The sequence below is a fragment of the Argentina anserina genome, chromosome 5 (genome assembly GCF_933775445.1).
Source record: "Argentina anserina chromosome 5, drPotAnse1.1, whole genome shotgun sequence".
NCBI lineage: Eukaryota > Viridiplantae > Streptophyta > Magnoliopsida > Rosales > Rosaceae > Argentina > Argentina anserina.
Window position 1 is genome coordinate 28,743,314 of NC_065876.1, and position 115,941 is coordinate 28,859,254.

The window sequence follows — 115,941 nt, forward strand, 5'->3', positions numbered from 1 at the left end:
CCGCTCTCACCTTATCTCTTTTTAATCTGCTCGGAGGGTTTGTTGGGTCTTCTTCAGAATGCTTGTCAAGAAGGTAGGGTGGAAGGGGTACGAGTTGGTGAGCATGGCCCGTCAATTAATCACCTCTTGTTTGCAGATGGCAGCCTGATCTTTGCTGCTACAAGAAATGATGTTGTAACCCATCTTAAACAGTGCTTATTGTTATATGAAGCGGCTGCGGGTCAAAAAGTAAATTTTTTAGAAATCGGTAAAGTTGATGCCGACACCAAGGCAGATCTTCAAGAGATGTTGGGAGTGTCTGTGGGTCCTTTTCATGAACGGTATCTGGGGTTACCAATAGTTTCAGGCAAAAGTAAGAAAGAGATGTCTAAAAGAATCCATGAGCGGCTTGATTTTCATCTTACGGGGTGGAATAGTAAATTCTTGTCTAAAGAAGGGAAAATGGTTCTTGTATAAGTTGTGGCACAAGCAATCCCTCAGTATACAATGAACGTGTTCCGGCTCCCTAAAGGTATTTGTAATTTTTTCCAGAGGAATGTGTCAAATTTCCGGTGGGGTAAGGAGAATGGGAGTAGAGAGGTATGCATTGGTGTAAATGGGACCGATTGTGTAAAAGTAAGAAGCATGGTGAGTTTGAGTTTAGGGATCTCAAATCAATGAAATCATTTAATCAGGCTCTTCTGGCAAAAACTATTTGGAGAATCATTGCTGAGCCTAACTCACTAGTAAATGTTTTGCTTCAAGCTAAATATTTCCCTCACACAAATTAGGCAGGGGCTAGTTTTGTGAAAGGGGTTCCCACTTATGGAGTAGTTTAGTGTGGGGAGAGATCTTCTTCTCAGTGGGATCAGACGGAGAATGGGTACGGGCAACAATATTAGAGTCTGGATGGATAAATTGTTGCCGACAACGTGGTCCTTTCAATCAGTTTCCCCTCTAGTTGGAAACTTGAATTTAAAAGTTTGTGAATTGATGGTTGCTCCGGGTGTTTGGAATGTTAATCTAATCTCCTCCTTGTTCTTATCTCATGAAGTAGATACTATTTTGTCTATTCCTATTGTAGGGGGTAACCGTGATGACTCTATTGTCTGGCACTACTGTCGTATGGTAGATATACTATGAAGTCTGGAAATTGGCTGGCTTCAGAACTCAAAGGGTGCAGAAAGGGTCAGAAGGATGTAGTATCAGTGAAAGGAGAAAAAATGTGTGGAATATCTTTTGGAAGTTGAGAGTGGCTAATAAAGTGAAATTGTTTCTTTGGCGGGCATGCAAGGGTTTCCTACCTTGTGCTTCAAATCTTTTTAAATGACATATTGGGACCTCAAATTTGTGTGGTCTTGTATGACTGAGGAGGAGACGACTATTCACTGTCTTTAGGGCTGCCAATGGTCTAAGAAGGTTTGGAAACTTTCTTTTCTTAATGGTGTATACAAGGTGTGGAAGGAACCAAGTTTTCTTGATCTTTTTATGCATGTGGCGAAAATATCGTTGAAGGAGGAAATTGAGTTGTTTGCGGTTACTTGTTGGTGGATTTGGAAGAGTAGAAACAAGTTTAAACATGACGGTGTTAGGGAGGATTGTAGACAAACTTGGTGGAATGCCAAACACTGGTTATGCAGTTTTCATGATGTGCATATGAAGGAACGTACTGGGTCCATCTTTGAATTCTATGAAGATGAGAGAGAAGGTTAAATGGAAAGCCCCTCATTCCCCTTTTATAAAATTAAATATAGATGCTGCTGTGGATTTTTTTTTCTAAGAAGGCTGGACTTGGGATGATTATGCGAAATAATAAAGGAAAGATGTTATATGCAGGATACAAAAAACTATCAGGTAACCCATCTGTTGATGCTTTCGAGGCTATTTATCATGACCTTCTTATGTGTCAAAGAGAAGGTTATCGACAAGTAGAAGATTAAAGTGACTCTGATGTAGTGATTTCTTCACTGGGAAAGACAGATTTAGATTTGAGCCCAATTGGTGGAGTCTTTGACGATATAAGATGTTTGTCCAAGTTTTTTAACGCTGTCCTGTGGAAGTTAGTTAATAGAGTAGACAACATAGCAGCTCACTTATTGGCTAAACATGCTTTGATTGAGGAAGATGATGGCATATGACATGAAGTTGGGCCACCTTGGCTTGCTGATAGAATCTTAGCTGATTGTAATCCTTGATGAATTGAGGGGTGGCACTCCTTTTTTATTTGCTTTAGTGGAAAGACTCTTAACGAGGCCACTTTAAACCCGTCAGTTGTATTGATTATGTATTATTAATGAAGTTTTTCTTCGATAAAAAAAAGAAGCAAAATGACTGAAAACTTACTCAGAAAATTAAGGTCAAGTTTGTGTAGATCATAAAAGGAAGAGAATCTAAAAGCTAGCTCGATCAATCAGTACTATTGTTTATAGTTAAACATTGTAACTTCATATATCAGCATGTACGCTATTGAGTACGTTGTTTCCAGGAATTTTAGAAAGTCGTTGTAATTATAACCAAATGTGTTTTGGCCGGGATCTCATAATTTCTCAATTCCTGGAACATCATTTCTTAATGAGTTTCTCATTTCTACTAATCATTATATCTAACATAATTTCTTAAGAGCAGTAAAATTTGTACTCCCAATTTTACAATCCACCCTTCCACTTTTTTTGTAAACCCTTCCACTTTCTTAATTGTTATGTGATTCTTTATTGTCGACAAACATGCAATAATTTTTATCTCAGAGCTTGTTGATTACATACATGTCTCCTTGGGCGTCTCACGGCTCAAGAAATATACTTGAGCCCACTTGGTGCTTCCTTTTGTTCATGGTTTCTTAATTTGTTGGTGCAGAAAAATTTGAAAATATTTCCTCACCAACCTCTATTAACTTGAACATGAGTGAAAGATTTTTGTTGGGGGCATAACGAGAACTTATGTTTCTCTTAGCTAATTTAGCGTTTAGGAATAATGGATTTTTGGATGTGGTGTTTGATGATGTGAGTTGTGTGCTATGGCTGTTAATCTAATTTTTTTGTGTGTTTCAACATTCAACTCCAACACTATTTATAGTGGTACTTTGTTACGTCCCAAACTTAATGCGCGTCGTGGTATACTTCAACAACAAGTTTTGTGCGAGTGGATCCTCGACACCCTATTCTTAGCATCGTGGGAAAGCAATTTCCACCACTACTTGTTTGGCCCTTCTTTCTTATCTTAATAACCTGATCTAACCACAATAAGTTGTCCTCAACATAATCTACTTGTAGCCCAATTTCTCTATGACACAATCTAGTTTAAACCCAAACTCTCTCCGTTACTAGATTTATATCAAAGCCCAATTTGGCCGTGGGGAGATTTGTCATGGCTCAATTGGACCGCGAAGTGATTCACCGTGGCCCATTATGACCACAAAGTAATTTGATCGTTGTATGATTTGCCTTATCATATATGTACCCCTATTAGAATCTACCGGATGGCAATGCGATTTCTCTTTGCCGCGGAACTTAAATCAAACGTTCCCTTTCTCGAAATGACCATTTTACCTTAAAACTTTCATGTACTACTATGTTAAAAATATTTCTCCCACATTTGTGTATGCTTTATAGTTTTCTACTTTTCTATTGTCATTACTCAAATTAGCCATCTGTGGCTAAAGCAGAATTTTGATGTAGTGGGGGATATTGTCCCTCACTCTCCTGCAGTAGTGCATTAAGAATAATGCTAATTAGTTACCTCCTCTAGAGTCTAGGTTAGCACTTGTAAGTCTATCTATATTTAACATGCCAAAATCGTGTTACAAGCCACACAAAATCTTCATAAATATCATATAGCATGAAGTTCTGTAGCAAGGTTCCTTCACGAATTCATGGAAAGCTTTTCCCAGTGCAAAGCAACTATTTAACAATGCTCACACCTAGGATTAGGATCGAAGAAACGCGTTTCTCCCAGACCCTCTCTCTCTCTCTCTCTCTCTCTCTCTCTCTCTCTCTCTCTCTCTCTCTCTCTCTCTCGAAACCTTAAACAGTTCCTTCTCCTTCCCCTACACACTCTTTTTGCCAGATCTGGATCCTTTGGATATGGGTTCTTGGTTCTAGAAGGGGGGGAGGGTGGGGTGGGGAGACACCCGATTCCCTTTCCCTGTTCCGGTGGTGGTAGGATCTCCTAGTAGTTTTTCTACTTCCCCCCCCCCGCCCCACCAATCCCAAATTTTAGCTCATCTTATCCCCTTATTTCCTCTTTACCCAACATTTCAATCTATTCCCTTTGACAGATTTGTTCTAAAAGATTTATTGGGTCATGCCACTTGCGGTACTGGCTTCAACTCTCTCACCCCTTTCCCAGTTTTACGTTCTGTTGGTTCTTTTTACCAGCCAGTGGTGGTAAAGCTCTTGTTTTTCTACCTAGGTATAATGTTAAGCTTTTTTACGCTAGCTTACTCGGGTCTGTACCTCGCTTACGAGGCTGTCCTTCTACACTTCCACTTTCTTCTTTCTTTTTCCTTGGTCCTAAAGTCTTCAAGCACCTCTTTGCTTGTTGGTTGCCTGGTTGTGGGAGAAGACCTTGTTAATGGTAATACGATTGAATCTCTGGGGATTGATGATGTTTCTGGTGATAGGTTCTACTGGATACTCTAGATGACAACAAAAGCGACAACCTCCAACTGTGGCGGTTTGGCTACGACATTTTGGCTTTAGTCTCTACCATGTTCAAGGGATCTGCTATCTGGTTTAGTTTGTTTGGGCTTGTGTGTAGGCTTTTGTGTTGCTTCCCTTATGTTTGTTGTAATCGTTACCCATTCATGGGTGTGTAATAGTTGTTCTTATCAATAAAGTTAGGGGATTTTATTGCAAAAATAAAAAACAGTACTCACACCTGGAATAAAAAAGATTCACATCAATCATGTTGAAAACTTTAGCCAACTACTAAATAATAAAGCAACAAACAAATGTACATAGTTTATCTCCATAAAACCAAATTCTATAACACTTGATTGACTATTGAATGACGTCAAGGTAAACCTGAAGAAGTACTTTTCAGAGAAAATGGTACTAAACGGTAGACAACTCGTCTAATATAACTACATAATTTAAGGTTTATACATACAATTTCTAACTTGCAGCTAAAGTTAGACTTGAATAGACTTTTATAGCTATTAGCTCTACAATTTACATGCTTCTTAGCTTTGAGCCTTTCAATCCCTTATCCCTTTCATACCCAACACTAACAAGGTTTTCAAGCTCCTCAAAATCACCAAGCAGAGGGAGAGAGGCCTCAGAAAAACAAATATATAATGTACAAAGATAATAGCTAGAACAGGAAAGAACACATTTGAACATTTTTTTATGGTAAGAAAAACACATATGGAGTTATGGATGAAAGCTAGTTCTAAATCAAAAGAAAGTCAGTCTTGCTGATGTCTGATATATGGGAATTAAGTAATTATTTGTTTTTTGAACTTGTTTTTTTTTAAACCAAATACATTAAGCTTATAGATCATGAATGTGATACAGCATGAACATGTTCCACCCGTCAATCCGGGTTACGTTAAAATTGAAACATGCAAAACTACTAAAACATTAGGGAACTAAAATTCTAGCCATTTCTATACTGACACCATAGAATAAGCACCATTGAAAACAAAAACCTGTTAGCAGAAGCTAATTTATTAAAAAACCATGCCGAACTTAAGCTGACGAATCACCTCCAAACGGAGGCCCATCACCAAAAGCCACCTCAATCTTCTTAGTCTCAACCAAAGTCGGCCCAACCTCATCCAACTTCAGCTTGCGCTACAACCGAAATGCCTCTTCTTCGCCCGCTGGGGCCCAGTCTGCTCACGCACAACCCTAGCAATCTTGGGCTTGTTCTTTGAACATATGAGCGGCCCAAACACTTACGCTTGCATGGTGAGATCACAAGGATGCTGTCCTAGTGCGACATGCTAAAATCTACTAGAAAACACAACTCCAGCGACTGGGAGTCAACCAAAAGCCACTATCTCTAACTGACCTCGCTTGTTTAAGTGTTAATAATCCTTGTTGAGATATGATTCTTTGTTTAAATATGATTCATCCTTTCCTATTTATTTGTTTCTAACGTACTTATTCTTATTAGGAAATACAAATCCATGTTGGAGAAGGAAAGCAATCCTAGTTCCACAAAGAAAGAGAAGAAGATACACTTAAAAGCCCAATCCATGCAATAATTAAAATGCTGTCAAGATTCGTAGTCCAACTTCGACGGGCTCCCATGGATAACTCCGATCGAGTTAGAAGACGTACCTTATATGGATAGAAAAATATGTGAGTCTAGTTTCTGTAGGATTTGGAATCAAATCAATATCTTATTCCTACAGGGAGATATGACCGAATCATTGCGCGGAGGTCCAGTGAGCTCGGCAGAATTATCTCAGCCATTGATTTTCTTTTGATCCAAGGGCTATGAGGGAAACTTGGGACCTTGTTTCTCCTGCATATAGAGCACAAATATGTATCAGAATCTCCATAAATCTCTGCACCAAAGAATATCAAAGAAGGCATGCATCAAATTAATGAGAAGAGGTAAGAAAGTCAAAGAAGACATGCAACAAATTAAATGAGGAGATGTAAGAAAAATCAAACATGGCTGCAAAAATTAAGACTTTTGCTGCCTCCCTAATTCAAAGGAAGAAATTTGTGCAAAAGAAATCAGCATTAAAAGAGAAAGAAGATATGCAATCCTTATAGAAATCAGAATTCTAGCAGTGCAGATCATCTAACTTTGACGGGGTCCCCTGAACAGCTTAAAATGACTCAGAAAATGCATAATATATGGATGAAAAGCTACGGAAGTCTAAATGAAAATGCCAGTTGGAATCATCTCAATATCTATTTTCTAGAGAAAGTTATGGCCACAACAAGGCACAAAGGTCAAATATGCCGAATTGAGAAAATTTAGGAAACCTCAACCAATTTGGTTTCAACTTTGTGGACTTTGTGGCCAGCCTCCCTTGGGTTTCTTTCTCTATATATAGCACCTCATTTCCACATTAAATGATCATCAACCTTGCTCACAAGACTTGCCAAAGCTCTGCCCAAACACTTTCATTCACCAAGAACCATAGAATCCGAATTCACCACCTTTCACCATATTTTCTATCCAAAGCTTGGGAGCCTAGTGTCACGAGCTTACTCTTTTGCTATGCAACTCGTGCGGCCTTAGCAGCTCCCTTATGCTAAGTCAGCCTTACTCTCGCAAATGCCCTGCTAGAACAATTGAAAGGCAAAGAAGAATATCTCGAAAGAGAACTTATATTGAACAAGAGAACTTACAAGTATGCTTGATAGCTTGCTTGATTACTTGATGGTGTAAATGAGAGGGGTGCCTTGCTATTTATAGGCCTCCTCATCCTACTTTACAAGTTCTAGATACTTCTAGGACTATGTATATTCTAGATAACTCTCCTTGAGTCTATCCAAATCTACAAGGCTAGAGAGTTCTAGATGACTCTCCTTAAGTCTATCCAAATCTATAAGACTTTGAGATTATCCTTGAGTGTTCTAGAGGATTCTTGAATAGTCTAGTTCCACTAGCCTCTCCAAGGTTCTAGAGATTTCCGGAAATGTCCCAAGGCTTCTTGAGACTTCTAACATCTTCTAGGTTCTTCCAAAGGGTTCCACCATATTCCGGACCCGCCTAGAATGCTCAAGGTAAAATTTTGCTTAAGTTTGGCGGGATGTGACATTCTCCCCCACCGAATCCCGCGATGCCCTCATCGCGCTTCATTGTATTGCTGGATCATGTCCTTGAACTGCCAAAGCGTATCTTCGGACTCCCAGCTTGCTTCCGTATCGGGCAGACCTCGCCACTTGATGAGGTACTCTTTGTAACTTGGTACGCCTCGACGTCGAATGACCCGATCTGCGAGCACTTCATCGACTTCCTTGTCGAAGTTGGTGATTACCGCCGTTGGTGCCCGATGCGATATACCCCTTGATGGGTCTTCCTCGTCCTCATTGTATGGCTTCAACATACTCACGTGGAAGACCGGATGTATCTTTAACTTGGGCGGGAGGTTGAGCTTGTATGAAACTTTGCCTATGCGTTTGATCACCTCAAACGGTCCTTCATACCTGCGGATCAAGCCTTTGTGCACCTTCCTAAAGGCCTTGAATTGTTGCGGCAAGAGTTTCACAAGTACAAGGTCGCCTTCCTTGAACTCGACATGCCTCCTCTTCTTGTCTGCCCACTTCTTCATCCTCTTGGCAGCCTTGTGCAACGCCGCTCGAGCTAACTCTGCTTGCTCGTGCCATGACTTGGCAAACTTAAATGCGGCTGGGCTCTTCCCTTCATAGTGAGTGGCAAGGGATAGAGGGGTAGTAGGCTGCTGTCCCAAAACGATCTCAAAAGGACTTTTGTTGGTGGCCTCACTTTGCTGCAGGTTGTAGGAAAACTGCGCCACATCTAGAAGCTTGGCCCAATCCTTTTGATTGGCACTCACATAGTGCCGTAAGTATAGCTCCAAGAGAGCATTGATGCGTTCCGTTTGACCATCGCTTTGTGGATGGAAGCTTGTTGAAAAGTTCAAATCTGACCCCAACATTTTGAATAGCTCCGTCCAAAATCTCCCCGTGAAGCGCGGGTCTCTGTCGCTGACAATGTTCTTTGGAACTCCCCAAAGCTTGACTACATTGCGTAGGAATAGCCTTGCTGTCTCCTCCGCGGTGCAGTCGGCTGATGCGGCCATGAAGGTTGCATACTTGCTGAATCTGTCCACTACCACTATGATGCTCCCAAACTGCTCGGACTTCGGCAGGCAAGTGATGAAGTCCATAGAGACACTCTCCCATGGTCTCTCGGGAATGGGTAAAGGGTCTAGCAAGCCCCCCGGCTGCTGCTGAACTATCTTGTCTTGTTGGCAAACTAGACAAGTCCGCACATACTCTTCGACCCCGTCCCGCATCCTTGGCCAATAATACATGGACTTTAGCAAGGCAAGTGTGCGTTTCATACCTGGGTGGCCGGCCCATTTGGAATCATGACACTCCTTGATTAGCTCCCTTCGCAAGCTTCCCCACTTTGGTACGTAGATGCGGCGGCCTGTTGTATAGAGAAGGTCGTCGTCTAGCCAAAACCTCCGAGTTTTGCCTTCTTTTACTAAGGTGATGAGGCTTTGTGCTTGAGGGTCTACCCTTAGTCCCTCCTTGATCTTGCTTAGCAATGGGCTAGTGACTTGCGAGATGCTTGCAAACTCCGTCTTGCGGCTTAGTGCATCCGCTACCACGTTCGCCTTCCCGGGTTTGTACTCCATGGTGTAGTCAAATTCCGCCAAGAAGTCTTGCCACCTTGCTTTCTTTGGACTTAGCTTCTTTTGAGTTTGGAAGAAGCTTGTTGCTACATTGTCGGTCATGATCACAAACTTGGTCCCAAGCAAGTAATGTCGCCACACTCGAAGGCAATGGATGATGGCAGTCATCTCTTTCTCTTGCACGGTGTAGCGCCGCTCCGTGTCATTGAGCTTCCGACTCTCATAAGCAATTGGATGTCCTTCTTGCATGAGGACTCCACCGATGGCAAAGTCGGAAGCATCGGTGTGCACTTCGTATGCCTTGGAGTGATCCGGTAGGCTAAGTACGGGCTCCTCGCATATTGCCTTCTTCAAGTCTTCAAAGGCTTCTTGACACTTTGTTGTCCATTCCCATGCTTTGTTTTTCTTGAGAAGGTCAGTTAATGGTGCAGCCCTCGCCGAGCATCCCTTGATAAAGCGGCGATAATAGTTAACTAGCCCAAGAAAAGATCTTAAGTCATGTACCTTGGTGGGTGGTTCCCATTCTTGGATGGAATGCACTTTGCAATCCTCCATCATAAGCTTGCCGTCCTTGATCTTGTGTCCTAAGAACGACACTTCTGGCTTCGCGAATGAGCATTTCTCCATCTTGACGTATAGCTGGTTTTCCCGCAAAACCTTGAGCACTTCCCGCAAATGCTCCACATGCTCCCGCATGGTCTTGCTATATACCACTATGTCGTCCAAGTAGACGACCACAAACCGATCCAAGTAGGGGTGGAATAACTTGTTCATCAAGGTGCAAAATGTCGCCGGTGCATTAGTTAGACCAAATGGCATGACCATGAATTCATAAGAACCGTACCTTGTGATGCATGCGGTCTTTGGCTCATCTCCTTCCGCAATGCGCACTTGGTAGTACCCCGAACGAAGGTCTAACTTTGAGAAGTAGCGTGCATGACCCAATTGATCAAAGAGATCGGCAATGAGAGGGATAGGGTACTTGTTCTTTACCGTGATCTTGTTGAGCGCCCTATAGTCAATGCACATGCGTAGAGATCCGTCCTTCTTCTTTTGGAACAACACCGGGGCACCGAATGGGGCTTTCGAAGGTCTAATGAACCCCGCGTCCAAAAGTTCCTTCAATTGCCTCCTTAGTTCTGCTAACTCCGGTGGCGCCATGCGGTATGCACCCATGGCGGGTGGTTTGGTCCCTGGTTCCAACTCTATCTCATGGTCGATCTCTCTCCTTGGGGGTAGTCTCTTGGGCAGCTCCGCGGGTGATACATCCTTGAACTCTTCAAGAACTGCTGCTACCTCCTTGGGCATGTCATCTTGAGGCCTTGGCTCCTCATCATCAAACTCACTAAGGATGGCCAAGTAGCTCTCCTCTTCCCTCTTGATGCCTTTCTTGAATTGTAGTGCCGACAAGACCTTGATGTCTTGCTTTGCTCCTCGGGTTGTTGGCACCACACACGACCTCTCGCCATCCATAATGCATAAGCTATTGGCGAATGGCACCGGGAATGCCTTGACTTGATCATGGAATTCCAACCCCAAGACTACCTTGTAGTCATCCATCGGTACAATCGAGAAGTCTAGGTTCCCACACCAAGCTCCCACGCTTGTCTTGACTCCTCGAACTACTCCTTGTATTGGGCGGGCAGGTGAGTTAACCGCCTTAATGGAACCTCCTCCATTTGTTGCCTTAAGTCCAAGCTTGCGTGCTTCTTCAACGGAAATAAAGTTGTGAGTTGCCCCCGTGTCGAGCATCGCCGTTGTTGGCTTCCCACATATGGTGATGTCCGTATAGAGCAAACCTTTGGCTTGGACCTTGGGTGTTGAGCGGATAGCATTAAGCACCTGCAAAGACCCCAAATGTGCACCTCCATTGCCACCCTCGGCTTCACTCTCGCCTTGATGACTTCCCAAGAGCGCGCTTAGTGCTCTCCTCTGTGGGCAATGTCTAGCCCAATGCGGACCATCGCATAAGAAGCACTTGTTGTCATTTGGCTTGTCCGAGCTCCGCATGTCTCTTGACTTGCCTTTATCCTTGAACCTTGCCGAGTGGCTCTCACGGCGGGGCTCCTCCTTGCGTTGGATTTTGTCTCCCTCACCTTTGGCATAGCTGCTCCTCTTCTCCTTGGGCTTGGTGGACTCTCTTGGACTTGAGAAATCAACTAAGCTTTCGGCCACGGCTATGGCGGTAGCAAGGTCTTGCACTCCTCGTCGCCTTAGCTCCGTCTTGGTCCATGATTGGAGACCATCCATGAAGTTGAAGAGAGCATCCTTGTCGGATAGGTCGGGAATCTCAAGCACCAAGTTAGTGAATTCTCTAACATAATCACAAATTGGCCCGGTGTGCTTGAGCCTTCGCAAGCGAGCTCTTGCCTCATCCTCGGCATTCTCGGGATAAAACTGCTTCTTAAGCTCTTTCACAAAGTCATCAAAGGTAGAGATGGTGCACGTACCTCTTTCGACATCTCCTCGCCTTCTCCTCCACCATAACATGGCGGTGTCGGTGAGATAAAGAGACGCGGTCTTTATCTTGGCATCTTCCTCCATGATGCCTACGGCCCCAAAGTATTGATCTAGCCCCCATAAGAAGTTGTCTACTTCTCGAGCGTTGCGCATGCCTCCGAAGCTCTTTGGCTTTGGCGCCTCGATCCGCTTGGCTTCTACGCTGCTGCTGGTGCTAGCCCCCGCAGCTAGTGCGCGCTTGCATAGGGCAAGGTCTGCCTGCATAGCTTCCATGCGTGCAGAATCTGCCTGCATCTCCTCCATGCGTGCAAGCATGCTATTGTGCTCCCTTTCTTGAACTTCACGCATCCGGGCGAGTTCCCCCATGAACTCCTCGCGAACCTTGTCTATCTCGCCTTGCAAGGACTCCTCTAGCTTGAGCATCATGCCCTTGATCGCAGTGTGGATTGCGGCGTCCTCTGCCTCCAAGTCTTCCACCTGGGCTCCCATGCCACTCACGCTCTCTTCCACTTGGGTTAGTCGTGAGTCGATTGCAGCTAGTATGTCCTTCATTCGTTCCTTCTTTGGAACCGTCGGGTTGACAAGTTCTTCATGACCCTTCTCTCGCGTGTCGTCGGAAACACTACCAACAGGATTGCCGTTCTTTGCCATTGTGTCGAGCTAGCCTCTTGATCGAACTTCGGCTCTGATACCAACTGTCACGAGCTTACTCTTTTGCTATGCAACTCGTGCGGCCTTAGCAGCTCCCTTATGCTAAGTCAGCCTTACTCTCGCAAATGCCCTGCTAGAACAATTGAAAGGCAAAGAAGAATATCTCGAAAGAGAACTTATATTGAACAAGAGAACTTACAAGTATGCTTGATAGCTTGCTTGATTACTTGATGGTGTAAATGAGAGGGGTGCCTTGCTATTTATAGGCCTCCTCATCCTACTTTACAAGTTCTAGATACTTCTAGGACTATGTATATTCTAGATAACTCTCCTTGAGTCTATCCAAATCTACAAGGCTAGAGAGTTCTAGATGACTCTCCTTAAGTCTATCCAAATCTATAAGACTTTGAGATTATCCTTGAGTGTTCTAGAGGATTCTTGAATAGTCTAGTTCCACTAGCCTCTCCAAGGTTCTAGAGATTTCCGGAAATGTCCCAAGGCTTCTTGAGACTTCTAACATCTTCTAGGTTCTTCCAAAGGGTTCCACCATATTCCGGACCCGCCTAGAATGCTCAAGGTAAAATTTTGCTTAAGTTTGGCGGGATGTGACACTAGGATACCATACTCTTGAAGATCTCGTGTGAGGAGAATTATAAAGTGTAACTCTATGATCTTCATGTTTAGTTTTCGGGTTTTTATGTTCTTGTTCTTGGATGATTTATGTTTAGGTTTTGTTAAATTTATTTTTATTCTTGTCTATGAGATATTTGTAATTTTCGAATGACATGATGAATTAAGGTTTTCAATTTTTATTCAATGATTTTAGGTTTTATGCCATGAGTTTCTGTTTATTTATGTTCTTAATTCATTTTCGGTGTGTTCTTATATTGCATGTGTGATTAAGACAAGTAGTTGATGTCGCATATGTTAATCATTCAAAGTTAAAAACGATTTTGATACAAGTAGTTGATTAATTGTTTGTCCCCTTTGTTCCTCCACCGATTATGATCTTAAGTTCGACATTGGATAGGTGCTTTAAACATGTTGATTTCTCTTTGTGATACGTAATTGCATGAAGAATTGGTATGTTAGATTTCGTAGCAAGACAAGTAGTTGAGCTTGATAATATCCATGTATTAGGAACCAAGTACTTGATGCATGATCGAATTTAAGATGAACTATGATACTTACGGCATGAACATGTTTGAGAGTAGATTTCGTTACATTTGTTCTTATGTTATTGTTTAGTGATTGCTTATGTGTTGGTTGGTTGATCACATGTATATATTAGTTTATGATTTATTTTTATGTTCTTGATCCGTAATATATCTCAAATCTTTTAAACTCTTATGAATTCGTTGTTAAATGTTTGTGATTCTTTACCCTGGTTGGATCCCCGGTTTGTGAACGATACCCTCTTGCTTTATACTACTAACGATGCTTACAGGGTTAATATTGATCTCGAGTAATCGAACTGATCAGGCTTCACCACCAGTTCCTCCCAACAAAATTTCGTCGCCAATTCCGCCATAGACAGCCCATGAATCAAGAAATGAAGCTCTGACACCTTGAAGGAGGAAGGTTCAACTGAAGAACTAGCACCACAATCCCCATGAAAGCCAAACCTTAACACTATATTAGGGCTAGGGTTTTTGAACATTTTCACCGTCTGAACCACTTCCTTACCCTTACCTCTAGACATAGAAGCATGGCCAGCCGCATCTACATCAACTGACTACACCGCACTCACGTCCGGAGGGCTACCACAACCATTTCCTACATGCTCCAGCATCCCACAAACCCTGCAGAAACTTGTGGTGCGGTCGTACTTGAAAGTGAGGACCGTTGTAACCCTATCAGTGCCAAATTTGTACATCATTTGCAAAAGTGCTTGACGCACGGGGTCTGAAAAATTATGAGAGATTCGAATCCACGCCCGACTCCCGTTTCACCTCCTTATCGAAAACATGTTCCACAACCCCTAGGGTTTGTCCAACCGTTCCACTGCCTCCGACGTCATGAGTGCCGGTGATAAACCAAAATCTCCGCTGTCACCTTAGAAATTAGAGATCAGGAAGGTAGTAAGGTCACAAAGACCGTCGAAAGCAGCGGTGATGAGAACATAGCCTTCCCATAAAACCAAGGACCGCTCGACACAACGTGGTCTCGCTTCTCATCCTTCACAAACTTCAAAATGTAACGATCACCATTTGCTCTCATTTATAGCTTGTTCTTGTAATCCCAAACAGAAGTTAGGGCTCCAATCATAGCCTTGGGGATATGCTTCTTCTTCATGGCCAACGACTAAGGGTTGCCTAGAGATAGCTGCATCTCTAGTAGCTTCGTCAAACACGATCTTCCTTTGCTCCTTGATAGCCAAGGAAATAGTAAATCGGGCATTGAATTCATCATATATGGTCGATAGAAAGAAAGGATGCTTAGCGGCAGAGAGAAGACCTAGAACTCTAGGGTTTGGCTGTGTTACTCTATTATAGTTCTTAATTAAGTATATATTTGTTAATAAGCGAAACAAAAAATAACAATGATCTTATAATCTAGAAATGAATAATATATCGGGTCTTATTTTGGGCTTCAATTTCTTTTGGGTTCCAAGGCTCTTCAGTGGGCTCAATCTCAGAATTTAGATAAATAGTGTATACGAACGCTCTTTACATTCTTCAAAAGTAGCAATGATTTAAATATCCAATCTTGCCAAACATTCTTAAATCAGATATGTACACGTATTAGTACATCGATCAAAAGAAAGAGTATTCCATAACAACTCAAAACAAGAGTTTGCAATGAAATTTCAGATTTACGCGTGGTATAACCTTCATGCACTTAAACCGTCATAAATTCTTCGATAAAATAGTTATGGATGAACCGTAAAAATTCTAGAAAGTAGACATCCGTGGCTTTCCAGTGATATGTGGTTCACAACCTAGTTCATTCTGAGCTGATCACAAAACTCTGAAGTTGACTTAGCTGCAGGTTCCAGACAGATCCGTCCTATGTTTCTAAACCAGATATAACTTACTCAATATAATAGATATGGTCAAATGGTTGGTATGCCTGAATCGTAGACACATAGATCATTCCAATGGTATCAAATTGACCATTTTCCAATAAGTGAGCTGCCCTACAGGTCCCATGGAAGTTGACCTACGAATCTGGACAGATTTTGACATTGCTTCATTAAAGTGTCTTTTGTGTTTGGATATAGGATTTAATGTCGGAACATGCTATGATCAAGCATTGACATATGTGTGGGCGCACTCAACCATCATCTTGGCCTTATGAGTTTAAACCGAATGAAATGTCGAGTCAGATATATTACAACAAGTACATGCATACACATATCGTACTTAAATATTAGGAGTTTCATCTCTTAAGACTTATCATCGCTTAAACGGCGGAAATACGTTTTCTCCTGATTTTGACTAATTCATGGAATACTTATAAGCATTGGTTTAACGTTCTTACTACCTTTAGCCATCCGAAAGTTATAGGTAAATTACTTATTCGTAATGAGGGCCCTAGTTATAAGCTACAACCGCTTAATTATTGCTTCTACTCATCCATTATGCAGAATGAACATGGGGTTACAGGATGTTCAACATATATCCAGTCTATGCAATACATAGTCTTCAAAGTGATTTCTCTTGCATTATCCAGTCTAAAAGATTTGATTGGATGGTGAAGGTGGTGAGCCCTAAGTTTTAAGCAAGGTGTTTCAGAATTGCAGCATTTAGCTCTTAATTTACCAAGAGTCCATCATACTTCATTTTAATGTCCATACCTTAATCAAGTTAACGCGCTCCGTGGTACGGAGGCACTTGAATTAGATTAAAACCAATCCATTCAGGATCTTTATTTACATCTCTTAACTTAGTCATAACAGAGATGATATGTGATCACAAGCTGCAAATTCAGTTGTTTTGAAAAACACCTAACTAACAAGGTATTATGAGGACGAACCATCTCATATATGATTGCAGAGCGTTTTGTCAGAGAGTTTGCGCCTTAAGATGAGTCTAAACTTTTCTCTTTCTCACTACGACTAACAGAGGTATAACTGATAGGATTTACATGTGCGGTGTTGGCATTACCTGACCAATGACCTATCTCTTTGTTAAAACTGGATCCTACGGCTTTCCAGGAGACTGAGGCGGGGACATAGGTCAATCATCACCATCAATTTATGCAAGATAACACTTTTCATGTAGGCCAATCTACAATATTGGAATTTTGCTTCAACATAGTATGTATGGTTCGACATCAAACTCATTCAACATTATCATTCTTCGAGATCTCTCTTTGGATTGGTTTTGGCATTGAGGCGTCCCCTAATAATAACCATCATCCAAGAAAACATACGAGTGAGTATCATTGATTATAAATCAAGTTGTGTCATAACTCGCATTCAGCAAGTATTATCGAACCAAGTGGTCTCTCTATACTTTCGTAAGAACCACAGCTTAGTGACACCGTCTATCACATCTGTGGAGTCACCACGTCACCAACAAAGAGCGACTACATGTCCAGATGTCGGATATCAATCCTTACAGGCATAGTTGCAGTATGTATCTCTAATATCGTCAGTTCCATTTGTAGGACTATTAGGAACATAATGAGGTACAATATGGCAAACCACGACAAAACCAAGTCGTTGAACTTGAACAAACTTGTTCTTCTCTCCCCCTAATGACAGGGAGATTGGCTCATCAAAAGTGACTAAACGAGATCGCTTGTTAGAGTCTTTATAAGCAGACATAGATGGAAGTTCATGTCTTATTCCAAGACAAAATTCAACATCAAATAACCCATCATTATGCGCTTGTGGAGGCACAATTTGGCACACAAAATATGTGGATGATAAACCGTTAACATAATCTGTTAACAAACATGCATATTGTTAGACTTGAAACACTCATATGCGAATCGTTACAATCGTAACGTCAATGATAGAGGTATTGATGGATACCGTAAAACAAGACACGCTACAAGCCATAGCTTATGGTTTGAATTGTTGGTTCATTAGAAGCCTAGACACATCAACAACCAATACTGAACCTCTGTTTTACACTTCCTTGAATAGTTCACTAACTTTCCGAACCCTGAATCTTACGAAATTTTAGGAGCAAGTAAAAATGGGTGTTAATCAAATGGCACCAGCCTCACTAACGGAACCGGTCGGAAAGGCACCGAACCGGTCATAATACTCGCTGGAGGTCAGTGACCACTTTTGTCGAGCGGTTCACCAAGTTTCAAGTCTCCAAATGTGCTCAATTTTTGTGAGTAGATAGCCTTGGACATTAGGAATCAGTGGCCGCAAGTAGTACTTCAATAGCCCACCTAAAAGTAGGTGAACTGGTCCTTACAATGACAAGTCCGCAATCTGTAAATCCTTAAATTTTAGGCTTTTTCAACTTTTGTCATTGTTTTTGGTGCTCCATAACATCTAAATGTTATGGCTTGAGTTTAACCATAATATATGTATCACCACAATATATTTTATTCTCAAAGTGAATCATAATAAGCCAATTTTGGTTTCCATCTTATGTCTCATTCTCTTTAGCGTAGGAGGGTGTATGCCACTCATAATCTTTGCTAAAGAATAGGCTTGGAAATTGAGCATAGTCAATGAAGAATCATAGAGGGGGCTTATGCACTTATTAACGCATAGATTACATCTCTATTACTTTGGAGGAATTATATTGATCCGTATAACATCTTTGCTAAAAAAGAATAGCCTATACGAGTCACTGATTCATTATTTCAAATCATAGTAACGTGAAAGAATACAATTCACACTATATCGACCATGAGATGTGTTCCTCATTAGAAGCAATACATAAGAACTTCTTTCACAATAAGTGTCTAGGTGATACAAGTTGGCATAATTATTGCATTCAAGTAGCTTACCGTCTCACCAATTTTAGTTATGGTTTCATTGTTAATTCAACAACGTAGACAACTACTATGACAAAACTAATTCTTAGGTACAATTGTTCTCTTAATGCATAAAAGCATGTGACTTGAATCATAACGTCATAAGACATGTAAACTTGAGCATTTAAGCTGCTTGTGTTTCTATGTGATGATATAGTCATCGTAGTCACAATGGATTAAAATACTTAATCCATTAATAAATCTTTCTTTTAGCTATGCACTCAACTTATCTTTAACATATTCATAAACAAGAATATAGAGACAAGTAGTCTTAGGTTAAGACATATAAATATCACAAATTAAAGCTTGGCAAGTTCACTGATATAGTCCCAAATGGCCGCATAACGTTACTTAAGGGTTAGACCCTCAAACGTGATTTACGAGTGAATTTTGATATGCAAATATCATGCATATACACCATAGATCCAAATACAAGGATAAGTGTTGCCTAGGCATACCCAAAAAAGGGTTACTGGCATAAAACAAAATAGAGCCAAAAGGCTAGGAGTTCGTGAGGGGGCTGCGGAGGTCGTGCGGGGGTCTTGTGTGGGGCCATGCAGGGGTCACGCGGGGGGCCTCACAGGAGGGGCCTCATAGGGTCTGCCAAGAGTTTTGCCAAATTTTAATTCTATTAGGGGTAAAACCGGATAGTGGACGGAACATCTTGGTAATACTGCTAACGCCCTAACTCGTGAACCTGTTATAGTTTGCCACTCCCCTAATCTTGTACGAGTGTTAGTTCAATTCAAATTTTGTGAAAACATCACCATATTTTGAAACGGTGAGATATAAAGTGCATTACATGACGTGTAACACTACAAGTCATCACCAAAATAAGGTGAAAACATGTCATAACAAGACATCAATGAAGACTTCATCATGCCAATGAGGTATAAATATGCTACAACAATATCAAAGACATATAAGTGTGCATTGCGCTACACAAAGATCGTGTTAAGCCTTACTTATGCCACAATTAAAGCCGTGGGTTTATGTAGATAGCGTCATATAGTATGTAATACTTTACATTACATTAACATATTACTTTTGGTAATGAAACCATAAATGCATCGAGACATTCCCGTATGTTCGTTTACTTGAACTACATGAGAATTTTATAGCCAACAAATGGATTTGGATCTTGACCATGAAATCAATTCAAAGTGTAATGACTAAGTAACTATAGTCACACGTGTGCGGTGAATACATTCACAAAACATTGGAAAATACACGGATTTTTAGTCATTCAAACTATTAACCGAAGCATTTGTGTCATTATTTTAATTTAAAACCGCAATGTATAATTGCTTTTGTAATCCGTGTAATAGTGAGAAGATATTCTCATGTTCTTCCATATAATGAGTGTTTTGTTTCAATAATTTCTCATATCTCGCTCTTGTATATTTTGACCATAATGTTTCCGTCTTTCAATGAAACGATGTTGCACCAAAGGAAATTAATCCGGACTAGGTGCATAAACACATCCAACATGAAAATGCTAAATTTCAGGCGCATGTTGTGGTCAATAAGAGGGACGATTCACTAAAGTAGGGTAAATCAATTCAATAAACCATGACCAATTCCGTCACAATAGTATAAGTGACAATTTCGTCACAAACCAATGGTATAACCGACAATTTTCATCACAAACCGATGTTTGTCTGTTTTTTTTTCAAACTTGTAGCTACACGCAACGGCTACGGATGGTAACAATGACACTCTTAGCTGCTCCTAAAACTCAGTAACAGGGGAATCATGTCCCTGTATACCACCCGAGAAGCGAAAGAATCGGGTTGAAAAGGAAAATGAGGTTGAAAGTCCCCGATGAAAGACAAAATTCAGAGGAATTTAAATTGCATGAAAGCATCAACATTAATTAAAACATACTTGATTGTTTTCCAAATAAATAACGTATAAGTGTTGCTCTTGCTTGATTTTCACGATCATGCTTGATTCCATATTTCTACGAATATACAGCTAAGTAACTCTCACAGTCTCACCATTGCATTTTGTATCGTCGTGCGATTAATTTCATGGAAAACAAAATATGGTTAGTGACATAAACCATATAATAAATTATTAAAATTAAAATCGAATTGCTGATGTCAATAATAGAGGGGTAAAAACACTTTTTACCTAGGGCAAAATTACAATGCCCTTATTACCAAATTACCATAGATGTAAAACTCTCTCTATTTCGTGTCGGGTCAGGCCACAAAAATCTGGATCGAGTGCGTCGCTGCAAGATGACGCCAGATCTGGGCTGGTCGTCGTTGTGCCAGGTTCGTCAATGGTCTGGTTTCAAGGAGGCTACAAGACGTAGCTCGCCGGCGCGGAGTCATGTAAGCTCTGGGTTCTCAGCCACGTAGGTCAAGGTGACGGTTAGAGCTCCAGGCTATAAGGCGGAGCCCCCGGCTTTTTTGGGGCGGCGTCAATACATGGATGTGCGCACGGTGTCGCTGGACGGACCTCCCCACAAACAGAGACTAAAGCAAGTGTTGGATTCAAGGCTGGTGTTAAAGATTATAAATTGATTTATCAACGAAAGCGTCTAGGCATGGATGACGAGACCACAACGTGTCCTGTTTCTTCAACTGGGAGAGGTTCAGATCAAGGGAGATCAGAGAAGATGAGGGGTGCCTAGATCAGATTTCTGGGTGCTCAAAGCCAAAACAATTTCAGTTTTTTTTGCTTGTTTTCTATAGATTTTTTTCAGCTGAATGATTTTTGTCTTCTTTCGCCGAATTATTTCATGGTAGAAAGAATTTTACGTCTTCTTTTGTCGAATTATTTTCATGACAGAAGGAACTTTCTTTTTCAGAAATTAGGGTTCTTAGCTAAACTAACCAATAGGGAGAAGAATGTAATATGCATTAAAATAGGAAGAAGCATCATCTTATTCATTGATAAGGGAGGTCTTATATATAGACATTACATTGAGTATCTCGTTGAATAAGGATTTATATATCCTTCCTTATTTATTCTAACTAATACTAATTAGGATAAGATACACCAGAAGATTACGAAGAGTAATTCTCTTACAACAAATCAACAAATTTTTTTAATAGAAGTTGAAGTTAGAAGGAGATGAAAGTTGAAATGAGAGGAAAATAAAAGGACGAAAATTCCCGTGAAAATTGGTGTGAGATGAAGTCACTAACGGTATGAACCAAAATTGGGTTAAGATGGAGAATTGAGGTACCAATGTGATAGTTTCTAAATTTGAGATACTAAAAGTTAGAATGATTGGTAGTTGGGGTACTATTTAGTGAAATCACCCAAGTGATGGTGAATTATAATTAAATGTAGCTGAACCCCTTAAACAAACAAAAAGAGGAGGAAAGAGAGATTATTGCTCTCCTGCTTCTTTAAAAGTGAGTGGGAATTTATTATTGAATCAACAAAAAATATGAGATATTATAATCAACCTAATGGAACTAATGGAAGGAGAACAAATACATCTTTTTGAGTAAAGATGAAACTAGGAAGAATAAAACAAATATTAAGAAATCAATTAAAAAGAAGTCAAGGAGAGACGTACGCAATGATATTGTCAGCGGAAGGGACCTTTTGAACTCAAATTACAGTTATATTGAACTAAATAAGTAACATTGAGAAAACAGTTACAACATGTGTTTTTCATTTTTACAAATAACTAAACAAATTTATTACATTGACAACTATTTGTTCATGATCTTATAAAATGTTTTAGGTGAAGTAATTACAACTATTTACCACAATGACAACAAATTTGTTGTGATATTAGTAAATACGGATATCACATACATGAAGATACCTAAGTAAATTCCAAAGGGATTGGCAAACACTGATAGAAGGCATCGCATCAAACCCAAACAAATCAAAGAAATACTTGCCGAGGGAACCACCTAGGGAGCGAGAACGGTGAAACGGTCTATTTTAGTAAATAAACTTAGAGGGTAGATTATAAAATTGAGAGTGTAAATTTCAGTTCCTTAAAAAAATAATATTCTTTAAAAAATAAAAAACTAAAAACCATCATTCAAAACAAAAAAAATTAACAAGGTTATAGGGAGATGATAAAAAAAATTTCAAGAGAAAACGAACATGAAAATATCTTAACTACTATAAAGGGAGACATGGGCTTAGGCTTGACCCTTCTTTTAAACTTCATATGTCACCGATGATATAGAAGCTAGTAGAAAATAAGGAGAGCACATCGCCTTAAGTGTTGCGGTACGATGTTTAATAGACACATATCCTTAATTGTGTGAATTTTTTTATCACTGGTTGTCCATGTATCTCGTTGTCCAAATCGCCAAAGAAACAAATTACAAGAAGCATCAAAATGGCACACAGAGGATCAAAATAACGCCGGTAAGTTGACCGGGACGGAAATTAACTATAAATAAATAGTAATGAATTTTTCCAATATAGCGAACGGCCGTGGAGCATAGAGTTGAAAGGAAAAGGCAAAACTACTAGGCAACAAATTAAGAAACAATGATAGGAGTGTGCGCAGACGGCAAGAGTCCATTCCGTTGTTATTTAAGCTGCCCATCACTTGTGTCTTCCTCAGTTCACTGTTACTTCATCCCACAACCATCAGCTTTTAATCACCACAAAACAACATGCTCTTCATCATCATCATCATCACCATCTCTATCGCCCTAAATAGCTGCTTTTTATTGGCTTCTCCCATCTCCGGATCCGGCTCCATTAATGTGTGGCCAATACCAAGAAACTTCTCGTGGCCTGAGCCGCAGGCCAACCTCCTCTCCCCAAGTTTCAACATCATCTCCCCCGATCATCGCTACCTCTCGTCCGCGGCCAAACGCTACCAACAATTTATTCTCAGCGAGCACCACCAGCCCCTTGTCAACCCCTCCTCCTCCGTCCGCCTCAGGCCCTCAACATTTCCGCTCCGCCGCTAGTCAGCCTCGCCATCACAGTTTCCGACCTCAGTGCTCCGTTTCATCATGGTGTTGACGAGTCATACACACTTACAATCCCCGCCGCGGGAGGAACCGCCCATCTGAAGGCCCAGACCGCATGGGGCGCCATGAGGGGTCTCGAGACATTGTCGCAGCTGGTTTGGGGGGATCCCTCGCTTGTGGCCGTGGGAGTTTATGTGTGGGACTCCCCACTGTTCGGGCATAGAGGGCTCATGCTCGATACCTCTAGGAACTACTACGAAGTTGAGGATTTACTCAGGACCATCGAGACCATGAGCGCCAATAAGCTCAACGTGTTTCATTGGCACATCACCGACTCCCACTCTTTCCCACTAGTCGTGCCTTCCGAACCTGAATTGGCCTCTAAAGGGTCTTATGGTTCCAGTATGCAGTACTCTCCCGATGATGTCACAAGGATTGTCGAGTTTGGTTTGGAGCATGGTGTCCGGGTTCTCCCGGAAATCGACTCACCTGGTTAGTTCACTTCCTAATTTCTTTCCGTCTCTTAGTAATTAGTTAATTGACTATAAAAAAACCACTCTAATGACTGGCCTTCGTTACTTTAAACTAAAGAAGACTGTTTCTTAGTTACGATCCTCATACAAATTTTCAAAGTAAATACTCTATGAAAAGGTTACTATAACTTACCGGTTCTGACTTTCGTATAGGAAGATAAAATATGCCAGGATGAATAACAGTTGTATTGAGTTACTACAGAGTACACAGCTACGTCTCCACCGAGTAAGGATACCAGGAAGGAAAGGAAACCTAATCTAATTAAATACAGAATATTACAATTGATACAGATATTATATACAGATCTTCTTAACTTAATGCTAATATTATTTCCAACAGAGAAGATCTAAACCAAATAGAGGAAAGACTAGCTAGCCAATTAATTTTAATTTGACGTTCTCGAAATGTGCATACAGGCCACACAGGATCATGGGCAGCAGCCTATCCCGATATAGTATCATGTGCAAATATGTTCTGGTTGCCAGAAGGAGCTGATTGGGCTGACCGACTAGCGTCGGAACCAGGCACAGGTCATCTAAATCCTTTGAACCCCATGACCTATCAAGTACTCAAAAATGTTATCCATGATGTGGCGACATTATTTCCTGAACCATTTTACCATGGAGGAGCTGATGAGATCGTACCAGGTTGTTGGAAAGCAGACCCAACGATTCAATCATTCTTATCAAAGGGAGGAACTCTTAGTCAGCTACTTGAGCTTTTTGTCAATTCCACATTCCCTTACATTGTATCTCATAACAAGACAGTGGTATACTGGGAGGACGTGTTACTAGACGATAACATTAAGGTGCAATCAGCGACTCTTCCTAGAGAGAGTACCATCTTACAAACGTGGAACAATGGACACAACAACACTAAGCGAATTGTGTCTTCTGGCTATCGTACAATTGTGTCCTCCTCAGATTTCTACTACTTGGATTGTGGTCACGGGGACTTTCTTGGAAACAATAGCATATATGATCAACAAACACCTAGTGACAAAGGAAATGGAGGGTCATGGTGCGGGCCTTTCAAAACATGGCAAACCATATATAATTATGATATAACATATGGTCTAACTGAAGACGAGGCTAAACTGGTTTTAGGTGGAGAGGTGGCGCTTTGGTCTGAGCAAGCAGATCCTACAGTTTTGGATGCTCGAATTTGGCCACGAACTTCAGCAATGGCAGAGTCATTGTGGTCGGGGAACCAGGATGAAAAGGGTAGGAAAAGATTTGCAGAGGCAACTGATCGCTTCAATGAATGGAGGAGTAGAATTGTTGCTAGAGGTGTCAGAGCGGAACCTATTCAGCCACTCTGGTGTATTAGGAACCCAGGAATGTGCAATGCATCCGCTTAAACCATCGATCACATACCATATGCAAGGCTTTCAAATTTTCAATTCGATCATTTTCTTCGAGAAAATTAATAAGTTATACCGTTTAAATTCCAAGACGCACGATATTTATTAGTATATGGTATAGTATAATGAATACGAGAGTAATTCGGATAATATTTATAATTTTATTAAATAATATGCGGGCCTATATATAGACATCACATATATCTAAATCTCATAGGATCCGCAATCCTAATATATTACAAAGATGTAAATATATCTTTAACAGAAAACCTAGATAGGCTAAAATACACACAAAGGTAGAATAGTAATTCTCCCGGAACACTCCTCCTTGTGTCGTATGTCTAGATAGCATGGCGCACAACGTTGTTTCGATAAAAACCTTGTCAAGCAAAACAAAAACCTTGTGGGTAAAACAAAAGCTTGATCGAATGGAAAAGATCACAATGCACCAATTACTAATGATCTTGACATGTGATATAGATTCCCCTTGAAGTCTGCCAAACTCTAAAGTTCTGATAAACGACACATATCAATGTTTTTCACATGCTTCATAAAAGTATATTTAGGCAAAGACTTAGTTCCCTAATCCGCACTACTGGATATCGAATTCACTTGATTAATCTGAACATTCAAGAACTTTTGTTGTTGAACATTGTAGAAGAATTTAGGAAAAATATGCTTGGTGTTGTCTCCCTTAATAAAACCTAACTTAGTCTGCTCTATGCAAGCAACATTATCTTCATAAATGCACGTAGGTTGATTAGTTGTAGAGACTAATTTACAAGTAGTAACAAGAGATTGCTTAGTGTATCTCCAAGATATCGCATGACCTGTCCAGTGCCATGCGGGGTAGGAAACATAATAAGCATCATGTAGCCCGCAATACGGGGTAGGAAACATAATAAGCATCATGTAGCCTTCAATGAAGGTGCACATCTTGTTCAGTGTTGGTCGGCCAATGATCCCGTTATAAGAGCTGTGCGAACCGACTATGATGAATTCGGCTTCAATGTAAACCGTACACGGTGTTGTCCCAATGCGCACCATCATTTGGTCTGATCTTAGCAGCTGAGTCACATCTTCTCCGGAAAAGCTGAGCAATGGTTCATGAGCTTTCACCCCTAGCATTCTATTTTCTCATAGCATCCTATGAAGAGGATGTTGACTGCGTCTATCATCATCTTCCTGACATCCCATTTTCCGTCCAGTATCGCCTCAATCAAAAATGCATCATCGTTTGGCAGTGTCACGCCAATCTCCTCTTCCTCGTTGAAGGTTATATGTTTCCAACCCTTATTTTGCTTTTTACTTGTGCTTGAGCCCTCAATGGCGTGTACCTGCTATGGATACCGGCTTCTAGTATACTGCTTCTTTTCTTAGTTTGACATGTTTGTCATTGGGGCACCTATTTCAATTACATTGATGCGCCTCAAAGTTTCTACTACAGCTGCGACAATTTGTTGCGCCCTAGGCCGCTTTTCTTGGCCTGTGTTGTCTCCTAGCCCGGATTGGCTGAAATGACCTGCATTCATTTGTATTGTGGCCCTCATCTTTGTGAAACTTTCACCATTTTCTTGTATCTCTGGTCGTCTTGGGGTTCTGAGGCCGCATTGGCTTCTTGAGCATTACTTTGTTCTTATTGTACAACTCGTCCAAGGATTCTTCCCTCTCTTGCGCTCTGTCACATTGACTTGCTGGAAGTCCCTTTTATTCTGACGCTCTCCACCATGCTCCTTGTACCTATCTTAGCCAATGTGCTCGTCGCAATTGCGCGCTACTTCGTGGTTTGACTGCTGCCAATCTCGTTTTCTATCCCCTCTGCGCCCTTCACCCACTGCGGCCTTTGCCGGTCATGCAAAAGTAACTGGTGCGAGGCAGGCGAACGTGGCGAGCTACCCTTATTTGATGGGACATGCGTTTGATTTTCGCCATAGGTTACATACTTCACCGCTTATCATGATCTCGTTATACGATGCGTTCTTCATTCGTGCCTCGAGGTTGACATGGAAGAGGAATCCTGTCTACCGTAGTCCCTATTTAAAAGCCGTCAGAGCCAGCGTTTTGTTGAGGTTTCGGCATTTTGATGCGGCCATTTGCCACCTCATGACAAAGGGTCTGTGCGTTTCCGCGTCTTCATTCTTTACATGGAACATGCCATCCGTGATGTGTGCGGTTCCCGCCATAAGGATGAATATGTTAAGGAACGTTATGGTCAGTTACGAGAAAGAGTCTATGGTGTTCGGGGGCTGCTCGAAGAACCAGTCCATTTCATCGCCATCCAAGGTTTTGTTGAAGAAGTGGTGTAGTATCCCGTCATTGAACTCCCAGGGTCACTTTTTTAAAGTTTTCGATGTGGTGGAATGGGTCCCCTTCCCCCTTGTAGGGCATAGTTTTCAGGCTTTTAGACTATGGCGGTCTTACTGTGTTCAAAATGCGGGTAGTGAATGGTCCTAGCCGTGCAGTGAAGAATATCTAGTAACAAGGGGGTTTGTCACCTTCTGTTCAATTTCGTCCAAGCGCCTAAGAAGCAGAGGCATTATGTTTTTGTCTGAACTGTTCTCATCTAGAGTGTGGGGATGTGATGGGGCAGTAGAGCTCTCCTTTCCATTATTAGAATTCTGCACTCACTTGGGGAGACAGAGGGTGACCGTCGCCGCACAGTTCGTTAGGGTTGAGAATGAGGTCTATGCTTACCGTGTGTTTGTTTTCCGACTACGCGCTGCTTTCCTGCTTTGACTTTTCCCGCTGCCTATGGCACTCGGCCACATCGAGCATTTTCTTTAGGTCATCGAGTTGAGCTTGAAGAGCCGTAGTCTATCTTCTTTCGGCCTCCTCTCGTTGTCTGCTCGCCGTAAAGTCTTTTATCACAATTTCTAGTTTCACCGCCACTACAGGGTCTAGTGTTGTGCCAGCCTCTGCCTATGCTGTGATAGCTCTTGATGCTGGAGTCAGAACAGTGAGGTCCGTGACTGGAGAGTGAGGGTGTGGTCGAGGCTGAGGTCCGTGGCATTTCCCTCAGTCGCGTTATGGGGCAAGAGGTTTCTCATGTTATGGAAGTTTAAAATTTTTGTTATATCTTGCATGTCACAGGTAGTATAAGGAGCTTTTCGTTGCGGTATCCCACATACAATGCCAATTTTAACGTAGTGAATTACCAAGGTAGTTGATACACTTAGTTAGTGGTTTGTGGTCCTTGATGTGCACTAAATTCCTTTCCTGTCAAATAAAGCACACAAGTAGGTTAGCGGAGAACCGCGGCTGGGTGGCCTTCAACTCTCAATGTCTAAGTTAGGTTGTGAATTTGTCAGAGTAATAGTAATAGTGTTGATTACTTACCAAAATAGGAAATATAATTAACATGTATAGCTGGGCTGAGGTGAACTGAGTACCGTTTCCGATGTGGGACTTGGCCCTGTCAAAGTGTTCTTCTGAGGATCATTTAGGGGCGTGCGTGTGGGCCTGTCCGCAATGCGTTCTGGGCACTGAGTAGTTTGTTGTGCAGCTATCGTTGCTGACTTTGCGTCCGCATGGTTGTCTTGGGCTATCTCTGGTTGTAAGCGTGTTAGAGACAACGCTGATTATGGCTAGACATAAGCCTATGCCAACATCGATCTCGTCACTTTAACAATATCTACAAAGCCATCGGGTATGGAATCCGCGATTTTCTAGAGGTAGATAATGTGTTGCACTTCTAACTCACTTTGAGTAGTGCGAGGATCATATTGAGACATAGTGGGGACACACCATGTCAATTCCTGACGTTCATTTGAGATGATAACATTCTCATCTCCCCCCAACGAGGGGAAGCATGTCTCATTAAAGTGACAATCTACAAATCTTGCAGTAAAGAGATCTTCGGAGGTTAGTTCTAAGCAGTTTTATAGCCAATACAGTAAAGGTCAATTCCTGACCTTCTGGATAATAGTTGGGGAATTATAGCCAATATAGATACCTAATCGTCTCTGAAGACCCATCTTAGTGCGCAATGGAGGCGTAATAACGGCGCAACAAAATATGCGTGAGTGTGAAATATTGGGTTCGTAACCAGTGACCATTTGGTACGCACTAAACACTTAGTTTTCCGCGGGTATCTAAAGAATAGGTGTCGCTACATGTAACACTGCATACCCCCACGCGTAGACCAGAAGGTTAGTACCCATAACCATACCCCAAGTAACAAGCTGAAGACGCTTGATGGTAGTCTCTGCTAGACCGTTATGTGAATGATTTGAGGAATGAGATGTTCAACTTCGATCCCAATAGACATGCAGTAATCATCAAAGGTCTTGGAGATGAATTCTCTAGTATTATCCAATCTCATGGATTTGATAGGATGGTTATGGTGGTGAGCCCTAAGTTTGATGATCTCAACCAATAACTTAGCAAATACAACATTGCTTGTGGATAACAAAGCGTCGTTTGACCAACACGTCAATACATCAACCAAAACCATAGAATATCTAAAAGGTATGTATTCTAGTTGAATAGGTCCATAAATGTCACCTTGAATACGTTGTAAGAATGAAATGTTCTCGGTTGAAGCCTTAGGAAATGAAGGACTTCCTTGGAATTTAACAAGAGAACAAGATTTGCAAAATGAGTGATGGGCATTAAGGCATTAGAAATAACGGGAGGCAACACATGCTCTTATGAAGGAGGGGACACTGCCGCCAGTGGCATAGATGTCGTGTGGTTGTCAAGAGGGCTCGACTCGGCCTGGCCTTGCAAGGGACGGGTTGGCTCGGCCTCATTGTGTGGAGCATAGGTGAGGTGGTCCTCCAATTGCTTCCGGCACTTAATTAATGGATGATAGTGTGAATTCTTGAGGATTCTAATCATCATATCACGTCTAGGGTGCCCAAGACAGGCATGCCAATGCATATAAGAGTCCGAATTACAAAAATGCAAGCAACCACATATGATTCAAAGATTCGAATAGAGGTAAGATACAAACTATTCCCAGACTCTTCATCTTATTTAAGATGCGGCATTTGTCTGCTTTCTCAAAGGTACCACAAATATTCCTCTCTATTTTCAACATAAGTATCGAGGTGAAAACCATTAGCACGTATGTCCTTAAAACTTAGCAAGATACAGGAGACTTCGGCGCATAAAGAGCGTCAACGACGTTGAGAGTAGTACCATTAAGCAGCAAGAAAGAAGCGGTGTCTCTTCCTTGAGTGATGGATTTGGAGCCAATCATTATAGATATCGAAGAAGTCCAAAACACTAGATCCATGAATAACTACATGTGCTGTAGAACAGTGTGAGCAGTTACGCAATTAGTAAGACACTCGATTTCGTCACGGGACATCTACAATATAACAATTAAGAAGTCAGCGACATGGTGAAGATTTCTAGACAATACACCGTAGAATATTGTAAGAAAAGGGATCAGAACAAAGTGCAATATCATCGAGTGTATCACATGGCAATAGTACTACATTCTTCAGCTAAAGAGTTAATAAAAACATGGCATTGAAGTAGTGAAATACCAAACGCTAAACTAGGGTGGTAAAACTATCCAAAAAATGGTGTGAAAACACATTTAAAGAACTCCGCTAAGTGTAGATAACAGACTAGGAGAAAACCAAAAAAGTTAATATGTCAAAATAACTCAAAACCAGGTGTAATTTGGACTGAGAAAACGTTGTAGCAAAAATGTTGGAAAAATGTCGGAAAAATAATGAGAAACGCTGGAAACCGGCAGCCCCGGTGGCCGGAACGGATCAGTATGAGTACCGATGCAGCAGTATCGGCAAGGGACGGACATAGATGCTGGAGCGGCGCCAGGCATCCGAAAATCAGCCAGACTGCTGAAATGTCCGGATACCCCAAAACAGTGGCCGGATATGGCAGAGACCAAAAACAAAGTCACTTTTGACTTTCCGAGGTTCGTTTTCCAAATTTGAAGTGTCAAATTCAAAATGTAGTGCTATTAGGTCTATATAACCCAAAAGAGTCCAATTTAAAAACCACAAGAGTTGTAAATGTTGACCATCATACTAAGTGTAAGATAAATAAAATTTTTAGGAGATCGACTTGTAATCAAGGAAACAAAAAATTTATTGAATGTCAATTTTTAATAGATCGCAAACGACCTTCTAATTCCAAAATCAAAAGACTAATACAAAGTCAATGAAAATAACAATGGCAAAGCCATAATGATACTTGAAATCTTAAATCTAGAATAAACTAAATGCGACTAATCAAAGTTTGGAGTATCCATTGTAGGTGTTAGAGTCTTAGCCTTAGAAGCAAGGAGCTCGGGCTTCATGGAGATGTGTTGAGTCTCGATCTTGGGTTCTTCATCCACATGGTTCGATTTGGATTGTAGAAACTTCTTATAGGTGGAGTATGTCTTGATCATTTCCTTGCTAGCTCGACAATCGCAATAAAATACTTGAAGGAGCCACATTTGAAGCGTGAAGACTTGCCATGACAGGAGCTGGAGGCAGGAGGAGGTGCACGGCCTCCTTGATGGTTCAGACGGGGACGGCCTCCCCTGGAGGGTGCACCATCACCACCATCACAAGTCCAAGTGTTGGACCAGGGCCTAGAACAGCCGTGTTGCCTCCCACCACGAGAGTTTTACCTTGTTGCTGGTATGGAGTGTTTTTCTCGTTTGATTCTTTTACTAAGGAGCTTTCTCATAGTTAGATTGTGGCGAAGTAATCTTTTTAGTGCCACTAGGTCAATTATTGTTGTTGAGGAGGATCTCTAAGTGTCTCTCTTTCTTTGCCAAGAGTCCCATTATGTCTGCGAATGTCTGGAATCTTCATTTCCTCTACATGAGTGCGGTATGTATGAACTTGAACCTCATAGTTGATTCGAAACGTGTCCAACTTCTTATAGAGAAGATCTTGGTTGGTCATGATGGCACCAATGGTGCCAAGGTCAGATTGCAGACATAGCATATCCTAGTTGAAATCATCCACTCTCTTATAATCCAATAGACATATATTATCCCATCTAATAGACAACTTAGGGAGGAGCTTATCATGAATGATGTTGTACTGCAAGCGAAGTTTGTACCAAAGTTCTTTAAGATCTTTTATGTTCAAGTTTGTCTCTTGAGGATAGCATGGATGTGACGTCTCATAAAGATGAGAGTTTGAGTCTTGGTCATAGCGGGGAAAATAGCATAAGGGTCGGCAAACATGCCTAGTATCCCTCGGCTCTCAAAAGCGAGCTCCATGTCGAAGACCCAGCGATGGTATTCCTTTCCTTCAAGATCAAGAAGGCCAAATTCCAGTCGCGATGGCGACAACATCTACAAAATAAACACCAAATCGATTAGATTCAAATATAACAAGAATTATAAGGGGTGACGTATTTGGTCATAAGAAAAATCGATACAAACAACGATACTCACGATCGCACCCAAAATAACATTGCACACAGGCGACCACATGAAATCGAATAGCTTCCCTTTTAAAAACAATTGTGACTCCCCCATGACCATCACACGAAAAACATCGACCAAAGAGAAGAGTGGTGAGTTCCTTCGTTTGGCCTCATCCGCAGTATAAGAACGGCGGGAGATTGAAAAAAGACGAATATTGCCCGATATATTATATCTATACATTCAAAATCCGGAACGTTAATTAAAAGTTACATTTGAAAGATTAGAGAAAGTGGGAGTAGTTTCTCTTGAGCGAAGATGTTTCTTTTGAAGTTAGCGTTGCTTGAGTGAATATGGCGGAGGAGCAATTTTGAATGATTTGATGTGGAGTCTTGCAGGGAAAAAGTCAATTTTGCGGGGTGAATGCAGAGGAGGCCCTGTGGAGTTGCGGGGTGATCGGTTCGATTACTCGAGATCAATATTAACCCTGTAAGCATGTTAGTAGTATAAAGCAAGAGGGTATCGTTCACAAACCGGGGATCCAACCAGGGTAAAGAATCACAAACATTTAACAACGAATTCATAAGAGTTTAAAAGATTTGAGATATATTTCGGTTCCAACAGAAAATAAATCTAAACTAATATATACATTTGATCAACCAACCAACACATAAGCAATTACCAAAAAAATAACATAAGAACAAAGGTAACGAAATCTAATCTCAATTAAGTTCATGCCGTAAGGTTCATTATACATCCTAGAATCGGTTATGCAGTTAAGTTCCTCCCAAGGTTCCTAACTCAATGACACTTTAACACATTCGAACTCAGTCCCAACCTCATTCGAAATCTAACATACTTATCCTACCATGCAACTTCAAAGCCATGCATATTGAATTCATTAAGCATGTCACCTACTTAACCAACAATCATGCAATTCCAAAAATCACATAGAAAAGATAAACATATTCAAATACACAAGTCTAACCGAACCTAGGCAATAATCGGTGAAGGTGACAAAGAACAAACAATTAATCAACTCCCAAGTATCAAAATCATTTATAACTTTGGATTATTACACATGCGACGTCAACTTCCGGGTATCAAACACACACGTAAGTAAGAACACACCGAAAATCATTTAAATAAATAAACAGAAATTCATGGCATAAAACCTAAAATCATTGAATTAAAAATCGAAAACCTTAATTCATGATTTCATTCAAAAGTTACAAATATCTCATAGACAAGAATAAAAATAACTTTAACAAAACCTAAACATAAATCATCCAAGAACAAGAACATAAAAACCCGAAAACTTAACATGAAGATCAAAGAGTTACACTTTATAATTCTCCTCCCAAGGTTCCTTACAAATATAGCACGAGATCTTCAAGAGTATGGTATCCTAGGCTCCCAAGCTTTGGACAGAAAATATGGTGAAGGTTTGTGAATTCGGATTCTATGGTTCTTGGTGAATGAAAGTGTTTGGGCAGAGCTTTGGCAAATCTTGTGAGCAAGGTTGATGATCATTTTATGTGGAAACGAGGTGTTATATATAGAGGAAGAAACCCAAGGGAGGATGGCCACAAAGTCCACAAAGTCCACAAAGTTGAAACCAAATTGGTTGAGGTTTCCTAGATTCGGCAGATCTGACCTTTGTGCCTTGTTGTGGCCATACCTTTCTCTAGAAAATAGATATTGAGATGATTCCAACTGGCAATTTCAACTAGACTTCCGTGGATTTTCATCCATATATCATACACTTTCTCAATCATTCTGAGCTGTCCAGGGGAGCCCGTCAAAGTTGGATGATCTGCACTGCCAGAATAATGATTTCTATAAGGATTGCATATCTTTTGCATTAATTGCATATCTTCTTCCTCTTTTAATGCTGATTTCTTTTGCACAAATTTCTTCATTTGAATTAGTGAGGCACCAAAAGTGTTAATTGTTGCAGCCATGTTTGATTTTCTTACCTCTCCTCATTAAATTTACTGCATGCATTCTTTGACTTTCTTGCCTCTTCTCATTTAATTTGCTGCATGCCTTCTTTGACATTCTTTGGTGCAGAGATTTATGGAGATTCTGATACATATTTGTGCTCTATATGCAGGAGGAACAAAGTCCCAAGTTTCCCTCATAGCTCTTGGATCAAAAGCAAATCAATGGCTGAGATAATTCCGCGGAGTTCACTGGAACTCCGATCAATGATTCGGTCATATCTCCCTGTAGGAATAAGATATTGATTTTATTCCAAATCCTACAGAAACTAGACTCACATAGCTTTCTATTGATATAAGGTACGTCTTCTATCTCGATCGGAGCTATCCAGGGGACTCCGTCGAAGTTGGACTACGAATCTTAACAGCATTTTCATTCTTGCATTGATTGGGCTTTTAAGTGTATCTTCTTCTCTTTCCTTGTGGAACTAGGATTGTTTTCCTTCTCCAACATGGATTTGTATTTCCTAATAAGAATAAGTACGTTAGAAACAAATAAATACGAAAGGATGAATCATACTCGAACAATGAATCATATCTCAACAAGGATTATTAACACTTAGCACGATTTCATCATCAATTCATTCATAATTGATATAAGCTCTACCTAGACACTTATTCATACAAAAGAAACTAAAACATACTAAATAAGAGGTAACAAAGACTAAGAATAGGGCATAAACGCATTAAGAACGTCACACTTTGTGCTCCTATCACGGGGGCAGGGGCTGTAGGGTCGGCCGAAGGGGCTGCGTGGGTGTGGTCAGAGGCTAGGAAGCCGTGCAAGGATTTCGCCAACGAGGAGCGTCGACGGAAAAAGGTCACCGAGAGCCAAAAAATAAAGACGACTGGCGAAGAAAAGGAGAAAATATGGATTTTTCTATTGGTTTTTCTAGGGCTCTAAAAGTTCAGGGTTTTAGAGCAAAATACGTGATAACGTGGTGCATTATATTGAATACGAGAGTAATTATGATAATAACTGTAATTTTATTGAATGATATGAGGCTTATATATGCATCATATAGACTTAAAATCTCATAGGATCCGGAATCCTAATATATTACAGAGATGAAAATCTATCTCTAACATGAAACCTAAATAGGCTAAGACGCACACACAAGTGTGTATGAGTAATTCACTCAAAACAGTATAAACCATAACTTTTTTTTTTGAAGATGATGAATACTTTCGTTTAGATCTAAGACAAAAGCCAAATAAAGACATCTACACGTCCACTCGCTACCACATTTTCAGGGTAGACAAGGATTCATGGCAAAACTAAAGGGACACATATCCCGCTCAAGCACCATGTTATAACAACTCGTGATCTACATGGGAAGAAACATAACCAACAAACTAACAAAACTAGAGTTCAAAGCAAAAAAAAAAAACTAAACTAAACTAAAACCAAAATAAAAGAAAAAACAAAAGAGGCGGAGTCCTTCTGGATTGAGCATAAGCATGAATTCCGAGATACCGCCAATGCCAAATTTCCAATCTCCCAGAGGAGACTCTCACGACGATCACTTACAAGGCATCGTCATCTCCACTCATGGTTCCGAGCCGCACCATTCTCCACGCCCAAACGAAATTGAGTTGCCTTAGCATCACTTGATGTAGCTGATCAATCTTAACCACTCCTCTGTGCCAGTCTTTAAAGTTAATCAATTCCGAATCCTTGGTCGCTCGTTGAGGTCGGGCTTGGCTAGAGATGCTTTCACCAATGAGCACTTGTCAGAAAAGCCGACCTGTCCAGTGATGGGGACCGTAACTGCTCTATTCACAACGCCGAGCAGGTTGGGAAGATGGAGAGGCCACCAAAGTGCTACAATGCAGGCAACCCACTATATAATAGAAGCATTCTCCCGACTCCCGGCCAATGTCATATACATGGTACACTTCAACTTAACCAGTATGGATGAGTCGATGACGGAGCCCGACTCATCACGCATGTATTAGGGTACAGGGCTACAGATGCCCTCTAGCTAGGATGGCATACTTGTGACAAGTCTCATTGGATTATACACCATTAATTTCTACACTATTATTCTTCCTTATTCTTATATATAAGGAGGACACGTCACACTATATCATATACTCTTAAGTTCTAACTCTTCGATCCCCCAAAGTTCATACCCTCGAGTCTTGACCCTTTTAAGTTTTAACTAAGTAGAACTTGCACCCTTTTATTATTCGATCGAATGTATGTTGTCATCTTATAAATTTAATTGACTATTGTTGTGAAAATGTAACCATAAAATGAATTAAATAAGAAACTTTATACTTTAATTTTAAAGTGAGTTAAATAAGGAATTCAGTATTTTCACCTTTATATAGGAAATATATATATATATATATATATATATATATAACTATATGAGCCCTTTTAATCAGGGACAGAACTAGGATTTGACATTAGAAGGGTTCAAAAATGTCTCAACAACGTAAAACAACAAAGAAAATCGTAAATGATTGTTTCTTTTTTTTTGAAAGGAAAGAGAGGTCACCATTGGTGCCTCATTTGTATTATTATCAAGATAGCTAAACAGGGGGGGGGGCTTTGTGCCTAAATCCCTATTAATATTACAACTATCTTAAAAAAGAACGTCCCGAATAATTACAGGAGTCTCCTTAAACTATATCTCATCTGCCTCTCTAAAACTAGCAAGATGTGTCAATCTATTAACAACACAATTTGCTTCACGGTTGATATGCCGACATTCAAAGATATCCGAATTAGATGAAATTTTGTAGAGATCTTGAATAGCATACATAAATATTAAATCGCTTATGCTGAAAAAATTTAACCGAAAAGTGTGCTAAAATTGAAACTTCACTCTGAATATGGACTATATATATATATATATATAAGTCGAAATCAATTTTTTTAATTTTAGAAGACAAGTCCAAATCAATTAGTTAGATAGGAAGCTCGATTAACTTGCATGCGTGTAAGTGTAACTACATGCAACAAATCTGATAGCTTCTTTAATAAAAAAAAAACTGATTTGCAACTAGCTGTCTAGCTTGTAGATTGAATATGATAGTCAATCATAGCTGGCTAGGCCAATGTAAGTAATTAACTATAATTGTAATTATGCAAAACAGGTGTACGTAATTATATATGTAAATAATATTCCATAATTATATGATTAAATCGAATCCAATGGATGATCTAAATTGTTGGAAGAGGCAGAGGCAGACATGAATTAAAGGCGCAAGAATTCAGGTAGCCTGGCAATTGGTGGTTAACCGGTTATCTATAACTAAAGCGTAGTTCGTTAATGGTGAACCATAGGGTTATCAGGCGCCAGCTTGCTAGCTAGCTCATATTTTCCAATATACCTAACAGTATTACAGTATATATAGAGATTTATACCAGCTTTCCAACCAAAGCTTCCTCCCGCATCTCACCCTGCTCAACGCAGGGAGGAGACTACCGCGGGAAGGAGAAGGAGGAGATCTCGAAACTGTTCGATCGGGACTCGATCTATCTAGATCTCCGAACTATCATATAATAGATATCTACATATAAACAACAATGGAAAATCAATCTCAGGTAGACAACAAGCAGCTGGTGATCACCATCCCGACCAACCAAGCCACTGATCAGCACGATGATCAGGGAAATGCAGCAGCCCCCGCCACACCGGCCATACCGGGAACTGTAGAAGCCGCTAAGAAGAAGCGTGGAGGTAATCAGATTCTGCAGGCAGCTATGTTTCTGCTCCGGCGTCGTCCCAGCAAAAAATCTCTCAAAGCCCCCTCCGTGGAAAGAGTGGCCTCCAAAAACGCATGGAAGCGCTTTGTGGGGTCAATACGGCCGTTGCACCTCCAGGACAACCCTTCCTCACCCTCGTCGCCTATATTTGAGATCGCTGCACCTTCTACTCCAACGGGGTCTGAAGCAGGATACGAAGACGTGCTCCCTCCACCCATGTCTCCGGCCCACGCCACCGATTTCATGTCCAGATCCTCATCCGAAGATAGCATGCAGAGCCGATACGCATCTGCCGTCAATCTCCAAGAGCTGGACCGGAGCGAGCAGGACGAAGATAAGAACAAGGGCAAGAGTGCTGATATATATGATGGTGAGGATGAGCATATCGACGCCAAGGCGGAGGAGTTCATAGCTCAATTCTACCACCAGATGAAACTTCAACCGTTAGATTAAATGGCTCCGACGACAATTGGCAGAACTAAAGACAATTGATTAGTCATCAATCTACCGAGGCCGATTATGCATGCTCATGCTCATGCGCGCATCATCGAAATTATATTATTCAAAGTTGAAACTAGATAGCTATTATATGTCGGTTCTAAAAATATACTGCATTTTATGCTGTGCCATATATGGCTGCAGTTTCAACTTAATCAATATATCAATGCATGCGCATGTATGTGGCCCTTTGGCTTATTTTCCATTATTGATAAGATATATGATCTAGCTCAACTACTCAAGCTGGACTAATTTCAGGAAAAAGAAATATATAGTATACTATATATACTAGTTAGTATGGTTTGTCAATTCTATCTATGAAGAATCTATATTAATTAAACGTCGTTCACTACTTTACTAGTCGAAGCTGTATGAACAAGAACTGCATTTGTAGTAAATGTTCATTTGGTACAAATTTGGCCCCGTTTTTTTATGTCAATTTCATTGACACATCTTAAAATATGACTATTTCAACACAAAATAACCTACAATTTACCTAAATGAACATATTTCTACTAAATATATACATTTTAGGACTATTTTACCCTCACACCTATTGAATAGATAGACTTTCCCGTCACCGGACTCCGGCCACTGTCGTCGGATTCCAGCCACCTCAGCCGGACTCCGGCCATTGTTGCCAGATTCCGGTCACCTCCACCGGTCGCCAAAAAAAATTACTAACACTCAATAACCCTCAATAACGAATTACTGACACCTATAACCTCTACTAACATATTATTGACACCCAATAACTCCCTAATTAACAAATTACTGACACTCCGTAACACCCAATAACAAAATGTTGACATCTAGTAACCCCTGATGACAAATTATTGACACCCATTAATTATGTTACTGACACCCAATAACTCATAATAATAAATTACTGACACCCAATAACTCATAATAATAAATTACCGACACTTAATAACATGATTACTGACCCAGAAAGGGAGCGCATCACCTGTGCCAATTAACCCAATGCAAAACCTATGCCACCAAAGAGGATCTGACACATGTTCATCAACTTAAAGCTCTTTTAACTAAGTTTTAACACTGGTAATTATACCCATTTTTATTTTTCTAAAATATCTAATAAATTGCTGATGGAAAACAAATTCATATCTATTCCTACTCTTCCTCTTCCCATGAAACCTCTGGACAATTGATTGAAGGGGTTCTAATAAAAAAGTCAATTTCTACATATTTAATTATAAAATAGTCACATGAAGTTTCAAAATTATAAAATGGTCACTTTTTCAAAACTCTTAGACTGTGGCCCATAAAATTTTAATAAATTACGATTCGTACCACTGAGTAACCAAATCTGCGATGTAGATTGACTAGACTCGATTTGGACCTTTTTCTCACGATAGGCGACTAGTGCAAAGCGATGCCGAGATTGGAGTTCAGGCTCGAGATTGGAGCGGCGGCATTGGACATCCCGTTGGCTTCCTAGATTGGAGTTCGGGCTCGAGATCAGATCTATAAAGATGGCGTGAATCTTCTTCGATGAGCCACGGAGGCACGGCGGTGAGGCGACTTGTTGTGGCATCACCGAAATACGTCGACGGAAAGATTTGGTGGTTGGCGTTGCTGATTCATGCTTGGTTGTTTGGTTGGGTTTCTATACTAGATGGATACAAATTCTTTTGTGATGGAGAGGCAATAGTTTTGGGACATAAGAATAATTGTTTATTAATTGGAATTGTTATGGTTACGAGTTCGTTTATTGTTTGCTAGGTTTCATAAGTGAATTACCATGTAATTGGATTGATGGTTCAAAGACTCAAATATAAGAGACAAAGAGAACAAGTAGAATTTCATTGGCAAGCAATTAAACAAGGAAGAGGAGATGAAGAAGGAACAAAAAACAGTGTGACAGGTGTGACATGTAGTGTGAAAGATTATTTGACAGTGGGTGTGACAGCGACTGTGATAGAAGGTGTGATAACGGGTGTAATAACGGGTGTGATAGGTGTCAGCGGGTGTGACAACGGTGTGATAGAAGGTGTGATAGCGGGTGTGACAGCAAGTGTGATAGAAGGTGTGACAGCAAGTGTGATAGAAGGTGTGACAACAAGTGTGATAGCGGGTGTGACAGCATGTGTGAGATGTGACAGAAAGTGTGACAGCGTGTGACATGCCTTCAGGAAATGTCTAAATATGCTAAATTATGTTCAAATTCAAAGGAAATTGGTATGAATATGCTCATAATGAAGAAAATAACTAGAATTAGAGAACATTGAGCTTCGATTTTACCGGAATTGCTTGGAGCACCGCCATCAACAGCGGTAACCCGTTGCAAGGATTGATGCGCTTTGTACGGTGGTCGGTTCAGAGTGGGTATGGCATTAAATGAAAGATGGGAGAGAGATATTTCCAACGGTACCAACCACTCTCAAATCTATTGCCGGAATTAGAAGATGAATGAGAAAAAAGATGAAAAAATGTAAAATAGTTCGAAAAATATTTAAAAAGTGATTTTTTTTCTAATTTTGTTTTGTACTTATTGACTATTTTATAATTTTAAGTTAATTAAGATAACTTTTTTATAATTGAGAATTAAGTGGTAACTGTTTTCTAATTTAAAATAAGAGATAATACTTTTTTTTTATAAAAGGTGGTGGGTCTTGCACAGATGTATAGATTGAAAAATAGTTCAGCAACAAACGATACCAATTAATCACAAACTGAGTTTCAGATTGATCTTATTATATCTGAAAATAAACCCAGATTGAGTTTTATCAAAATTCCCTCAAAACTCTAGTTTCAAAATACAATGCTGAAGAGAAGCCAATGAATGATCGACGATGCCGAACAGAAGAACTCAAGAAAAATACAATCAAAATCCGAAAATCAAATGGGCTTCTTCTCAATTTATTTTTCCAGAAACGAAAACAAGATGAGTTCATGTAGATTTAGAGGAAATTGGAATTAGGAATTGTGGGTTAGACAATGTCGATGTTATCTCCAATGTTAGATTGGGTAGAAAGACGAGAAAACTTCAGAGGAAGAAGATAGAGATGATGATGAGAAAGTCCGCAACTCAATTCGATGAATATGGAGAGGTAGAGTTAGAGTAAATATTAAATACGAGTTTTTTATTTTGTTAAGAAAAAATAGTTGGAAAATAATGAACTTAACATAGTTTACTTTATTTAAGTTATGAACGAGTGTCGGACCCTATTTGGTGGCACATGTTTGGCATTGGGTTAATTGGCACAGGTGATGTGCTCCTAAAAAAAAAAGGAGTCAGATGACCCAAAATGACAAAAAAAACACATCCCTAGTCTTTAACTTAGGAAGCACGGAATCGCACACAAGCCCATGTTTCGCGCTTCAAAAGCGGAAGCCCCGGGGAAGCGCTCAGAAGTGTGGAATCGTGATTCCTAGAAACGTCATTTCGGGAAGCGATGTGGAAGCGCTGGGAAGCTCGACAGAAGCGCCTGGCTCAATTTTAGAAGTGTTTTGCAACAAAGTTATGAATATATGAAACTGAATGAAAACCTATAAAATAATCAAAATATGACCTCACATTCTCTAAATTCCTCAAACCATGAAGACTGAGTTCGTCTCTCTCATATTCTCAATATCTCCGACGACACGGCGGCCGGCGAGATTAAAATCACCAAACGAAATTGAAAAATCAAGAAGAAGAAGAAGAAATAAAGGTATGAAATGAATGGGTGGTAGATCTGCATATCATTTTGTGTAGGCTCAATTGGTGGTGGATCAAAGGTTTATGAACAAACACTGACAAATTTGGAGAGGCGGTGCTGCGGAGGCATGCCTATCAGTCTATCATTAAGTCCAAAGATGCGTGCTTATCACCATGCTTTAATTTGATATTTAATACTAATTTTTAATTATATAATCAGAATTGAGGTCAATATTTGTGTTTTAATTTAATTATGTTTGAGGAGGAACGAAACGAAAATAATAACGACGTAATGGATCATAACGTAACAGTTTGTTGATTGATAATATGGCCTATATATAGGTATTACATCATATGAATCCCGTATGATTTAGAATCCTAATCCATTATAGATATGCGAATTTATCTCTAACAGGAAACCATATTAGACTAAGACACATATAAGGGTATAATAGTAATTCTCCTGGAACACTCTCTCTTGTGTCACATGCTTAGGTTGCATGGTGCATACATCGTTGCCTCGGTAAAAACCTTGTCAAGCAAAATAAAAACCTCTTGGGTAAACACAAAAACTTGATTGAAGGAAAAAAGAGCACAACGCACCGTCTACATTTAATAGCATCATGTGAGGTAAACTCCCCCTAAAATCTACGAAACAACTCCCCCTGATTAGTGTCATAATCATGTAGTACAAAGAACAACGTATACAACGTTCATTATATGATTCTCAAAAGTAGTCTTGGGCTAATGATTAATCATTAATCTCGCCATATATCCTTAGATCATATATGATATACATAGCCAAACTTAGATCTTAGGAAACAAGATTGCATAACAACTCAAAACAAGAGTTTGCAATGAAAATCAAAATCTCGGGTAGAATGACATTCACTCACTTAAATGGCCATAACTTCTTCGTCACAATAGTCATCAGCGAACCGTAATATGTTCTGGAAAATACACACCCGTGGCTTTCTAGTGACATAAAGCTCACAACCTAATTCGATCGGAGCAGTTCATAGTGCTCTGTCGAAGTTGGCTGACTTGCAGATTTCCGGACATAACTGTCCTAATTTGCTAAAACGGCCATAACCTACTCAATATGATTGCTATGAGTAAATGGTTGGTGTCCCTGCAAAGTATTCACATAGACCTTTCCAATGGTACCAGTTTCACCATATTTCATTGAGCGAGCTGTTTTGTAGGTTTCGTTGAAGTTGACCTACGAAACTGGACAGATTCTGATTTGTCACATTCAATGTGTCTTTTACAAAGGAATGGGGGAATGGACCAATGAAGGACTGATTTTAGTCCGAGACGGAATCATGCGTATCCTTTATGCTACCAGTGTCAACATCAACACTAACATGTATGCTAGTGTGTATGAGCTGCTGGTGGCGTTGGTGTGAGAGGAATGTATTGATTCGCTAAATGTAGAACTAGACCCATGTCAATGGAACAATGCAAGTCTAATGACGATGCATAGGCGCATAGTTAATCACATCATAATGAAAGCAATAGTGTCTCAACAACACTAACATGTATGAATGTATAGCTCATTGAATCTATTCATCATCTATACTTACGGAATCGAGAATCAAGAATTAGCTTTCATATGAACACATATGGGTATGAGTTCTTGCAATCGATTGTACTACGTTTTCTCGAACGTCGCAATCTGATTACATAAGCTCTCCGTGGTCTGAATGCATTTAAAGTCCCTCGGGCACTCTCATATATGTGTCAAGATCCCTTTACATATATTCTATGACCACTATCATATGCTGCAAATCAGTGTTCATGGACATTACTACTGATCAAGTAGGGGAAAACAATTATGTCCATAACGAGAGAATATAACTCATTGTAGTCAATACTAGGATAATGAGACAATCTTTGCGTCATAAGTCTTGCAAATATCGCATGACTTCATCTTTCTCATTACACTTACGAACAATGACTAACATAACAAGTCGAGTTCAACATGTATTGATTCTTTCCACTTCGGTCAAGTTGCTCATCGTTGATACTTTACAACGGAATAAGAGCATAAGCGAATACATCATCAATCATGGGAAATCAATCTATTAACATACGCGCGCTTTATATGATCAATTTCATAGATTTCTATTCTTCTCTAACATCAACAAAAGGAGTCAGTAGCGTCCTACATAAACTTAGTTGATACACGTGTTTAGAGAATATCTCTTGATGATGGGCAAAATACTTGTGCCTACGCTCCTCGCTTCTTTCTGGTTTTGATTCTAAAAAATAATGGTCTCCCCCTTATCTAGGTAGGATCCAAGACCAAAGCTATGACCCTTACTAGTCCATCTTTACGTTTGCCGCCCTTGTTTTGTGGTGGAATACCACGAGCGCTGACAACTCTACAGCGTACAATAGTGTCATCACCGGATTTCTTCCCACTATCAGGGATGGTGCCAACGGTGCTTGGAACAGGTCATATGAAATTCTCTCATATACTGAGAGTTCCAATCTTACCGGCACATCACAGCATTTATGTGTGATCTCGTCACTTTCGCAATATCGGTAAAGTCATTGAACATCGAATTTTTGACTTTCTGCAGGTCGATAATGCGTTGCACTTATTGCTTACTCAGAGCAGTGCGAGATCTTAATGAGACATATTGCCACACCACGTCAATTCCTGGCGTTAAAACCGGAATGAGAGCATTTCATATCTCCCCCTAATGACGGGAAGTATGTCTCATCAAAGTGACCGTCTGCTAATATCACAAGATAGAGATTCACAGTTGTAGATTGGAAATAACGGACAAGTGTTGGTGATTCATAAATCATAACCAACTAGAATACTTAATCGTTTCAAGTAGACCCATTGAGATTACTACAATAGAGGCACATAAACAACTTAACCAAATAGGTGTTAGTGAAAAGAACGTTGGGACCGTATCCAGTGACCATCTGGTACGCACCAAACGCTTGGCAAGTTGTGGTTCTGAAACGAATAAGTGTCGTTGCTTGCAACATCATTACATATCCCCATGCAAAAATCTGTAGGTTAACACCCATAACCAAGTCCGAGCTCCACTAGATCGTGCAGTGAATGAACATGAGGAATAATATGTTCAACGACGATCCCAGTAGACATGCAAAACGAAATCATCAAAATCGTGGAGGTGAACTCATAACCCTTTCCAAATAGATTTGAGAGGATGGAAAGGATGGTGAGCCCTTAGGATGATGATCATAACTAAAAACTTAAGCAAATGCATCGTTCAATGTGGAAAGTAAAGTGAGTGTGACCAACGCGTCGATGCTCTTAACCTATATCATAAAATGTGCGCATTCGGTTGGATAGGGTCCACTAATGTCACCTTAAATACTTTGTAAGAATAGAATATGCTCAACGGAAGAGTCATCAATTAAGCATGTTTTGTCAGGAGGCCAAGTAGGAGGGCATGCGGGGCAGTTGCAGGGGCTGCGGGCTCAGGGGTTGCAATGCTGCGAGGCAGCTGCGGGGTTACAGACAACCAATTTGTAGATTTTCTAATAAAGATATTCCTCTCCATTCTCAATATAAGTATCAAGATGAAAATGTATCATTGGCATATATGGCTTGTTAAACTTAGATGGGCACGAAGATATAAAACACAATCTCCGCACGAGATCCGTAAAACAACTACATATCCCGTAGAACAGTGTGGGTGGTTACGAAATCAGCAAGACACTCGACTTCACTGCAGGACATCATCAAAATAAATTAAGAGAGTCGACGACACGAGGAACAATTCCAAGCAATACCCCGTAGGACATTGTCAGAAAGAGGATTGAAAATGGTACAATCCTATCGAATGTATCACATGTCAATAGAACTACATTCTTCAACTTAAAAGTTGGAAAAACATGGTATTAGAGCAGTTGAATACCAAACAATTTGGGTGGTAAAAACCATCCAATTAGTGCAGGTGGTAACCAATAATAATAAAATCGTTTGAGCTATGAAATGACATAGAGAAAACCGGAAAATTAGGCGGAAAACCATGTCAAAAGAACTCAAAACCGGGTGAAATTTGAACTGGGAAAACGTGGCAATAAAAAATTGCTAGAAATATGCCGGAACAAATGACGAGAAATGACGAAAAAATCACCGGAAACCGGCGGCGGCCGGAGTTGGCCGGAGCTGCATGTCCGACAGGTGACGCTGGCATGAATCGGTTGGTGACGCCGAAAACGCCGGAAGTGGCCGAAAGGCGGCCAAAACGCCGGCAAAAAATCCTGAAACTCCGGAACAGTAACCGGGAAAAATGACGTTAATTTTAACATTCCGATGTCCATTTTTCAAAGTATGAAGTTCTAAATACACGATGTAACCCAAAAGCAGCAAATTTAAAAACCACGTGAGTTGCAAAAGTTGACTATTCATGTTAGGTTTAAAGAAAATAAAATTCTCATGAGTTCATCTTGTAAATAAGAAATACGAGAAATTTTATTGAATATGCCAATATTTAATATAACACAACCAAGCTTCTAATTCCAATAGACGACTTAAATTAAAGTCGAGTAAGAAACATGACAATGTCAACATCATACTTGAAAACATAGTCAAAATAGATTAACTAATTAAAAGTCCATAGCAACAAAATATTACATATCGGATATGGCGGAGCCTTAGCCTGAGGCTAAAAATGTGCCTACTTGAGAATGGAAGAATGTTACGTTTTCAACTCCAAAATTCTCTTAAAAATAGATAAAGGTGCCAAAAATGGCACGTGTTTCTCAGATATGGAGCATGCTTCAAGGTCAACTCTGGTAATATAACCGTCATAGACGTTTATTGAATCACTTTAAGTGTGTCCCATAGAATTCGTTATTTTTGGGATCATTTGTCAGCAAATAGTGCTGATTCAGAGTAATGAATTTCAACTCAAATAAATGAGTACGTAGATCTTGTGATTATCGTTTATAGACATGAGTTAAAAAAACCCAAACATTCAAATAACAGTCGTGATGGCGACGCATCCATAAGAAATAAGGGTTATATAGGTTTCGAATAATCGAAACTATTCAAGTATGTAACCGGAATTAGAAGGGTTGTGATGTATATGGTCACCAAATAATCGATGCATATCGGCAATTCTCATGATTGCACCCAAAACAGCGGTGCACTAAGGCAACCATACAAAATTGATTTCTTCCCTTTAAATAATAACATGACTCCCTCAGGACCGTCACACGAAAAACGTCGATCAAGAGGGGAATCATATCCCTCTTTGGTCTCATTGGCATAATAAGAAAGGCCAGAAAATAGACATGAAGAAGGCTAATAGCGCCCGATATATATATATATATATATATATATATATATATATATATATTCAAAAGCAGCAATTTTAAGAAAAACATACTTGTTGGTCTGCCAAATAGACAACATATAATTAAATTGCTCTGCAAATCGATCGTCATGCACGAAGCTGCATGATGAATTCCTTTTCGATCTTCATATTTATGGCATAAAAAAACGCAATCCTTTCCGAATGTATGCGAATGCGGAGCTTCTGTAATGCCAGTACGAAGCGTTGCGCGATAGATTACATGAAAAAGATAAGAATATGGTTAAATAGATATTACCATTGATAAATCTACCAAAACGTAGTAACAGTAATTCAAAAAACTTACTAATGAAAGGTAACCGTTTTACCTAGAGGGGCCAATTTACCGGTGTGCCCCGTAGTACATTGAGTACGTCTCCCCTGCTGCAATCGGGAAAATCGTCGGTTGCTGCAACTCCGGAGAGGAAGAGGATTGAGCCGGCGAGGGTCGGATCCTGCAGATCTGAGTCATCAATTTGCGTGGTAGATGGCAAGAAGGGCGGCAGTGATCTTCGAGGCTGCGAGATTGTAGTAATTTGACAATGTTGAGGGACATCGCCGGCGTTGCACGAGTCAGAAACCAAAAATCCGGGGCGAGCTCGTCGGAGTTCGGGGAGGCTGGACTAGGGTCGAACGGCAGCCAAAGAATGCAGGCGACGCCGGGACGAGCTGGGTCCATTGACGGCGAGTAAGCTTGGTCCAAGAGGGAAGACGCGCGGCAAGGATCTGCATGATGGCGGCGACTGAGTCAGACTCATGAAAAACCGCAGGGGTTGCCGAACGGAGAAGCTTTACGCCGTCGGGGACTCGGGGCAAGGCAGAGGATGTGCGGTCTGAGATCAACAACCAATCCGGGTTCGTGTAAACTGGTCTCCCGCCGTGGCAGAGTTGGTCAGGGCCGGAGGATGGTCGGAGAAGAGGGTGGGTGGCCAAAAAATATTATTGGGTGCCCTAAGTAATTGCGTCCCCCTTTTTGTTTGTTTTTACTTCTTTTACCATCAACAAATTGTCGGGAATTGTTTCGAATTTTCCGGTTATGCCAAAAAGAAAAGGTTACATGAGACTGGGATTACAGGGTTAGGATTTTTGCTGGTGGCCTCATCACTTAGACACTTTAGAACAAAGTGCATGATAACATGTTTGAGGAGGAACTAAACGAGAATAATAACGACGTAATGGAACAGAACGTAACAATTTTTTGATTAATAATGGGGCCTATATATATGCATTACTTCATTGAATCCCGTAGGATTCGGACTCCTAATCTATTACAGAGATGCGAATCTATCTCTAACAGGAAACCTAATAAGGCTAAGACACACATAAGGGTATAATAATAATTCTCCTAGAACAAATTATTATTTCTAATTATAAGACAATATTATTTTGTTACTGATTTTACAAGTAGGAAGCCAGAAGCCTACCTATATACACAAAAATAAAAATAAAAATATAAATATATATATATATAATTTTAACGCTTCTAATACGTACTAATTTTCTAGTTAAAAAAAATTGTTACACGTTTTCAAATGCTTCGCTTCCAGGCACCCGCATTTGATTTCATGTAGCTTAGGTCTTAACTCATTGTAACCGCTATAAATGACTTGACAGAATCTGAGACCAAATGGTTAACAACATATATTCAAGGATATCATTGTTGAACTATAGGAACATCATAGCAAGTTCATAGAGATTATATTCTTAAGAAAATTATATACATCTTGAACCTAGCTAGTCAAGTCCCAGCAAGGTAAGCATCAAGGCCTTTAGAAACTTTATCGCCATGTTCTGCATATCGTATTGGGTCTGGTGCATTTTCATTTGTTTTCTCAAAATACAACATCCATATGACTATGCAGCCACCATTACCTGCACTTATTGCTTGGACTTTTGACTTGAAAGGTGATTGACCTGTTTTCATCATCTATTTCGTGGACTTTAAGCTTTGTTCTCACTAGGTGTCACACGGCACAGTTGATACCAAAACTTTTTCCCTATGTGGTGGCACTAAGTAGCCTACACTACCTAACCAGCCTACCCACTTCTCTCACTCTATTGTCTATTGCACAACGGAAATTATCTAATAAGCGACAATGAGCATAAAAGCCACAAGCGCACACACAACAAAAGTATTTACGGGAGTCCGCTCCCAACCTTTAACTCATTTAAATGATCAAGAAGTTTACAACGAGTGCTTTCAGCCTTGATCTACCCGAACTCAATCTACCTAGCCACTCACTTAGTGCGCCTACACTAATCACTCAACCTAAGGGTACAATGAGGATACAATAAGGCTTACAGCCTTCGCAATTCTGACATGTCCTATCTACCTAGCTTTCTATTGTGTTTCCCTCACCCTTACAATAGTTCTCTCCTTGCTTATGTTCTCACAGTCTCGATTGTGATTGTGATTACATCTCTCGTTTCTAATGACAACCCCATTGGCCTAGGTTATGTTGCACTACAATTGTGCATGGCGGTTGACACCCCCAACCGCCCTAGGGTGATATGGCAGCGTGCATGCTTGCCAAGCAAGCATAATAACTTCCATGACACAGCCCACTAACCTCCCTACCTTGCATGACCACCTTGCATGAGTAACCACCCACTAACTTGGATAAATGCACACTGCTTTGGTAACTGCCTCGGATAACTACCCATTACTTGGTAACTTCCTTGTGTGCTACTGTCTTGCATCTACACCTGTGATGAGTGCTAGCGAGGCTAATATCCAGCCAACTGCCTGCCTAGTGCTTGTCGAGGTCTGCTGGTGAGGCTAATCTCCCTGCCATGTTAGATCTGCGCACTTCCTTGCTGGCGAGACTAATATCCAGCCTATAGGTCTGCTAGCTAGGCTAATCTACCTGCATCTGCTAGCAAGGCTAATCTCCAGCCCAGCCCTTGCACTTGTCTCCGCATTTGCCTTGCATGCTAGCGAGGCTAATATGCATGCATCCGTCGAGCCTAATAACTCTGTATCCTTTGGTTTTCTTGGCACCTGACTCCGTACTAGTGAGGCTCCTGCTAGTGAGTCTAATACTCAGCCAACCACTGAGCTAGCGAGGCTAATACCTCTGCTACTGATCTGCCTTGCTTCTTGCGTGAGCCTTGCTAAGGCACGGACCAAGGCTCATGCCAAGCCCAGCCTATTAGGCTCTAAGGTTGTAACAAACCTACCCCACCAAAGCTTGACAACGTCCTCGTCGTCGGTAGGACCTCCAAGTAGGGGTGGGCACAAAAAACGGAAATCCTGATCCCGTCCTGATCCCGTCCCGAAACTCATAGGGACGGGACGGGACGGAGGTCTAAAAACGTTCGTCCCGTCCCGATCCCGTCCCGTTTCATAATAGTGGGACGGGACGTGGGACGAATAATTTCTATCCCGCTTCGTCCCGTCCCGTCCCACCTTTAATAAAAACTTAAAAATTCTTATATATTTGTATTAAAATGAAACTAATTTATGTTCTTAATAACTCCAAAATTATTTCAACTCAAATAATAATGCTAAATTATAATATTTTGAACATAATATGCATTTTTTTAATTAAAATTTCATTATTAAATATTACTTTGTTAATGAAAAAGTAAAAATATAGGTTTTGATTTAACTTCATAGGAAGTTGGGATTTGTCCCGTCCCGTCCCGTCCCGATCCCGTCCCGTCCCAACCGGGATTAATCCCGAGTGGGATGCATTCTTAAAAACCCTCGTCCCGTCCCGATTCAAAAGAGTGGGACGGGACGTGGGATGAGTCCCGTCCCGTCCCATCCCGTCCCGTGCCCACCCCTACCTCCAAGTGCTTGTCTCTCAACCTTCCGACCTTTGCTTTGTTGCTTCCCTTCTGCTCCATCAAGAAATCTGTTTTAACCTCCCTTAAACTCTGATCTTGTAGAACCAAGACTCTACACACAACATAGCTTTCGATTGATGACTCTATATCCACCAACTTCTTTCTCCATACTAGGCAAAGATTGCAACAAATGTGCCTCTAGCCTCAAGAACTCCGGCTCTTGATCAATGCTAAGCCCTTTGCTTGAACTTGCATCCTTGGCTAACACTCGCTTTGCTATACAATGCTCCGCCAATGAAGGATACTCTTTTCCTTCTAAACATCCCTTATCCTTAGGTATGTACAACTTGTTGCCTTTTGTTCCGTGCAACCAGTCATCTTGCCAACATCTCTTTACTATGCCGTCTCCAACGAACTGCTTGTCATAAGTGATGAGATCTTCAATGTTGGACTTCTCCTTACTTCCTTCAAAGAGTCTATGCTCTCTATCTTTTGAGAACATCTTGAGTACCATCTTTGACGATGGCCAATTGTCATGATCACTCAAACCGTGTTGCTTCTTTTGCAACAACTCAGCGCCATAGCGAACTTTGGAAGTCTCCTCGGACCTGCTTCTTGCAACACATCGTAGTGTCTCCGCTGCTTCGCTTTCTCCAATTGCACTGCTACATGAAGTGCTTGTTCATGAGGTCTTCTTGCACTAGCTCCCAACTTCATCTTGTGGTCTTTCACATAGCTAAGAGAAAGCACCACATTCTCGGGTACTCTAAGAATCTTCTCCGGCTTGATCTCCATCAAGGTTGCATCCGGCCTTGTTTCCCCTTTCTTCACTCTTGTTTTTGACTAACGGGTATCCCGAACAAGTTGATTTTCCATGCGGTCCAGCAGTTGATCCGCATCTTTTGCTTTTACAAAGCATGTGAATTTCTCATTCACAAAGAAAATCCCACCCAAGTAAGGAACCATCCCTACTTTCGCCATTCGGAAGAACTCCATATCAAGGATTAAATCATAGTCATCTAAAGCTGCTACAAGCAAACTGTACACGCCGTCCCAAACTGCAATCTTCATGCATACCTCCATGGTCCCTTCGACTGATTTGGCATTCGAGTTCACAGCCTTTACCATGCTTGAGTTCCGAATCATCTCTAATCCCAGCTCTCTAGCTACTTCAACATCGACAAAGTTAGTTGTTGCTCGGCTGTCTAACGTTCCTAGCACCTCTTCCCCATCAACCTTGATTGGCATGTATATTGATTCCCTCTCGGACTCCACAATTGTCAAAGCATTCAACAATTGCATAGGACTAATGAGAGCTTCCTCCGCTGCATCGCCGCTTGATTCTTCGGCAACCAATGCATTCAATTGCTCCTTCTTAGGACAATGTTGTGCTAAATGAGGACCGGCACATATAAAGCAACCCGAACTCCACTTGTTTCTGTATTGGGACTGATTCTTTGATCTATTAGCTTTACCTTTTTCCTTCATTTCAAACTTCTTCGATCCTTTTCGAAGTGGCATCCTTGCCATTGTTTGTTGCGGGATGATAATCTAAGTCTAGATCCACCAAGCTGTCCGCCGCTACCATTGCACTTGGTAAGTCTCTTACCCCTTGCTTCACAACACCGTTTGCGCCCAAGGTTGCAATCCCGACGTGAAATTGAACCAGGCTTGTCTTCTTCCGACATGTTGGAGATGTCCAACATCAAGGAACTGAACTCCTTGACATACTCACGAATCGAGCTTGTGTGTCTTAGCTTCTTGAGATATTCTCTTGCAATCCAAGTGGCATTGCAAGGAAGGAACTGAACCTTCAACTCCTTCTTCATGGTATCCCACTCTTCGATTCTTGGTCTGTCCACATTCATATCATCTTGCGTTTGAGTCCTCCACCATAGTTTGGCATCTCCGGCAAGATACATGCTAGTAATGGAAACCTACTCATGGATGGGGATATGGGCAGCGACAAAGTACTGCTCCATGTACCATAGGAAGTTCTCCAACTCCTTGGCATTACGAACTACATGGAAAGCTTTGGGTTCCGGCACCTTCACCTTCGGGACATTAAGGCTTTCATTTCTGAGGGCCTTCTTAAGGACTGAAATTTCATTTTGTAACTCCTTCACGTCCTTCACTCCATCCGTAAGGTTTGCTGCATCCTCCAAAAGAGAAGATAACTTGTCATCCACCTCTGATGAACCGCTTGAAATCCGCATCCATCTTTTACACGGTCTGTTCCATATTTGTGCATCGCTCCGCAAGGGCGCTGCACCTTCTACTTATGAGTCACCAACGAGATCTTTTAAGTTTCACCACATGTTTCGTCAAGGTATTTCCTCCAGCCATTGTGGAGAGCAGGGGGGATCCAAGGCATTGGCTGGTGAGGCTCAAGCCCAACCAAGTTTTTGGTGTTTAAAAAAAAACTAGGTATATTGCATTTGTTCTTAGCCAAATACCTCCCGATTTTACTCATCCTATGCCTCTAGCAGTTGTTATTTGGTTCTATGTTCCTGTTTCATTGGTTCTAAGACAGTTTTCTTCTTAAATAATCAAAATTTCTCAAGTAAAAACTCTTCTAATTATCTTCCCTCTATCTATTGATTTTGAAATTACAAGTATGAGTTATTGAGGTTCAATCTAATCAATTTGAAAAGAAAAAATTGTTGTGTTTTCAAATGCTTTGATTTTCATAATATTCTTCTATTTGCATTCACGGCCATTTTTTATTTTTAAAGACTCATCAACATTATAGTTTACATGGTGGTAGCGGTAAAAAAAAAATTTCCTTCGGCCAAACTTGAAACCCACCCCTTGTTCAAATCCTGGATCCGCCACTAGAGGAGAGTATAGAGCACAAGTTTTGTCAACTAAGCTCTAATACCAAATTGTCACACTGGCACAGTTGATAACAAAACTTTTTCCCTATGTGATGGTGCTACGCAGCCTACACTACCTAACCAGCCTACCCACTTCTCTCACTCTACTGTCTATTGCACAATGGAAACTATCTAATAAGCGACAATGAGCATACAAGCCACACGCGCACACACAACAAAAGTGTTTACGAGAGTCTGCTCCCAACCTTTAACTCATTAAAGGATCAAGAAGATTACAACGAGTGCAAAGAGTGATTTCAGCCTTGATCTACCCGAACCCAATCTGCCTAGCCACTCAATTAGTGCGCCTACACTAATCACTCAACCTAAGGGTACAATGAGGATACAATGAGGTTTACAGCCTTCGCAATTCAGACGTGCCCTATCTGCCTAGCTCTCTATTGTGTTTCCCTCATCCTTACAATTGTTCTCTCCTTGCTTGTGTTCTCACAGTCTCGATTGTGATTGTGATTACAGCTCTCGTTACCAATAACAACCTCATTGACCTAGGTTATGTTGCACTACAATTGTGCATGGCGGTTGACACCCCCAACTGCCCTAGGGTGATGTGGCAGCCTGCATGCTTGCCAAGCAGGCATAATAACTTCCATGACACAACCCACTAACCTCCCTACCTTGCATGAGTAACTGCTAGTCCTATCTTCAAGCATGAGTATCCACCTTACATGAGTAACCACCCACTAACTTTGATAACTGCCCACTACATGCTTGGTAACTGCCCACTACTTGTGCACTGCTCAGTAACTGTTGTGTATGAGTCATACATACCCCTGCACGCCAAGTGTCGCAGCCATTGTCGTCGACCTGCATACATGCTGCGCGCCCATGCTTGCTTGCTTGCTGCCTGTGCTTGCCTGCCACCGTACCCTTCCATGTGTGTTGTTGTCTTGCATCCACGCCTCTGATCAGTGCTAGCGAGGCTAATCTCTAGCCTATGGGTCTGCCTGCTCCATGCTAGCGAAGCTAATATCCAGCCAACTGCCTACCTAGTGCTTGCCGAGGTCTGCTGGCGAGGCTAATCTCCCTACCGTGTTAGATCTGCCCACTTCCTTGCTGGCGAGGCTAATATCCAGCCTACAGGTCTGCTAGCGAGGCTAATTTCCAGCCCAGCCCTTGCACTTGTCTCCGCATCTGCCTTGCATGCTAGCGAGGCTAATATGCCTGCATCCGTCGAAGCTAATAACTCTGTATCCTTTTCATTGCTTGGTACCTGACTCCGTGCTTTTGAGGCTCCTGCTAGTGAGGCTAATACTTAGCCAACCACTGAGCTAGCAAGGCTAATACCTCCGCTACTGATCTGCCTTACTTCTTGCATGCATTTCCTTACATGTGTGAGCCTCGCTGAGTCACGGCCCAAGGTTCATGCCATGCCCAGCCTATCAGGCTCTAAGGTTGTAACACTAGGTGTTACACCCTAAGTGCTACATGCACTATGTGCGCGGGTGAGGTTCACTCTTGCACCAAGCCAAGCGCACACGACAAGCAAGCAAGGAGCCATGTACACATGGAGCAAGCTGCAAGTAAGGCACAACGCAGGCAGATGCATGACTGTGCAGGAAGATTAGCCTTACCAGCGGGACAGTTGCAGGGATAATGCAGGACTGTGCAGGGATATTAGCCTCGCTAGTAGGCAGTTGTAGAATGCAGTCAGATTAGCCTCGCCAGTATGTAGTTGCAGAATGCCGGCAGTTTAGCCTCGTCAGCAGATAGGCAGTTGCATAGCAGTTTTGGGATGAGTTGGCAATGGAAGTTATATTCTTGGTGGTTATCCTAAGTAGTTACCTAAGTAGTGGGGGTTGTCCACTACATACTAGAATAATGGCATGCATGACAAGTGTCAAAGGCAATTAAGGGAAGTTACATCTTCCATGTAATGTAGGTATTTAAGAAAGTAGGAACTCTAGCATGAGACTTGGAGAAGTTCTAGTGAACATTTTCAAGATCCTTGCTAATCTATGTATGTTTGCTTTTGTTTAATTAAAAGGAAAGCTATTTCCCAACATACTCGTGCATGTTCATAAACTAGACTTGTCCTACATATAGATCATTAAATGAAAGTGAAACAGTTGAGTGATCGAGAGAAGTACTATTAAAAGTACTTAGTGAGTTGGGATTTGGGGGATCTCACACCTATCGAGTAGGATAGAAGAGCGCGGCGTCGCTTACAATAAGGTTGAGGAGAATAGGCTGAATTAGGAGTTTGTGGATGTCCTAGCGCCATCACGGAGCCACTTGACACCGTCATTGTCAAGACCTAAGTAACAAAAAATTCTGCGTCGCTTACAATAGAGATAAACTGAAATTAATTCTAAATCTTATCTACCGATGTGCTTATCTGTGTGTCTGAATATCAAGTTTGCCAGTCTTGGCCATGAAACAGACACACAGACATCAAAATTTCACTCAAGCAAAACATCAAACATCTTTCAGGCAACAATTTCATGGCACTGTGCTTATTCATCTTCTTGTGCTCAAGAAAGAACGTCTCCGTCGCTACACATCCTCCGATCTCATACTGCAGGCGAGATAGATCCGGCGACATCACTGACATCGCGTTGTCTTCATCGAAGTAGCAGCAGCTGAAATAGTGACGACGATGTCGTTGTCGTCCATCGAGGCAGAGGTGGAGGCAGACCTCTTTGGTGTTGTAACCATTAGCGGTGGACTGGTGATCGGTAATTTGGGATGCAAACCACGTCTGCGTTGCTCAATAGAGAGAGGGGTGAGAGACATGCAAATAGAGATGTTGAAAAGAAAAGAGCACGGTAATAATGTAATTGTCCACGAAAACATTGAAATTGGGCAATTTTTTTGTTGATTTTATGCATTCGGTCAAAACTGCGTTTTTATTTTATTACATCTTTAATTTTCTAACGGTTGTTCTGTACGTACGTAGTGTTCAGAAACATAATAATAACTGAATTAAGATCTCTTTTAGTGTTCTTTGCTAAGGGTTTTACGATCACATCATGAACAATCTATAATCGTATATGTTGTCTGTTGACTTTGTTCTCTAACTCTTATGCTCTTTTTTTCGTTTTTTGGTTTTAATATTATGGACAGTCAAGGTACGTATATATAGTTAGGGGTGGGAGTTGGTACCGAAACTGACCGTCCCGTACCGAATACCGACGGATCGGGACGAATCGGTAAAATGTCTTCGTCACGTACCGAATTTAATACCGAAATTTTATAAACGGTACAGTTTGGTATATGTATAAATCATACCGAATGTATAAAATATATCAAATATATACATTTTCAATATTGTTTTTAGTTTTTGAGGTCTACATTGTACTTTTAAAGACTTATAATGTTAATTTACATTGGCTAATAGTTTTAAATAGATAGAAATACATACAAAAGTGTACTATTTTACCAAACCGAACCCACCTCAAATCAATATGTACGAGTTCAGTTCGGTATTAAGTTTTAAATTTATGATCCCAAACCGAAACCGAAACCAAATAAATTATCGGTACCGGCCGAATCCCGAACCGAACCGTATCGGTCCCGGCCCTATATATAGTATTTGTTTGTAGCTTCAATGCGAGAGAGACCATAATTATTCAGGTGAGATACCATGCATCTGTAATGGATCAAGTGGAATAAGATACCAAAGTTGAATCGAGAATAAAACATCTGACACCTTTTTTGAAGTTTTGGAAATCTGAGATACCAAATCGTATATGTTGTTCGTTGACTTTGTTCTCTGTAACTCTTATCCTCTATTTTTGTTTTAACATTATGGACAATCAATGTACGTATATATTGTATTTGCTAAACTTAAAAGTTGCTTTAGGAAACAACTAGTTCACCGTGGAGCTCTGTAGATTTTGAAATCGTAGATATTGTTAGAAAAAACAGTGATATATTGCATACATAATTTAATAAACTGAATTATAAATAATTATAAATCAGAAACCAATATAACTCTAATAACAAAGAACACGAAAAGAAATTCAACCAAAAAATACCGAACGATTGATGATGGAAGAACTAGTCGAGACGTGTGTGATACCACACTGTCCTTAAGACATTTACGCCTCCTCTGCGGGTGCAAGGATGCTCGGCGCTTGTCTCCAACGATATAACTACTAAACAGTTCTAGAAAGTTGCACTACTAACTAGAACCCTCAACAAACTCGAAAGGTACCTCTATTTATCACCAGAGAAAAGCTAAGAACTTTGAGAGTGGGAGAGGATTGTGTTTCGAATGGATGATTTTACAATGAAAGGATGGTGGCTATTTATACAGTGAGGATTTGCAATCAGCAATGAATAAGATGGTTGTTATAAAAATAAAAAAATCATAACATATATGAGTTACATATGTTACAAGCACTGATTTCAATTCTCTTATAATTCTTCATAACACACAATAACACAGTTGTTACAAAAGACGAATTTGAACAGTCAAGATAATTTGAAAAGTCAAAATCGAATTTTCAGAAATGCAAAAAGAATCTGCGTTCCAACCCTCAATTCGGTGTTGCATTCGTGTCCGCAGGTCGCACGGGAATACACGAGTTTCCCTTGTGACCTGGGATTTACAACCCCCATGCGCGTGCGCGAGAGGGTATAAGGGGGCTTACACACTTTACAATTCATACACAATGGATTCTATAAAAAGTATTTTCAACACTTCTCTTTTCCAATGTGGGACAAACACTTTCCCCTCATTCTAAGTAGCCATCTTTGAGTGACAATTTCTTATTCATGCACAAATCAAATTACACAAACAAACATATGATCTTGTAGCCCTCATTATGGAGAACTCAAATCTATATCATCTTTGATTAATTATAAGTTTAACTTAATTAAATTAATCAATTATAATTTAGTTTTAAATGGTTTATTAACCATTTTTCCAACAATTCCCCACATGAATGAAATTGGCCACCAAAGACTCGATAGAATTTGGTGATAGATTTCTACGGTTGAAACCTGCATAGGATAGGTAGGTTTGACCCTTTGAACCTTGCCTTATGAAAGTATGCTTACTTTACTAACTAAATAGTAGACGCGATGTCTTTGAACTATTCGTCATTTGTGTAAATGATGACATACTTCACACAGAAATCTCCCTGGTATACTTTGGTTCTCATTTTTGTGCCCATTTTGGCCATGGAACACACGTCAGGTTCTGCAAGTAGTTTGATAAGAGTTATGCCATCATTAACTCCCTAGAAGCGGCCACACTTCTCTCTTGCATAGGTGATCTTTTAATTAAGAGTAACCCGCATTACTCTGCTCGATTTCTCGACGCATAAGAATCATTAAAAGTTTTAGCTTAACCTCATCCTTACGGGTATCACTATTTTTCATCATAGGAATGGACTTAGGGGAACTCCCAGAGTGATCCGAACTAATCTCCACAATTTGGTTTTCCCTTTTGAACCTAGATCTTAGGATCTCCAGTCAGCTAGGTTGGGTATCCACTATAGTGATTTTTAATTTCCAATGGGCTTTAGTCCCATTCCCTTCGATGATTTTTCAACTAACTCTCTGATTAACCCTTTGGTTAAAGGATCAGTAATATTATCTTTAAACTTTACATAGTCTATAGAGATAACTTCAGTTGAGAGTAGTTGTCTAATGGTATTATGTCTTCGACGAATGTGTCTAGACTTACCATTATACATCTTGCTTTGTGCCCTGCTAATTGCATATTAACTATCACAATGTATACCAATCGCAAGCACAGGTTTTGTCCATCTAGGAATGTCCTCTATGAACTGGCGTAACCATTCTGCTTCCTCTCCACATTTGTCTAGTGCTACAAACTCAGACTCCATTGTGGATCTAATTATAACTGTTTATTTTGAGGACTTCCAGGACAAGGCTGCACCTCTTAGCGTAAATACATATCCGCTAGTAGACTTTGAGTCTTTCATGTCAGATATTCAGTTCGCATCAGTGAACCCTTCTATAACAGCTGGGTATGATGTGTAGTGCAACCCATAGGTACGAGTATACCTTAGGTATTTGAGTACTTTTCCAATCGCTTGCTAATGCATAGCTCCAGGATTACTCGTGTACCTACTTAGCTTATGAACCGCATAAGCTAGATCTGGTCTTGTACAACTTGTTAAGTATATTAGACTCCCAATTATTCTTGAATACTCTAATTGAGAAACACTTTCACCTTTATTCTTGGACAAATGTAGATTCATATCTATATGAGTTCTAACAATTCCAGGACCTTCCTTGCCAAAATTCCCAAGAATATTGTCCACATAGTGTGTTTGACTCAACACAAGCCCTTCTGATGTTCTCGTAATTTTAATTCCTAAAATGACATCAGCAAGTCCCAAGTCTTTCATGTCAAACTTAGAATTCAACATGTCTTTAGTGGACTTGATCATCTTATCGTTGCTCCCAACGATAAGCATATCATCCACATACAAACATAGAATGATATATCCATTTTCAGTGTCTTTGACATATACACACTTATCACCTTCATTTATTCTAAATCCACTGGTGATCATGGCATTATCAAATTTCTCATGCCATTGTTTTGGTGCTTGTTTTAAACCATATAATGACTTAACCAATCTGCACACCTTCTTACTCTGAGAAGGTGCAGAAAAACCTTCTTGATGTTCTATGTAGATTTCTTCTTCTACATCTCCATTTAGGAAAGCTGTCTTTACATCCATTTGGTGTACTTCAAGTTTGCGCAACGCTGCAATTGCAAGTACCATCCGTATGGAGGTTATTCTCGTCACAGGAGAATAAGTGTCAAAATAATCCAAACCCTCCTTTTGCCTATAGCCTTTAATAACAAGTCTAGCCTTGTATTTGTCTATTGACCCATCATCTTTTAATTTCTTTTTGAAAATCCACTTGGAAGTCAAAGGCTCACACCCAGGTTGCAAATCCACTAATTCCCAAGTGTGATTTTGCATGATAGAGTCAACCTCACTTTTGATTGCTTCTTTCCACAGAGGACCATCAGTAGAGCTTACTGCCTCTTTGAAGGTACGGGGATCACCTTCAACCATATATGACAGGAAGTTAGGTCCATAGGATTTTGCGGTGCTTGCCATTTTACTTCGTCTAGGTTCAACCTCAGCCTCAGACTCAGATTCGGACTCCGACTTAGATTCTTGATCCTAAGCATCATCAGTTTCAACTCGATTGTCTTCACGTGTCCGTTTAGAAGAATTAAATTCCTCTCTAGACTTCCGTGGAAATACATTTTCAAAGAAAGATGCATTTCTCGATTCCATTATCCTATCCTTATGGATTTCAGGAATATTCGAATCGTGGACTAGGAATCGATAAGCCAAACTATTATGTGCATATCCAATAAAGATGCAATCAACCGTTTTAGACCCATTCTTCACCGTTTTAGGTTTAGGAATTTTCACTTTTGTCAAACATACCCATACTTTTAAGTATTTGTAGGATGGTTTTCTCCATTTCCATAACTCATATGAAGTTTTCTCTTCTTTCTTTTTGGGCACCTTATTTAAAAGGTAATTTGTCGTGAGAATCGCGTCTCCCCACATGTTGGGTGGCATCCCAAAACTGAGTAGCATAGCATTCATCATATCCTTTAGAGTACGATTTTTGCGTTCTGCTACACCATTGGATTGTGGTGAGTATGGAGCAGTCCTTTGATGTATAATCCCATTATGAGCACAAATCTCAGCAAATGACGATTCATACTCACCTCCTCAGTCACTTCTTAGTGCCTTAATTTTCTTGATGAGTTGGTTCTCAACCTCATTTTTATAGAGAGTGAACTTCTCTATAGCCTCACTTTTGCATTTTAAGCAAATACACATAGCAATATTTCGTGCTATCATCTATGAATGTAATAAATTATTTATTATTCCCTCTAGATAACGTTGATTTTAAATCACACACATCTGTATGAATCAGATCAAGGGGTTGACTGTTTCTTTCAACACTTTGGAAGATGATCTAGTCAGTTTTGTCTCTACACAAGTTCACACTTGTGCATGTTAATTGACATATATTATAGTCTTCACTACCATAAATTAGGAAGACTCATCCATATAGGTGAAAAGCTAGTTTTTGACAATTGTCATTTTAAACAATCCACCACCTATGTCTCTATATCAATTTCAGACAAAACACATTTTTCAACACTGAGTTTTATACTCAAACCTTAAGAACATACATCAATTTATTCGATAAATTCAGTTTCGTTCTACAGATCAATCCAAAAACTTGGCTTGGTCATACCAAAGCTCTAAGTCATTTAGTCCCCAATCATAATCACTGACTTTTTCCATGCTATCCTCTGATATCATACAACAGAGGTTCATGTCAGCAACCTCTTGAGTGACGGCTTCAATCAGGTTTGCCTCCCTCTTTTTGTTCCTCTTTGGTTTGTTGCAGTCGACAGACTTGTGACCAGTCTTGTCATAGTTGTATCACTTGCCTTCAAACCTTGGCTTCTTGGAGATGCCTCCTTTCGGCCCCAGCTTGGACCCTTAATACTTGACTTTCTTGTTTTTGGAACTTTGACCATGTTCCATCATGTTTGCCTTGGTAGAGATGCCATTGATCTATGCTTTCTTTTCGGATCCTCGGTTGTCTTCCTCAATGCGAAGCCTAACCTCTAGATCCTCCATGGTCATTTCCTTTTGCTTGTGCTTCAAATAATTCTTGAAATCCTTCCAAGCAGGTGGTAACTTTTCAACAGCACATGCCACTTGAAAACTTTCACCTAGCTGCATTCCTTCAGCGTGAATCTCATGCAGGATTAGCTGAATCTCAGAGAATTGACTTATCACGGTCTTTGAATCTACCATTTCATAATCAAGGAAGTGGCCCACGATAAACTTCTTGGTGCCGGCATCCTCGGTCTTATATTTTTTCTCCAAGGATTCCCATAGCTCTTTTGCCGTTCCCATGCTAATGTACACATTATACAATGAGTCGGCTAGACCATTCATGATATAATTCCTACATGAGTAGTCAGAATTATTCCATGCATTCACAGCAGCAATCTTTGCTTGATCGCCTTGGTCATCTTCCTTGAACTCAGGAGCATTCTCCGTCAGAAATTTTGCCAGATTCAGAGTGGTCAGATAAAACATCATCTTTTGTTGCCACCTCTTGAAATGCAAACCGTTGAACTTCTCAGGTTTTTCCGCATGGGATACTGAGACAGGTACAATGGGGGCAACAGGCACAGTTGGCACCAAAGGTCCCTTGCCATTTCTAAAATTTTCTCCGTTAGTCATTTTCGGAAACTGAAACACACACACAAGGTGTAAGTTTTCTTGAAAATTTATAAAAAAAATATCGAATACAAATTATATAAGCAATATTAAAATTAAACGTCTTAAGAGATATCTAATTCGTTTTTTTAGCTTGAACACGAGAAGGTCATGATTATTCAAGTGAGATACCATGCAACTGTAACGGATCAAACAGAATGCGATACTTAAGTTTGGATCGAGAATGAAACGTCTGGCACATTTTTTCTAAGTTTATGAAACATGATATACCAAAGTGCATATTTTCTAAAAAGTTAGACACTGTTTACATAGTTTTCCGTTATTAGAATCGTACAGGAGGTTTGGTCACTAAGTCTTGTACTGTGCTTCCAAACTTTGTAGTGTAATGCTTTATTATCTTATTAAAGTTTTATATACACGCCTTTCATGTGTAAAAACTAAAAATCCTGAAATAATACCCCAAAATAAAAATCTCAAATATTACAAACGCTAGGGTACCCCAATTCTTTGAGTTTTGTTTTTGATACCCCCAATTCTTTGAGTTTTGTTTTTGATACCCCCAATTCTTTGAGTTGACTATCACCTGCAGTAATGCTTCGGCTCATCAATCTGCATGTCATATTCAGTCTGAATTATTTAGTATGGGACCAATGAACATATTTAGAACTCCCAAGTCTACATTAACTCCCACTGAAATTCGGGAAATTGTTGGCTTCTTCAGATAGTTGACCGCCCTACCCCGACATTGCCTGTGCAGTCAATTCGATCTGTCTCTAAATTTTTGAGTAAGTCCTGCACTACACATCTGATTTCGGCCAAACGCATTCTTTGTTGTATAAAAAGAATTCTTGATCAAGAGTCACGACTTGTTTTTCCAGTCGAGAACGTGAACGCACACATCTTGAGTACACGGAACTCTGAAATTCTCGCCTTTATGAATCGGGCTATTTCGAATTTTATTGATCTCGATACTAACTTCATCCCTGAGTGCTCCAAAAAGTAGCCTACCATTGAGCTTGAATACCGATCTTTTTGTCATGCCGGCGATGAGACCACTTAGTTAGCCTTTAATATATGAACTGGGTGCTCGTATAAAAAATTTATTCTATTGCATTGTGGTAATCTTACTGCAACATTAAAAATAAATAAAAACTTTCAGCAACAAAGTTTCCTGTTTGTCATATTTTGGAGATAACTTTCTTAGAAATCTGAGTATCGAGTAGCCTTTCTTAATTAACCTTAGTTTATATATAACCTTCACTTTAGTTACATCCGAATCATCTGAAAATTTGAGTACACAAATACGAGGTGTTCTTACTACCAAGCTAGTCATTTTAGCTTGAGAAACCCTGCAGTTGCAGAATCCAAAAATTCCTCAAGTCTTTTTGCTGCAGAAGATAAAGTCTGATCGCTTTTACAGAATGCAAACCTGATGTATCTATCCTGATAGCTAAAACCCTCCTGAGCAAGTTTCTCCACATATGAGTCTGCATGAAAAAAGCCACATCCTGGCACAGCCACTACTCCCGCTTGTTGTATTAAGTTTCTAACAAATTGTACCTGAAAACATGTAACATTATCACTTAAACAACTACAATGAATACAATATGCAAGAAGCATGCAGACATGCAATTAACTCTGACAAAGAAATGAAACTTCTTAATAACATCCCAACAACATAGAAGACAAGCATACATCAGAAACTGGACACTTTTGAGGTAGCTCGGCAAATAAAAAGAATGCACCCTGAGGCTTAAAATGAATCTTGAATCCAATTCTGCCAAGAAAGTTGATGATGTAGTCTCTCCTTGATTCATAATCCTGAGCATAAGAAAGATTACTGTAAATAATGGAACGTCTTTATCAATTGTTCAACACACAAATAATTGAGCTACTATACTTTCCATGAAACTAACAAAATTAAAGACCTTACACTTCTCAATGATTCAAAGTATTCAGGGGGACTTCTTAAAGCAGTCAAAGCAGCTTCTTGGAAAGGTGCTGGTGCAGAATCTGTAACTTTAACATGAATATTTCTGATAGCACAGGCAATACAGGCTGGAGCAATTGCCCATCCCACTCTCCATCCTGATAGACAAAATTCAAGGTTCCAAAAATAAACAGTGAGATTCTAATAACTTTGGAGTACAAAGCAACCTTTCAGCTGTGCATGAGAAGCAATGAGGAATGGCCGAACGTAATCTAGTAACAAGCATAATAGAATTGAAGGAAAAGATAGCTATGACCTGTGACACTATACGTTTTAGATAAGGATGATGTTATAATGGTCCGCTCTTGCATTCCTGGCAACGACGCAAGGGACGTATGCTTCTCACTGTCAAATGTGATATGTTCATATACCTGAAGATTCAAAAGAAAATTTTCTGAAAGTTAGCAGTAAAACTGTACGGTATTTGCAACTTAAATTTTAATTTTATTTAGGAGGCTGAACAAATATCTGCTGTCATATATATATATATGAATGCTTGATTAATTTGTTACCGCAGCAAAACAATATCGTACCTCATCTGTTATAGCTAGGCAATTCCTGATTCGACATTCTCCAGCAATAATGTCAAGTTCAGCTTTTGTGAAAACTTTGCCAGTTGGATTGTGAGGACTGTGCAAAGTTTACATCAATAAACCTCGTAATGTCATATTGCTTTATTTACAGATCCGTACAACAACTAATATTTAATCCTTTAGTAAAAGAGTAGGGAATATTATATATTTGTACTGTAAATTCAAGTTAGAATAAATTGAAAAAAAATAGTGACCGAACATGTAATCTATATGGATGATGAACTTGCAAAACAGTCATAACATAGGTACGAATGACTTCTAACCTGTTAAGTACTACAGCTTTTGTTCTCCGAGAAAAAGACTTCATGAGTTTTTTAGGGTCCAAGGTCCAATGAGGTGGATTAAGGGGCACATATACCTAAGATATTCCATAATTGTATTGACAAAAGTAAGTACAAGTTTATACGATCAATGCATATTGCATGCCGGCAATGATAGGTAATAAAAGACAGTGATATAAGATGCAGAGAGGCTTACTGGGACTCCCCCAGCCATCTTAATACACCCCTCATATGTTTCATAACAAGGGTCAAACAGTACAACTTCATCCCCATTGTCTATAACTACCAAACAGAAGACGAAAACAATATATCACTACATATGAACCACAGTTATTAAACCAATTGAAAAGGAAAGAAATTAAGTGTCTGGGAAATGTAGGAAAATTACCAGCAAATGCTGCTGCAGCAAATGCTTCAGTTTGGCCGCAACAAATAGCTACATCAGTTAGAGGGTTGACATCCAATCCGTGCATTTGGTTCATTATGTCTGCCACGTGGTTACATATTCCTTGTACGTGCCTGAGTTTAAAAGTAAACATTGGAGGTCAAAGCTTTAGATAGAACTTGGAGATTGGAGTCATTTTTTTCAGTCATTGTGAGACTCTCCTTAATTACAGTAACATTAGAGGTCCGTTGAATTTAATTATATACATAACATATCAATGCTACCCAAATGAGGATGGGCCGGTAAAAAAAACTCAAATAAGCACACATTAATGCCAGAAAGCAATTTCAAAAACTTGTTTGTTGGAGAAACTGTAGAAGCCCAAATAGAAATATAAAAACCTGTACTGATTGGAGTCGGAATTGATAGCTGAAATGGCAGCGTCTTTGATGTGGGAAGGTGCAGGGAAGTCGGGAAAACCTTCGGCAAGGTTGATGGCGTTACATCTTTGAGCAAGATGAGACAGTTCTTGAATTGGTGATGCTGTGATACTCTTTGCCACACTCGATAACATGTCTCGTCTCTCTTCCATTGCTTATCTAGTTATCTCTCTCGCTCTGTGTATCTATCTCCACTACTTATGAAGAGAATATGTATTTTGTTAGACAAAATCGTTGTGAAAATAGATTAACACTATACACGGTGCAAGGTTATTTAGAAATTAAATTATAAAATTTAAGAACAAGAAGGTAAAAACCAAAATAGGTGTGTGTAGTTGTAATTAACTAAACTAAAAGAGCTGCTGTGAATTTGGATCATTTTTTCAACCTAGGCCTAGGCTCTAACCATGGGCTCCCTCTTTAGCAGTTCGGTCCCTAATGTCCAAAACTCAACAGGCCCAAAAACAATTATGAAGTCGACAAATAAAAAAACACCGATTCAACGAAAGTACGTACCCGTTAGCAGCTGCGATGCGGCGATGCCCGTTATTTTTGGAAGACGTTACGAGTGAATTACCCACTTCTCGTAAAACCAAGTCTGGTGGAGTGGTGGATATATAGTGAAGGAAAGAGCTAGGAAGGAGCTTCGAATCTGTACAGATGTGGTGCCCGTGACCCATATGGACCCTCATCCATAGCACTCTTTTGTCATCTATGTGACAATGATTCGTTGGCTATTTATTTCCCTTCCATACAACAGTAATCTAACCAAGCGCGGCCACACTCGAAACCAATTATTGAGAGCTTCTTAATCGATCGGTTCATTGTTATCTCTTGTTCACAGCAGGGCACCAATCTGGACTGTAGCTAAAAAGTAGAACGATCCCAGATAAGTTTTACAATATTATATAATTAGCTTCGATCAGGCTTCAGTTTTCAATTTATAATTAGTTAGATTTATTGATCAATGAAGAATCATATGCATGTATGTAATGTGAGTAGTGACGATGAGAAGATCATAATTAGTGACGAGTCTTCCCGGGTGATATCATCAATAGAGCCTTACTGCTGGTGGAGATCAGCGGCGGAATACGATGAGTATGTTAAGCTCAAGTTTGAAGGCGGCCTGCCAGACGTGTCAAGGCTGACACCAAGGATAAGAGTGTTCAAAGAGTTGGAGAGATTGGCTTTGGTTGCTAGTGGCACTACTGCAGGTACTCATGAATTTCATTCTCATTACAGTGACGGTGTGAATGAACTCCGCCACAAGCTCCTCACTTACCGATCAGGTGATTTCTGGATGCCTACCGGAGGAATTAGTAAGGACAATATGGACATTCCACCAGTGGCCACTATTCTCTTGGTCGGCTTCTCTGCTTCTGGCAAGAGCTCGCTTGTCAATTTAATGTATAGTGTTTTGGGTCGCTCTGGACTCGTACCTTTTGCTCAAACGTCCTCCTCCTCAGGTAGTACTCCTAGCTAGTATATAAACTGAATCTGTTATCAATCTTATTTGTTTACTTTAATTTGGACGATATATATATATATATATATATATATATATATATATATATATATATCAATTGATTGTTGTTCGTGCGTGTATATGCTTGTATATAGGAAGTGGTAGAACTAAGCTTTTGAAAGAGCACAATGTGGTGAGGTCTTTGCACAGTGGGTTCTGTGTGTACGACTCACGGGGATTCGATTACAATGAGATTGGTGAAACTAGTGTTGGTGAAGAACTGTCAAGTTGGATGAGTTATGGGATTCACCAGAACCAAAAATGCTTAAGATCAGGAGATTTGGACGACGTCCCTCATCATGATTTTGTAGGTGATGATATGCACGATGATTTTCCAACCATGTCCAAATATAATTGGTCTTCTAACTTTGTGAGGAGGACAGTGAACTGTGTTATGGTGGTGGCTAACATGGCAGAGATCTACAAGGCGTTTAAAGCTGGTGATACTAAGCTAATCGAGGCCGCAAGACAGCTTTTCTGCTCGAGTGCTTTCCAAAATTGCGGTAAGTTAATGAGCTTAGCTATACATACATGGTGATGGTGTTATTGGTGTATTACTGTATATATATAATTTGAAATGAATATATATGATATACCGGCCGTTAATTTTCAAATTCCTGATTACTATAAGGTTTTTCTTATACGCAGATGATGAGAAGCCTATCCTGATATTGACACATGGTGACATGTTATCAACTGAAGAAAGGATTGAAGCGCGACTTAAAATATGTGGATGTGTGGGTGTCTCAGAGACGACCGGAGTATATGACATCGTGTGCCTTACAGAGTATGGATTTCTGGCAGAAGAATCAGACCCGATTTCAGCTTATGCCCTCGCAGAAGCAGTGTATAGAGCATTGCTCATATCGGACAGGACCCACTTACCAAAGAAAACACATCAGGACTGGGCATTGCTTGTACTATCCTGGATTGTGTGCTTCATTGCTTCTCTCTTTGCTCTCATTGCTGAGATTTGCTTCAAACTGGGAGGACGTGGACGTCAGAGAGATCACAGCAGGCTACTCATGAAGTAGTAGTTAAATTAGATAGCTACTTTACCTGTGTTAAATTTGAATAGTTCAATTAATTAGTGGAATATATATTATTAATATTTATAAATGGGATTTTCTAAAAAGATTAAATGCCTCAGTTAACTGCATTGAAAACTCTGTCATCGAAACTAACAAGCTAGTGGCGATAATTTTTTATTAGAGGATTGAAACTAACAAATGCAGAAGTTGATATACGGTTCTACCTCAGTTAGAATTTAGCACGTATTTCTCAACGTAATAATCTTATTTTAAATTTTGGACATCAACCCAACAATTTAAAGTTAGACCCAAAGAACCATCTTTTTGTTTCGTTGAGGTGGCGATGTACTTTATACAGTTTTACTTGCTTCGACTCTAAAGCCCAACCACATTAACATATCACAGATGTAAAGAAATAAGCCTACTAATGATAGGCAAGTCCGGTACTAAGAGCCAACCTTGCAATTTTTCTGAGCAACAAAATTATATTCTCTAACAACATGACTAAAAAAGAATAAGGAAAAGTAGTCAAAGACGCCTATATATCCCTGACTATCATCCCAAAATCAAAATCATCACCATCTGAAACAGTTGTCACCTTAACCAACCGCAAGCAATCAAACTCAAAAATAATAGGAGCCAAACATTTCTCCACAACAAAGGAACTAGCCAATCTACCTGCCATACCCTCTACCAATGTTGGTGAAGCAATATAATCAAGCCGAGCACTCAAACCACCCACAATAGCACCAGTGGAATTTCTAAACACCACACCCCACACCTCCCTACTTCCTGACAGAGTCAAAAGCACCATCCAAATTGGTTTTGAGCCAACCAGTAAGAGGAGGAACCCAAGACATTCTAAAAAAACGCACCTACCTTGTTTTAGTACGCCTAACTGATCGATTGCAACTAGTAGTAAAAGAACGAATCTTATAATACACCTGGTCCAAACTAGACCACTTATCCTTCCATAATCTTTGGTTTTCCTCCTTCTAAACTAACCACAAAATCATCAACAACCAAGCAAACTCCTCTCTAGTTAACCGATCTAGACAAATAGATAACCAATCCATCATCTGAGACCCTCTGGGAAATACCTGAAAACTCCAAAAATAAGGGAACCAAGTCTCTAATAAAGCAACAATCTCTACTCATATGTCCAACATTCTCCTCCTCAACATTGCGAAAAAGAAAACCCTCATCAACAAACACCCATTTGGACCGAAGAGCAACCGAAGTCGGGAGAATGGAGGAACAAACCCACCAAAAGTAAACCCTGATTTTTCTTGGAACCAGCTAAAACCAGATTGTATTCCAGAAGCTCACATGTCCATCCCGACCAAAGGAGATATGTCACCATGTAACAACTATCTAGCCAACTGATAAGCAGACTTTGTAGAAAAACGCCTCTTAGCATCATAATGGAAAATTAAACGGTCCTATATAACCCTCAAACTAAGAGAAATAGATAGAATAATCTCCTAATCTTCAGGACTAAAAAGCTCCAGTATTAAAGATCTATCCCACCTCCGGTCAGCAGTAATAAAATCACTAACCTTTCTGCAAACCAGAAACCAGCCTGAAATCACTATGCTTAGGTAACCAATGTGCGTCCCACGCATGCACCTTCTCCCCAATACTGATCTTCCACTGAGTACCAGAACCAAAAAGTCCCTAACCTCAAAATTACCCTTCCAATAAGCAGAAGAATGAACTGGAGACGGAGCATTCCAAAAATCAATGTCTCCCTCCTCTTTAGGACGACATAGCTTATTTCAAGACATCCATTTTTTCTCTGCTTGTTTACTTTCCCACCAAAATAGTACACATCAAAAATAGCCTCATAATTTTAAGAAAATATTGTGAGAATAATGATTACAAAGTCTTAGGAGCGACATCTATTCATCTTCAATTGTTTTCTTTCAAAAATCTTCAATTCTCAACTTTAATTTATAAATCATTCTAAAAAAACTTTAATTTATACATTATTGAAAAAAAATATTTTACACAACTGATTATTTTATTAACTATCTATAACTCTTTATCTACGTGACATTAGGATGAACAATAAATCCTCTGATAATGACAATAAAGAAATGATGTTCACTGTTGTTGCGGAATCCATCATGTAAGCGACGAGGTTCTATAGAAGACATTTAAAACGATTTTTGTGTCAATATGACATTTGAAAGTGCATGTCTCATCTAATAGTAAGGATTGACATGTAGTGTGGTGTCTTGATTGGAAATTGATGGGCATCGATCAAAGTGTGTTACGACGGTGGTGGAGTCTGTGGATTTGGTCGCGATGAAGCTTGAATGTGTGGCGAGAGAGCATGCTGGTGCGTACGTAGGTGATGATCGGGTTGGATTATGAATGCTCTTGTGCCCATATTATCTGAGGTGCCAAAAATAAAAGGACTTGATTGGGGGCATAACTAGGGATTATGGAGTTATATATATGTTGAAATTGTGTTTTTTTTTCTTTGAAGAAAATCATACGATGTTTTATATCATCAAATGTCATAATAGACATTACATGTCCCTCCGCTAACATTATAGATAGACAAGAGGTCATGAGAGAACCCATAATTTGTACATAGCATAGGTCTATACATTAGAAATCTAAATTTCTATGATTCAAGAAAAAAAAACCTATTCTAATGACCAAGCCTAGACTTGGGCCAAAAAACCCAGGACCAAACTCAGTCCAAAGGTCTTGATTCATGTCTCCTCAAATCTAATCTACGACCCTGACCCAAAAGCCTCAGTCCCCACCCAAATATGAAAGATGATCGGATCTGGCAAATGTACACGTCGATCTATCGACGCTGCCAAAGTCCATAACCTTGTGCCGCCACTACAATTGTTGGAGATCTCATACATTTGCGCTACTTCCATACCACCAAAGCATGTGCCGCCACTAGCCATAACAGACTCAAAGATCCGACCCAGCTAGGAACCGTCGGCTGAGTAAAAAGATTGGGAAGGTGATCGATGAGCACCAAAGGAGGGGAGCCTGAGATGGCTGCCATAGTGAGGAGGCTTGTGAAGGCTTCCAATATGAGGAGGATTAAGAGGGCCGACATGGTAGGAGAGTTGGTGAAGACCTCGATAAATGGAGTAAATAGCTTCAGCGGCTAAGGTTGAGTCTAGCCATGTGGTGTAGTCAGCTTAACCTGGAATTGTGTTTTTTTTTACCCAACAAATAAGAGGTTATATATATAATGAGAAATTATGACGAACGTAATGTCAATCAATTGATCCAATTCAAAAAAATATTTAGTAAGCACCAAATATTGTTATAATAGCACATATAACTAGTAACTCGAAAACATATATAGTTGAATCAATTCAATCAAACGAACAAAACATCGTCATTAAACATTCAATCTTAGACCAAAATGTTTGCATCATAAACAAATAATACGGAAAATAAGACGCACTCGCTTTATCGATATGAGATTAATGCGTTCAAAAAGACCTATAAAAGCATAATAGAAAGACCTTTTCAATTTTTGCAAACCATGTAATCTAAAGCTCTTATGGGAGAAGCTCTACTAGCCCTTGCAATAGACTCACCACTTCGGTTTCTTATAATAATTCCCAAACCACTATTGCAATTACCTCTCTTCCATGCTGCATCCACATTCACCTTTGCATAATTAGAGTGAGGATGTCAGTTTGGGTTTGCCAATCGTGAAATGCCGTCTAGGCTTGCGGATAGAGAACTAATATCATGAGCTTCGGACCACCTAGCAAAACTGTCCCGAATGTTAGATAAAGTGGTTGAGGGACTAGGCAAAACCTTCCCCATCACAGCATCACACCTTTGCTTCCAAATCTCAAAGAGATGGTAGCAAATCAACATGAAGTTGTCCCCCTGATCACTTGGAATGGACTTGTAAATCTCCAAGAGCCACTCATCAAAAGTGGTAATCTTCTTTTTGGCTGGAATATAACCCAAAGGACCTCCAAACCACACAGAGGCAGTCCACGGGTACAGCAATAGACAATGCTCTACTGACTCCACATGATCCCCACAAAGGCTGCAAGTAGGCTCATTTATGATTTTTCTTTTAAACACATTTCAATCAGTTGAGAGACCATTGTTCAGAGCCTTCCATAAGAAATTAGAGACCTTAGGCTTGAATGATGGGCTCCATATCACTTTCCAAACACGAGAGTTGATGGAGTGGGAGGAAGAGGCCTTCTGCTTGTCAACAATTGAATTATGTTTAGATGAAATTTGTCTATAACCACTCTTAACCGAGAAGGAACCCTTCTTGCATTTAAGCCAAATAAGCTCATCACGGTCCATGGCACCACCAATTGGAATAGCTTTGATAGCATGAATGTCATTCTCAACCAAGAAACACTCTAGATGATCAATTTGTCAGCTGCGGTTCTCATCAATGATGTCGGCAATAGCGAGAGGAGTAAACCTATAAGAAGTGATGATAGGTTTGATTACTCCCTCTTTATCATTGGGGATCCATCTATCGGACCAAACATCAATACTCCTACCATTCCCAACTCTCCAAATAGCATTCTTTTCAATCATTTCTCTCCCCGCAAGAAGGGAGTTCCAAATCCATCAGAGCCTATATCTTTTTTTGGCTTTTAAAAAGTCAGAGTGGGGGAAGTACCTTACCTTCAAGATTTGACACCAAAGAGCATCAGGCTGCTGGATTAAGCGCTAACATTGTTTCACAAGCAATGCTTTTATAGGCATGTAAGTTTTTGAAGCCTATTTGACCCTCTAACTTACTTTTGCAGAGAAGGTCCCAGTTTTTCCAATGCATTTTGGATTTTGAATCAGCATAACCCCACTAGAAATGGAAATAGCAGAGTTCAGGGACTTGCATAATGAGATTGGGAGAAGAAATATGGACATTGGATACGCTGGAATGACCATGGCTACCGCTTTTATCAATATTTCCCTGCCTGCTTGGGAAAGGATATTTGATTTCCACCCCTCAAGCTTCTGACCAACTCTTTCCCAAATATAGGCCAAGGCATTTTCCTTAGAATTGCCCCAAGTTATGGGCAAGCCTAGGTAAATCCCATGTTAAGAAGCAATTGGGATCTGAAGAACCTCAGCAATAGTATCACGAATCTCTTCAGGGGTGTTCTCGCTGCTGATCACCTGGTGCTCAACAAATGACCAACTGATATAGCATTCGGGGTGTTCTTGGAGAAGAAAACTAAGGTTTTTTTAAAAATTGACCATTTGACCCGAAGCTACACAATAAACATCAAGAATCTGCCTCAGATATTTGGATTCATCCACCGTTGCCTTGGTGAACAAGATAGTGTCATCCGCAAACATCAAGTGAGATAATCCCGGAAAAGACGAGCTCATCTTCAAAGGTCTCAATTGTTTCGAGTCAACTGCGGCAGAGATATTTCTAGAAAGGACTTTCTCAATCGATAAAAAGGGGTAGGGGAGAGAGGATCCCCCTGCCTTAAGCCTCGAGAAGGATGGAAGGAGTTGCCAGCTTCATAACAAGTCTTATCCAAGCCCTATCAAAACCAAACTTAAGAAGTGTGGCCTCCAAGAAATCCCACTCGACCCTATCGTAAGCCTTGTTCATATCTAACTTCACAGCAAGCTCAAATTCCTTCTTAGACTTCTTCAACTTCAAATAATGATAGGCTTCGTGAGCTAAGATCAGATTATCTTGGATTTGTCTTCCTGCCAAAAAAGCATTTTGATGCTCCAAAATCAAAAGATGAAGCAAACCCTTCAGTCTATTTGCAAAGAGCTTAGAAATGATCTTAATCGAATTGTTACACAAGCTGATAAGACGGAATTGTCCCATTGTTTCCGGATGCTACACCTTCGGAATAAGCACAATATTGGTTTTACTCATGATATCCACTGAACAGTTCTCACCAGCAAAGAAAGCAACAACTCTGTTTACATTATCCCGAATCACATCCCAGCTTTTCTTATAGAAAAGCCCTAGAAACCCATCTGGTCCAGGCGCTTTCAAATTACCGAGTTGCTTGACCGCCAAACAAACCTCATCAGAAGTGAAGGGAGAGAGAAGACAATCATTTTGAGCACTACTGATCTGATTAGGGATTGTAGCAGGGGCATCAGCCAAATCTCTAGGCCCGGAGGTGGAGTAGAGTTGTTTGAAGAACTAAGAGAAAGCCTCTCTTTTATCTAATTATCACCACTAATCCACAAGCCATTATCCAAGAAAATATTGTTTATTCTATTCCTGCTGCGTCTATAGACAGTATACAAGTGAAAAAAATTGGTATTTTTATCACCCTCCAACAACCAAGTTACTCTAGATCTGTGTTTCCAGTAAGCTTCCTCCAACTTCCAAGTCCCCTCAATCTCCGCAAGGATAGCTTTTTCCCTCTCTTTGGAACTCGAACTAACATGGCCAGCTTGAAGGTTGCTCAATTCCCCACTAAGGGAATCTATAACAACCTTATTATTCGGATATTTTTGTTTACTCCACTTTTTCAGACTCAGCCTGCAATTCTTTAAGTTGTTATCCCAAACAGAAAAATGATCCCGAGGAGGGAGAACTCCAAGTAGTCAAGACAATATCCAAGCAATCTGGATCTTCCAGCCATATAGCTTCAACTCTAAAAGGCTTAGAGCTCTTCCTCTGTTTACTTTGAGCATAGAGCACAAGAGGGCAGTGATCAGACCCAAGCCTTGGTTCATGAACCACATTAGCATTTGGCCACACTACAGGAGATCAGCATTGCCAACCGACATATCAAGCCTCTCTCTGATCAACCCCTCCTCCTCTTCCTTTCTATTCTCCCAAGTGAAGCGAGGTCCAGTGAAGTTTAGATCAATAAGCTAGTTCATGTCCATGAAATTCTTTAAAAAGCGAACACGGCTCCAGGGCCACGGCACTCCTCATTCTTTCTCACAATTAAGCACAATTTCGTTGAAGTCAGCTATGCAAATCCAAGGTTTCATCGAAAACAATGCCATATTCATCACAGAGGACCAAAAGGCCTGCTTTTGCTCTTTATAAGGAGGGCCATAAAAGAAAGACACTCTAATAGAAATATTCAAATTTTTTAAAAACGATAACAGTATCAATGGTATTACGACTCTTCGACAATACCTCAATCTCAACTTTAGGACGCTACCACAGCACTAAGCCCCCAGCCCCTCAGAGAGAAGGCTCAACTAAAATTCCTTTATAGAATTTGTGCTGCCTCCGAAGATTATTGGTTTGATACTTGCTCTGCTTAGTCTCACATAGGAAGATTACTAAAGGGGAATGAGAACGAACCAAATCCCCCAATTTTCGAACTGTCAAGGCACTACCCAAGCCTTGACAGCTCCAAGAGATTAGTTGACTCATGGATTCCGTGTGGGTGTCGGCCAGTCACCACCGCCTTGAATTGAGGAACGCCCATCGAATAAATTCTTATCACCAATAGAATCCACACTAGCTTCAGACGACACATCCACCCCCTCTGCCGACTTTCTACTCCAAACTCTAGACTCCGCCCCCACTGAACGTCCCTGAGCAGATCGAAAGCCCCTTCTCCTTCCATCCCTGAGAGAACCCCTTCCACTGCCTCTCGATCTACTAACCCTTCTACCACTAGATCTAAGAGCAGTTTGGAGAATGGAGGATAATAGCTTAGTTCTCTTATTCTGTTCACCATTCAAAATGGGGTTGCAGAGATGATAGGGTTTTAAGGTGTGAATGTGGCTTTGGGAATTGATCGGAGGGATAAAACTATGAGGTTGGGATTCTGGGATGATTAAAACTCCATGTGCTTGAAAGTGGGGAATAGAGGGCTGAGTTTGGGTTATATCTTCCATTGGGCCCTTACATTTCTTCTGATCACGTAAGGGGTGGGACTTGATAGGTTGGCTCAGCATGACCTCCACCTAAGGTAATTCAACAATAGAGACAGCTGATTGCTAGGCCAAAGAGGAAATGGGCCTACCTAGGGTTACGAAGCCCTCACTAAAAGTAGTTGTACTACGCTCCAAAGAGAGAGCCCACTCCATCTGAGTTTTGGCCATTGTTACCGCCAGTTTAAGCCAATTAGGGCTTGGGAAGGGATTGATCATGTGAAACTTTTGTTGTGAAGGCGGGAGAAATAACGATTAACCATGAACTGATTTGATTATATTTGAAATTATTCTCCTTGTATTCAGCAAGATGTGTGAGACATGAAAGGAAAGGAATTCTGATTTGATTAGAATTCATGTGCTTTAGTATTTGATTGATAACATGTTTTACTTGTTCAAGATATTATCTCATTTATTATCAGATTATGATATTAAGATTTATTCTTATTATGTGTAATCTTTTGGGAGGATATTGCATGAAATAAATGGGAATCAAAGTGATAAAAGAAATTGGTCAAAGATGAGAATTGAGATTTGATTGAAGATTCAATGGTCACTTATCTCAATTAGAGGAAATCACGATGCACATCATTCATAGTAGATTGATATATTTTCCTTGATATATGTTGATGTGCATTAACTGAGAGTGAGAAGTTTCTTCTCCTATAAATAGGCATTTGGGAAATTGAGAAGTGAGAGATTTCGAGCATATAGAATAGGATGTGATCCTTTTGAGTTTATATTGTTCATTCCTATCTCTCGTACATGATGTAGTGCATATGATAATATAGCTTATCATAAGTTAGCTTGTTATGCTAGTAAAGAGGTTGTGTTGTACAACCTCTACTTGTGAAAGCTATAATCTTTGTTGCATCTCTCATAATTGATTATGTGCTTAGTTACTTGAAAGATTTGCTTCTTATTTGCATTGTTGCACTTGAGATTCAATTATCTTTATGATCATGTGTGTTGATTTGAAACATTCATTCTTCTCATGTGCATTTGTATGACTGATTGAGATCAATGACAAACCTTTGTCTTGAAGAAAGGAACTTGAGTTTCTTTAAGCAGTGTTAAAGTGCTTGAGAATAAACTAAGTAATAGTTGATGACTAGCAGTGTGAGTGTTAGTGTTGCGAGTACAAAATCCGGGGGTCTTGTTGTTCACGCAGCTTGTATCATTCACGGATTGAACAACCTGCAAAAATATGGGGTTAAGGTCAAGGGTCAGCGGTGTGCTAGCCTATGACTCTCTGACACTTAAGTTAGAACTGAGTCAAGACTTGAGCTCGCAGGTTAATGACTTAGAGATACGTTGCCCTTTTTAGGAGGTTTCTAGCTGCTTATAGGCGCATTGGGTAAGTGTTGCTACTATTTCCCGATATGAGAGATTGCTCGTACAATACGTTTTGACTGCTTTGACAAGCTACTTTAGTAGCGCCGACAATGGGGCCTAAGCTAGAAGTGGCATGACTTACCCTGCTAGCTCAGTTCTTTGTCAGGTTGGGCTTACTCCGACAGGTCTGGCGACCGAAACAAGAGGGAATCCTACCATAAATTATCATGTTCAGGGGAGGTGTTAATAGTTAGTCAAACTGTAATAGCTATTTGAGAGTTATAGAGATGTGTGAGAGCTCGATTTACAAAAGCTGTGTGAGAGCTTGAAGTAAAAGAGTTGTGTGAGAACACAAGAGAATTTTGATTATGTTCAGTCTCAAGATTATGAAGAAAGCGTGTTCTGTCCTTCGTAGATTAGATCTAAATTGATTTCATAGGTTAGATTCAGTATTAACCAAGTTGACTTGTAATGCATGTAAAGAGATTTTGTGGAAGAATCTCTACTTGTATGTTATGTATCTCTATTAATTATTAATGGATTTAATGTCGTGTAGATTACATCAAAAGTCTCACAGTGATTTTTATCTTGAGGAAGGTTTCCACTATAGTTAACAAAATGTGTGTTTGTGTGATTTCTTAACACTATCTGACTATATTGTTCTATTCCATACTTTTACGTATGTATATATTATATGCATACAAAGACGTACTGGTATATTTTAGAAGATAAAACACCGACAAATGGTGCGGTCACCAATACACATGCACTCTTAGTCTATGCTCCCTCATCTCAGTTTGCATATCAACATTGTCTTTATATACAGACCGCCTCACTCTTCTCTATCGAAGTACTGTATGTTTTTGCTGGTGCGCCTTGGCTAGCTAAACCAGTATACTTCCATTTCATCAACAAAATTTTATTTATAAAATTGAGCTAGCTAGCGAGCTAGAGCTACGTACTAGATCATATGGCCATGGAAAATTCGGTTTCGATGTTACCTTTCTCATCTACTGTTACTACTCTCGTCCTGATCATGCTACTCATGCATTCAGGTTCTGTTTCACTAGCCATGGAATCGCCCACTGGGAGTACTAACTCCACTGCAGCAGTACTAGAATCCAGAGACCAAACAACCAGCTGCACAATGTGTGACGAGTGCCCCAACCCGTGCCCGGTGCCATCATCACCACCTCCACCACCACCATCACCATCACCTCCGGTTCTCCCCGAATGTCCACCACCACCACCTACGTCTCCTTGTCAAAACACTTGCTCACAGTCGCCTCCAGGGTCCGACGCGCCAGCATTAATCCCGAATCGGCCACCACTTCAACCATATGTACCTAATCCTGGCAATTCAATATTCCCCCCGAACGTTAATCCTGTGTATTACTACAGTCCGCCGAAACCTTATTTTTCAAAATCTGTTGATCTGAAAATGCAGTACTCCACAACCGTAACCTCTATCTGCTTTGTCTTCTTGAGTACTAGTTTCCTAATTATTTCCTTCTTCTAGCCTGCTAACTAGCTCGAAATTAATCAGTCAATATGGCGAGCTGCTATTTATGTCTGCATGAATGACTCTCTCTCTCTCTCTCTCTCTCTCTCTCTCTCCCACCCCCCCCCCCCCCTGTTCACTTGCGATTCTTTTAATTAGTAGTCAGATCGATCTCTATGCATGTACGGTGCATATCCCTTCTGGATCGATACACATGTATATGGCAAAAAGTAGAGAAAATGAATATGGCTTGGCTGCCAGCTCGCTTCATGGCCGGCCCGTGTAATTTTCTTAAATTATGTTAATTACTACATGCTAGTTGGTCGATGTTATATAAATTTGTATTCTTGCAGTTCAAGTGATGTAGGCTTTTACATTATATTCTACATGTAATAAATTTCTAATATGGCTTTTGAAGCATTAAACGTAACTAGCCTCGTACCCATATGATACACATGTTTTGATCGCACGGGTTTGCAGAATTTTATTTGAAGTGTATTATTGAAAAACAATCTTTAATTTTGTTTTATACGAATGATAGTTTTACCAAAACATATTGGCATTTGTATTTTTAAATAATTATCATTCTGTCTCTATGAGGATAAATTATAATTAGTCTCGTGCGTGCGATGCACGTGTTTTGATCTGAATGATCGCATATATTTGCAGAATTTAATTTGAAGTGAAAGCTCATTCTTTTATGTAATTTTGTTTCTTATGAATGATGGTTTTGGTAAAACATATTGGTGAAACATTTGTATTTTTATATAATTATCCTTCTTTCTATGTGTGAGAATAAAATTAGAGAATGGTAAAATTGATAGTTCACAGTTTGATGAAGCTTTTTGGTGTTGGCTTTATAGTAATAGAGATATACATAAATAAATAAATAAATAAATAGATAGACAGATATATTAAGTTTTTGTAGAATGAGTGTATGACTAGTATACAGGGCTGGCCCTCTGTCTAAGGAGACTTAAGGCATAAAATATTTTGAGGCCCTAAAATAGATGCTTAAGAAAGTCTTAAACAAAAAAATCATTTACTACATATTAATAGTTCACAAGTTTAAATTTCAACAAATTAGTTAAGAAAAACTTGAAAATGGATGATGGTAACTTGTTAGACTTATAAAAAAAACACACTAATTTATAAAAAGTTTGACTTTATTTTTATTTTAATCTCATGCTTATTTAGTGAATAATGCTAACTTTTCATTACTAAAAATAGTAATTAGTCAATTTAATTCTCATTTTATTTATCTTTTTCTTTAATTGAGGCCCGCTTAAAATATAGGACTCTACGCTTGAGCCTACTTACTCTTGCCCCAGGGCCGACACTGCTAATATATTACTTAAGGAAAAATATGTATGACTAGTATCATCGATAATATGTGTTTTTGAAAGAATGTCTCATACATGTTGATTAATTAATAGATTAAAATTTCAAACAATTAATTTTCCTAGCCTATTATATATCTTGCCGCAAAATATACAACTGATACAATTACAACTGACACATCTCACATTTTCTTCATTCTGGAACCCATACTAGAAGATCGATCACGTATCTGGTATTATATTGCTCATCTTATAAAAAGGTTAATCATCCATCCTGACGAAATTGTCGATGCCATGAGGCTTATATATGTACGATGCCAACACAAAGGTTTATCACGGGCTCACAGAGTACCACGCACAACGGCCAACACGCGCGTAGCTAAACGAAGCTATATAGCAATGCACATAAAATGGTCGACTATATTTGTCTTGCACTGCTACTTGGACAAATATCCATGCCGATTTGTGGTCACTCGAGTAACGATTCCTCCCTTCCAGCTCGGGGAAGCATCTTGCCTCGAACCACATGCAGTTCCCAAATGACAAACTAGCTACAATGATAAGATCGAATTCTGTTGCAACCATTAATTGGATATATACTCACTATATCTTATATATAAAGTTGACATTGTTTCTTCACCTCGTAATTCGATTGGCAAGGTACACAATAACACAAATTGTTTTTAGTTACAAGGTACACTTCTTTTGGGTTGAATGAAACTAGATTGTTTTTACACAAAAGTCTCACTTTTATTGTTAAGGTTGTAAACAGTTCTAAAAACGCCTGAAAATACAAGAACCGTAAATCGACTATAATATTTAAACGGTTCGGTTTCTGTATTTTTTAGAATGGGAACCATTTAGGAACAAGACTATTTAGAACTGGTTTGGTTCATTTCCTAAACGGTTCCTGAATTGTCTTCATGAGGTTGATAAAGAACTCGGAAAAAAAAATCAAGTGAAGCAATCTCAGAACTCCTTTTTACATACAGATTCATTGGAACTCAAATGAAAACAATCTATGCCAGTTGATCGAATAGGCTTGAAACAAAGATACAATTAAATACCCACCAACAAACTCTTTGTATTGAATACAAGATTGAATCTGATCCTCTCCAAGTAAACTTCCAAACAAGATCAAAAACTCAAAACTCCAACTGTTACTTCTGTTCAAAATTCATCAATCTGCATGATCAGGATACCCACCACCGATCTCCAGACTTTAGTTTCCAACCAACGCTCCTTCTCTATATTCAAATTGGTTCATCGAATTAGAAACAAATTAATCAAATTAAAGATAAAAAACAAGATGAAGACTAAATTTAGAAGTGAAGATTGAAGAATCTTACCTCAAGATTATGGGTCTTGATCATGGAGACGAAGACAGACGATTCTGGGACTTAATCGATTATGGATCTCTTGAATTAATTATCGGAAGTTGGGAAATAGAAGAAGATTGAGAAGAGAAGTCAAGGTCTTTTACTGACAAATGAGAAGAGAAGCCGAGGTCTTGATGTTGGGCTTAGTATATATACTTATATTCATTAATCAACCCTAAATCTAATTAACGGTAAAAATACGTACACTATCAAACTCTAACGGTTCCTAATGATTTTAATTAAATAGAACTCAACTGAACCGTTTGCACTTCAAACAATTTGGTTCTAATAATCTACTACTTTAATTCTCACACGAACCGAACTGAACTGCTGTTAATTGGTTCGATTCTAATGATTTCTTTGGGAACCAGGATTCATTTACATCCCTAGTTTCGGTCATTTATCCAGCAAAAATAGTCTAATTAAACAAAAATTTAGCTGCATGCATGTTTTATTACTATCATTCTCCTTTGATTGTTGGTCCGATCCCTTTATTGTTTTTCATGCTTTAATCTATACATGTATACTATTATAAAGAGAGCATGCTTTATTATCCAAAATTGTTAGCAAATACGTACATAAATAGCCTTACACCATGTGTTATGTTTAAATTAAATTATATAACTCACAAACAAAAAGGTAAAAGTCAAAATAAGAATAGAAACATATAACTTCCCCGTCATATAGCTGCCCACTATATATCTCCCTATTTGCAATAAAAAGAGAGCATGCTTTTAATCCAAATTGTTAGTAAATACATGAACACCCTAACTATATGTTATGTCAAAATAAATTATATAATTCATGGACAAAAAAAAAGTAAAAGTTAAAATAAGAATAAAAACAAATAATTTCCCCGTCATATAGCTGCCCCACTATATATCTCACTATCTGCAATAAGATCCTTGCAATAAAAACTTTTTATTTTGTAAAAATAATTACACCACACCTCACGCCTATTGGGTATGTTTTATTCTAATAATAGATAAATTAAACCAGACTTCTCGAGTCTTGTCTGGTTGATCATTGTAACTCTGTTCGCTAGCTGTTGTCATTGGTACTCATTCAATCTCCATTGTTGAATCTAGCTGTTGCCATTGGTACTCATTCAATCTCCATTGTTGAATTGGTACAAAAATATATTGCTGCAATATTTACAGTCATTTTCTGCCCAGCTAGTTTAAGTTTTTTAGATGGGAGCTGCTAGGGCCATGGGCCATGCAGTGAGCGCCAAAGCAATTATATATAAGCAGTTCTTTTTTGAACAGAAGCAATTATAAGCAGTTGAATATGAGTTATTGATTCACAATTATAATACTCAACCAAGATGCGTTCCTTGCACGCCAAGTCAAGCGGATTTCGTTCGTAGTGGAATTTGAAAGTTGAAAAGGGGCTAGTCTTTTTTATAGCAGTGCATTAAGAACTCTACGGGCGGTTAATTTAATTTCTTCATAAACCGCATTTAACTTGTTCAAATTGCCTACTATATATATGTTCGAGAAGTATCAATGAAATGAAATATTAATGCTTTTTCTCAACCTATCACGTGTGTCGTTGCCGTAAGGGTTTGGGATTGAACTTTTGATACATCAAATTTCCCGGGCTGAGGAGATGGAGAGCACTGCTCCGCAATAATTAAATCTGTAAATGGACCGAATTTAGAGCGAATCGACATAAATCCGGATCCGTTAAAATTATTTGATCTGAACCCGATTTGCAAACTAATTGATCATTGATAAGTCAATCCAAATCCATCCGGCGGATTAATGGATACCCAATCCGTTATTGCGACCCGTTTACAATAACAAATTATTTGGTCATCATATTCATACCTCACAAGACACTAATAAACTATTATTAGAAAATGAAGAGTTGTGACAAAATATTGAATTACACAACCATAATTATATATGTTAAATGTTTAATTGAGAAAACTTTTATTTTTCTTCAACAACTATGATCATAAACTCTAAATAGCGCCCGGAATCCTTGTTGGTGCTATGGCTTGGCTTGAGGATCACTAGAAGGCAAATAAGCCTGCTCCGACTACAATGAATACTGCTCCAAAACGGTGGAAACTACCATCATAGCCCTATGAGTTTAAATTAAATGTGGATGTAGCCTTCTTGCCTAACCATATTTGTAATATCCCGATTTTTTGAGTAGGTCAAATTCTATTTTTCTTTTGAAAAATATAAAGTAGAGGTCGTCACGGGTTCGCTTTATTTTTCGGTGAATTTTTCAAAGTCCTAAGCTATTTTTAGTCATTTTTAAAATTTTATTTAGAAGATAAGAAAAATGTGATATGGCGAGCTCTCATTGGATCACGTGATGACACGTGGTAGATCAGAGAAGACATTGTTGACGCTGATGTTAGCAAAAACCTTAGTCATCAGATAAGTGTAATGCGAATGTGGTATTTGTTGTGGCCTTTTTTATGTGTTGACACGAGATATTATATGACCAATCATTTGATGTCACGTGTTATTTTCAAAAAGTATATCTAGTGGAGTGGCCCCATCCTATCCAATTCATGAGTATAAGTACTCTCTCTTATGGTTTCTTCTTTTATATTATTTTACTAGTTTACGACGAACATTTTACGAATTATAACTTTTTATTTGTAATTCTGATTCGCAACCCGTGGGTGGCTGCAGATTCGTTTTGACGTTATCTTTCTATCCTAGAAGTTTTGGCTAGATTTGACGGTGATTTCTAGAAAACTTATTTTAGGTGGTTCGATTTACAATCTGATAGTTTGTGGAGCGTCAGAGTTAACTTAGTTTCCAGGTAGGGTCTCTTCGGAACCTCTCTTTACTTTATTAGAATTAATATTTGAATTATGTGTTATGTTTGATCTTGTGTGATTAATTCTTGATTGTTATCACTTTAAAAGAAAAGTATGTGTGATTGTTAATGTATATGATCGGTGTTATTGTTGTCCATAAAAGTATATGTCGTACATTTAATACGTGCATTGCTATTCACTTAGCATGCATAGAGCATTGTGAGATACAATGACTTTTCATTTTAGAGTGAAGATTGTGGAAAGATGAGAATGTGATTGAGAGAAAATAATGTTTTTTTTTGCATACTTAAGTTTTCTCGTAACATGTCAAGATCTATGGTTAACCAAATGTGCCCAAATGTGGAAAAATATGCCCCTTCGATGTAGAAGTCGATAAAACGATCTTATTGGGTTTCAGGTTTGGAAGACCATGAGCTTAACGAGACAACTAGCAAATAAGGCACATGCGTCGAGATATTATTGGTTGATATACATTAGGTCATATGACGAAACATCTACACGGTATGGGACATGTGAGCTCAATGTTTTGGTATATGATCTGATTGTCTAGCAATTAAGTGGAAGAAGTCAATTTTTAGTCATGCATTGCATCATTGTTGTTTTATTATTGGTTGATAAGTTGTTTGCGTGACATAATTAAGAATAACCTGAATAGATTTGACCCTATTAAGCATAAGCTCATCCGTATATATTTTTTGTTCAAGTACGTATGAGGTAACACGTCTTTCAAGAAGACTTGAGTTTATGGAGAGATTGGTTGAGGCTAGAGTGAAGAGCCTACAAAGTAGTTGTTTTTCTTTTTACTATATTCTACCCTGTAACATTAAGTCACGCGTTCAGACTTCTGACCGCTGGGACTAGACCATGACAACACTTGAGGAGGCATTGGTGAAGTCCTTAGAAATGCTCAAGGAGGATTTGGTTCTACTTTTGCTAAACTTGTTGCTTCAACTACATCTCCTAGGCAGTGTAGCTATTAGAGAGGGATTATATCTCATTCACTCTCTAAATATTAAATATTAGGAAGGTTATTTATTGAAAGTGACTCCATGGAAGCCATCTCAGAAGCTACAATAAATGAGCATGACCTCTTAGCTAATGAAGGCGTCATTAATGATATCAAGCAAACTTGGGGCACTCTTCACCAAGTTGTTCTCCAACACTGTAACAACACAATTCACATAGCTGATGATATTGTCCGTTTTGGGCCCACTGGCCCGCACGGTTTTGTTCTTGAGGTAGCACTCCAAAACACGTCATCAGTAGCTTACCCTGCTTATATAAGCATATCTTGCACTCTCCCACGAGCGATGTGTGATTTGTGACATATCTATCTGCTAGCTTTCTCACCAGGTATCACAATCGACCTCCTTAAGGGGTCGACATCCTCGTCACACAATTCCAGCCGCGGATAGGCTTTGATACCATATGTAACAGCCTAGTCTATATAGCTGAGGATATTGTCCGCTTTAGGCCTATTGTCCCGCATGGTTTTGTTCATGAGGTAACACCCTAAAATGCTTCCTCAATATGGGAAGCTGACTCTGCACGTATAAAACAGCTGCCACTCTCCCGTAGGCGATGTGGGATTCATGATCTACCTACCTGTTAACTTCCTAACCAGGTGTCACAAACACTGTAATAGAACATGCAACTCTGTTGCACATAGACTAGCAATTCTAGGTTTAAAGCTACATATGGAACTGTTTTGCTTGGTGAAGCACCTAGATGTATTCTATATGTGCTCACTCATAATTGTAATATCCTTATCATAATCATTGAAAGCTTTCTCCTTCAAAAATACATGTGTACTTCTTGTATTAAATTTAATATGACGGAAAATTATGTTACATAAATGATAATAATAATAATAATAATAATATGTTATTTCAAAACGGAACGGATGACTAAAGGATTAGATCATTCTAAATCTGTATATGGTTCGTTAAATACACGAGTTAATGGATCCGGATCATTAACGGATCAACCAATCAAATTTTTAATCCAAACCTGCTAACTTATTATGGATTTGGACTGGATACGGATCAAAATCTGGTCCATCTATAGGTATAGGAATAATAATATTCTTTTTGGTGTGGGGATGGACTTTACTTCTAGCGGCAATGGTGTGTTTACTTTTTATGGAGGCCGGCTTGGGGGCTCAAGTGCAGCGCTGACATTTAGAGGTCTAGTGTTTTGACCGACATTGGTAGGTTGGGATTTATTGAGTGGTTTATGTTGAGGCGATGCTAAGGGTCTTCGTTGCAGAAAACTACCACGATTGCAATCTGAGCAGTCTTGGGTATGATGAGCTCTTGCTCATTAGGCTGAGTTTTTGCCTCGCGTCGGGACCGGGGCGTGACAGTTTCAATGCTAATAAATCATATCATGAATCCAAAGTAACCTAAGAACCTGCAAGACTAAAACTTACTCATTCAATGATTCAAAATCACCATACATACAAAGAGTCTCCCCCCAACTGAGAAGCAAAAGTCCAACCAAATGATCATATGATTGAAGCTTGGGCTATAACCCAGAAGCCTAGAAATGAGCCTGACCCAATCCACTAAGGACACTCAATAGCACCCTAACCACCATGGGACCACCATGAATGTCATGCCCACTGGAAACTCAGTCTTTAACCGTCAGCGAAGCACCATTGATTAGGAAAGTTGACTTGAGAGAAGAAAAATCCAACCTTTCTCATCCCACCATCATTGTCAAAACCAATATTGTCGACACCGTCGTTATTGACTTTTGGTACAACCACTGCCAACCTACCACCATCAGCCACCTTTACCCAACTGCTGACAACCATGGAAACTTTCATATCCAAGTTAGAGTCACGTCATCATCACAGATATGCAAAGTATCCAAAATCCCAAACCCACAAATCTCCATAATTAAAGCTTGGAGAGGAGGAGGAAGAAAGGGTAGAGGCGACCACAACCACCCTTATGCCTGAATTCTGACAAAGTTCGAAATTCTTTGCCACTCCTCTCCTTGCATAAGCCACCCTCAAAAGAGAAGATATGCACTAAGTGACATAATGGAAAGATCAATAAATATGTAGCACGAATGCATAACCTAATGTCCAATAATGCAACTTTCCTACTATGTTGCCACCAGAAAATAAATTTGATGACAATTAGTTTCATTCTATCACTAGGAGGTTGCGACCATTTGACCACGTAAAAAATACTGATAAGACACATAAGTTACATAGACTAGGTTAAAACCCATTTTGTCCTACCAAATGACGGTAGGTCATTATTGGCATAAAGGTGCAATAGTTAAAAGTAAAACATTAACTAAAAAACAATAACAAAATTGAAATTAACTAGGCCTAGAACCAAAGCACACGTCCATAAACTAGCAAACCTAAGTCTAGAACAAGAGAAGCAGAAAGCATGATGCAGCCAACTTGCAGCGCCACCCCTGAACCACCAGATAGTCGCCAAAGGAGCATGATCCGACTCTTCAACCTTCCAACCCTCCCCCTACTTTGACAGGACCTTCAGCCCATCCTCATATCAAAGTGAAACCACCCATTCTGAATCACATTGACAAGATCTAATCGAAAAGAAGAAGAACCAATTGAAGTGACCACTCAGTCGTCCCTGCCAAGAGATTTCCAAGCCTGCAACCCCATCCGGTACCAATCACGTGGTACTCTGCACTATGTTCTAGCAAAGGTCGACGTTTATCTCACAAACCTTCTCCCCAACATCCATTGCCCTTTGTTGTTGGAATCTCCAAGCAAGTTTGGCCTCGTTGTCATCCTTCGTTGGCACTAGACCCTTTTTGGCCCATCTAACGACGATGCCGGGAATGCTTTCCGCCTGACAGGTAAATCTCCCTATTTGAGCGGCTAGGTTTATTAGGTTCTAGAATAAAATATCATATTAAAAGTACAATCCGATTTTTCAAGATTAAAGGAATCATGATTGAGTAAAATATGCAAATGGAAATGAAAATATTCATATAAGAAAAATTTTCATCATATTGTTTACCTATACATTATAAATGATTTTTCTTCTTCTTTAAAAAGAAAACATTAAAAATGAATAAATTTCGTTTTCTTGAATTCCACAAAACAAACGAAACCTAAGAGCAAATGCACCTCAAGAGGTAAATGACAAAGGTAAAAGTGTAGTGGGTTGGACAAAAGGTCTCAGACTGCTCTAATTTGTGTATTGCCCGACATGTACGAGAGTTAGGACTTGACAGTGGGGTTGATTGGCCAAGCTTAGGTCAAGCAGTAAGCAACACGCTGCATAAATTTTGCGCAATCAAGAGGCAAGACCATGGTTTTGCCTAGTCCCGTTCTCTTAGTCAGTTGCTGACCAGGGCACATTTACAAACTTCCGTCAGATTAAAATACTTCAATATGAAAGTTGTCACATAATGTGAGTAATTTAAATAAAATGATTTTGTTTTATTTGTATTTAGATCTCTCTCTTAGTCTCCTCCTCCTCTTGTCGTTCCCGTTGTCGTTCAACCGCCACCATCGAATAATCAAATCCAAATATCATTCTCATTAATAAGAGAGCTTGTGCCAATGTTATTTCAATCATCAATTAAGACAGCTTGTATTCATTTTGTGGTTGGTGGTATTTCATACTCTTAGTCCTCAGACCTTGGGTTTATGAAGATTTTGGGTGAAAGCACTTGCAATCCGAATTATTTGATAAGAGTTGCTCAATCTCTACTTCGGCCGAGCAGGCGAGAATGAAATTTTCGACATTCTCCGGCCCTCGGCAATTTCGGCGAAGAGCAAGCCGTCTAGGAGAGATCCAGGTGAAATAGATCTGAGGACCAGGAGAGGACTACTAGTATGAACCACTCAATTAAGACTAAGCTGGTATTGATTTCGTCGACCCTTCACAATTTCGACGACAATTGTTGGGCGCTGTTTTACGGTTGCAGTGGGGTGACGACAATGACGAGGAGAGGAGGAGGCGGTTGGGACTTGGGAGAGAAGATGTGTATTTTGTGAGAACGATGATGTCTGATATTGGTAAGTATTAAAGTAAGTCTCATTGAATCACAACTGTCAGATTTAAAATGCCCTGATCGATCCAATGGAAGTTTTATAAATGTTCTCTGACCAAGTGAACAAGACTCTGGTTTTGCAAAACCGCGGTGCATTTGCTCGAACAGTATGATCTCAAAGCCTCAAAGGGCGAGGATCGTCCGCACCTAGCACGTGTGAAGCACCATTCAATAATACACGCCTCAGAAATGCATGCATGTGTAGTCATTTATGACTACTATCCCCGGTCTATTCCTTCCAGTAATTTACTAATATTTAATAATGAATGTGATTGATATCCACTTTAGATGTTAATAATGTTGTAGGCATATCTTCCATCTCTCACAGTGTTTAATTATAATTACTAGTTTCAGATCAATCATCGATCGGAGCAAGATAGTAGCTACCGGCAGGAACACAGATCGAACGAAATTCAAGCCTCAATGGAAGGAGTCTCTACAAGCGTGTACAAAGGACTGAGAGGATACTGGCGAAGCAGAGGCTACGTAAAGCTCAGCGGGTCGGGCCGACACCACAAGAACTGGATGGAGCCCCGTAAGAGGCGCGTGTGGCGGATCAAACTCGCTCCCAAGGTAAAGTTGAGTTTCCTCAGAAGGATCCCTTCACCTAACAAGTTTCTGGTTTGGCTTCGAGACGCCTATGTCAATCTCATGCTGGGATTCGCAAACTCGCGGGTGTTTACTACCACCTATGGTGGTTCCATATGTCATGACGGCACCGGCTCATTCGGAAAACGGCCCCTGAAGGAGTATGATGACAAGATGATCGTCGAGATCTACAAATCCTTGATGCTGACGCAAGGTCAGTTGGTGCCCCGCGACGCACCTAAACTAGGCTCGGAAATTGTTTACCGCCAGTGAAATACCGAGTAACCTTAAGTAATGTTCTCATTTTCTTTTCTTCTGCTCTTTTCGCCTAGGTTAATATTGTAAGCTCACAATAAGTTACTAAAAACAGAATAATGTATCGGTGTATCCTCTTTAAGTAATTGCCTGTGTTTGTATATGTATTTAAGAATATATATATATATATATATACATATAAAAAATACTGGTATTGTCAACAAAGTATATAGAGAAGTGATTTTGTTCAAAATTGCATCCATCTTTGACATTATTCTTCCAATATATATATTTTTGGGTTACAAATTCTTCCAATTTATATTGATGCAATGTCATTACAATTTTCAATATATCATAAAAAGAAGTATAAGGCAAGGGGAAAACAATAATTACATACCATTCCCTAGTTATTTACAGACTAAAACAAGAAGTTATGAATACAAGCATTCACAATTGTACATAGGGTAGGACTACTCACTGATCGAATTTATGCTCGTATCTTAGTAGGCATCACGAAAAACATAAGTTCCCACCAACGATCAACACATATATAAAAATAGGTATATAAAAGATTGTTCCGGGAGAATTATTATTGTACTCTTGTGTGCGTTTTAGCTTATTTAGTTTTCATTATTAGATTAGATCATGTTTTAATGTAATAGATATGAATCCCTGATTTATCGGGATACGCCGTATATAATGCATATATATATACCTCATTATTAATCAATAAAGAGTTCGGTTATATTCTTCTACGTTGTTATTATTCTCATTTCGTTCCTCCTCGAACACGTTATCATACACTTTGTTCTAAAGTGTCTAAGCGACGAGTTCACCAGATAAATTAGCCCTAGCCCTTAAATTCTTTTTCCGACAACCTCATTTTCTTAGCATCACCAAGATCTAGAGAAGACATCGACAAAATTGTTGTCGGAAGAGAAAATAGTGAGAGAATGAGAAATCCAAAATCGCAATTACTATGGGTACCCAGAAATTTTCTCTGGGCACCCAAGCTCCTTCTCCGATCGATCTGAGTCAGTGAACTCGACATCGACGATATGCTGTTGCTGCTGCTCCGGCCTCCGTCTTTTCCAACTAATTGTGTTCTACCAAGCCCAGCGCGTCTCTCTCTCCCTACGTCGACGAGCTATGCCTTCCATGCGACCCCTTTCCTACGTCGTCCCAGATACATCGCTGGCTTGCTCCTTTGCGTCGATGACGTCAAAGTTTTCTTCGTCCCGGCGACCCATGAAGCCCTCTCCAATGACCCTTGGAGGGCTCCTCCATCGCAAATCCGCGTTGCGGTTCTTCAGGAGTCCAACCCGATGTCTAGCGAGACTCCAGCGACGCACCAACTCAAATCGTAACCGCCATCGAGAAGGTCGGCGCCGCGCATCTGCTCTTCCTAGCCCAGAAAGCTCGTCGTCGATCCTAGTACAGCGTTGCAGAGTTTGACCCGGATTTGCTGCGGTCTCGACCTGTCAGCTCGATTCCCACCCCAAGCTGACCCGTTTCGGCCTTGGGCCTATGACCTGACAAGACCAACATCCATATTTGGCCTGCATCCTTAAACCCAGTAGCCCCTATGGGCCTTAGCTCTTCCGAGCCCAATAGCTTCTATGGCTTTAAACTCTACAATTTCACTCCTTTTCTTTTTCCTATTCCATTATTTAACTATTTATTTGCACATTTAGTTTCTAATTATGTTTCACGTGCTTGTATATGAAAATGATCAGTCGTCGTACCACTGTGATGACTGATGACATGTATGCTAGAAATGGACGTTACTCTAGAACTTTTTATACCATCAGTAAGAAGATCAACAAGGAAAAATAATTCATCAAGTAGCTTTTTTGCATGACGATCGATTTGTAGAGCATTTAATTAAATGTGGTCTATTTGGCAGACCAACAAGTATGCTTTTCTTAAAGTTCATACTTTTGAACATATATATATATATATATATATATATATTATGGAGCGTTATTAGCCTTCTTCATTTCTATTTTCTGGTCCTTCTTATAGCGCCGAGGAGACCAAAGAGGGATATGATTCCTCTCTTGGTCGACGTTTTTCGTGTGACGGTCATAGAGGAGTCACATTATTATTTAAAGGGAAGAAATTGGTTTCGTTTGGTCGCCTGAGTGCACTGCTGTTTTAGGTGCGATCATGCGAATCACCGTTATGCATTGATTATTTTATGACCATATACATCACAACCATTCTAATTTCGATTACATACATGAATTGTTTCATTTATTCAAAACCAATACAACCTTTGTTTCTTGTGGATGCATCGTCATCACGACTGTTACTTGAATTTTTGAGTTTTTTGAACTCATGTCTATGGACGATAATCCCAAGGTCTTTGTACTCATTTATTTGAGTTGAAATTCACTACTCTGAAGCAGCCCTATTTGCTGACAAAATATCTCAAAATAGAAAATTATATGGGCACACTTACTTAATAAGTTATTCAATTTACATTTATGACGTTGTTTTAACAGAGTTGATCTTGATGCATGCTCCACATCCAAGAAACACATTCCATATTTGACACTTGTTCCTATTGAGGGTACATTTGAAATGGAAACATAACATTCTTCCAATCTCTAGATAGAATATTTTTAAGTCATAGGCCAAGACTCCGCCCCAACCAATATGCAATATTTTGTTGCTACGGACTTATGATTAGTTAATCTATTTTGCCTATGTTTTCTGCTTAATTTCAAGTATGATGTCGGCATTGTCATGTTCTCAATCGACTTTGATTATAGTCGTTTTGTAGAATTAGAAGTTTGTTTGTGACGTATTAAAGATCGACATTCAATAAATTTTCTCGTATTCCTTGTCTACAAGTTGATCTTTTGAGAAATTAATTTACTTTAAACTTAACATGAATGGTCAACGTTTGCAACTCATGTGGTTCTTAAAATGGTCGTTTTTGGGTTACATGGGACCCAATAGCACTACATTATGAATTTGGCACTTCATATCTGGAAAACAAACCTCGGAACGTTAAAACTGATGTTGTTTTGGTTTCCTTAGTTGTTTCCGGAATATTTTTCTGACGTTTTGCCGATGTTTCTGGCCGTTTTGGCCACCTTTTGGCCCATTTCCGACACCACTGCTCGGTTCCTGCTTGCGCTCTCTGTCAAATATGACGATACCGGTTTTCCAGCGATTTTTTGCTAGAAAATCTTTTTTTTTTCTGACATATTTCCAACATTCATTGTTAAAGCGCTTTTTCTATCAAATTTTTATTCGGTTTTGAGTTATTTGGACATGGTCTTCCAGTTATCTTTTCTGATTTTCTCTAAGTTTTTCATAGCTCAACCGACTTTATAATTGGTGACCACCCGCACCATTTGGATGGTTTCTTTTAACAATTGTTTCCAATGTTTAAGTTGAAGAATGTAGTTCTATTGTCATGTGATATATTCGATATGATTGTACTATTTGTTTTCGATCCTCTTTTTGACAATGTCCTACGGGGTATTGTTTGGAATTGTTCTCCGTGTGGCTAACTCTCTTAATATATTTTTATGATTTCCCGTGGTGAAATCTAGTATCTTGCTAATTGCGCAACCAACCACATTTTTCTACGGGATACGTAGTTGTTTTATGAATCTCGTGCGGAGATTGTGTTATATTTTTGTGCCTTGCTAAGTTTTAAAAGGTCATACATGCCAATAATTTTCATCTGGATACTTATGTTGAGAATTGAGATGAATATCTTTGTCAGTAATTCAAAAAATGGTTGTACGGAACCCTGCTGCTTTCCCCCTAGCTACTTTGCATGGCTCTGCAACCTCTGCACGGCCACGCAGGCCCCCCTACATGGCCTCCTTACAAAACCTGCTTAATTGATGACTATTATTGTCAACCTTCTTATGTGAAAGCTTTAATTGAGCATAGTCTATTCTTATAGTGTATTCGAGGTGACAGTTTGTGGACCTATTCAACCTGAAAGCAGACCTTTTTTTGGTATTTTTTTGTATAGGTTGAAGCATCAACGCTTACAAAAACCCACCTTCAACAAACGTAGATTTTTTTTTACAAAAACTCGTCCTCAATTCGGATTGTAGGCTGCAACTGACCTACATGAAGCCGGAATCAAAATTGTGCTCAATTTATTATGTGGCAATTCCGCCAAGATATCTTCTTTAGTTGGGGGAAGAATTACATTTTCATATTTGTTGAGTGAATCCTTGCTGCTCTCGAGGTTGCTTCCCTCTAGGTAGAACGCTCCCCTACCGATGCATTTTTACATCCCATAGCTTCGAAAAGAAAAAAAACCATTTGAGGTGACAGTTTGTAGACCTATGCAATCCGAAAAGCGGACCTTTTTTGATATTTTCTGATATTGGTTGAAGTAATGTTGCGTTGATCACACGTCGCTTTGCTATCCATAAGGAATATTGTGTTTGCTAAGTTTTTAGCTAAAATCATCAAACTAAGGGCTCACCACCCTTCCATCCTATCAATTCTATTCGATTGGATAAGCGTTGGAGCATTCACCTCCAAGACCTTTTGGTGATTATTTCATGTCTACTGAGATCGTCGTTTAACATTTTGTTCCTCATGTTCATGAACTGTATGATCTAGTAGAGACTATGGTTTGGTTATGGGTACTAACATGCCGGTCTTTGCATGTGGATGTGTAATAATGTTGCATGCAACAATACTTATTCATTTCAAACTTACAACTAATCAAGTGTTTAGTGCATAGCAGATGGATATTGGATACAGTCCTAACGTTCTTTTCGCTAACGCCTATTTGGTGAGGTTGTTTATGTGCCTCCATTTTAGTATCTCAGATGAGTCTTCATGAGACGATTAAGTATTTTCGTTGGTTATGAATCACCAACATACACTTGTCCGCTATTTCCAACCTACAACCGTGGATCTCTATCCTGTGATATTCGCAAATGGTCACTTTAATGACACATACTTCCCGTCGTTAGGAGGAGATATAGAATGCTCCTATTCCAGTTTTTTAATGCTAGGAATTGATGTGGTGTGGCATTATGTCTCATTAAGATCCTGCACTACTTTAAGTTAGTAAGAAGTACAACGCATTATCGTCCTCCAAAAAGTCAAAGACTCGATGCTCAATAACTTTACCGATATTGCAAAAGTAACGAGATCGCACATAAATGCTGTGACGTGTCGGTATGGTTAGAACTCCTAGTATGGGAGATGTTCACATGACCTAGTTCTAGCATGTTGGCACCATCCTTGATAGTGGGAAGGATGACGGCGATGACATCATTGTACGTTGTGGTGTTGTCAATGCTTGTGGTAGTTGCATCACTCAAAGGGCGGCATGCAAAGATGGACTTGTAAGAGTCATAGCTTCAGTCTTGGCTCATACCTAAATGAGGGGGAGACCATTATTTTCTAGAATCAAAAACCAAAAAGAAACGAGGTGCGTATGCACAACCATTTCACCCATCATCAAGAGATATTCTCTAAACATGTGTATCAGCTAAGTTTCTGTGGGACGCTACAGACTTGTTTCGTTGATGTTAGATAACAATAGAAATCTCTCAATTGATCGTAAGAAAATCGCGCATGTGTTAATGAATTGATCTCTCATAATTGATGATGTATTCACTTGTGCTCTTATTCGTGTGTAACATATCAACAAAGAGCAACTTAGCCGAAGTGGAATGAATCAATACGGACTGAACTAGACTTGTTATGTTAATCTTTGTTCTTAAGTGTAATCAGAATGATGAAGTCATGCAATATTTGCAAGATTTATGGCGCAAAGTTTGTCTCATTATCCTAGTATTGAATACGATGAGTTATATTCTCTCGTTATGGATATAATTATTTTCCGCTACTTGATCAGTAGTAGTGTCCATGAAAACTGATTTGCAGTATATGATAGTGGTCATAACATATTTGTTGAGGGATCTTGACGCATATATGAAAGTGCCCGAATGACCTAAATTACTCAATTAAATGCTTCCAGACCACAGAGAGTTTATGCAGTCAGACTGCGACGTTCGAGAGAATGTAATACAATCGGTTGCAAGAACTGACACCCATACGTGTTCATATGAAAATCAATTCTTAATTCTCTATTATGTCTAAGTATAGATGATTAAGAGTTCAATGAGCTATAAATTCATATATGTAAGTGTTGTTGAGATACTATGGCTTTCATCATGATGTGATTAACTATGCGCCTATGCATTGTCATTGGACTTGAATTGTTTTTTTGACATGGATTTAGTTCTACACTTAATGAACCAACGCAAATCATATCCACACTAACACCGCCAGTAACTCCAACAACATCAACGTACGCCTTGGTGTAACAGTCGACACTGGTAGCGTAGAGTAGGACAGTTTTGGCCGTTTTAGAAAAGTATGACAGTTCTGTCTGGGAATTTGCACATTAGTAAACTTCGACAAAGCTTTATGAATAGATCATGTCGAATTAGGTTATGAACTTTATGTTACTGGAAAGCCACAAGTGTCTACTTTCCAAAACATTTTATGTTAACGTTATAGTTGTCTAAGTGCGTGAAGGTCATTCCACGCGCGAATCTGATTTTCATTGCAAACTCTTGTTAATTTTGAGTTGTTATACAATCTTGTTTCCTAAGATCTAAGTTTGGCTATGTATAGCATGTATGATCTAAGGATATGCGGTTAGATTAATGATTAATCATTAACCCAAGACTACTTTTGAGAAACATGTAATGAACGTTGTATACGTTGTTCTTTGTACTCCATGATTATAGCACTAATCAGGGGAAGTTGTTTCATAGACATCAGAGGGAGACTATCTCACATGTTGCTATCAAATGTAAAAGGTTTGTTGTGCTCTCTTTCTTCTTCGATCAAGCTTTTTTTTCACCCAAGAGGTTTTTATTTTGCTTGACAAGGTTTTTACCGAGGCAACGTTATGTGCACCATGCAACCTAGGCATGCGACACAAGGGGGAGTATTCCAGGAGAATTATTATTCTACCCTTGTGTGTGTCTTAACCTATTTAGATTTCCGAATTAGAGTAGATTATATATGTTTTAATGTAATGTCTGATTCTTCAAGATGCTCCGTATGTAATGCCTATATATATGCCTCATTATCAATCAATAAAGAATTCGGTTATGTTCTTCTACGTTATTATTATTCTCATTTCGTTACTCCTCGAACAAATACTACATAGTAGGCGAACAACATGAGCATAGCAATCACCCTCCGTCATCGTTTTTGACTAGATCCAAGCTTTGTCGACAAAACGAGCAGTCATGACGCACACCCCATTTTTGGTGCCAAGTACTCGACCCTCCCCTAGAAACAGTAGAAAGAATTTCACAATCTTCTCTAAAATCCTTTTGGGCTAATTTTTAGAGACCCCACCATGAGAAGAGAGGATTGAAGTTTGGGGCTTCTGTTCAGTCCTGGTTTGGCTGGTATTTGGGCCTTTTGGACTATTAAGTAGATAGATTATTTTCTATGTTGGACGGACACGCCATTGCAGTGGCGTATTGCGTGTCTGACACGGACACGCCAAACACGCCCTAATACGCGCCAGACACGCGAATTGAAATTGGACATGGCTCGGACACGCTTCAATATGAAAGGGACACGCACGTGTCCAGTTGGACACATAATTAAATAGGACATGGGGATATTTTTGTCCTCAAATTGTTTTTCGACCTAAACTGCGAGATTGCTCCAGCCTCCTGCCTCATTGCTTTCAATCCCTCTCACGCAACCGACATAACTCCAACCCCGACCACTTCGTCCCCACCGCCGTCGCCGCCGCCAAGGCTCTTCCTCTTGTAGCCACCACCGCAGCGACGATCTCCTCAGTAAGGCAAGTACAAAGTAGTTCGGATCCGAGCTGTTTCTATCTCGCTCATCCCTTTTGCTCGCACATATAAACTAATCGCCTTGTTTTTCCACCCTGATTTCATTCGAATTCAACTTACTATCTATCCCCGATTTAGCTTCACTTCTCTTTGTAGCAAATTTCGTTTCTTTATTTGGTTGATGGCGCGTGGGATTCAGCTGCGGCACCAATTCAAGTCTGCTACTTGTGTATGTGTTGTTTTCTCTGGATATTTATTGTCATATTCGTGCAAGTTTTATTGTTTATGGATATGTAGAAACACATCTCGAGGCTTATTATTTGGTAAAGTTGTTAGCTTTGGTCATAGTACTGTGAAAAATCGAGTCTTGAATCAGGTTTTGTTGATTCAGGTGTTGTGGGACTTAGTTGTAACTTGTAAGTAATGCAATTTGTTTACTGAACTTGTGGACTTCTTGTTCATTATAATGAATTTATTTGAAGTTATATTTTCCACAATCAGTTGGCTTGATTTTAATTCCTTATATATGCTATACTGGTGTCTCTGGTTAAGCAATTGTTCCAATCCAATTGGGAAGTTGGTTGCATTCCATTTGCACTTTTAGTTACAAAGCAAAAGGATACATGACCTCATGGGTATAACGAAATTAGCTCTAATTTTGGTTATACTGGATATGTTTGAATGTTTAGTTACCACTACTTTTTGAGACTTTATGATATGAAGAACCATATTCAGCAATAGGTGTATTCTATTTACACATTTCACCACTTCTTGTTGTCTTTGGCAGTACTTATTCTAATTTAAGAAACTATGTTAGTGGCTATTTAATTTTTTATTAGATATATATATATATATTTAAAATAATATTTAATTAACGTGTCTAAAACGTGTCCGTGTCCAATAAAAATTTCATTTAATGTGTCCGCGTATCGAATCGTATTTAATATGAACACTCGTGTCCGTATATGTGCAACGTAATTTATTTCAGTTTCACAAGAATATAGCGGTTGTACATAGAGATTCAGACTTTAAAAAACGAGAAAAGCCGTTGCAGAGATTCGAATTGTATCTAAATAAAAAATTATAGCAACGATCTGCGAGTTTCAAAACAGTGGCTAAATGTTACAAAGTTATTTTTTTTTTGGGGTAAAAGTAGCTGAAGTTGGTGGTGAGTCACTGCTGGAGCCAGTTGGAACGTTTTTGTTAACGGCTCTATTTTACAGAGATGGCAGCCCCACTCATGTATCCAAAATTCAAATTCTGGACGCCCTCTTAAATGAATCCTCAAGAGCCCAGTTTGAAAATGTCTCTAGGGTAAAGGGTCACCGTGTCTTCCATTTCCTAATCTCTTATAATTCAAACTTCGTTTCTCTTTGTCATCATTTCTCATAATTCAGTATACCCAGCAATTAACAGCCAACCCAGCAGCTACATGGGTTCTTGTTTCAGCAAGAAGAAAGGCTCATCTCCTCCTGCTGCTGATTATACGACCATTTCTTCAACACCTCCACCATCGGTGGCTGATCCCAAATTAAAGCCGTCCGTGTTCGTTCCAGCAAAACAAGAGCAAGTTGAAGAAGAAAGCAAAGTCAAAAAAGAGATATTCATAATCAAGCACCGCAAAAGCCACGATGATAGAGATAAGCCACTACTTCCTCTTCCACAAAATGCTGATGGGGTTGCAGCCTCTGCTCCAATTGCTACTGCCGCAACCACTGAGAGTTGCGACCAAGTCTCCATGGATGACAAGAAGGCTGCAGAGACATCTCTGTGCTTGGCGGTCCCTATGAGGACATACAGCTGCAATAAATAAGTGGATGACATTCTTTTACGGTGCGGACGGCTAAGCCGCAGCTCTTCTGGGAAGGCTGCTTCTTCTTCCTCGGCTTCTTGTGACCGTGGCAAAAAGTACTCTGGCTCAAAGAGGAGCTATGACTTCAACAACTCTGAGAATGATTATAAAGTCGTTGTAAATTTCGAGGATGCCAAGGATAATGATGGTTATTCAGATGAGAAAACCCACCACCACCGGCAACGCCACCGCCAATCCTCAAGGCACTCTCCTTCTTCTCAAGGTGGGAGGAGGATCCCAAGAAGAGAAAGATATCAGCAGCAGTGATCCAGCAGTAGAGAGAGACGAACAAGTCGATCCCCTGGAAGACGCTTATCAATGGAGCAAAACAACCCCAATTGTAATGCCAACACTACTACAACTGCCGCAACTGGTAATGTCAATTCTGACAACAATGGCACTAATAGACCCGGGAAGATGAAGATGGTTTCAGTTCCTACCACTGTGATGGACAAGAACAACAATGGGGAATCAGCAACCAGTGGTTCCATCAAGCGGATTTTAGTGAAGAGAAATGCTGGCGAGGCAGTAAATTTAGTGGCGGGTTCAAGGACTGCCGCATCACCTCGTTCTTGATCCCCTGCAAGAGGAGGAGCAAATGCTAAAGCATCCAATGACAGTTTGCAGCAGCAACAGCCTTCACTTAGCCGCAGCTCTTCACGAAAAGCTGAGCAATCTCCCTATATAAGGAATCCATTGTGTGAGCTCGATCCCAATTCCCTTGCATATCCACAAGCGAACATCAACAACACCAACAACAAGAGTGCTTGCAATGTTGTGAATCAGCTGGTAAATAATTTGTCGTCATTTCCTTTATTAATTTCTATTATTCGTGTCATAATCATCTTTTGACAAGTGAGTCAATTGATATGGTAATAGGTTTCGTTGAGATTACCAAAGCCACACAGGCACCACCTAAGGTCGTCACTCAAGAGATTCAGGCACCAGAAGCTGACAACACAACTGCCCCTCATGACTCCCGTACAACTATTTATACCCCTGACCAATGCTCTCCTGGTACAGAAGATCACTCACCTGAGGTTAGTCATTCTATTAGAGCTAATAGTAGACAATATGTTTGTCCAAATAGGTCTACTCGGGGTCAACCAACAAAAATATATGAACCTACCCTTCAGACTAAAGCCAAGTATCCGATAGCGAATTTTATCTCTACCAAAAGATTATCTAAGTCATATGAGTCATTTGTGAATCAAATATCTACTGTATCAGTACCTAACAAAGTGTAGGATGCATTGAGAGATCTAAAATGGAGGAAGAGATGAAAGCATTACAAAAGAACAATACTTGGGAGCTTGTACCTCCACCATATGGCAATAAGACTGTAGGATGTCGTTGGGTGTTTACAGTGAAGCATAATCCAGATGGGTCAGTAAGCCGGTATAAAGCACGCTTAGTAGCGAAGGGGTTCATCTAGACATATGGCATAAACTATGATGAGACATTTGCACCTGTTGCAAAGATAAACATTATCCGGGTATTGCTTTCTGTCGCTGCTAACTTGAACTGGCCACTTAGGCAGTTTGATGTTAAGAATGCATTCCTTCATGGAGAACTAACGGAGGAAGTATACATAGATCTTCCGCCTGGATACGTGGCCGCTTATCCAAGTAACTCCGTATGCAGATTGAGAAAGTCTTTGTCTTTGTATGGTCTTAAACAGTCACCTCGTGCTTAGGTTTAGAAGATTCTCACAATTCATGAGGAAGATTGGCTACAAACAGAGTAATTCAGACCACACGTTATTTCTCAAACATCAACAAGGGAATGTAACATCCCTAATTATATATGTTGATGATATGGTAGTTATTGGGAATGATACTGTTGAGGTGGATAGATTACAGAAACAGCTTGCCACATAGTTTGAGATGAAGGACCTAGGTACACTCAAGTACTTCTTAGGCATTGAAGTAGCCCGGGGTAGTGATGGTATTTATTTGTGTCAGAGGAAGTACATCTTTGATCTACTAACAGAGACAGGTATGTTGGACTGCACTCTCATTGATACTCCTATGACTTTTTATGACTCACTTGGCAAGTTGGACATGGTTGATATGTATGCGCCAACTTGAGGGGGAGTGTGAGTGGAGGGTAGTAGGTATAGTGGAGGGAATCACGGGTAGTGGAGTGAGTAGTTGAGTGATTAGTGGAGTGATTAGTGATTAGTGTGAATTAGTCTATATATACCATTGTAATCTGTATATGCATTCATCAATTCAAAGAGCAACAATCAGTATCTTACCACTTAGGGTGTTATTCCAATTGAAAAATATGTGGACGAGTGGATTAATACTATAGGTTAACTTTTTATGTCAATTACTTTGAACAGCTAAATAATTAGCCATCTCCTATTGTAGAAACCAAACGTTGAGATTGGTAACAAAATTGTTGCTCGAGGGATTAATTACAGAAGCAGCACCCTAAGTAGTGCAATGGACAACATGGTTGCTGAACCAGCAGTAGCCCCGGGGAATGATTGCCTTAAACACCACACATTGACAAGAAGCAGGTCGTCTAGGCAATCCAGAGACCTAGATATCAATCTTGAAGCCCTCTCCAATCGTTCGCCATCTTATACTAGGCTATTGCTTGAAGACATACAGAACTTCCACCAGCAGAGCTCTAATGCCACTGTAGTATCACTCCCGCAGTGTGTCTCCAAGGCTTGCTCCATCCTAGAAGCAGTAGCCGACCTCAACTCTGCTACAAACTTCTACGCGGATAGAAGCGCAATAGATCAAAGAAACAAAAGTTCATGCTACTACAACTGTTCACTGGGTGCTGAACTTGTTCCAGGGAAAGATATTCCTTTTGTGGAGTCTGAGGTACTTGTTGGAGATGATATGATGGAGCCAAGCTTCCACAAGTATGTGACAGTGAGAAGGGGAGGGGCAGATATGGAGGACCAAGAATCATCTGATAGCAACACCTTTGTGAGTGGTTCTCAACAACCCCAATGGGGCTCGTCATCTTCATGGGAACCCAATTCAGCTGACTCCACTGATTGCTGGACTTCGAGGTCCAGCACCAAAGAGGAGGATCAAAGTTTTGATGAGAATGAAGTAGTGAGGAAGAGATTGAACCGGAGAAAGACAGATGGACAGAACACGCAGGCTAGTGGGGTGGGAGTGGACGCGGCAAGCTCGCCGCTGCTAAAGGTCTTCACATAATGCAAGTAGTTGCAGCTGCTGCATTCACATAAATTTATTGAAATATACCAACCTTCCTATTTAAAGAACTATCCGTTGTATTTCTATTCGATTAGCTTTCTGCGTTGTATTTGGAGTTGCATACTTGCAACTTTTTAATTTGAGCCACGTCTCTTTCAAAATTGTACTCATGTTTTAGACGTTGTAGGAGAATTACTATCCGTAATCTTCCGATGTATCTTGTCCTCATTAGTATAAGTTAGTTTAGATAAAGAATGATATATAATCTCTGAATCTACAACATACTCAATATAATGCTTATATAAATAGGTCATTTATCAATCAATAAAAATGATGCTTCTTCATATTCGATGCGTATTGCATTCTTCTATAACATGTTATCAGCACGTAGTTCTAACCCTGAGTTCCTATGTCTAGAACCCTAATTTTTGACAAAACAAAATCCTTATGCCATGAAAAATTCAGCAAAAGATGACTAAAAAAGATTGTTCTACTAAAAAACAATTGCAGAATATACAAAAAAAAAACAGAAATCGTTTTAACCAGTGGGCACTCAAATTTATAATCTGGGCACCATCTCCTCCAATCTGTAGAGGATGACACACCGCCAGCAGCATATCTTAGCACCGCCTCAGCGCACTCGAAAATCACATATGATGGCCATGTCTCTTTCAAAATTGTACTCTTGTTTTACACCTGTGTTGTAGGAGAATTACTATCTGTAATCTTCCGATGTATCTTGTTCTCATTAGTATAGGTTAGTCTACATAATGAATAATATATAATCTCTGAATTTACATGATACTCAATATAATGCTTATATAAATTGGTCATTTATCAATGAATAAAGATGATGCTTCTCCATATTCGATGTCATTGCATTCTTCTATAACACATTATTAGCACGTAGTTCTAACCCTGAGTTTCTAGGTCTAGAACCCTAATTTCTGAAGAAAAAAAAATTCCTTATGCCATGAAAAATTCAGCAAAAGATGACTAAAAAGATTGTTCTGCTGAAAAAACAATTGCAGAATACAAAAAAAAAAGACAGAAATCGTTTTGACCAGTGGCCACCCAAATTTCCGATCTGGGCACCCATCTCCTCTGATCTGTAGAGGATGACCCACCGCCGGCATCACATCTCAGCGCCGCCGTAGCGCACCTCGACCAAGAAACTGGTCGATCCTCTCGACGCAGCCGCACGCAAGCTCGCACAACCCAGAACGGTGTCTTCCAGCGCCACCAATCACGCCCTAGCGTCGATCTTCAAGGGCGCAAACCCAGCTTGGCATCATCCATCACAGAAACTGACGACCCTCCTTCGAGCCTCCGTGACGCTAGCATCGCCTCAAGCATGCTCGACCCGGTTCTGGTGTTCAATCCGATCTTTCTCTCTTGCATTCCTTGCTTGTGAGGTTCCACCAACGAAATCTACTGACACATGAGTCTCACAACTTATGACTTACTTATCGCTTCCTTGTGTCATGGTACTCCCATGACACTCGCCCAACCAATAGGCGTCCATGCCATCCCGACTAGTACCAACCCCTTACTAACAAGCGTGCACCTCGCACCTCGTAGCAAGCGGCATGACAGTAGGCCGAGACCTTGATGGTCCTCGCTTCCTTCTATCTTACCATTTCTCGGAAGCATACACACGTTACTTGCCTCCTGAGCATCCATCATCATGCTCACTCGGCATATAGGCATCCCTTGTCACACTTCACCCATGGGGGTAATCTTATGGAAACTCAGCCCCAGGGTGTTAACTTGTTGGGCGAGGCTCGCCTCCACGGCTTGCCTCCCACATATCATCCCGACACGTATCCAACTTGCCAGCATACTCTTTCTTAGGCCACTTGGCCGCATCTGCCCACTATAGGCTTCCTTCCTTCTAACACGGTGTCGCCATTTTGTTCTTGCTGACAACTCTTTCCTTTCGGCAAGGTCGAACCCCTAACATATGCCCGTGTTGCTTTACTCTGTGGCCATTGCGCACCACGGGGTTCCGACACATTTTCCTTAAGCCCACAAGTTCGCCCAAGACGCTGGCATAAGGATCGCCCACGTACAAACCTCGCCACCTGCGTGGACCCGCAATATCGGCCTACCGGCCGATACTGTCCATAAGATATCCTGACTCATGGAAACGCATGCCGCCCCTCTTTGGCGACATCCGCCCGGCTCCTAGGTTCCCCAAGGTCCCCCAGGAGTGACTCACTCAGTGCCCCATAAGGCCGGCACCGAGGGTGGTGGAGAGTCAGACACCATGTACCCCCTATAGAGCATATTTGAGAAAACTAGACTTGACAGGAGGAAACATCAAATATCCGAGGATGAGCAACTTCCATAATTAATTCATACAAGCTCATAAAAATATGACATCAAGTGCATTGAACTCTTTTCGACATCCCAGACATTTTTCGTGTTCAGACTTTTCCCAAATACCGAGCCTAAGTGCCTCGAAAAGTTCAGGATTTTAGGGCAAAGTGCTGATAACGTGTTTCACGATGAAAATTGTATATTATTGAATGATATGTGGGCCTATATATATAGACATTATATCACTTGAATCCCGTAGGATTCAGAATCTTAATCTATTACAGAAATGTGAATCTATCTCTAACAGGAAACCTAATAAGGCTAAAACACACAATGGTTATTTAATATTATCCGGAACATACATATCAAATTATTAATTTTTAAATGAAATGGCTTAAAGTGGGCTTTTGAACGGACCGGGCTTTGACAATTTTGACCGGGCCGGGCCGCTTGGGCCCAAATGTGACCCTTTCCCGTACGGGACCCCAGCCCAAACCGAAGTCCAAAGCACGCATTAAAAACCGACTACGCCCAAAAACTTACGTCTGCAGAGGAGAGAGACAGAGAGACAGAGAGACAGATAGAGACGCGTCTGCAGACTGCAGAGTAGGTTGTTGTTTATGAATTGTGTTAAGGGTAAATTGGAATTGAAAAAGTTCTGATTTCCAACTGTCTTCCTCTCTCTCGATCACCCTCCTCCGACTCCCATCCCATGGGTCCTCAGAAACCCTCGCCTGCTATTAAGAAGGTGCTAACACTCCGTCCCAATTGGATTTTGTATCTATGTTTTTGAGTTATTGTTTGTTTGACTTTTTTTGGCAGGGCGCCAAAGTTCTGGTGGTTGGGGCAGGACGTATCGGCTGCGAGCTGCTCAAGACTCTCGTCCTTTCTGGCTGCGAAAACATTCATATTGTTCGATTTCCTCTCTCCCTTGCACCCCTTTTTTTCTCATTTTGAATATCATGTGTTGGTTTCTAAAGTCTCATACTGTTTGCTTTTACGTACTCAAATGGCCTCTCAGTACGTTGCTTACTCCATTTAGTCGTAACTCATATTTTTTACTTATAGCCTTCCTTCAACTGAAAATAGTCCAGTGTAATTAGATTTCTAGATTGTGTGGTTTGGGTGGAGATAGCTGAATTATGAGTTGTTCATTTGTGTAGTTGTTTTTGTTAAATTGTAGATTGACATGGCCTTTGTAGAAGTCAGTGACCTCAATGGACAATTGCTCTTCCAACAATCGCATGTTGGGATACCCAAAGCCAGTGTAAGTATACCTGTCATACTATTTGTTTCAATTTCTACACAGATCTGTGTCTGTATAAAAATGCTTGTGAATACTTTTGACAGGCTGCCCAGCGTGCTATCTTGAAATTTAGGCCTCACATAAACATTGCTGCAACTCATGCAAATGTTGAGCACCCTTACTTTGATAGAGTCTTCTTTAAAAAATTTAACGTTGTTTTGAATACACTTAACAACTTCGGTGCCGGGCGACATGTGAATCGACTATGCTTGGCAGCTGATGTTCCATTAATTGATAGTTGGTCTGCTGGGTTCCTTGGACAGGTGAGTTATTGCCTTGCAGTTCTTTTGCAAAAGCCATTTCCTTTTCCTTATCGTAATTAAAATCAGTACTTCATTAAGTTGTCTGCTTGTTTTTTAAACAAAGTTTAAAATTTCCTTTGCTTAATGTTTAGTTGGTACATGAAATCTTGTTCTGAAGATTTTTTAGAGTTGCAGATTGAATATAAGAAATACCTCTTTTCATCAGAGCTCATGCAGTCAACTACTTTTTTTCAATTTAAATCTCTTTTTCGGATAAGTTCATGAGCTAAGGACCACAGTAGTATCTCTAAGGTTAGGATACTGAATTATTCAAGATTATATGTCTAGTTTATTCACTTTATAGATACACAATAACCAACACTGTCATCGTCATCCTATTAACCTTCATTTCAGTGAAATGGATGAACCACATGTTATATTTTTCTCTCCCGTTCTTTATGTCATCAAAAAGCCTACTTTACATAGTTCTACCTTTCTTTTAGCAACTAGCTTTCATCATTTGATATGCAGGAGCACGATGTAATTGCTGTACGGTGTTATATACTTTAAGTGTGTTAGATGAATGTATTAGTAACCGTCATTGTTTTTGTTATTATTATTACTAGCTTTTACTCACTTGCCCATATGTGTAAATTATTTTATATAAACATTAAAAGAAAAAAAAAGTGGGAACTTGGAAGCTAATCGGATGATGGGTGGTTATTGGCAACTGTAAATCAGGCAGTTAACTATTTGAAAATTATTATTTTTTATGATATTTTCTTGTTTTATAATTTACCATGTTGCCTCTGAATTATTAATTTTTTTAAATAATTTACATAACATGTAGGCGTGTTGTATTTTCACACTCGAATTGGCTGACAAACTCAGTTTGCTTAGATAATAGTATAGATTATTGTTGTTATCATTATTATCATCAGAGGGTCAGATGTCAGAATATCTTATCATGTTCGTCCAGTGTTTTCGAAGTTCCACTACTTTTATTGCTCTATCTGTCCTTGCATGTGTTCTAAAAAAGGGGGTGTTGCAGCCTTTTTGTTTTCTTTTTGGTGCACCATGATTTATTTCTTCCCTTTTGAACTATTGACTATGGAAGCAGGTGACCGTACATGTGAAGGGAAAAACAGAGTGTTACGAATGCCAGCCCAAACCTGCTCCCAAAACGTACCAGGTTTGCCCCATTAACGGTACTCCATCAGAGTTATTGAGACATGGTCTGTTTGAAGGTAAAGGAATTGTTGATAATACTTTCCCTACTGTTGCAACAACAAATGCAATTATTGTTGGTTTAATTGTCATTGAGACAATCAAAGTGCTGCAAGATGACACAAAACATTACAGGTGTGTACAATAGCCACCCTGTCTTCTATTTGAATTGTGCTTCATATTGCTGAGAAGTATGTTTCTTGATTTCTCTTCCTATTTCCAGTTTTTTTAGACATTGAAGCATCTGTGTTTATTGTGGGTTTGTATTATAGGACTAATACGGAGAATCCACTTTCAAAGTTTCAAGCCATTTAGTGTTTTCTTGTCTAAAGGAAGATAATTTCTGCACTCACAAGTTTTCCAAAAATATTTCTTGCATTGTTTGGTATTAGGACGCCTGTTCGGTATGTGGGAATTGGATACAATATTTTTTGACATGCCGTTTCAATTTTATGTTTTTAGAAGATTGTGTGTTTCTTAAATGAGTTCAGAAAAGGTTCTGCTATGAATTCTTATAATTTTTTTCTTTTTACGACACTTTTAATTTCTGTTTGATTCACCATGATTTGGTCAAGCAGGATGACTTATTGTCTGCAACATCCAACAAAAAAGATGCTGCTCATGCCAGTGGAACCATTTAAACCTAACGAGTCCTGCTATGTCTGTTCAGAGGTATGCAAAATGATCTCTTCTGAGTTTTGTCTTCGGTGGTCTTTTTCTTTTACCTGAAGTCTGATGGCTGTGTACTAATGCAATGTAATTGATTTTGAGCAGACACCACTATCATTAGAGATAAATACTAAACGTGCAAAGTTGCGGGACATTGTTGAAAAGGTAGTTAAGAACAAGCTTGGAATCTACTCTCGACTCATTATGCACGGAACAACCTTTATTTATGAAGTCGGTACCAGCCTGGATGCAGCCATGATAATAAAAAATGAAGCGAACCTTGATAAGGTAGCGTTTTCATAATGTCACTAGCCAAAATGTGCTCACCTATATCAGCTGCTTATTGAAGAATGTATGCTACATTGTGAATGAAATTTAGGTGTTGTCCGAGTTTATTTCTCCAGTTACTAGTGGAACAATGCTGACATTTATGGATCAACAACTGTCCTGCAAAATCAATATCATACACAGGTTTAAATATACTTCTCATTTCTAATAATTATTTTTATCTTGTATCAAGCTTGACAGCTTACTACATGCATTTACAGTTACTTCATCACATCTATAAGTCATACAAGGTTATGGATGTCTTCAATATATGAAGTTCTGTTGTGATTCACCCTAGATGTTGAAGTTGAATCTTAACAAACCATTGGGTATCTTGTTAATAAATAATAATGCCTCCCCATCCTGCAATTTGTTCCCTCCTGTTCAATTTGTCACCCACTAAGTTACTGGCTTTCTAGCTGATTATGAAGCATTTCCTGATGTTTATCATACTGCTCGAATATTGTGAATAGACATGCCTCATATTTGATGCAAATTTGATTTCTCAGAGAGGAATTTGATGAGGAGAAAGAACCTGATGGAATGGTTCTATCTGGATTGCCCCAAGCTACTTCTGTGGTGAAGGATGATGAGGAGTCCAATGCTAAAGCTGACAGTGCATCAAGTGCTTCAGATTCGGAGGCTGATAACTATTATGAGGTTGAAACTACTCCTGGAAAGAAAAGGAAACAGTCTGAGGTTTCGGGCACAGATATGTCAAGTGTTGTTGGTGATACAAAAAATCACGGAAAATTGGAAGTCGACAATGAGATCTCAATTGGAAAGAGATCTCGATCGGGGGATTCGGAGAAGGAGCAACATCACCTCAGTGAAAATCCAGACGACAGTGCTGGTGTAACCTGTCTGAGAACCAAAGGTATTTTGCTACGTTTTTATGTTAAAATTTATGTACCAAGCTATTGTTTATGTAGTACACCTAGGTCTTTTTTAGAGTTCTTATGCCTGGAGAGCCTCTGGTTCCTCTTTGGGAGAGAAAATTTTCTTTATCTATATTTGTTGCTAGAACTGAAATTAATTCTCGAATCTGTATACTTTGTTACCAACGGCATATTACATTGTTAAGTAAGATTGTTGTTGTCCTTGAACTAATTGATATTGTTGATCCATTTGTTATTGTCGGTTTCTCCTCAAGTTAGTTATGGGTGTTATGGCTCTGTTACTTGAATTGAATTAAGCTATTATTCAGTTCTTTTATTTGAACAAGTTGGTTCTAAGTTTTTCCTTTGGTAAGGTCGAGGTAGTACTGTTTCTGTTTGAAGTGATTAGTAAAAGGGCCTCTCTTTATGTGTATCAGATCAAGTTACTGGTCGGTAAATTTAGCAACGTCATCCTTTTTATTTGTTATTGGCATCTAAAAATGACTTAAAACAAACAGGCTTCAAGTCCGAAGAAGCTAAGGCTGCTGGAGTTGAGAAGTGTCTGGTCATAGGAGGAGAAGGATGTCGGATCTGTGGTGATGACCACCACCACACCGTAAATTGCCCGTTCTTAGAGTATGTTCCACCTGGGTCGATTGTTGGTCCTGACTATTTGGTAATGTGTGGCGTATGTGGTTCTAAGCTACGCCAGCCTACACCAATATGGTGTGGCGACTGCTGTGAGGGGGTAGGAGGACGAGCGGTGGATGCGTCTACCTATGAATCACTTGATGAGTTCGGGTGCGGCCTCAACCCAGAACGATTTTGGGGACCAGAATCTGAGGATGAGTACATGGATCCGGATCCGGACCTGGACGCACATAGCAGAAAAGCAGAGACCTATAAAATTACACAGCAGAATGAGCTTCACAGTCGATCATGATAAGTTAATCTGGCATGTGAACAAGTTTGTGCGGGCATGTAAATAAGTTTATTAGTTGCAAGATGCCAAGACCACCGGCTGTGATCTTTACTTGCGCTTTAAGCTATCTCTTTGTCGCCAGGCTTTGTTGTATTACGTACTGAATATTTATTATTTTACTATTTCGCTATATTGACTTGCATGATTTCTTTAGTCTTTTATAACTCGAACTCATTTTGTCAATTAAAATAGGTGTAAAATTATGATCTAATCTTTACACTATAAATTATATTTAAAAAATTAATTAAAAAAATTAATGTAGTAATAAACAAAATAATATAACTTTGTACTGTATAGTCTGTTTGAGCAGAAAGAAAGCATATCTGGTTTTAGTCGGCCTTCAACTGTTAATATTATATTGAGACAGTGAGACATTAGTAACGAAGATCTACTACATCAATCCACTACAACCATATAAAAAAGATACTGTATTAGTAACATAAGCTACACTAGCCCCACCAATAATGAAAATCTACTACACCAAAGACAGAACGATACAACACTGTAACAGAAAGTTACTACACCAGTAACAGAAAGCTATTGTGTCGCTGTTGAAACCAAAAATAAATAAAACCGCACGCTCGACCAAAGCATGGTCTTTCTTTTGCAAAGAAAATATGAGTGCTTTATCTTGATAAAATTTAAATCCTCTAATTAAAAAAAATAGAGGACACGATGAGATTAATAGCAAGTGAAACTCTCAGCAGAAAAAAGCGTTACAACCTTACAAGGCATAGACTTCTACTCAAATTCTAGTGGAGCAAACATAAGAGTTGGAGTCTTTGAACACGGCTTCTAGGAAGATAAGTTTCAAAACTAGTTCAATTTAGTTTGAACTCCAACACTTTCCATTAGGGGTGGACAAACTGACCCGAAAATCGAACTAAATCGGGCCCGAATCCAAATCGAATTCGAAAAAACTGAAATCCGAACAAAATCGAACCGAAAATAAAAAAATTGAACTGAACCGATTCTGTTTGAATTGAGTTTTTGGTCAATCCCTTAGAAAACCGAACCAACCCGAAAAACCCGAAGTCAATAAAACCGAGAAAACCGAAATGTTTTAGTTTAGTTTCGGTTGTAGACTCGAACTGAACCGTATAGAACTATAGGCCGAACTGAACTTTAAACCTTAACGACGTCGTTTCTACAATAAACAACACAAAAAACCCTAGTTCAGTCCATCTCTCTTCCGCCGTTTAGGGTTTAGGGTTTAGGGTTTAGGGTTTAGGGTTTAGGGTTTAGGGTTTAGGGTTTAGGGTTTTAGGGTTTAGGGTTTAGGGTTTAGGGTTTAGGGTTTTAGGGTTTAGGGTTTAGGGTTTTAGGGTTTAGGGTTTAGGGTTTAGGGTTTAGGGTTTAGGGTTTAGGGTTTAGGGTTTAGGGTTTAGGGTTTAGGGTTTAGGGTTTAGGGTTTAGGGTTTAGGGTTTAGGGTTTAGGGTTTAGGGTTTAGGGTTTAGGGTTTAGGGTTTAGGGTTTAGGGTTTAGGGTTTAGGGTTTAGGGTTTAGGGTTTAGGGTTTAGGGTTTAGGGTTTAGGGTTTAGGGTTTAGGGTTTAGGGTTTAGGGTTTAGGGTTTAGGGTTTAGGGTTTAGGGTTTAGGGTTTAGGGTTTAGGGTTTAGGGTTTAGGGTTTAGGGTTTAGGGTTTAGGGTTTAGGGTTTAGGGTTTAGGGTTTAGGGTTTAGGGTTTAGGGTTTAGGGTTTAGGGTTTAGGGTTTAGGGTTTAGGGTTTAGGGTTTAGGGTTTAGGGTTTAGGGTTTAGGGTTTAGGGTTTAGGGTTTAGGGTTTAGGGTTTAGGGTTTAGGGTTTAGGGTTTAGGGTTTAGGGTTTAGGGTTTAGGGTTTAGGGTTTAGGGTTTAGGGTTTAGGGTTTAGGGTTTAGGGTTTAGGGTTTAGGGTTTAGGGTTTAGGGTTTAGGGTTTAGGGTTTAGGGTTTAGGGTTTAGGGTTTAGGGTTTTGGGTTTAGGGTTTAGGGTTTAGGGTTTAGGGTTTAGGGTTTAGGGTTTAGGGTTTAGGGTTTAGGGTTTAGGGTTTAGGGTTTAGGGTTTAGGGTTTAGGGTTTAGGGTTTAGGGTTTAGGGTTTAGGGTTTAGGGTTTAGGGTTTAGGGTTTAGGGTTTAGGGTTTAGGGTTTAGGGTTTAGGGTTTAGGGTTTAGGGTTTAGGGTTTAGGGTTTAGGGTTTAGGGTTTAGGGTTTAGGGTTTAGGGTTTAGGGTTTAGGGTTTAGGGTTTAGGGTTTAGGGTTTAGGGTTTAGGGTTTAGGGTTTAGGGTTTAGGGTTTAGGGTTTAGGGTTTAGGGTTTAGGGTTTAGGGTTTAGGGTTTAGGGTTTAGGGTTTAGGGTTTAGGGTTTAGGGTTTAGGGTTTAGGGTTTAGGGTTTAGGGTTTAGGGTTTAGGGTTTAGGGTTTAGGGTTTAGGGTTTAGGGTTTAGGGTTTAGGGTTTAGGGTTTAGGGTTTAGGGTTTAGGGTTTAGGGTTTAGGGTTTAGGGTTTAGGGTTTAGGGTTTAGGGTTTAGGGTTTAGGGTTTAGGGTTTAGGGTTTAGGGTTTAGGGTTTAGGGTTTAGGGTTTAGGGTTTAGGGTTTAGGGTTTAGGGTTTAGGGTTTAGGGTTTAGGGTTTAGGGTTTAGGGTTTAGGGTTTAGGGTTTAGGGTTTAGGGTTTAGGGTTTAGGGTTTAGGGTTTAGGGTTTAGGGTTTAGGGTTTAGGGTTTAGGGTTTAGGGTTTAGGGTTTAGGGTTTAGGGTTTAGGGTTTAGGGTTTAGGGTTTAGGGTTTAGGGTTTAGGGTTTAGGGTTTAGGGTTTAGGGTTTAGGGTTTAGGGTTTAGGGTTTAGGGTTTAGGGTTTAGGGTTTAGGGTTTAGGGTTTAGGGTTTAGGGTTTAGGGTTTAGGGTTTAGGGTTTAGGGTTTAGGGTTTAGGGTTTAGGGTTTAGGGTTTAGGGTTTAGGGTTTAGGGTTTAGGGTTTAGGGTTTAGGGTTTAGGGTTTAGGGTTTAGGGTTTAGGGTTTAGGGTTTAGGGTTTAGGGTTTAGGGTTTAGGGTTTAGGGTTTAGGGTTTAGGGTTTAGGGTTTAGGGTTTAGGGTTTAGGGTTTAGGGTTTAGGGTTTAGGGTTT

General features: G+C 39.8%; 8 protein-coding genes and 1 long non-coding RNA gene across 9 annotated transcripts; 6 read left to right on the forward strand and 3 right to left on the reverse strand.

Annotated features, from left to right (window-relative positions):
• Positions 1–22,941: 22,941 nt before the first annotated feature.
• LOC126794807 (beta-hexosaminidase 2) lies at positions 22,942–25,196 on the forward strand. The gene is given in 3 exon segments (XM_050521588.1): positions 22,942–23,229; positions 23,232–23,739; positions 24,198–25,196. Coding segments are annotated over 3 exon segments (1,740 nt in total). The 3' UTR covers positions 25,142–25,196.
• Positions 25,197–37,783: 12,587 nt separating this feature from the next.
• LOC126794968 (uncharacterized) lies at positions 37,784–38,907 on the forward strand. Its single transcript, XM_050521772.1, has one exon. The coding sequence runs from the start codon at positions 38,034–38,036 to the stop codon at positions 38,664–38,666; it is 633 nt and encodes a 210-aa protein (XP_050377729.1). The 5' UTR covers positions 37,784–38,033; the 3' UTR covers positions 38,667–38,907.
• A 25,983-nt stretch (positions 38,908–64,890) lies between these two features.
• Positions 64,891–67,900, reverse strand: LOC126795256 (uncharacterized). The gene is made up of 10 exons (XM_050522098.1): positions 67,848–67,900; positions 67,293–67,525; positions 66,895–67,025; positions 66,703–66,788; positions 66,489–66,583; positions 66,166–66,262; positions 65,889–66,003; positions 65,576–65,730; positions 65,338–65,463; positions 64,891–65,202 (listed from the first exon to the last, which is right to left on the reverse strand). The coding sequence occupies exons 2-10, from the start codon at positions 67,481–67,483 to the stop codon at positions 64,972–64,974; spliced, it is 1,227 nt and encodes a 408-aa protein (XP_050378055.1). The 5' UTR covers positions 67,484–67,525; positions 67,848–67,900; the 3' UTR covers positions 64,891–64,971.
• A 215-nt stretch (positions 67,901–68,115) lies between these two features.
• LOC126794937 (uncharacterized) lies at positions 68,116–69,969 on the forward strand. Its single transcript, XM_050521733.1, has 3 exons — positions 68,116–68,797; positions 68,952–69,359; positions 69,505–69,969. Exons 1-3 carry the CDS (start codon positions 68,299–68,301, stop codon positions 69,888–69,890), a joined length of 1,293 nt encoding a protein of 430 aa, XP_050377690.1. The 5' UTR covers positions 68,116–68,298; the 3' UTR covers positions 69,891–69,969.
• Positions 69,970–75,357: 5,388 nt separating this feature from the next.
• On the reverse strand, positions 75,358–75,714 carry LOC126795907 (uncharacterized). The gene has a single exon (XM_050522633.1). It carries the CDS (start codon positions 75,712–75,714, stop codon positions 75,358–75,360), a length of 357 nt encoding a protein of 118 aa, XP_050378590.1.
• A 7,176-nt stretch (positions 75,715–82,890) lies between these two features.
• LOC126795942 (uncharacterized) lies at positions 82,891–83,410 on the reverse strand. Its single transcript, XR_007672275.1, has 2 exons — positions 83,273–83,410; positions 82,891–83,170 (listed from the first exon to the last, which is right to left on the reverse strand). It is a non-coding gene; the product is annotated as an uncharacterized LOC126795942 (long non-coding RNA).
• Positions 83,411–91,287: 7,877 nt separating this feature from the next.
• On the forward strand, positions 91,288–92,179 carry LOC126795005 (uncharacterized). Its single transcript, XM_050521811.1, has 2 exons — positions 91,288–91,407; positions 91,515–92,179. Exons 1-2 carry the CDS (start codon positions 91,378–91,380, stop codon positions 92,025–92,027), a joined length of 543 nt encoding a protein of 180 aa, XP_050377768.1. The 5' UTR covers positions 91,288–91,377; the 3' UTR covers positions 92,028–92,179.
• Positions 92,180–101,279: 9,100 nt separating this feature from the next.
• LOC126795217 (uncharacterized protein At1g65710-like) lies at positions 101,280–104,919 on the forward strand. Its single transcript, XM_050522063.1, is given in 3 exon segments — positions 101,280–102,488; positions 104,075–104,836; positions 104,839–104,919. Coding segments are annotated over 3 exon segments (2,052 nt in total).
• Positions 104,920–107,768: 2,849 nt separating this feature from the next.
• On the forward strand, positions 107,769–112,980 carry LOC126794529 (SUMO-activating enzyme subunit 2-like). The gene is made up of 10 exons (XM_050521277.1): positions 107,769–107,957; positions 108,032–108,121; positions 108,393–108,476; positions 108,560–108,778; positions 109,878–110,119; positions 110,563–110,656; positions 110,759–110,941; positions 111,033–111,124; positions 111,490–111,857; positions 112,377–112,980. Exons 1-10 carry the CDS (start codon positions 107,922–107,924, stop codon positions 112,799–112,801), a joined length of 1,833 nt encoding a protein of 610 aa, XP_050377234.1. The 5' UTR covers positions 107,769–107,921; the 3' UTR covers positions 112,802–112,980.
• Positions 112,981–115,941: the final 2,961 nt, after the last annotated feature.

Bases quoted from the DNA above. Each gene is read 5' to 3' on its own strand.
- LOC126794968 (XM_050521772.1), top strand. From the start codon at position 38,034: ATGGAAAATCAATCTCAGGTAGACAACAAGCAGCTGGTGATCACCATC.
- LOC126795256 (XM_050522098.1), bottom strand. From the start codon at position 67,483: ATGGAAGAGAGACGAGACATGTTATCGAGTGTGGCAAAGAGTATCACA. The intron at 66,263-66,488 runs GTTAGAAGTCAT...AACTTTGCACAG, and splicing joins AAAGCTGTAGTACTTAACAG to TCCTCACAATCCAACTGGCA. The intron at 65,731-65,888 runs GTCATAGCTATC...TTTGTCTATCAG, and splicing joins TAAAACGTATAGTGTCACAG to GATGGAGAGTGGGATGGGCA.
- LOC126794937 (XM_050521733.1), top strand. From the start codon at position 68,299: ATGAAGAATCATATGCATGTATGTAATGTGAGTAGTGACGATGAGAAG. The intron at 68,798-68,951 runs GTAGTACTCCTA...GCTTGTATATAG, and splicing joins TCAAACGTCCTCCTCCTCAG to GAAGTGGTAGAACTAAGCTT. The intron at 69,360-69,504 runs GTAAGTTAATGA...TCTTATACGCAG, and splicing joins GAGTGCTTTCCAAAATTGCG to ATGATGAGAAGCCTATCCTG.
- LOC126795907 (XM_050522633.1), bottom strand. From the start codon at position 75,714: ATGGGACAATTCCGTCTTATCAGCTTGTGTAACAATTCGATTAAGATC.
- LOC126795005 (XM_050521811.1), top strand. From the start codon at position 91,378: ATGACTACTATCCCCGGTCTATTCCTTCCA. The intron at 91,408-91,514 runs GTAATTTACTAA...TATAATTACTAG, and splicing joins TCCCCGGTCTATTCCTTCCA to TTTCAGATCAATCATCGATC.
- LOC126794529 (XM_050521277.1), top strand. From the start codon at position 107,922: ATGGGTCCTCAGAAACCCTCGCCTGCTATTAAGAAG. The intron at 110,657-110,758 runs GTATGCAAAATG...GATTTTGAGCAG, and splicing joins CCTGCTATGTCTGTTCAGAG to ACACCACTATCATTAGAGAT. The intron at 111,858-112,376 runs GTATTTTGCTAC...TAAAACAAACAG, and splicing joins AACCTGTCTGAGAACCAAAG to GCTTCAAGTCCGAAGAAGCT.